The sequence below is a fragment of the Amblyraja radiata genome, chromosome 20 (assembly GCF_010909765.2).
Source record: "Amblyraja radiata isolate CabotCenter1 chromosome 20, sAmbRad1.1.pri, whole genome shotgun sequence".
NCBI classification, from domain to species: domain Eukaryota; kingdom Metazoa; phylum Chordata; class Chondrichthyes; order Rajiformes; family Rajidae; genus Amblyraja; species Amblyraja radiata.
Genome location: NC_045975.1, coordinates 37220507 through 37340166, shown reverse-complemented (window position 1 = coordinate 37340166; position 119660 = coordinate 37220507). Strand labels below are relative to the sequence as shown.

At 46.7% G+C, this 119660-nt stretch overlaps 2 protein-coding genes across 17 annotated transcripts; one reads left to right on the top strand and one right to left on the bottom strand.

Moving 5' to 3' along the window:
* Positions 1–3773: 3773 nt before the first annotated feature.
* Positions 3774–53332, bottom strand: LOC116984307 (prostatic acid phosphatase-like). 2 transcript variants are annotated; one of them, XM_033038419.1, is made up of 11 exons: positions 53120–53332; positions 32662–32757; positions 27643–27729; positions 22412–22564; positions 21906–22004; positions 13507–13602; positions 10578–10710; positions 9991–10082; positions 9545–9648; positions 8365–8540; positions 3774–4030 (listed from the first exon to the last, which is right to left on the bottom strand). In XM_033038419.1, exons 1-11 carry the CDS (start codon positions 53228–53230, stop codon positions 3834–3836), a joined length of 1344 nt encoding a protein of 447 aa, XP_032894310.1. In that variant the 5' UTR covers positions 53231–53332; the 3' UTR covers positions 3774–3833. The 2 variants fall into 2 exon arrangements, with proteins under 2 accessions (XP_032894310.1, XP_032894311.1); XM_033038420.1 differs by lacking the exon at positions 53120–53332 and adding an exon at positions 36063–36204 and having other exon boundaries at positions 3826–4030.
* Positions 53333–57084: 3752 nt separating this feature from the next.
* pacsin3 (protein kinase C and casein kinase substrate in neurons 3) lies at positions 57085–110594 on the top strand. Of its 15 annotated transcripts, none has more exons than XM_033038414.1 (12): positions 57085–57273; positions 75204–75302; positions 84852–84944; positions 85966–86122; positions 93797–94032; positions 94730–94885; positions 96483–96658; positions 101812–101932; positions 103003–103133; positions 104017–104076; positions 105471–105625; positions 109822–110594. In XM_033038414.1, the coding sequence occupies exons 3-12, from the start codon at positions 84900–84902 to the stop codon at positions 109935–109937; spliced, it is 1353 nt and encodes a 450-aa protein (XP_032894305.1). In that variant the 5' UTR covers positions 57085–57273; positions 75204–75302; positions 84852–84899; the 3' UTR covers positions 109938–110594. The 15 variants fall into 15 exon arrangements, with proteins under 15 accessions (XP_032894305.1, XP_032894302.1, XP_032894298.1 ...); XM_033038411.1 differs by having other exon boundaries at positions 84849–84944; XM_033038413.1 differs by lacking the exon at positions 57085–57273 and adding an exon at positions 61791–62041 and having other exon boundaries at positions 84849–84944.
* Positions 110595–119660: the final 9066 nt, after the last annotated feature.

The window sequence follows — 119660 nt, the reverse complement described above, 5'->3', positions numbered from 1 at the left end:
TGCATCTGACTCCAATTGAATTTTGAGTGGTTTAGAAATGGTATTGAATATTCCCATCCAGAAATTTTGTATTTTTATACAGGATACAAAGGAATGGGTTAAGGTAGCTTCTTAGAGGTGACATTTATCACAGATAGGGGAGACAGTTGAGAAAATCTTATTCAATTTGGTCTTTGAGTAGTATAACCAATGCAATATTCTGAATTGTATCAGGCAATGCCTGACATTTAAAGAACAGTAATGTAACAGTAACAGTAAAGAAACAGTAACAGTAGGCTTTCCTCCCATATACCTTTTGAAATAGGTAAACCCAACTCGTCCTCCCATGTTTGCCTATAAATCACAGAAGGTGGGGTATCAATATTTAAGAGAGTGTTATAAATGTAAGATATCAACTTATTTGTATTGGCATGTCTATTCAAACAATCGTCTAATATATCTGGATCCATAAAAGGACAATCTTGTGTGTATGTTTTCACATAATCTCAGATTTGAATGGTTCCAGAACCTTTAATTGGAATCAAATGTTTAGTTTTGTGGATCACTTCTGTTCTGTCCATAGGGGAAACTCTGAGCTTCCCATTGCTATCACTTTAATTCTTCATCCCATTCGCTCTCTGGCTTCCTGTACAGTTATGAGGGACAATGCAAGCTTCAGATATAACACCTCACCAACTGTCTGAGCACCTCACTGTCTTCACAACTTTACAATTGAATTTACAACTTGGGTAAACTTAATTTCTGTCCACACCAGTCGTCCATCTGTGATATTAACTTGGCTTGTTCCTTCCCTCCAGGGGGTGGAGGACATGCCCAGCTTGACCTGTTCTGTATTTTACCCCTTCTATTCTCCACTCACTCATTGATCAGATAACCTTGTCCATCCCCATGGTCACCCCCCTTTCCCCATCCTCCCTACAGCTCAGAGCTTTTGTCGTCTTCCAAAGTCAAAGGGTGTACGTCCTGAAACATTAACTCTTTTTTTTTTCTCTTCCACCAATGTGACCTGCTGAGTATTTCCTGCACTTTGTTTTTGTATCCAATTTCCAACAATAGGCCAACATAGCATTGCCTTTTTAAGTGTTTCAGTACCTGTACATTGAGCTTCTGCGAGCATACAAGGATGGCTGCATCCCTCAACGCCAACATCGATTATCTCTCACCATTTAAAAAAAAAAACCTTTGCCTTTCTATATTTCCTATTGCTGTGAATAACCTGCTTTCCCCCCACACATCCATCTACCACGTCCTTGCCCATTCACATTATTCACAAAAGTTTGATGCATTTGTTTGATCCCCAGCATTGAAAATCTGGACCCCAGAAAACATCACAACTCAAACATTTCCACCCTGCCTGCTAAACAATCCACAATGCGGGCACTATATTACCTCCAATCCTGCATGCTCTAGTTTTGTTTAAAAATCTCTTCTGTGGCATCTTAGTAAATGTTAATAAATATTTGTCCAATTGCATGACCTCAACTTGTTCACTTTGACTATTCTGATGATTATACAATTAAATATTCCAGCAGATTTGGCAAAATGTGATTTTTCTTTTGCATAGTTCCATGTTGATTCTGCCGAATCCAATTAGTATCTTCCAAGAACCTTAATAATGAATTGCAGCATTACCTGTACCGCAGATAATAGTGGTTGAGCACAGACAGAAGTCCTTTGGCCCCATTTATCTACACTGACCAGGCTTTATAACTGAGCTAGTCCCAGTTGCCTGCAATTGGCCCTTAATCCTACTCATCTCTACAACTGCCTCTGGCGGGAAAAAGAAAGGAAGAGGCGGAGACAGTGGGCTGTGGGAGAGCTGGGAAGGTGAGGGGAAGGAGGGAGAAAGCAAGGGCTATCTGAAATTGGAGAAGTCAATGATCATACCGCTGGGGTGTAAACTACCCAAGCGAAATATGAGGTGCTGCTCCTCCAATTTGCGCTGGGCCTCACTCTGTTAATGGAGGAGGCCCAGGGCAGAAAGGTCGGACTTGGAATAGGAGGGGGAGTTGAAGTGCTGGGCCACCTGGAGATCAGGTTGATTAGCGCAAACTGAGCGGAGGTGTTGGGCAAAACGCTCACCAAGCCTGCACATGGTCTCACTGATGTAGAGAAGTTGACACCTGGAACAGCAGATGCAGTAGATGAGGTTGGAGGAGGTGCAGGTGAACCTCTGTCTCACCTGGAAAGACTGTTTGGGTCTTTGGATGGAGTCGAGGGAGGATGTTAAGTGACAAGTGTAGCATTTCCTGCAGTTGCAAGGGAAAGTACCTGGGGGGGGAGGGGTGGTGGTGGTGGTTTGGGTGGTTGTTCGAGGCGTACCGTGACCCCATCCCTGAATTCTACCTCCACTACATTGACGAATGCATTGGTGCTACCTCCTGCACCCATGCAGAATTCACCCATTTCTCCACTAACTTCCATCCGCCACTCAAATACACCTGGACCATTTCCGACATCTCCCTACCGTTTCTAGACCTCACCATCTTCATCGCAGGTAACAGACTACTGACCGACATCTACTACAAACCCACTGACTCCCATGGCTATCTGGACTACACTTCTTCCAACCCTGCTTCCTGTAAGGACTCTATCCCCTACTCCCAATTGCTCTGTCTACACCGCATCTGCACCCTGAAGGGACGAATTGACCAGGGAGTTATGGAGGGAGCGGTCTCTGTGGAAAGCAGACGGGAGGAGATGGGAAGATGTGGCAAGTGGTGGGATCACGTTGGAGATGGCAAAAATGTTGGAGTATTATTTGTTGTATGTGACGGCGGGTAGGGTGGAAAGTGAGGACAAGGGGGACTCTGCCCTTGTTACGAGTGGGGGGATGGGGAGTGAGAGCAGAGTCACGGGGTATAGAAGAGACCCTGGTGAGAGCCTCATCTATAGTAGAAGAGGGGAACCCCCGTTCCCTGAAGAATGAGGACATCTCCGATGCCCTGGTGTGGAACACCTCATCCTGGGTACAAATGTGGCGTAGACGGAGAAATTGGGAGTAGGGGATGGAGTCAGGGTGGGTAGAAGTGTAGTCCAGATAGCCATGGGAGTCAGTGGGTTTATAGTGGATGTCGGTCAGTAGTCTATCACCTGCGATGGAGTTGAATATTTAGACTCTAGATTCCCAACAGAACATGTCCTGAAGAACAAGCAGATGCCCAGAGAAATAATTACTTTTAAACCTGCACTTGAGGCAAACAATGGACATTGCTCACAGGGTCAACAATTAGTTGCTGACTTTAAGGGAGCTGGCACTGGTAGTTGCATGAAGGGCCCATGGGAATAGTTTTGTTTTTAAATAGCTGTGTCCTGAACTTCGTCCATCTTTTGGTTGCTCACCTCCTGGCTCTCTGCTGTGATAGCCAGAACACAGGAGAGACTAGGTAACACAGTGTGAAGTCATGCAAATCATTCACTCGTATGAACGTGGATCTCCTTAGGCAGAGACAATTTGCCTGCAGCCTCGGGCATGCAGTGATGCAACACACGCAATGCAAGAAGATAGATGGCCATGTGTTTACAGGAATGCACCAGGTCTGGTAACTCTCACACTGCTGGCCAGGAACAGGACAAAGATCAAACCACTTGAATCCACTGGGACAGCTGCAGGGGTGAACTCATTATCTTGTTCAGCTAAACCACGCCGTTAATAATGAATTCAGCACCTGCATCCTGGGCAGCTTTTTATGCGTTTCCTTTCCTCGTGTTACTTTTTAATCAGTCGGTCGGTGCTCCTTTTCTGCAGAAACCACGCTGCTGATGGCCGGAAGCCTGGATTAAAATACTGCTTTATTGCACAGTTAAAAGCCAATTGAAAAACACCTCTGTGATTAGATGACTCGCAAATCCCACGGCTTTTCTTTACTTAGCATCCCGGTCAGATTAAGGCCATTGTCTCGGTCTCCGTTGCCGGTGGCGACTTTCTGATAGCCCTGGCGTTGACACTCGCCATGGCAATGGAGCCACACGGTCAGGAAAAGGAGGAGCAGGACAAGGCAGCAGCCAGAAGCCAGGCCAATGATCAGTTCTGCAGAATGAGAGAGAGAGAGAGTGAGGTGGCATACATGGCCCATCGTACACTCTTGAGGCAGGGCACACCGTTGCCCACACGCTTTGATGGACTCTCACCATGCAGACAGCCATCAGTCTCACCAAGTGGGCGGTGAATCAGCCCATGTGAATGGCAACTTCAGCATCTAAAGGAGGAGGGGGGGAGGGGGATTGTTATGAGGAGAAGAAAATTAACCTGGCTAAGTGACTGGTGTTACAGCAAAAGCACATTTGGGGAATAACTGTGCTTTAAGATAGATTTTAATGGGGAGAAGGCTGGACCTTACAGAAAGGGACTAAAGCAATGGTCTAAGTTAAATTACAGGAGGACATATTGGAATAATTGTTGGTATACAAAAATGCTGGAGAAACTCAACGGATGCAGCAGCATCTATGGAGCGAAGGAAATGGGCAACGTTTCGGGCCGAAACCCCAAGGGTTTCGGCCTGAAACGTTGCCCATTTCCTTCGCTCCATAGATGCTGCTGCACCCGCTGAGTTTCTCCAGCATTTTTGTGTACCTTTGATTTTCCAGCATCTGCAGTTCCTTCTTAAACACTTGGAATAATTGTTATATGGTAAGTCCACAACTGACATGTGGGAGTCATTTAAAGGCCAGATGATCAAAGTTCAGATCCAGCAAGTTCCAGTAAGGAGGAGGGAAATGGATGGCAATTTAAAGGAACCTTGAATGACCCAGTGGTTGTAAATTTGGTCAAAAAAGAAAAAGGAAATGCATGCAATGGATGGGCCTTTGGGGAAATTAAAGAAAGGAGGAAAAAGCTCAACTGTGCAATTAGAAGAGCCAAAAAGGGACATAAAATGGCTTTGGCGAGTCAGATTAAAGAAAATCTCAAAGCTTTTAATGTATTGAAAATGAGGGCAACTGGAGAGAAGGTTTCGGCCCGAAACGTCGCCTATTTCCTTCGCGAGTCTGAAGAAGGGTTTCGGCCCGAAACGTCGCCTATTTCCTTCGCTCCATAGATGCTGCTGCACCCGCTGAGTTTCCCCAGCAATTTTGTGTACCTTGGAGAGAAGGTAGGACTGTTCAAGGATAACGAAGGAATTCTGTGCTTGGAGTCTGGGGATGTAGACGAGATGCTAAATTAGTACTTCACATCTGTTTACACCAAGCAGAAGGACACGGAAGACAGTGAGATCAGTGTGGAGAACACTAACATAAAAGGGCAGTTTGAGATTAAAAAGGTGTTGGCGATATTGAAGAGCATTAAACTGGATAAATCACTAGGACCTGATGGGATCTATCCCAGGTTATTATGCGAGACAAGAGAGGTGATTGCGGGATCTTTGTGTCTTCTCTAGCCACAGGTGAGGTATCGGAGTACTGAGGAGTAGCTGATGTTGTTCGTCTAACCGGAAGTGGCGGCGCTGCCTTGCAGCTGCGGCTCGCCTGCAGTCCGTTTGTCTTTTCTGTTTTTTGTTTTCTCTTGTCCCGTTTTTACAGTTTATTTCGGTTTATTTAGTTGTGTGTGTGGGGGGGTGGGTGTAACATGTTTTTTGACTCTTCCTTCGGGGGGGATGCGACCTTTCCTGCCATATCCCCCGTCTCCGTGTCCGTCTGCGCTGAGGCCTATCGCGGAGCTGGCGGCCTCCAACTGCGACCGACCTCGAGGCTGCGGAGGCAGAGCCAGGACTTACCAACGCGAGGCTGGCCGACCGGGGCTGTGGTTGCGGGGCGGCCCAACTTCCGACCCGACTTTGGAGCCTCGGAGGCTCGGCCGCGGGCCAGTGGACGACATCATCGGGAGCTCGAGTTCTGTTTTCCGGAGCTCCCGCAACTACAGCTGCGTCCGCTGGACTGGAGGACGGCAGCTTCGACAGCTTCGACCGCCCCGGGCCGCGGAGTTTGAACCGGCCCGTTTGCGGAGCACGGATTCAGCCGCGGGACTTACCTACCATCACCCGGCGGGGTCACAACATGAGGCTTGGATTGCCTCAGCGCAGAGGGAGAGCAAGGAGGGAAGAGACAATGACTTTGGGGCTTTAAACTGTGTTGAGTGTTTGTTATTTATTCTATGTTATGACTGCAGGCTAAACCATTTTGTTGCACTGAAAAGTGCAATGACAATAAATTGAATCAAATCAAATCAAAATCAATTGAGAAGGGAAGTAGAGAATTATAGACCGGTTAGCCTCACTTTAGTGGTTGGGAACCTATTGGGCAGGAATCTTCTGGAGAGGATTTACTCCCTTTTGGAAGGGGGATTTATTAGGGACAGTCAGCATGGCTACGTACATGGTAGGTCATGTCGTACTAATGACCACATTTTTTGAGAAGGTAATGAAGGTAATGGATGAGGGTCGGGCGGTGGATCGTGTCTACGTCATTAAGTTGGCTGATTCAATATTCAATATTCAATGGAAGGTTGTGCTAGAAGGACAATATTCAGGCAGGAGGTCTGTGACCAATGAAGTTGCGCGAGAGAGAGAGACACACACACAGACACAGACACACACACACAGCATCAGACTCTTTAGCGGGATATGGATCAACTACAGAAATAGGGAGAGAACTGGTAGAGTTTAATCGGAGCAAGTGTTTGGTGTTGCACTTTGGGAGGTCAAATGTAAGAGGAAAATATACAATTAATATCATGACCCCTTAACTGCATTGATGTACAGAGGGATCATGGATTCCAAGTGCATAACTCCAAAGTGGAAACACAAGTAGTGGAGGTGGCATTTAGTATGTTTACTATCTTACTAGTATACATACTAGTATCATGGGACTTTGAGCATAAGCATCAGGAGCTCATTGTGCAGCATCATAGGACGTTGATTAGGCCACATTTGGAGTATTGAGTGTCCTGGTCACCCCATTACAGGAAGGATGTGGAAGCTTTGTAAAGCGTGCAGAGGAGGTTTACCAGAATGATTAGGGGTTATTAGCTACAGGTTGGACAGACTTGGATTGTTTTCTCTGGAATGTCAGAGGTTGAGAAGTATATAAAACTAGAGAGGCATAGATAGCGTAGACCAGGGGTCACCAAACTAAGGCCCGCGGGCCACATCCGGCCCGCCATAAGATTTTATCCGGCTCGCAGCATGCTCTTCCGTGCGGCGGGCTATTTAGTGGGTTCTGTGGTAGCACAGCTTTAGAGATACAGTACGGAAACAGGCCCTTCGGCTCATCGAAGCGATGCCTGTACGCACTAGCCCTACCCTACACACACTCGGGATAAATTCAATTAACCTGTAAACGTGAAGTGTGGGAGGAAACCAGAGCACCCGGAGAATACCCACGCAGGTACAAACTCCGTACAGACAGCACCTGTAGTCAGGATGGAACCTGGTGCTGTGAGACAGTGACTCTACAGCTGCACCACCGTGCCACTGCTCCTGTGGACTCAAGTTTAAAGGAGATGAGCGGGACAAGATTTTGTTTGCACAGAGAGTGGCAAATGCCTGGAATCCACTTCCATGGGTGGTGGTTTAGACAGATATGAAAATGGCATTGAAGAGACTTTTGGATAGGCATATGGATATGCGGAGAATGGAGGAATATGGATTACATGCAGCTGATGTCAGAGTTGGTCTGGACATCATGTTTAGCAGAGACCTAGACTCAAGGGCCAGATCTTGTGCTGTACTGTTCTATGTTTCAGTGTTTTCAAGGGGCCACAGAAGAGGTTCGCAAACAAAGTTCAAGCAGTGGGAGCATGGCAATGTACCCTTGTGGTTAAGTATTTGTTAAAGGACAGAGAACTGTGGATATCAACCAATCATTGTTGTTTCAGGAAGCTGTGCCCAGTGGGGTCCACAAGGATTAGTGCCAGGGTCTCCTCTCTACACCAATGTAGGTAAGGGGATGACAAAAAATATACAGATGTCCATGCGTTACAGAAGCTTTGCATTCCTAGAAAAACGTCCTATCGTGATTTACTGTAACACTTTCCCCATTGAATGCCATGTTATAAGTGGAGATGTGTTCCTACAAGATTGGTTTCTCATAAGAACTCATTTTATCAGTGATGATCATGTGGCCCACCACCATATTTCTAATAGCAGAGACCATCATTAGACTTGGGGACCGAGCAGGTTTGTGCAAAACAAGCAACAAATCTTGTCCATATTTATTTTTACTCACTCAGTACTGTGGGTCAATAAGATTTGGACATAAGTTTAGGTTTATTATTGTCACGTGTTCCGTTTGCTTTCCCATCAAGTCGGATAATATAACACACAAACATCATCAAACTAACTCAAGAACAATATGGGTCCTGAAGGAATAATCACAATGATGACGCCAGTTTCAACTATTACAAAGGTGAGCTTGCCATCCGTACCTTACCTATTTGGATGTGGTTACTGGGAAGGCAACACTCTTTATCCCAGTCATCAGGTATTACTCTTCTAGCAATCTGGACGAATCTGTCCAATGGACAACTGTGGGTGCAGGCTGGGAGAGTTAGTGGGTGTGGCTCAGAAGAACTATCATTCTTGTAGTACATCTCCACAGTGAAGGACCTGGAAATGCCATGGGCACACTTTAGAACAGTAGAAAGTCATTCTGCACTTTGCAACAATTGACAAATCTAGCTCGAACTCTGGCTTGTGTGAGGTCAAGGATTTTATTGATTTTTTTTGTACATATGAAATTTGTTCTCCCCCCTCTCTCTCTCCCAATTCTGCTCCTGTTTTTCTTTGAACCTAATCCACACATTCCACGCCAAACTTCTGCAGACAAGTTAAACGTTCTGGCTCCCAACATTCCCCCAATATATTGCTCCAGATCAGCCCTAATTTCCCCCCATCCCATATCCTTATGTCCCTAGCCCCTCTTACCAACCATTTACAAAAGTCATTGCCCCTTGTCCATCTCTCCCTCTGGCTCCCCAAACAATCCCTTCCACCGCATCACCCATTTTTCTTTGCATCCTCCAGAGTAGGCACATCCCACCCTCCTTTAACATACATATTAGTTCAATAAACTACTAACACATCTTCGTCATCCCCCCATCACCCTGCACCTCCTCCCACACGTACTGCTCTCATTTATCCCAACACGTTAGTTTTGTCAATCACACATCCCTTCCTCATTCCCTCCCTAGACTAATAAAACTTTAATTCTTTCTATTATATTTAGCTGTCCTTCCTAGTTCTGCCTTAATAAACCAGAAATCTTAACTCTGTTTATTAAACGCTCAGTATAGTCTTTCAACTGATTGGATAGCACGCAAAAAAAAACTGTTCACTGTACCTTGGTACATGTGACAAGAAACAAAACTGCACAAAACTAAACTGTTTCTCTCTCCACAAATTCTGCCGGACTTGCTAAGCATTCCTTGCATTTTCTGCCTTTCTGCTTCATTGGCATCTTGGGCTGCACCAGGATGGGATGGCTAGGCAGAGTCCCAGTGCACACAAATCCTGCCCCAGAGCTCACACCGTTCCCTACTGTCAGTGGACAGCTTAGACCCCAAACTTGAAGCATCAATGAACAATCAATGTGTTTCCAAAACAGGACCTACCCATTGTCCTCCAGATACAGCTCGAATATGTGGCAGGAAGCGTATGGGGGAGCAAGGCTGTAAACATTGAGAGCCATTTGAAGGGCTACAATTGTCGTGTCATGCTGGGAACAGATTAATATTGTTAATAGTTATTTAGTGTATTTTACACAAACAGGCATAAACAACAATAACACCTACACAAACCACTGTCTTGTACATAAGAAGTCTCCTATTTAATATATATCGTATGTTCATCGACATGGCTGTGAAACCACAATGGGCCACAATACCAGGTGACAGCCTCAACATGGGCATCTTGGCTTTGCAGAACTCTCCTAATCCTCACTACAGTGCAAAGTGTACTTAACAGCGTCAATCATGGTATATCTATCAATGGTGATCATCTGTATATGAGGAACTGAGGCAGACTAAACACTGCAGCTTTAACCACCAATTGGACTCACCGCTGAGTACATGATCAGTTTAGGTTTTGGTGTGGGAGAGGACACATTCAACGATTGTTCAATATTTTGGAGAATCTTTTTCACAAGCATACCTACAACAAAACAAAAGGCAAATGGGAAAAGTACCATTCAGTCAATCGAGGAGCTGACCAAAGTTCAGTCATATCACAGACTGTTTAATACACAAGCATTAAGTACAAGGTCGTAACCATGACCCTAGAGTGGGTCAATGTGGGGAAGGTCAACGAGAGACCAGACCATCCACAGATGGGTCGGCCCGCGACCAGACGTGACGGATAGAGACCATACCATCCATAGACCACTCAGCCCGGAACCAGATCGTCCTTAGACGCGTCGGGCCGAGACTGGACTGTCATCAGATGAGTTGGCCCCCAGACCAGACTGGGTCCGCCCGCCTAAGACCAGACGAGACGGCTAGAGACCACATGGTCCACAGATGGGTCCGCTCAAAACCACACCGTCTGCAGACAGGTCAGCCCGTTACCAGACCAACCCGCAGTTTGCTTGCATCGTTTTGTCCTCCCCTCTTTTCCCTTTGCCTCAGTTTAAACCCCAAGAGCACTCACCCCCCTGGAGCTGTGACTTCTCCCGTTGCTTGTACAATCCATAGTGGGCCAGGATGTAAAACTCCCTCAGTGTTTTCATGCGCTCCATGACAGATGGTGTCACCCAGGAAGGCACAGTCTTGTTGTGAAGTTGCTGCCAAGGTAAGGCGGATGTTGAGGTTACGTTGCCCTGTGCTCAGAACACAACATCACTTGCCCTTGTCATATGGGTGCCAATGATGCAGGTTAGAACAAGGAAAGAAGTTCTGCTGAGGGAGCTTGAGCAGCTAGGGACTAAATTAAAAAGCAGAACCAAAAAGGTAATAACTCTGGATTTCTGCCTGAGCCATGAGAGGATTAAAGAGTTGAACGCATGGCTTAAAGATTGGTGGGAGGTGGGTTTAAATTCAAGGAACATTGGCATCGGTATTGGGGGAACGAGGGAGCTGTTCCGATGAGACGGACTCCCCCTGAATATTGCTGGGACCAGGGTCCTGGCAAACTGCATAACTAAGACCATCGATCCAGCTTTACACTAACTAGTGGGGGGGTTCAACAAATTGGAAATGTATGGATGAAGTTCACATGATCATGTGATAGTAGAATTATGCCATTCGGCCCATCAAGTCTATTCCGCCATTCAATCGTGGTTGATCTATCTCTCCCTCCTAACCCCATTCTCCTGCCTTCTCCCCATAACCTCTTAAGCGCAGGAGAGGTTGCTGAAGTGTCCAGGAAACGTAATAGGACAGAAAGTTTGAAAAGGGATAAGAGTCTAAGGTCAAGCAAAATGGATCTAATTTGAGGTGGTGAATTCTGAATAAACGGTGCTATATTTGAATGCACACAGTAAACAGAGAAATGTTGGTCAGCTTATAGCTTAGGCAGGAGTGGACATTGGACTCTGGAAAATGGCACTGGTGAAGTAGCAATGGGGAATAAAGAAAAAGCAGATGAATTGAACACATTTTTTTCATCAGGCTTCATAGCGGAAGGCACCAGCAACCTAAAAGCAATGTTTGGGTTTCTCTCTGTAGCGGTTACAGTAATCATGGCATGTTTTAGAAAAGCCTCACTTTAATGACCAGATCAGAAAAATCCATATTCCTCTGCACAGAAAGAGACATTTCCACGCATCAGGCCCAGCCCGGCTCACCGAGTCATCCCCTTTATTAATCTTTTTGTTTAAGAAGGAACTCCAGATGCTGGAAAATCGAAGGCAGACAAAAATGCTGGAGAAACTCAGCGGGTGAGGCAGCATCTATGGAGCGAAGGAAATAGGCAATCGTTTGGGTCGAGGCCCTTCTTCAGACTTCTGAAATTGTCTGAAGAAGGGTCTCGACCCGAAACGTCACCCATTCCTTCTTTCCAGAGATACTGCCTCACCCGCTGAGTTTCTCCAGCATTTTTGTCTTCCCTTTATTAAACTAATTGCTTCTATAACCTATTCTCCAAACATTCCCATATACTCCCTCTAAATTCTACTGCAGGCCTACATACCAGGGTCAATTAACCGAGCAACCCACACATCTTTGGTCTGTGGATGGGAACTGGAAGCCCATGAAGAAAACCTACTGGGAGAACATGTCAACTCCATCCCAACAGCACCAGATGTAAAGATTGAATCTTGGTCTCTGAAGCTGTGGTAGGCAGAGAGAGAAATGATTAAGAATTGAGACTCCCTGACTTCCTTTCTCATCCACTTGTTGTCCAATGCTGCCACTTCGTTAAAGCCTCATTAATAGCATCAGACAATGCAGTAACAGGCCCTTGTTTCAACCATGGCAACCATCAAAAACCTATGTAGCCCATTTACCAGCCTTTAGCCTAAAATGCTTTGGCAATTCAAGTGCTCATGTAGATGCTTCCTACATGCTCCACCACCCCCTCAGGCAGTGTGTTCCAGAGTGCGAATAACCAAAGATCCTATAGCAAGCAAGATAGTCCCCTTGACGAAAAAGACGTAGTACGGTCATGGGCAGATTCATGGGTAATTTTCGGCCCCATTTCCGTAACCGGCTTCCGTCTCCACACCAAAGATCCCATAGCGGAGCAAAGATACTAGTGCGGAGACGGAAGCCGGTTACGGAAACATCCTCGTAAAAATAAAAGTTCTTTGGTAAAAATAATTTATTAACACAAACTGTCCCCCCGCAAAGTAGATTACACTGCGAGGGGGATACCCAAAGTCGGGTCGGGTTACTGAAATGGATGGAAAAAAAGGCCCACGTTCCACTCCGTTGCGTACTACACGTCAGCCCATTGCATTTAGCAGGAGTGGTCTATCTTGCTCCGCTATAGGATCTTTGCTAATACACTCTGGGTGAAAATCTTCATCAGATTCACTTCAAATTGCTTACACCTCACCTAAAGCTACGCCCCTCAAACCTGCCCCACATTCAATAAGATCATGGCCAATCTACACCAGGGTGAAGCCCAACACAAGCTAGAAGGACAACATATTCTGCACGGGTAGTCTACAACCCATTAGTGAATTTTCCAAGATAGACACAAAAAGCTGGAGTAACTCAGCGGAACAGGCAGCATCTCTGGAGAGAAGTAATGGGTGACGTTTCGGGTCGAGACCCTTCTTCGGACTTCTGAAACTTCACCTATTCCTTCTCTCCAAAGATGCTGCCCGTCTCGCTGAGTTGCTCCAGCTTTTTGTGTCTATCATCGGTTTAGACCAGCATCTGCAATTCCTTCCTTCACATTGAATTTTCCAATCTCCTCTTTACTCTCTGGTGTGTCTTTTGCATTTTGAATTTGCAAGTAACTACAATCTCATTTAAAAACCAAATCTAAAGATTGAGAACCAAAGCAGAAGCTCTGGAGGGGATGGGAGAGTATGCAGATGCAAGCAAATGATCGTACTCCTGTTCGTTGTGTACAGGTTCCAGTTTGGGTTGCTACATAAAACTGCTCTTTGTCACAGGTCCATGGCACTCACCTCACAGAACAGGGTGTCGTAAATTGACCAAACATAATTCAGCGATAACTGCTCTCTGGGAACCCCAGCGACTTTAGACAGCATGTCCAGAAAGTCCTAGAGAGATAAGAAATAAACAAATGTTATATCAGGAGCGTCAGTTCATTGACAAAAGACACAAAGTGTGGATCATTGTTGCATCACTCTTGGATTCACTGATCCAGGTTCTGTCATCCCCAACAAATAGCTCGGAATTCATTCCAAATCTTAGGTTTAATCCTGACATTCCCCTGACTGTTCCTGCGAAGGAACCAGTAACCCGATCTAAGGATCGGCAAGGTTAGGCAAAGAACTTCGAAAGACTTTGCTGAACCACTGTGTACAACCTCAAGAGGTAACCAGTGCTCAAAATCTAGATGTTTGCCTCGGGAACTTTCCAGGCTACCTCTGCTGATAAATGTCACATACTAGACTCAACACCGCAGAGTGCAGGACTCCCAATAGTCATACAGGCAGCTCCCTGGAAACTTCCTGGTGTGTGCCCCCTTTACAAAAGGAAGCTGAGCCCTGTATGCACTCTAGGATGCTCTCCAAAACCCTTCCATGCCAAAGGTCCTGGGTAGCTGGCCTGAATTGTAGTGCGAGGATCAGGAGTTTGAGGAAAGGCCCTGCGACCAGGACATTAACACCTGTAGTTCTAGAAACAGTAACACTACTTGAGGAAACCTGTTTTGAAATTAATGCTAGCAACCTTTCTTTTGAACAGCATTAGGGAGATTTCTAAAGCCAATTTAAAAATACAGGAAGGGGTACATTTCTGGACCAGAAGGGGAGAAAGATAAACCTGACAATTAGCTTAATGTCGATGATATAAGGAACAAATTCGGAGAAACTTACTGCTCTTTGGGCAACCATGGATAGAAAGGAAAGGCAGCAAGGATTTGTTTAGAGCATATATAGAAGGATTTTCCAAAGGACATCTGATACAGTATCAAGAATTAAGTTTGTTAGTAAAACTGGAGCCCTGGGGATAACAGGGTTATTGGCAGAAGAGTTCCAACATTAGTTCAGGTCTGGGACAGATCTGGGTCTGTAGCTGCCTTTTAGGCTGGATACATGTACCTGCATACAGTGGTATTCAGCAAGGTTCAGTACCAAGAAAGTTGTGAATTTGTGGAATTCCCTGCCAGAGGGCAGTGGAGGCCAAATCACTGGATGGATTTAAGAGAGAGTTAGATATTATGTATATGGACACACTTATCTGCTTTGTAGTAAATGCCTACTATGTTCTGTGTGCTGAAGCAAAGCAAGAATTTCATTGTCCTATACAGGGACACATGACAATAAACTCACTTGAACTTGAACTTGGGGCTGGTGGAATCAAGGGATATGGGGAGAAGGCAGGCACGGGTTATTGATTGGGGACTATTTTTCTAAGACAGAGATGTTTTTAATCTTTAGTTTTAATGCCTTCACTTGGCCTTCAGATGGTATAGAGCATACTTAAAATATCCAGATGGCATGAGAACTGTAAAGGAAAATATGAATTGACCAAGAGGACATAGAAAGAGAAAAGTAATGGTCAGATATGGAAAAGATGAAATTCAATTTAAAAAATGTTTGGATGTTATATTTCTTGCAGGATGAATGAAAAGATCTTTGGCAGAATTTTAAAATACTCAGAAAAGGGCACAGATCTACAAAGGTGGCAAAATAAGATTAAAAAAAAAAGAATTCACACCAATGGAATCCTCGGCTTAATAGATGGGTCAATAAAAGGCAGGTTATACTAAACTTTTAGAATAGAATAGTTTCTTTATTGTCATTGTAACATGAACCATGTACAACGAAATTTAAAAATGTCAGCCAGTCAGTGCACCATTCAAACATTTCTAAAAGCTAACGATACATACAAGGTAAAATATTAAAAAAAGATAAACAACTAAAATAAATATCATGAAAATAGCACGCATAAACACCCAGCCCTACATCCTTCTGTGGATTTCACAGTGTACCACAGTCCCTTAGTATGTATCGCCCCTGCGTTCCTTGGCCGCTACATTTAGTGCCTTTATAGCAGTGGGGTAAAAAATGTTTTTAAGTCTGTTTGTCCTTGTCCTTGTAGATCTGTACCGTCTGCCTGACGGCAACAGTTCAAACAGGGAGTGTCCGGGGTGGGAAATGTCCTTTATAATACTCTGGGATTTTTTGATGCAGCGGGAACTGTGTAAGTCCTCCAAGGTAAGGAGAGGGCAGCCGACAATCCTCTGGGCGTTGTCAATGGCCCTCTGGAGCGCTTTCCTCTGAGCCGCTGTGCAGCTGGTGTACCATACGCATACACAGTATGTTAGGATGCTCTCAATGGAGCACCGATAAAAGGACAGCAGCAGTCTCTGAGTGATGTTATTCTTCCTGAGCACCCTCAGGAAGTGCAGTCTCTGCTGGACCTTTTTCAGCAGCGCAGAGGTGTTCATGCGTGTTCTATTTGTTATAACTGTTCTATTTGGAATACTGTGTCCAGTTCTGGGCACCACATTTTAACAATGCACTAGAATGATTACAAGGATGAGGGCTTTCAGCTACATTGATAAATTGGTAGTGTTCTCCTTTTTGAGGTAGTGCTGAGAGGATGCTAGGTGCAAGGAAGCATTGAAAATTATGAAGGGCTCATATGAGTTATTGTAGAGGAGCTGCTCCCAGTGGCTGAAGGCATAGTCAAAGTTGCACAGCACAGAAACAGGCCCTTTGGCCCACCACATTCATGCCAACCTTTTATGCCCATTGACACCAATCCCATTTGCCCACATTAGGTTCATATCCTGCTGTGCCTTCACGGTTCAAGTGGCAGTCTAAATGTCTCTTAACAATAGTGATTTCACCGCACTTTCATATCAAATCCCCTTTGAAACTAACCGTAAGCCTGTGCCCTTTTGTTTTTGATAACCATACAATGGGGAAAAGATTCTGACTATGAATCAGAATACCTATCTATACCTCTCATAGCTTTATACACCTCGAATAGGACACTTCTCAGCCTCATTTACTCCAGGGAAACTAAAACTCCACCCTACCCAATCTCCCTCCACAGCTAAAATCTTCTAATCCAGGCAACATCCTGGTGAATCTCCGCTGCACTCTTCCGAGACGATCATGACCAGAACTGCACACAGTATTCCAAGTGCAATCTAACCGGTGTTTTGTAACGTTACAACATTTATATTCTATGCCCCACCACCTTAGCCATAAGCCTTCTTCACCATCTCATCAACCGATGTTGCCTCTTTCAGAAAACAATGGAGTTGAACCCCAAGGTCTTGATGTTAATCAATACTCCTCAGTGCCCATCTATTTATTTTGTTTACTCTACCCTTATTTGACTTCCTAAAATGCATCACTTCACACTTGTCAAGAATAAATACCATTTGCCAACACATCACCTAAATTCCCATTAGATCTCCATCCAGCTGTAGACTTAAGACAGCCATCTTCACTATCTACACAACTAACTTTCATCTCATATGCAAACATGTTAATCAGACCCCAATACCTTTAAAAAAAATAGATGTGAAGGTATAGAATACATTACACAATGTTGTGGACACAGATTCAATAGTGGTCAAAAGGAAAATAGAAGAATATGTGGGGAAAAAACTATAGATATAGGTAAAGAGACTAACCTTAAGCCACTGGCTCTTTGAAAGACGTGGTGCAAACTTGGTGAGCAAAATAGCTCCTTTTGTTCTGCACCATGTATCATTCTACAACAGTCTGTGAGAATAAGATGCCGCTCCCCTCTACAATGGAGGGGGCATCAGTGGAGAGATCACAGTCTGCAAAAGGAGATAGACAGCACATGAATGGGCACAAGACAGGCAGATGGGATGTACACCAGGAAAATGAAAGGTTATATATTTTGGTTGGAAGAATAGAAATGTTGAGCAACTAGTAAAATAGGATGGTGTAAAGAGATGGGGGAGCCTGCTACACAAAGTTATGGCAGATACAACAAACATTTCTGAATGGATAAGACATTTTTGCCCTTATTGCAAGAGTTTGGAGTGTGAGAATAAAGGGAGTTTTGCTACAACTGTGGAAGGTGCTGGTGAGGCCACATCTGGACTGTGTGCGGTTTTAATCCCCATACTGCGGGGAAAACTCATATCCTATAATGTCCAGTGAGTCTGCCTGGTCTTGGAAACAATGCCCTGCAAACTCACAGGATTTATTATAGGACATGGGTTTCCCACGAGCATGAAGTGCACAAGAATTGTCACATACGCGTAATTTAGAAGAATGAGGGGTGACCTCATTAAGGTTCTGAGAAGGAATGACAGGGTAAATGATGATGATGATGTTCTTTCCACCAGCAGAAGAGTTTGTAATTAAGAAATGGCATCTCAAAAAATGTGATCAACTAATTAGATTGCAACAAGTATATGTTCCTTCAGGGTTTGTGAGCTTTAGAGTTATCTCTTCCTGGGAAGTGAGAATGCACATTCATTGCATGGATTGAATGCCAAGATCAGAAAGGTTTTGAACACCAGGGAAGGGTGGATCTGGAGTTAGTGGGCATATTCTGGTTTTGCCTAAATCTGGAATGCTACACAGGTATCCAGGGTTTTTTTTCATAAAAGTTTCCAACTGCACACGCCTTTGAACATGGAGTGATCACCAGTCAACCTTGAAGATTCCATCTCCCATTCCAATGCTTTCCATCTTCCCTTTTTTGAACTAAAGGTTTCCCTTCAGGCCACTCAACCGTCAGTTTCATTAGGCGCATTTCAGCGGGGAAACAGGCCCCTCGGCCCACGCCGACCAGCGATCCCCCCCATATTAACACTATCCTACAAACACTATGGACAATTTTTATATTTACCAAGGCCATTAACCTACATACCTGTACGTCTTTGGAGAGTGGGAGGATACCGAACATCTCGGAGAAAACTCACGCAGGTCACGGGGAGAACGTACAAACTCCTTACAGACAGCAACCGTAGTCGGGATCGAACCCAGGTCTCCGGCACTGCAAGAAGGTCCTTCAGAAAGCGTCTGGACCCGATGGTATACCTGGTTGTTTTAAAAACCTGTGTGGACCAACCGGCTGGAGTTTTTGCCAACATCTTCAACCTGAGGTCTGAGGTTCCCACCTGCTTTAAAATGGTAACAATAATACCAGTTCCCCAGAACAGCAAGGTGACGTTCCTCAATGACTACCGACTGGCATCTCTGGTGATGACGTGCTTTGAGAGTCTGGTTATGGTGCATATCAACTGTTATCTTAGCAAGAGCTGGATCCACTATATTTTGCTTACTGGCACAATAGTTCAATGGGGGATTGCGATCTCACTGGTTCTTCACTCTGCACCGGACCACTTGGAAATTAAAAACATATACGACAGTCTGGTGTTCATCGACCACAGCTCAGCATTCAACATGATCTTCCCTTCGAAACATGTTACCAAGCTGCGGGAACTGCGTCTCTGAACATCCTTTCGCTATGGGATCCTTGACTTCCTCATCGACAGACCGCAATCAGTATGAATTTGCAACAACACTTCCTCCTTGATAACCATCAGAATAGGGCACCACAAGGCTGTGTGTTCAGTCCCCTGCTTTACTCACTCTATACCCATGGCAATGTAGCCAGATACAGTTCCAACTCCATTTTAAATTCGCCGATGGCACCATTGTTGGTGGATGAATTACGGGTAATGATCAATTCGATTATCTGATCGGGAAATGGATCATCTAATTGAATAGTACCAGACAACAACCTTGCTCTCAATGTCAGTGAGCCGAAAGAGACGATTGTTGACGTCAGAAGGCAGACAATCCATGAAAATGACTTCATCGATGGTTGATTGGGGGAGAATCAACAACTTCAAGAGTGTATTTCTGGGCGTGCAGATCTCTGAAGATCTGTCCCTGACCCAGCACATTGGTGCAATCGTGAAGAAAGCCCAGCCCATCAACACCTCTACTTAGAATATTGAGGAGATTTGGTATTTTGACGAACATGAATTTCTACAAATGTATGGTATTGAATGGTTGCATCACGGCATGGTTCGAACGCCCAGAAACGATGGAGATTATAAGAAGTGGTGAACACTGCTCGGTCCATCAGGGGTACTGACCTCCCCACCATTGAAGGGATCCATAGGAGGCGCTGCCTCAAAAAGGCAGCTAATATCATCAAGGGTCACATCACCCTTGCTGGGCCCTCATTTCACTCCTGCCATCAGGAATAAGGTATAGGAGTCTCAGGTATAGGAGTCGTGACATCCAGGTACAAGAACGTTACAAACACCAACTAAACTACAAACTTTCTTGGTTGCACCACAGACTTCAGACTTTTGTTTTGTTTTGCTTTTTTTTTTTTAAATTGAACTTTTTTTTGGGTTTGTTTTATTATGTTATGTATAGAGTACTGTATTTACTGACCTGTTATGCTGCTACAAGTAAGAATTTCATTGTTCTGTTTCGGCACATATGAAAATTAAACACTCTCGACTCTCTATCTTGGTGTAATAGTGTTACCTACTCATTTTGCCTTAAGCGTAGGTCATAATGAAGCACTTGCTTTAGGTAGAAAGTCATGTGCATTTTGAGTAACTAATTTATAGAACGCTCTCTAACGTTTATCATAACTTAATTTCCAGTCACACTAAACCCTTCCACAAACCTGCGATCAATCCGAATGAAACTCATCACAACCTGGAGGAATCACACTTCAACTTCTGATGAATTGATTTACAATTGCACCAAATCACCTTTGATAAAATATATTGTGGATGCTGGAAATCTGAAATAAACACCAGACTGCAGTTATGCCGGAGGGATTTGGGAGTGCTGGTGCAGAATTCCTAAAATGATAATTTGCAAGTCGAATTAGTAGTAAGGAAGGCAAACGCAATGCTGGCATTGATTTCAAGACGAATAAAATACAAAAACAGGGATGTAATGCTGAGGCTTTATAAGGTGCTGGTCAGACCACATTTGGAGTATTGCAAGCAATTTTGGGCCCCATATCTGAGGAAGGATGTGCTGGCACTGGAGAGTGTCTCGAGGAGGCTAACGAGAATAATCCCAGGAATGAGTGGGTTAACATATGATGAGCGTTTGGCGGCACTGGGCCTGTACTCGCTGGAGTTTAGAAGGATGAAGGGGTGGACCTCATTGAAACTTAGCGAATAATGAAAGGCTTGGATAGAGTGGATGTGGAGAGGATGTTTCCACAAGTGGGAGAGTCTAGGACCAGAGGCCATAGCCTCAAAATAAAAGGACGTTCCTTTAGGAAGGAGATGAGGAGGAATTTAGTCAGAGATGGTGAATCTGTGGAATTAATTGCTGTGGAGGCCAAGTCAATTAATATTTTTAAAGCTGAGATAGATAGATCCTTGTTTAGTACAGGTGTCAGGGGTTATGAGGAGAAAGGAGAAAGAGAATGGGATTGAGAGATAGATCTGCCATGATTGAATGGCGGTGTAGACTTGTTGGACCGAATAGCCTCATTCTGCTCTTATTACTTATTAACTTATGATGTCAGACAGCATCTGTGGCAAACCAATTTAATGTTTCAGGTTGATAACAGACTGTATTCAGAATTAAAACTGGTCATTGACTTGAAACTGGTCATTGACTTGAAATTTTAAATGCCCTTCAACACAAGCGGCATGCTGATCTACTGTGATTCAACAGGAAGTTTAACAATTTATTACTGACACCACCTTTTTCATAAAAGCAGATAACAATAATGCTGTTATCCTGTTACCAGCTTACAATGGTGCATCTGTATAAGTTGGTAAGAAGTTGATAAAGAGGAAGAAGATTAGACTTTATTGCCTTCCATCACAGTGAGGAATGTGGGGAATCCACTGTGGTGGATGGTTATATTAAATTTTATGTAGTTGTGTGCCGTTGATTTTTTTTAGTATGGCTGTGTTGTAAATCGAATTTCACTTTACCTCAATTGGTATATGTGACAATAAATTGACCTTGAAACCTAGAATCATTGGAGCAATGCTGAATGTCTTCAGTCTCCGAAGGAAGTAGAGGGTGGATGGGTTGGCCAATACAGTAAGCCCTGTGGCTCCTTTAGAGCAGGGGATCACTAAAGGATAGGTGTTCCCATGGTCACCACGCAGTCTGGGCAAGGCACATATGATCCAGTCTGTTAACTAATATTTTACTCTGCACAATGCTGCTTCTTCTTCTTGCGTATGACGTGCACAGCCTGAGGTTGTAGGACAACTTGTTCTATTTGATCCTATTTGAATGTGCACGCCAGGTTGAATGCATTCGTCAAAACAGGGCAGACCATGTGAAGGTTGCAATCTCCCACCCCACAATGCTGCTGGAATTGTTAAATAGGCTCCAAATCTTTAAAAGGTCAAATACAGTGTAAGCTGTTTGATTTGTACCTTGTTTTCCATCAAAATCTTTTTGTATTCATCTGTATTTTCCGTCTCTGTGATCAACTCTGTGTAGCGAGGGCAGTTCTTCAGTGGAAAGAGAAGCATCTGAAACAATTCCACTTTGTTCAGTTTCAGAGACAAAAAGACAGAACGGACGGACAGACAGGACAAGGCAGGGCAGGGCAGGGCAGGGCAGGGCAGGAAGGGCAGGGCAGGAAGGGCAGGGCAGGAAGGGCCGGGCAGGAAGGGCCGGGCAGGACGGGCCGGGCAGGACGGGCCGGGCAGGGCGGGCCGGGCCGGGCGGGCCGGGCCGGGCGGGGCGGGCCGGGCGGGGCGGGCAGGGCGGTGCGGGCGGGCGGGGCGGGCGGGAAGGGCAAGGCGGGGCGGGCAGGAAGGGCAGGCAAGACAGGACAGACTCCTCAGCCTCCTCAGCCTCCTAATTTCTGCACTGCTCCCCCTACTACAATCAGTGCTGGACAGTTGCTTCTCGCTGTCACTCTTCTGTCACTTGCCTTGTCATCGTCCATTGGCACTGTATGCACAGGAATCGGTTGCCAGTTCAGGCCAGGATGGAAGATCTGATGACCTTGCGGTGGGTACAAACCGGCAAGATTAGATTCGGCACTCATTAGAGTCCGGTCGAAATCTGTGCTCCGAATATAAATCTACAGCAAAGGGAAAACAGATACAAATCAGTAGAGGCTTTAGACCAAGCTGAGCAGAACATTTAAGAAATGCAAACAGTGGATATCTGAAATATAATCAGAACATATTGGAAAACACCCAGCAGGTCAGGCAGCATCTGTGGAGAGAAAAGGTAGAATTTAAGGTGGGAGGGCCTTCATCAAAAAAGTGGAGACAACTGCTGGAGTGTGATAAGTGGAGCCAAAAAGAGGCGGCACAGCGCCAAGAACCTGGGTTCGATCCTGACTTTGTCTGTACAGATTATATACGTTCTCCCTGTGACCATGTGGATTTTCTCTGGGTGCTCCGGTTTCACCCAAACTTCAAAGATGTGCAGGTTTGTGGGCTAATTGGCTTCTAAAAATTATAAATTATCCCCGGAGCGGAGGATTGTCGTCGTGTTGATCACTACGGAGTGATCACTAGTTGCCACCCACTCAGTGGGCTGAAGGGCCCGTTTCCATGCTGTATCTCTACAGTAAAATCAGGATTAGCAGAGTTGCTCTTTGTTGAAAGATCACTATCACTCACCATGTGTCCCTTCAGTTTTGATCTGTGCAGATGGGTTTTTAAAATATTTGTAGCAGTTCCCATGTCTGGAATATATTTCAGAATTATTATGCTTCCCCTTTATTGTTCCCAACCTCCTTTTTTAAAGAAGAGATGTTTTTAATTGTTAACTTAATTCCAGCAGCACTGGGGAGGATGTGCAGCAGATAAAAAGGAGACAAGCCAGTGAATGCAGCCATTTTGGGAGCAGCCATTTTGAAAGCAGCTGTGTTTGAAGTCAAAGTACCGGGGGGGGGGGGGGGGGGGGGGTCAAAGTGCAGAGACTGGCAGGCACGTGAGGCTGAGTAGCAAAGACAGTAAAGCAAGGTTAACAGAAAAGTAAAGGCTTTTTCTAGGATTAGTGGAGGGATAGCAATGAGATTCAGTGGAGAGGTATGCCCGTCCTGTGAAATGTGGGATATCAGAGAGAGATCATGTCCCTGATAACTATGTACATTTGCAGGAAGAGTGTTCAACTGCAGCTCCTCTGAAACCGCATGGGATGGAGTGGGTTTGGACTCACTGACAAGCACATAGGAGGCAGAAAGTGTCATACAGAGGTGGTTGCACTATGCACTCAGATCCAGGGCCGGCGTTAAGCCGATTTGACCGATTGCTCCAAATTGGGCCCCGCGCCTAAGCGGGGCCCCGCACTAATGTTCAGTATTTCGTACGGAAATACGAATTCTCTTTGTTAAATAAAGATTTTTTTAAATTCGCCATCCGGATTTTTTTTAAACGAACATGTATAACAACCGCTGCACGGCCATCATACACAAACGATTTGTTAACTAGTGCTGTTAGCACTTCTTAACGGTAAGTACTTAACACCTTGTTATGCAATGTCATGAATCTGCATCTATCCGCATTCCTCAGTAAATGTTATAGTGTTTTGAACAAGTATTAATGACGCCGTGTTCCTTTGAATAAAATTCACGCGGCGTCATTAATACTTGTTTAAAACACAATTACATTTACTGAGGAATGTAGATCGATGACACGTTGAGAATTTCATTTAACTCACCATCATGAGTGAGGGCCCCGGACCGCGAGAAGGGGCTTCTTCCTGGTGTGCAGGTTAGTCATTCACCTACCGACCCACGTTGTGTCCAAAGATCTTATAGCGGATCTTTGGTTGTGTCTCTCTGTCTTTTGCTCACTCCCTCCCTCCCTCCCTCTTTCTCTCGCGCTCTCTCTCCCGCTCCCCATATTGTCTCTCTCTAGCTCTCCCACTCCCTCTCTATCACCCTGTCCCCTCAGCATTCCCGGAATCGTTGACGTTTTGCAGTAGACAAAAATGCTGGAGAAACCCTGCGGGTGAAGCATTCGCCTGGCCCGCTGAGTTCCTCCAGCACTCTGTGTTTTTTGTTTGGCTCTGAAGTTGAAGGTGGCTCAGCGGGACGGGCAGCGGCTCTGGGGAGAGGGTTGTGTTTCTGGTCGAGACCCTTCTTCAGACAATCACAAGTACTCTCATCGACGCGAGTTCAGTGCGGTCTGAAGAAGGGTCTTCTCTCCAGAGTCGCTGCGCTGCCTGTCCTGCTGAGTTACTCCAGCTTTATGTCTATCTTCAATTTCAGAGAATTACAATTTCTCACGGGGGGCTTATAACGTCTCTAAACCCCTCTGGGACCCTCTGAAAACGTCTAAACCCCCTCTAGCCCCCCTATTTCCCTCTATTCCCCTCTAAACAATTGTAAACACACCTGAACCCATCTGAAGCCCTCTAAACATCTCTAAACCGTTTAAACCCCTCTAAACTAGGAGGCTGCAAGGTGACTTGGATAGGCTGGGTGAGTGGGCAAATGCATGGGAGATGCAGTATAATGTGGATAAATGTGAGGTTATCCACTTTGGTGGCAAAAACAGGAAAGTAGACTATTATCTGAATTGTAGCCGATTAGGAAAAGGGGAGATGCAACGAGATGCAACGAAAAATGCTCACGGCAGACCAAACGTGTTAAACAGAAATTGGTCAGATATTGAGCTTTACACAGTGAGAAATCATGTGAAATAATCACTGAATTTAATTTTAAATGAATGTACCTGCATGTTATACTGTTTAGTTTGGAGATACCACCAGATAGTCTGGTTGATACAACCAGATCAGTTTGGAGATACAACCAGATTAGTTTGGAGATACAACCAGATTAGTTTGGAGATACAACCAGATAGTCCACTGAGTTCGCACCGACCAGCGATTTTTGTTACAGATTTGACAAATTTATTTGGCGGCCAATCAAACGCTGTCTCTAGGGGGGTTGCATCCAATCACCAACCAGCTTGCCTTAAAATTCCCGAAACTACACGAAATATAAACATACATAAATTTTTACTTTTCTAGAGTAGGGGCCCCGCCATCAGTTTTCTAATTGGGCCCCGCAATTCCTAGCACCGGCCCTGCTCAGATCAATGACCACCAAAGGGGCAGCCAGCTAGTGTAGGAATTATTTCCCTGTGGCTATTCCTTCTCTAACAGGTATACCTGTTATACCTTTTAAGAGAAGGAAGGTATACCTGTTATCCAACACTGTGGATACCGTTTGGGCAGGGGAGGCCTCTCAGTGAAAACCAGCAGCAGCCATGTTAGTGGCACCATGCTAAATGAAAAAGGAAATCAGCTGGATGAACAGCGGGTCAGGCAGCATCGTGCCACCATGACCGACTCCACTGTGCAGAAAGACGAAGTCGAGACAAGCAGTGGTGATAAGCGACTCGACTGTCAGAGGGAATGACTAGAGCTAGACTCCAGAAGGTATGATGCCTCCCTTGTGCCAAGCTCAGATGTCTCGGAGTGGGTTCAGAACATTCTGAAAGGGGAGGGTAAGCAGCCAGAAGATGTTAGTGCTAACGGCATTGGTAAGAGAGATGGGGTTCTGCAAAGGTAATTTTGGGAGTTAGGTAGAAAGTTGAAAAGCAGGACGTCTAGGGCTATCATCTCTGGAGTGGAGACAAAATTCACCAGGATGTTGCCTGTAATAGAGTGCTTCAAATACAAGGAGCGGTTGGATCGGCTGGAATTATCTCCAATCGAATCCAGGAGGCTGAGGAGTGCTTATATGGTTTAAAAGATTATAAAGGGCAAAGATTGGGTAGAGAGTAAATGTTTATTTCCCCGTGATAAGGGAGTCTAAAACTAGAGGGCATAGGTTTAAGGCAAAAGGGGAGAAATTTAAAGGAGAACTGAGGGGTAGATTTTCCACTCAGAGGGTGATGAATATTTGGAATGTGGTGCCAGAGGCAGATACAATTACATTTAAAAGGCATTTGGAAAGGTAATGATTACGAAAAAAGAGGGTTTGAGGCCTAATGCGTGGGATTATTAAATGAGTTGGGGCAAAGGACTAATTTCTGAGGTGTACAGCTTTGTGTCTGAAAATATTGAAAATACTCAGAGAATCAGATAGCATCTGTGGGGAAAGAAACAAAGAGAGACACAATACATTGCAGATGTTGAAACCTTGAACAAATACAAAGTGCTGGAGGAACTCAATAGGTTTTGTAGCATCTGTAACGGGAAAGGATATACGACATTGCGGTCAGGACGGAAAAGCTTGAATCAGTCAGAACAAAGGGCCTGACCCAAAATGTTGTCTGTCCATTCCCTCCACCGATGCTGCCTGGCCCACTGAGTTCCTCCAGCACTTTGTGCTTTTCTTGAGAAGGAAACAAAGATTAGCGAACTGTTGACACAACTAAAAACAGTTATAAAAGGTTGTTTCAAGTTGCAGAGAAGAAGGATAGAACAAAAGGGAAAGTCTATGACAATGGTAGTGGCCAAGAGAAACTGACTGGCTGAGAGAGAGTAAATCTAATGCATCTAATCTGTCTAGAGGAGTGCCAACAAAGGGACAGGAAGGGGGGAAAAAAGGAAATAAACACAAAATATTTCAGAATCTATGAGGTATAAAATACTGGAAATCTGAAATAAAAGAATGTTGAAATACCTTGGTCATTTACTATCTATGGAGGGAATTTTTTAAAACAGCTTGATCAGCTTTAATCAGAACTGGCAAGTTCTGACAATCTGGATAGGCTCGTTATCTGAAATTGTTGGATTCATTGTTGAATGCCCAAGAGCTGCGATGTACCTAGCTGGAGGACCAATACAGTTCCATGTACTTCCAATGGGAGTCACTGGGATAGTGTAGATGATCCTTGGTTTTATACGGCCAGCCTTCCCAGCTTGTGGCACAGTTGGCCAGTTCTGATGAATAGTCGTTAACCTGTAACATTAACTCTATTTTAGTTTCTCGACAGTTGCCTGACCTGTTAGGTATTTCCGACATTCTTTTATTTCAAATTTTCATGAAATGTAGTGTTCTCTATCTGACAGGTTGTTTTAGTCTCCATCCTTCCTCTGTTCTTGCCACACTTCCCTGCAAGAGCAGGCTTCAAATTCAATATGGCAGTACAAGACAGTCTGTAAATCAGATAGTGTTTTTGGTCTCCATCAGTCAATGGTATCCAAGGAGATTTGGAATCTCAATATGCCTTATACATAACAGCTCACCTCTTGTCGGTCATAAGAGGAGTTGAGAAAGCGACTGTAACGATTTCGCAGATACTGGCCCAGTGCATAGTGCTGTCTCATCCCAATCTACAGACAGAAGTAGAAATTCCAATCATTACTGGAGAAGAAAGATCAACAAAAAGAACTCATACAAGAAACTTATAAAATTCTTAAGGGGTTGGACAGGCTAGATGCAGGTAGATTGCTCCCGATGTTGGGGAAGTCCAGGACAAGGGGTCACAGCTTAAGGATAAGGGGGAAATCCTTTAAAACTGAGATGAGAAGAACTTTTTTCACACAGAGAGTGGTGAATCTCTGGAACTCTCTGCCACAGAGGGTAGTCGAGGCCAGTTCATTGGCTATATTTAAGAGGGAGTTAGATGTGGCCCTTGTGGCTAAGGGGATCAGAAGGTATGGAGAGAAGGCAGGTACGGGATACTGAGTTGGATGATCAGCCATGATCATATTGAATGGCGGTGCAGGCTCGAAGGGCCGAATGGCCTACTCCTGCACCTAATTTCTATGTTTCTATGTAACTCATAACCAACATAAGGGTGCGGTCCCGTTGAACACCTGTCAGTGTTAAAAACCTAAATGGAACCCAACACATTACTGGATCGATATTGGATTTATATCTCCACCCGGTGACCCTTTAGAAGTGGGAAAGGTGTAGCAACACTTATAGGGGTGTATTATAGACCGCCAAATGGGGAACGAGAATTGGAAGAGCAAATATGTAAGGAGATAGCAGATATTAGTAGTAAGCACAAGGTAGTGATTGTGGGAGATTTCAACTTTCCACACATAGACTGGGAAACACATTCTGTAAATGGGCTGGATATTTGGAGTTTGTAAAATGTGTGCAGGATAGTTTTTTGCAGCAATACATAGAGGTACCTACTAGAGGAGGGGCAGTGCTGGACCTCCTGTTAGGAAATGAGACGGGACAGGTGGCGGAGGTATGCGTTGGGGAGCACTTCGGGTCCAGTGATCACAATACCATTAGTTTCAATATAATTATGGAGAAGGTCAGAACTGGACCTAGGGTTGAGATTTTTGATTGGAGAAAGGCTAACTTTGATGAGATGCGAGATGATTTAAAAGGAGTGGACTGGGACATTTTGTTTTATGGGAAAGATGTAGAAGAGAAATGGTGGACATTTAAAGGGGAAATTTTAAGAGTACAGAATCTTTATGTTCCTGTTCGGTTGAAAGGAAACAGTAAAAATTGGAAAGAGCCCTGGTTTTCAAGGGAAATTGGACATCTTGTTCGGAAAAAGAGGGAGATCTACAATAATTATAGGCAGCATGAAGTAAATGAGGTGCTTGTGGAGTATTAGGAATGTAAAAAGAATCTTAAGAAAGAAATTAGAAAAGCTAAAAGAAGATATGAGGTTGCTTTGGCAAGTAAGGTGAAAGTAAATCCAAAGGGTTTCTACAGCTATATTAATAGCAAAAGGATAACGAGGGATAAAATTGGTCCATTGGAGAAACAGAGTGGGCAGCTATCTGCAGAGCCAAAAGAGATGGGGGAGATATTGAACAATTTCTTTTCTTCGGTATTCACCAAGGAGAAGGATATTGAATTATGTGAGGTAAGGGAAACGAGTAGAGTAGTTATGGATACTATGAGTTTCAAAGTAAAAGAAGTACTGACACTTTTGAAAAATATAAAAGTGGATAAGTCTCCAGGTCCTGACAGGATATTCCCTAGGACATTGAGGGAAGTTAGTGTAGAAATAGCCGGGGCTATGACAGAAATATTTCAAATGTCATTAGAAACGGGAATAGTCCACGAGGATTGGCGTACTGCGCATGTTGTTCCATTGTTTAAAAAGGGTTCTAAGAGTAAACCTAGCAATTATAGACCTGTTAGTTTGACTTCAGTGGTGGGCAATTTAATGGAAAAGATACTTAGAGATAATATATATAAGCATCTGGATAAACAGGGTCTGATTAGGAACAGTCAACATGGATTTGTGCCTGGAAGGTCATGTTTGACTAATCTTCTTGAATTTTTTGAAGAGGTTACTAGGGAAATTGACGAGGGTAAAGCAGTGGATGTTGTCTATATGGACTTTAGTAAGGCCTTTGACAAGGTTCCTCATGGAAGGTTGGTTAAGAAGGTTAAACTGTTGGGTATAAATGCAGGAATAGCAAGATGGATTCAGCAGTGGCTGAATGGGAGAAGCCAGAGGGTAATGGTGGATGGCTGTTTGTCGGGTTGGAGGCAGGTGACTAGTGGGGTGCCTCAGGGATCTGTGTTGGGTCCTTTGTTGTTTGTCATGTACATCAATGATCTGGATGAAGGGGTGGTAAATTGGATTAGTAAGTATGCAGATGATACCAAGATAGGGGGTGTTGTGGATAATGAAGAGGATTTCCAAAGTCTACAGAGTGATTTAGGCCATTTGGAAAAATGGGCTGAAAGATGGCAAATGGAGTTTAATGCTGATAAATGTGAGGTGTTACACCTTGGCAGGACAAATCAAAATAGGACGTACATGATAAATGGTAGGGAATTGAAGAATACAGTTGAACAGAGGGATCTGGGAATAACCGTGCATAGTTCCTTGAAGGTGGAATCTCATACAGATAGGGTGGTAAAGAAAGCTTTTGGTATGCTAGCCTTTATAAATCAGAGCATTGAGTATAGAAGCTGGGATGTAATGTTAAAATTGTACAAGGCATTGGTGAGACCAAATCTGGAGTATGGTGTACAATTTTGGTCGCCCAATTATAGGAAGGATGTCAACAAAATAGAGAGAGTACAGAGGAGATTTACTAGAATGTTGCCTGGGTTTCAACAACTAAGTTACAGAGATAGGTTGAATAAGTTAGGTCTTTATTCTCTGGAGCGCAGAAGGTTAAGGGTGGACTTGATAGAGGTCTTTAAAATGATGAGAGGGATAGACAGAGTTGATGTGATCAAGCTTTTCCCTTTGAGAATAGGGAAGATTCAAACAAGAGGACATGACTTCAGAATTAAGGGACAGAAGTTTAGGGGTAACATGAGGGGGAACTTCTTTACTCAGAGAGTGGTAGCGGTGTGGAATGAGCTTCCAGTGGAAGTGGTGGCGGCAGGTTCGTTGGTATCATTTAAAAATAAATTGGATAGGCATATGGATGAGAAGGGAATGGAGGGTTATGGTATGAGTGCAGGCAGGTGAGACTAAGGGAAAAAAGTTGTTCGGCACGGACTTGTAGGGCCGAGATGGCCTGTTTCCGTGCTGTAATTGTTATATGGTTATATGGTTATATGGTTATATGGTTTAGACCTTGCTGCATCTCGAGGTTTGACAAGATATAGTGGATGCCCAGATTGTCATCTTGCTAAATGTCTATAGAATCTCAAACAGCTCTCACAGACTGGAGAGTTGCAAATATGTCCCAATCATTGAAGAAAGGAGGGAAAAAATACATACAGACTAGTTAGCCTGACATTGCTCGTAGGAAAAATTCTACAATCTACCAAGTAGTAACAGGGCACTTATGTGGTAATAATAGGTTTGGGCAAAGTCATTATAGAAATACGAAATGGAAATTATATTTGACAAATCTACTAGAGTTTCAGATTGTGAACCACCTGATCGACAAGGAGAATCCAATGGATGTGGTATATTGAGACTGTTGCAACTCTTTGAAGAGGTGCCACCGAAGGAGTTCAATGTAAAGGGCCTGCTATTGTGAATGATGTACAGTAACCCCTCATTTTAATGGAACCCTTTATGATCAATTTTGGTTATATTGTAGCGAACAATCTCCCCAACCACTTGGAGCTCTGGATTTCGACGCCACCCTTGAATTGCAAGGTGCACCAGTGACCCCTTGTTCACCCATCTCCCGGTACAGCTGACACGGCTGTGGTTGCGGGTTACGTTGTAGCCCCCGGCCAACAACGCTTTCACCGACAGGTCATGCTCAGTCACCTTGGGGCTCCCTCCCCTCCACCTGCTACTGCTTCTTCCTGTTGGCCGTTGCTTTGTCACTTGCCCGCTGCCGCTGGTCGCTGCCATGTCCTATTGTCCCTCTGTCTACTCAGCTTCTCCCAGATTTCTGGTGCGCGCAGCTTTAAGGTGAAACGACACAAAGTGCTGGAATAATGCAGCAAACTAAATCAGCCTGAAGAAAGGTCCCAATATCACCTATCCATGTTCTCCAGTGATCCCGAGCCGCTGAGTTACTCCAGCACTTTGTGTCCTTTTGTGTATTTTATGTAGTTCTTTGTTTCAACTACATACAATAATACCTTACATGGTTATAGTGGATAATGGGCAATAATGGACACCAGTCCTCCCCATACGGTCCTTTATAGCGAGGTTTTACTATATTGATATTGTGAATAATGTACTGACAGGGACTTGGAACTGGTTGGTGGTCAGTAGGAATAAACAATTTATTTTCAGATTGAGAAGCAGGGACAACTCGAATGCTGTCAGGCCAGCTGTTCACAAGCTCTGTCGATGGTTTAGACGAGGCAGCAGAGTGTAATACATCCATATTATGAACAATTATTGTGGAGGATGTATCCTCACGGATTGCGGTCTAAGGGTCGGGAAGTCAAGCATCCTGTGGCAGAAGAGTGATGCTGACTCCTCAGTTTGAAGTTAAGTTTGGATAGGATTATGGTGATGAAGGTGGAGATATAGTCAACAAATAGGAGTGATGTGGGGGTTATTGTTATTTAGATGTTACAGAGATGAGTGTAGGGACAGGGAGTTGGCATATGCCATGGACTTGTAATGATGGTAGGCAAACTGCCATATATCAAGACTGTCTGAGAAGTTGATCACGTCCATCAAAGCACTTCATGATGGTGGATATCAGAGCCTTTGGATAGTAGTCATTAGAGCACGGTATCTAGAGAAGAATAGTGGGATTTGTACAAGAAGTTAATACCAAGGGAAATGATCACCCTCAAATTGAATAACAAAACAGGTGCGTGTGGCCAAATGTCTACGTCCATTGGCTTATGAGGAAAATCAGACAGGGTGGAAAGCAAGAATAAAGATCACGGACCTGGGTAAGCTGCCCAAAACCTTGGGGCCAATCCTTCTCCGTATTTGGATCTGTTGGGTATTCCACGATAGGAGATCGGTCACCATGGCGATAAACCTGCAAAAATAGCCAACATCACAAAGGTCTATTACAAATTGGGATTTTATTATTTGTCACTTTATAAAGGAAGATTCAGAATGATACACCTTCAGTCCAGCACTTCTACCTCCATCTGTAAGGTCATGGTCAGGGGATAGGCATGAGGAGGTGTCCGAGAGCTGGCACCTAGCCTCAGCATGGTTGAAGTCAGTCTGCCAGACGACAACAGTACTTCCCTTGTCGGTGGGTTTAAAGACAATGTTGGTGCTGATGCTGAGTGAGCGGAGAATGGAGAAGGCAAGACGGTTGATGTCGTACCAACAGTTGGAAGTGAAAAGGTCCAAAGAATGTTGAAGGCTGGCCGGCAGAGTCATAGTCATAGAGTGATACATTGTGGAAACAGGCCCTTCGGCCCAACTTGCCCACACTAGCCAACAATGTCCCAGCTACACTAGTCCCTCCTGCCTGCGCTTGGTCCATATCCCTCCAAACCTATACTATCCATGTACCTGAATCTGAATCTGAATCTAACTGTTTCTTAAACAGTGGGATAGTCCCAGCATCAACTACCTCCTCTGGCAGCTTGTTCCATACACCCACCACCCTTTGTATAAAAAAAGTTACCCCTCGGATTACTCTTAAATCTTTTCCACGTCACCTTAAACCCATGTCCTCTGGTCCTCCATTCCCCTACTCTGGGCAAGTACCCGATCTATTCCTCCCATTCCATGAGAAAGACAAATATTGAAGACAGGAGAATTGCGTGGTGTGGACTCCTTTCCTGGGATAAAGGCCCAGAGGCAGAGTCGACAAGAGAAGAGCTCAACATCATAGAAACATAGAAAATAGGTGCAGGAGTAGGCCATTCGGCCCTTCGAGCCTGCACCGCCATTCAATATGATCATGGCTGATCATCCAACTCAGTATCCTGTACCTGCCTTCTCTCCATACCCCCTGATCCCTTTATCCACAAGGGCCACATCTAACTCCCTCTTAAATATAGCCAATGAACTGGCCTCAACTACCTTCTGCGGGAGAGAATTCCACAGATTCACCACTCTCTGTGTGAAAAAAGTTTTCCTCATCTGGGTCCTAAAAGATTTCCCCTTTATCCTTAAACTGTGACCCCTTGTTCTGGTCTTCCCCAACATCGGGAACAATCTTCCTGCATCTAGCCTGTCCAACCCCTTAAGAATTTTGTACGTTTCTATAAGATCCCCCCTCAATTCTAGCGAGTACAAACCGAGTCTATCCATTCTTTCTTCATATGAAAGTCCTGACATCCCAGGAATCAGTCTGGTGAACCTTCTCTGTACTCCCTCATGACAACATCATGGTGGACTCGGAAATCATTGAAACGTGGGGGTGTCCCGGGAGCTACGCTCGCCACAGGAATGTCCTGGGGAGCCGCGCGGGCCTGATCCACCCACCGAACAACCGCGCCGCCGACAACCAGAATGACGACTGAAGACCGGAACGCACCCCAGTGGGCCCAAGTCGCCCACACAAGTCTCCCTGGGGATAGCGGTGAAGCGGGGCGATGAGGCCTGTCTGGGCCGAAGGAGCCTCAGCGGTGGCAGAAATGGGAGCCTTGGGGCGGCAGCGGGAGACTGAGCGGTGGCAGCGGGAGACTCGGCCGTGGCAGTGGGTGCTTTGGTGATAGCGGGAGCCTCGACGGCAACGTGGGCCTCGGCGGCAGTGGGTCCTCGTGGTCGATGAGCGTGAGGGGTAGACAATGGGGGCCCGGAGTGGGGGGACCGCCGTGAGGGACAGTGAGAGAACAAAGGGGGACCCGGTCTGGGGGAGGGGGCACTCTAGTTTAGAATCCTCTGCCCAAGGGATAAGTCTGTCTTCGTTTGTTTATTTGTTCTGGTGAAGGCAACAGTCGCTTGTCTTTTTCTTTTTATTTTCACTTTTAATTTCAAGTCTTTATGTACCTTGTGTGTTGTGACTGTCGGCAGACCAATTTCCCTCTGGGGATGAATAAGGTTTTACCGTATCGTAAGGGTACAAGGGTAGGGGCTCTGCTGGGGACTGGCTGTTCTACATCAGAAAGAGCGTGCTCTGAAGGGGATGGTGAAAACCCAACAGTGGTCAGGCCTGGGGTCAGAAGGGGAGAGAGGGTGCAAGGAGATTCAGGAGAGATACTGTGGAGGTATGATGGGGGCACCCGCAAGCCACCAACATCCCAGAGATGTTAACCCTTTTGAGTATGACCTAGCATTGTTGAATGAATAAACATTAAGAAGGTATTAAGATATTTTGGTACAGTTTGTTTGCCTCAAAAAGGCTGGCAATATCAAGGACCCACACCATCCTGGCCACACACTCATCTCCATGCTACTTTCAGGTAGAAGGTACAGGAGCCTGAAGACTGCAACGGCCAGGTTCAGGAATAGCTACTTCCCCACAGTCATCAGGCTTTAAAACTTGGCTCGGACAAAACTCTGAACATTAATAGCCCATTATCTGTTATTTGCACTTTATCAGTTTATTTATTCATGTGTGTATTTACGTAAATAATGGTATATGGACACGCTGATTTGTTTTGTAGTCAATGCCTGCTATGTTCTGTGTGCTGAAGCAAACCATGAATTTAATTGTCCTGTCAGGGACACATGACAATAAACTCTCTTGACTCTTGTATACATTTTTTTATTACTAATAAAGTTTATCATTGAAATTTAATAAAATGCAAGGTGGATCAAATTCAATTTCTTCTGTATTAACGTCTTGAGCAATATGCAGATCTGTTCAACAGACCTCTATACCAGTTTAATAAAAAGAATGGGACAGATGCCAAGCTGCTCAGAACAAATGAAAGTCATGCTGGTTATGGAAAATTCTGAGGGGAAGGAAAAAAAATGAAAAGCAGCAGCTTAAAAAACCCCACATATTTGTAAAACATAGGATTGCAAAAGATGGACAGTCAGAGACCCAAAAAGCATAATTACTCAGAAACAATTGAAATTGAAATGACATTGTAGACTATTGGAGTGCTTTACATCCTTTGTCACCAAAGAAAATGCTCAACTCTCAAAGGAAAGATGTAACAAAATACTACCCTGAATACATTCAATATTGCTGTACAAGAACACTGACACCCACTTAGAGAATGCAACAAATGCACAATGTACAAGCAGCACGGCATTTACCTGCTGCAGTGACAAAAATTGTGCGGATATAGCAGCAACAAAAAAAAAAAAAAGCTTTACTGAGTTTATCATTGTTTCAAATGCCTGAAAGAGCTGGAAGAGAAGGCAAATAGATCAAAAATTCAGAATCATACAAGCAAGGAAACGGGGCCCTTTGGCCCAACTCACCCACGCTGACTGAAATGCACAAATTAGCGAGTCCCATCTGCCTGTGTAGAGTATTCTACGACAGCAGACCACAGCTACCAAAAGCACCACTTCGAAAGTGGCTGCTCCATAGAAGTGGCCAACAAAGCCACTCCAGCCCTTCAACAAAGAAAACTGGTGGAAATCTTCCAAAGTGGATTGAAGTGCAACATGAAATACAACATCGGTTACAGATCAGTCTTGTATAATGCATTCATTTTTGCCACATGGTCTTCCCAGGAGGATTACGCTAGATAATGGTCTACAATGTAATTTCAAATTAAATTGTTTGTGAAATGAAATTGGATCAAATGCCATTTCACATCCCCTTACCATCCAGCCTCAAAGAGAGAAATTGTGGGCTTGTTATATTCAGTAAAAGACATCTTAAGAAGCATGTGAATAGAAAGTGCAGATTTTCTTCTGACCCATGTCAGAACACATGCCTGTAGAAATACTGTTGAATGGTAGACCCAGGGATGTCAGGACTCTGGTTCAGCCAGATCTGGGAATGAAGGTGGAAAAGTGTAGAATATCAAATTTATGATGCATGTTGTAAAGAAGAGGTTCAAATTAAATGATAAGGCCAAGTTCTAACACAGTCAGGATTGTCAGAAGTGAGAAACTGGGACACCAGAAAGACTCTGGAGATTCATGAGTGATTCAAACATATTTACATAAAGTGTTTGATACCCTGGAGGCAGATTGAGAGTTGAATGTCCACCCAAAGCCACGCTCTAAAATTACAGACGTTAACAAATCATGCCTGAACAAAGTTGCCAAGTTCAGAAACGAACACCAGCGATATCATCTGGCAAGATCCCAAGATCATAGAAGAACAGCAGTGCTTTTGTTACCATGTGTGAAGGTACTGAGCCACAAAATATGTTATTTGCATTACAATGCTTTCATCTCATGTATTGCTTTTGGTGCCAACAATATGGTCGGAGGATTCAAATGCAGACTGAGCAAATGGTTTGCCGAGCTCCCATCTGTTCAGTCCACAGGGATGAGTGACTCCAGACTTCTTGTTGCCGACCATTTTATTCTCCATCCCACTCTGATGCTGGCCTGATTGTGACCACCTGCAGTGACAATGCAGAAGGCGGAAATCCATCTGTGATATTAGCTCAGTTTATTGTTTTCGTTCCAGTTTTTCTTTGGGAGTGGAGAACATGGACCTACTAATTTGCCGAGCAAGTCTTTTCACAGTCCTGTTATTTTCCCCACGTTCCTTTGTCTATGTTCTCGCTTCGACTGCTCCCGATCACTCACCAACAAAGTAAAACTGTTTACAACTTATCCCCAGTCACCCTGGTTTTACCCGATCCCCCTCCGCCACTCTTCCTGCAGCCTCGTTCCTTTGTCTCCTGCAAAGTGCTGGAGGAACTCAGCAAGACAGGCAGCATCTGCGGAGGGAAGTACACAGATGTTTCAGGTCGAGATCTTTCTGTAGACTGATCAGTCGCATGCGGTCTTCCAGACAGAGCGGATGAGTGGTCCAGATATCATTGGGGCAAATGTAACATATGGAATGCAACACATTCTGATTCACTTTCCTATTATGAGATGGAACTTCAGAGCTTTTGCAGATACCATAGGCAAGGACAATACATGGATATTTAGCAGGAGGATGTTTCTGTTTAGCCACTCAGAGAAGCAGAAGGCTGTGTGCTCGTACCCCTGCGCTATTCACTCTATACTCATGACTTGTAGCCGGATACAGTTTCAAATCCATTAAATTTGCCGACTACACCATCTTTGTTGGACGAGTTACAGTTGACGATGAGTCAAAGTATAGGAGAGAGGATGATCAACTGACTGAATGGTGTCATAACAGCAACCTTGCCTTGACATCGAGTCAGTAAAACCAAGGAACTGATTGTTGACTTTGGAGGAAGTTGAGGATCCACAAACCTGTCTTCATTGATGGGACGGTGGTGGGGAGAGTCAAAAACATCAAATTACTGGGTGTGCATATCTCGGAAGAGGTGTCCTTGACTCAGTACACTGATGCAATCACAAAGAAAGGCCATCAATGCTTCTACTTCATGAGAAGATTGATGAGACTTGGTATGGCAGTGAATACTCTCTTGAGGTTCTATAGATGTATAGTAGAGAGGACATTGACTGGTTGCATCGTGGCCTGGTTCAGCATCTTGAAAGCCCAGGAATTAAGAAGATTGCAAAAAGTGGTGAACATTGCCCAGTCCATCACAGGTACTAACCTCCTCACCATCGAAGGAATCTAAAGAAACCGCTGCCTCAAATTTGCAGACGGCATCATCAGAGACCCACTCCACCCTGGCCACACTCTCATTTCACTCCTGTCATCGAGAAGAAGGTAAAGGAGCCTGAAAACTGTAACATCCAGATGCAAGAACAGCTTTTTCTCTACAACCATCAGACTATTAAACACTACAACCTCCAAATAAGCCCCAAACTACATAGACTTGGGAGCATTGTTTTTATCTTTGCACTGTTAAGGTTTGTTTGATTTTCTATATATATTTTTTTCTATGTAGATCATTTTTGTTGTTTAATTAAGGTGTTTACAGGGCACTATGTTTACATATCTGCTATGTTGCTGCCAGTAAGAATTTCATTGTTCAGTTTTGGGACATATGACAAGAAAGCACTCTTGACAATCTGGCAATTTTCAGACAAGACATAGAAACATAGAAAGTAGGTGCAGGAGTATGCCATTCAGCCCTTCGAGCCAGCACCACCATTCAATATGATCATGATTGATCATCCAGAATCAGTACCCTGCCCCTGATTTTTCCCCATATCCCTTGATTCCATTAAGACACAGCAGCGACATTAGAATGGCTGTCATCGGTGCACATGTAGAAGCTGACACTTTCTGTGCAATAACATGGTGCCATATTCAAGGGGGAGTGATAGGAGGCATCCAATAATACATACACAAACATTATGGGTTGAGGGTGGTGGGAGAGGGTTGGGAGGAATGCCCACGTGATTAACAGCACATTACTGGAGATTTATTCAATGCTGCAAAGGTTTCTATCTACCATCCCCTCAGGCAACATCAAGACTGGTCTGAAAAAGGGTCTCAACTCAAAAAGTCACCCATTCCTTCTCTCCAGAGATGCTGCCTGGCCCGCTGAGTTACTCCAGCATTTTGCTTCTATCTTCAGATTAAACCAGCATCAGAATTTCCCCTGAATAAGGGGATTAATAAAGTATTTATCTATCTATCTATCTATCTATCTGCAGTTCCTTCCTACACATCAAGACTAGTTAGCTCTACTGCCAAGTATTCCAAATCATGGAAAATAGGTGCAGGAGTAGGCCATTCGGCCCCTCGAGCCATCACCGCCATTCAATATGATCATGGCTGATCATCCAAAATCAGTACCCCGTTCCTGCATTTTTCCCCATATCCCTTGATTCCCGAAGTGCTATATCTCCTAGTTATTAAGGATGTCATAAATAATCTGCCGGAAATAGCAGAGGACCGGGGGTCAAATGAGATGGAGGAACTGAGTGAAATCCAGGTTAGTCGGGAAGTGGTGTTAGGTAAATTGAATGGATTAAAGGCTGATAAATCCCCAGGGCCAGATAGGCTGCATCCCAGAGTGCTTAAGGAAGTAGCCCAAGAAATAGTGGATGCATTAGTGATCATTTTTCAAAACTCTTTAGATTCTGGAGTAGTTCCTGAGGATTGGAAGATAGTTAATGTAACCTCACTTTTTAAAAATGGAGGGAGAGAGAAAATGGGGAATTACAGACCAGTTAGTCTAACATCGGTAGTGGGGAAAATGCTAGAGTCAGTTAATAAAGATGGGATAGCAGCACATTTGGAAAGTGGTGAAATCATTGGACAAAGTCAGCATGGATTTATGAAAGGTAAATCATGTCTGACGAATCTTATAGAATTTTTCGAGGATGTAACTAGTAGAGTCGATAAGGGCGAACCGGTGGATGAGTTATATCTGGACTTCCAGAAGGCTTTCGACAAGGTCCCACATAAGAGATTAGTATGCAAACTTAAAGCACACGGTATTGGGGGTTCAGTATTGATGTGGATAGAGAACTGGCTGGCAGACAGGAAGCAAAGAGTATGAGTAAACGGGTCCTTTTCCGAATGGCAGGCAATGACTAGTGGGGTACCGCAAGGCTCAGTGCTGGGACCCCAGCTATTTACAATACATATTAATGATTTGGACGAGGGAATTGAATGCAACATCTCCAAGTTTGCGGATGACACGAAGCTGGGGGGCAGTGTTAACTGTGAGGAGGACGCTAGGAGGATGCAAGGTGACTTGGATAGATTGGGTGAGTGGGCAAATGCATGGCAGATGCAGTATAATGTGGATAAATGTGAGGTTATCCACTTTGGTGGCAAGAACAGGAAAGTAGACTATTATCCGAATCGTGGTCGATTAGGAAAAGGGCAGATGCAACGAGACCTGGGTGTCATGGTACACCAGTCTTTGAAAGTAGGCATGCAGGTGCAGCAGGCAGTGAAGAAAGCGAATGGTATGTTAGCATTCATGCAAAAGGATTTGAGTATAGGAGCAGGGAGGTTCTACTGCAGTTGTACAGGGCCTTGGTGAGACCACACCTGGAGTATTGCGTACAGTTTTGGTCTCCTAATCTGAGGATAGACATTCTTGCCATAGAGGGAGTACAGAGAAGGTTCACCAGATTCCTGGGATGGCAGGACTTTCATATGAAGAAAGACTGGTTAGACTCGGCTTGTACTTGCTAGAATTTTGAAGATTGAGGGGGGATCTTATAGAAACTTACAAAATTCTTAAGGGGTTGGACAGGCTAGATACAGGAAGATTGTTCCCGATGTTGGGGAAGTCCAGAACAAGGGGTCACAGTTTAAGGATAAGGGGGAAGTCTTTTGTTGTGAATAATTAAGTAGATTTTCAAAGTCTACAGAGAGATTTAGACCATTTGGAAGAGTGGTCTGAAAGATGGCAGATGGAGTTTAATGCTGATAAGTGTGAGGTGCTACATCTTGGCAGGACAAATCAAAATAGGACGTACATGGTAAATGGTAGTAATCGAGGAATGTAGTTGAACAGAGGGATCGATGAATAACTGTGCGTAGTTCCCTGAAGGTGGAATCTCATGTAGATAGGGTGGTAAAGAAAGCTTTTGGTGTGCTGGCCTTTATAAATCAGAGCATTGAGTATAGAAGTTGGGATGTAATGTTAAAATTGTACAAGGCATTGGTGAGGCCAATTCTGGAGTATGGTGTACAATTTTGGTCGCCAAATTATAGAAAAGATGTCAACAAAATAGAGAGAGTACAAAGTAGATTTACTAGAATGTTGCCTGGGTTTCAGCAACTAAATTACAGAGATAGGTTGAACAAGTTAGGTCTTTATTCGCAGAAGGTTAAGGGGGGGACTTGATAGAGGTCTTTAAAATGATGAGAGGGATAGACAGAGTTGACGTGGATAAGCTTTTTCCATTGAGAGTAGGGAAGTTTCAAACAAGAGGACATAATTTGAGAATTAAGGGACAGAAGTTTAGGGGTAACATGAGGGGGAACTTCTTTACTCAGAGTGGTAGCTGGGTGGGATGAGCTTCCAGTGAAAGTGGTGGAGGCAGGTTTGATTTTATCATTTAAAAATAAATTGGATGGGTATATGTACGGGAAAGGAATGGAGGGTTATGGTCTGAGTGCAGGTAGATGGGACTAGGGGGAAACAAGTGTTCGGCACGGTCTAGAAGGGCCAAGATGGCCTGTTTCCGTGCTGTAATTGTTATATGGTTATATGGTTAAGTCCGAGATGAGAATTTTTTTTTTCACACAGAGAGTGGTGAATCTGTGGAATTCTCTTCCACAGAAAGTAGTTGAGGTCAGTTCATTGGCTATATTTAAGAGGGAGTTAGATGTGGCCCTTGTGGCTAGAGGAATCAGGGGGAATGGAGAGAAGGCAGGTACAGGATACTGAGTTGGATGATCAGCCATGATCATATTGAATGGCGGTGCAGGCTCGAAGGGCCGAATGGCCTACTCCTGCACCTATTTTCTATGTTTCCATGTTACTCTCTTGAAAACATCCAGTGAATCGGCCTCCACTGCCTTCTGAGGCAGAGAATTCCACATATTCACAACTCTCAGGGTGAAAAAGTTTTTTCTCATCTCAGTCCTAAATGGCCTACCCCTTATTCTTAGATTGTAACCCCAGGTTTTGGACTCACCCATCATCGGGAACATTTTTCCTGCACCTAGCCTGTCCAATCCCTTAAGAATTTTATGTTTCTATAAGATTATCTCTCATCCTTCTAAATTCCAGCGAATACAAGCCCAGTATATCCATTCTTTCATCATATGTCAGTCCCGCCATCCCGGGAATTAACCTGGTGAATCTACACTGCACTCCCTCAATAACAAGAATGTCCTTCCTCAAATTAGGAGACCAAAACTGCACACAAAACTCCAGATGTGGTCGCACCAGGACCCTGTACAACTGCAGTAGGTCCTCCTTGCTCCTATACTCTATGAGAAAATCATTTTTTACACAGAGAGTGGTGAATCTGTGGAATTCTCTGCCACAGAAGGTAGTTGAGGCCAGTTCATTGGCTATATTTAAGAGGGAGTTAGATGTGGCCCTTGTGGCTAAAGGGATCAGGGGGTATGGAGAGAAGGCAGGTACAGGATACTGAGTTGGATGATCAGCCATGATCATATTGAATGCCGGTGCAGGCTCGAAGGGCCGAATGGCCTACTCCTGCACCTATTTTTTATGTTTCTATGTTTCTTTGTGTGCAGTCCAGCACCCGGGCCAACTCATCATTCACCCAGCCACGGTCGAGTCGGTCAACAAATTGCCGTCGGGAATTTGTCCCTAATTTTGACCTTTTGTCCCTTATTTGGGAGTGAGAAAGTTGGCAACCCTGGGTGCAACAGAAGCTGTTGGAGAACACTGGCACCATTCCTTTCCGACTTTTCCGACAGCTTTCTTAATCTCTGAGACAATACGCTCTACCCTGTGTGCAGTCAGTTCTGGCTGATAAGGGTTTCCAAGAAGAGTCTTCCCTTACTGAACAAGTGCTGCATAAAAAAGTCTCGTACACTTGCAAACACATTACTTTCTGACTATTTCCAACATATGCCTTAATCTCTTTGAGACATTGCGCTCTACACCTGTGTGCAGTCAGTTCTGTCAGATAAGAGTCCCCAAGAAGAGTGTTGCCTTATTGAACATGTGCTGCAGAAAAATTTTCATACACATGCAAATAAACTCCAACAACGCAGTGAATAAGTGAGTTCGGTATTCCGACTGCACATGCCCAGGTCAAAGGTCACTATGCATAAACAGCCCTGGAAAGCAGTGGACCTTCATTTCTACCTTTTTATCCAGCTTTAATTCTTCTAGGTAAGAAAAAACTGCTTTCAAACTATGAAATAGTTGTATTAAAAGCTAAGATTATTTTGTCATTTTTATTGCTTTATGCTTTGGTGAGTGAGCGAGATCGTGCTTGTCCGTGGTCGGTGTCGGGCCCGGGTCTGTTGCGTTGCTGCTGGGCCGTCCCCATCCCCTCCCGGGTGTCCCGCCGTCCCTGTCCAGGGGGGGGGGGAGGGCTGAAGGTGTCGGGCCGGGCTTGCAGCCGGCGCGGGGGGAAAGCTAAGTTGCTGTAGCACTTTGTGTGTATGGCTGGTGCTCGGCTTTACTATACCAACCACACCCTTGGTTAACCACATCAGACTCATGCATCATTCAATCTTCTACCCAGATTCCAATTTTCTCCATAAATGTTTCATTAAACTAATCCTACTTCCCGCAAATCATTTTCTCTAATTATTCAAAGTGTACATTAATGAAATCTACTTTCTCAGTAGCTTGGGAATTGTCCTCATCCCATAGCTGAAAGTAAACAAGGATGTTGCCAGGACTTGAGGGCCAGAGTAAGTGGGAGAGGTTGGGCGGACTAGGATTTTATTCCTTGGCGTGTAGGAAAATGAGAGGGTGATGCATAAGATCATGAAGGGAATAGATAGCATGGAGGAATAGAATCTTTTTACGCAGAATAGGCGAATCAAGAACCAGAGGACATAGGATTAAGGTAAGAAGGGAAAGATTTAATAGGAACCTGAGGAGCAACTTTTTCCACAGAGGGTAATGAGTGTATGGAATGAGCTGCCAGAGGGGGTAGTTGGAGCTGGTACTATAATAACATTTAAAAGACATTTGGACAGGCACATGGAAATGTCTAAAGGAACATGGGCCAAACTCGGGCAAGTGAGTAGTCTAGATGGGGCATCTTGTTCGGCAGAAGCAATTTAAAAATGGCTCCAATGATTGGGAGATCAGAATACATCCTTAAATTATGTAAAATCCATTCAAGTCGGGTAACAGCAGGAAAGACAGTTTTGTTCTTTCACTTCAGATTTCTCTACCTTCACAAGATAGAAACTAAACCATCGTTTTATCTCTGGGCATTTTATCTGAAGCAACTAGTCTAAGGAAACAATGGGATTTAGAACAGTTGCAGATATGGGAAAAGAAATGTCAGATAGTTTTTATTCCAAGCAAGTGCAAAGAGTTGCACTTTGGATGGTCAAATCTAAGCAAAAAGTACACAGTTAATGTCATGGCCTTTATCAGCATTGAAGTGCAGCAGGATCTCAGGGTCCAAGTCCAGAGATCCCTGATAGTCACAACACAAGCTAATAGAGTGGTAAATAAGCCATATGGTGTCTTCGGGACATTGAGTATAAGAATCAGGAAGTCAAGTTGCAGCTTCATAAAACTTTGGTTAGGTTGCATTTGGATTATTCAGCAGAGTTCTGGTTCCCCCATTACATGAAGAATATAGAGGATTTGGAGGGGGTTTACCAAAATGCCTGTTGATCTGTCTGCAGAAGAGTCCTGACCTGAAACATCACTATCTATGTTCTCCAGAGATGCTGCCTAATGCCCCTGTCCCACTTAGGAAACCTGAACGGAAACCTCTGGAGACTTTGCGCCCCACCCAAGGTTTCCGTGCGGTTCCCGGAGGTTGCAGGTGGTTGCCGGAGGTTGCAGGTAGTGGAAGCAGGTAGGGAGACTTACAAAAACCTTTGGGAACCGCACGGAAACCTTGGGTGGGGCGCAAAGTCTCCAGAGGTTTCCGTTCAGGTTTCCTAAGTGGGACAGGGGCTTAACTCACAGTTGCTCCAGCACTTTGTGTCTTTTTATTGTAAAGCATCATCTGCAGTTCCTTGTTTCTATATTTTACCAGAATGTTGCCTTAATTAGAAAGCAATGGCTATAACAAGTGGTTGGGCAAACTTGGATTGTTTTCTCAGGAGCAGATGTTAAGGGAAGAGTGGCTTTAATTTGGAGGGGGACATGGATATGAACACGTGCCTGATAAGTTTTAAATAGAAAACAGGAATTATCCTGCAATGGCTGTTTCAACATTTTCTGTATAAATGATGACACGGCCATTTGATAGTCATATGCCAAGCATCTTGTGCTTCAAAGGCAACTCACACATTTCTGCAGACTGCTGGAAATCTTTCTGCAGGCTGTTTGCACAAGATGAAAATGGTTTCACTGCACCTCAGACTTTTCAATTGACCTTAACTTGGTGCTTGGAATGAACCATGGTAGGTTTGTTCATGCTGATACCACTGGCTGCTTGTTTCAAATCAGAACTTTAAGTTGGATTTCACAGGCACTGCTAGGAAAGTGGTGGCCTTGGGGAGGAGACCGGTTCACTGAGGAGACTAATACTAGACTCTCTGACCAGGGACAAAGATCAACCCAAGCAGCACCTGTGAGAATTTTGAATGTTGTACGTTAAAGGTCTTGAGTCTTGTCAGGAGATCGACCTACCATCCCAGGAATCAGCCTGAACCTTTGCTGCTCTGTCTCTGTGCAGGTAGACTCAGAGGTAACAGTAAACCATCTGGGCTGATACAACAAACCAGTAAGATTAGCGGTAATGGGATAAATCATTAATGCTGGTGATGTGACCCGACTGGTCAGAAATGTAAGTTACTTTCACCGCCGCAATTACACCCTAACTTTTAGCACTGTATATCGATGGACTTTGGTGGACCAATCACCCAAAATCTTTCCAGTGCTAACCTTTTAAAACACTCTGATTTTTTTAATGTTTCCATCAAATTGGGTGATCTCACATTTTCACATTATATTCTATCTGTTGCCTTCACCCATTCTATGCCTGTACATATTATTCTGAGTACTCTGCACATTATCACGATTCATACCACTGCCCAGCTTTGTACCAGAGGTAGATCTGGATAGATTACCCTTGGACTGCATATCCAAATCATCGATACAGACTGTGAATAGGTGGGACCAGCATTGATTACAGCCCGTCGATCACAAAACGGGCCTTTGATTTGTAGTTTTCTGCCTTAACCACTTCTCAATCTACAGAAGAACATTACTCCCAATCTCACATTTTTATTTCTTATCTAATTGAGTGACATCTTAGCAAAGGCCTTCTGAAAATTCAAACACACCACATCCCCTCGCTCTCCCTTATCTATTGTTCGTTACAACCTCAAAAACTCAAGCAAGTTTGTCAAATGTGATTTCCTTTTCATAAATCTCGATTGTCTTTGACCAATCCTTTTACTCTCATCAAAATGGGAGCCTCCATTCTTAGGTCCCACCGGCTTCATGACCACTATCAAAGAAAAATAAGTTAGCATGCATTAATGACTAGCATCCAGTGGCTCTGACATACACCATCCCAAAGTGCTTTGAGAGACTGGTGATAGTACACATTAACTCCAGGCACTCAGCCAGCCGTGATACATTGCAGTTTGCTTATCTTAGCAACAGGTCCAAAGCAGATGCCATCTCCCTGGCCTAAGCTCATCACCAAAAACTGCTACATTAAGACTCCTGACCCACAGACCACAATCAGTGAGGATAGGTGATAACATCTTCTCCACAATAATTCTCAATGCTGGTGCCCCGCAAGAATTCTCAGTCCCCTTCTATATTCCTTATACACTTACGACTGTGCGGCCAAATTCGGCTCATACTCCATCTACAAGGTTTGCAGATGGCACCACTTCTTCTTCTTCTTGCGAATGAAACATAAACCAAAGGTATAGTTAGATCTCAAGCAGGGTGTTGAGCAGCTAGGTAGTTGTCTCTGCGTCAATGTCTGCCAGGCCCTGAGCTCCATTTGGTGGGTGGTAGAGTGGGCACTCAGAGATGACATGGTTGGCTGTCTGTTGTTCTGCTCCGCATTCACAGGCGGAGTCCCCATCTCCACATGCTGGCATTGAAACGCCCAACTCCAGTACCAAGTCTGTTGAGCTTCACCCATGCTCCTCTGGGGAGGTCAGACCCTGGACAGCTTTTATCTAGTGAAGAGATGTAGCTGTGTAATGGAGATGATGTTGCCTTCCACTCCTGTGACCACCTGGCGGCTATCCAGTGTACTTTTGTCTCTGTTGGCTGGATGAATGCTAGGAGTTGTTTTCCATGTGGAGCAAAGGGGTGACGGGACTTCAGTCGGGGTGGCCTCTGCTCTCTGCTGATAAACCACTATGACCTTACAACCAACAGATCAGTAAAAGCAACAAGACAACATTTCAGCTGCAGAACTGAAAGTATGCAGTCCAGAACTAGATTGCATCATCACCCACAGACTTAGAATAATAATAATAATAATAAATTTTATTTTCGGGCGCCTTTCAAAGTCTCAAGGACACCTTACAGAAATTAACAAGAGAGAAAAAACATATAGTCGGAGTAAAATAAATAATAAGGACATCACCAATACACAAATTAAAGACAGAAATCGCTCCAAAGACAAAAAATCAAAAACACAATGTGAAGAGAGAGCAGCTGCAGCTAAACCGCGCCAGCGTCCACTCTCCCTTCCGACAGCCATCTTGGACACAGACTAACATATTAACTTACACACAAAAAAATCATCCCCCCACAATGGTTAACACTGTGGGCGAAGGCACAATGTCCAGTCCCCATCTCCAGTTCTCCCAAAGTCAGGCCTATTGAGGCCACCGCTATTGCCTCTACGGAGGCCCGATGTTCCTGGCCGTTCTGGCCGGGTGCTGTTGCCCCAGCTTCGGGAGAGTCCTTTCAGCGGCCGGGCCACCTGGAACGGCCGCTTCCTAACTGGGGACCGCGGCTTCCGAAGTCGACAAGGCCGCGCCGGTTTGGAGCTCCCAGGCTCCCGATGTTAGTTGGTGCCGCCCGCTCCGCTCCGCAGACCCGCAGCCCGGAGGTGTTGATCTCGGCGGTCACAGCTCACCGGAGCTCCAACGCGTCGATCCGGCGCGGCGACCCAGGCAAGGCATCGCCCGCTCCGCTCCGCGATAGCGCTCCAGCACTGTGCCGCCACCGAAGCCGAGGTGCTGGGCGGTCCCAGCCAGGAAACGGCGCTCCACGCCCGCTGGTAGGCCACGAGGACGGGTCGACGGGGCAGCCCGGAGAAAAAGCTGCCTCACCGACCAGGTAGGGACCTAGAAATATTGTTACCCCCTACCCCCCACATTAAAAAGTAATTTCTCCCACAGACAAAGCACAGGACTCACTAAAACTGCAAAAAAAAAGTGAATTAAACGGACGGCTGCTGGTTAGCAGCCGTTCCCCAAGATGGCTCCTCCTCCTGACTATAGAATACTGATCTTCACACAAAAATGTGGAAAATGAAGCCGCACCGTAAATCTCCAATAACCCAACATGTTTTACTGACTGGAAGTTCAACATTAGTGGCGCACTGCAGGGATTGGTGCCGAGACTTTTGTTGTTTGTCTTATGCATCAATGACTTGGATGAGACGTCATTTATATGTCTGACATGGACATTTCTGTCTGTGGTCTCATAGGTAAATCTGCTGACGATTCAAAGACTGATGAGTTGCAGATGTAGCAAGGATGGTTGCCGAACGATACAGAGGGATATGGATCAGGTGGAAAGTTAGATGGATCTGTAGCAGACAGAATTTATTCTGATGAGAGTAATGGTATTGTATTTTAGATCGCCTAATACTGGCCAAACATACAGAGTAATCAGCAGAGACCTTAGAAACAGGGAGGTCTAGTTCACAGGGAAGTCGTAGCTCCCTGAAAATGGCAACATCGTTGGTGGATAGGGAAGTGAAAAAGGCATGTAGTTTACTTTCATAGGAAGGAGTACTGCGTGTAAGAGCTGAGGCATCATGCTGCAGCTCTACAAGACATTAGATGAGCCACACTTGCAATACTGCAACTAGTCCAGGACACCGCACTGAAAGGATGTGGTAATGCTAGAAAAGTGCAGAAATGATTCATCAGAATATTATACACAAGGAACTGCAGGTGATGGGATCTGGAACAAAAAACACAAAGTGCTGGAGTAACTCAGTGGGTCTCACAGTTAGCATCTTTGGAGAAGCCCTCTTGCTGACTCGAGTCTGAAGAAGGCAGGTAAAATCATAGCATTAAGAAAGCATTTGGTTAGGTACATGGATAGGAAAGGAAAAAAGGGATATGGGCCAAATGCAGGCAAATGGAACTAGCATCGAAAGGCATCATTGTCAGCAAAGCCATCAGGCCGAAGAGCCTGTTTCAATCCTTTACGCCTCTCTCTACAACTCTATGAACCAGGTGCCAAACCATCCGAACTGTTCAATTGCAGTTTACCAAAGCTTTAGGTATATGCAGTACACAAAAATTAAAAAAGTATATAGTTAATCTGGATAATTACAATCCATCTGCTTGCAAAAGTCACATTTATGGAAGAACTCAGAAATTGCTCTTTATAAACATCACTTACTTATCAATTACGTTGAACAACCCCTGTTCCAGGCGTACTCTGGCCCAATCCCCAAACTCTGTTACATTGACAACTGCATCAGTGCTACCTCCTACACTCATGCAGAACTCATGGACTTCATCAACTTCACCACCAATTTCCATCCTGCACTCAAATTCACTTGGACCATCTCAGATACCTTCCTCCCCTTCCTTGATCTCACCGTCTCCATCTTAGGAGATAGACTATCAACTGATGTCTATTATAAACCCACTGACTCCCACAACTATCTCCACTACACTTCTTTCAACCCTACTTCCTGCACAGATTCTATCCCCTACTCCCAATTCCTCTGTCTACGCCGCATCTGCGCCCAAGATGAGGTATTTCATACCAGGACATCCGAGATGTCCTCATTCTTTAGGGAACGTCACATACAACACATAATCCTCTGACATTTTCCACAGTGCGGTCACATACAACACATAATCCTCCGACATTTTCACCACCTCCAACAGAATCCCACCACCAGTCACATCTTCCAATCTCCGCCATTTCCTCCTTCTGCAGAGACCATTCCCTCCGCAACTCACTGGTTAACAGGGTTACAGGGTTACAGGGTTTCCTTTATTGTCATTCAGGCCGAAGTCTGAACGAAATTTCGTGCCTGCAGTCATACATACATACAATACAATAAAAAAACAACAATAAACACATATTAACATCCACCACAGTGAGTCCACATAGCACCTTCTCACTGTGATGGAGGCAAAAGTCTTAGGGCTGCAGTCTCTTCCCTCCTCTTCTCTCTCTGCGCTGAGGCGATACCCCACCGGGCGATGTAGCAAACAGTCCCGCGGCTCAAACACCGCGGCCCCGGGGTGGTCGAAGCTGCCGTCCACCAGTCCTGCTGACACAGCCGCTGGCCCGCGGCCGAACCCCGGACTCAGGTTACCGCCGCCAGAACGCCATCCCAGCCACCGGAGCACCGTTCCAGCCCCGAGCCGGATCGCCCTCACGTGAGTGCCGTTACTGTCTCAGCCTCGCGCAAGGCCGCCCAGACATGGGCGCCGCTCCTCCCTCGGGCTGGGCCGGGCAGCCCCGACATGGGCGCCGCTCCTCCCTCGGGCTGGGCCGGGCAGCCCCAACATGGGCGCCGCTCCTCCCTTGGGCTGGGCCGTCCAAACATGGGTGCCGCTCCTCCCTCGGGCTGGGAGCGCCGCACCTCCCCGAGCTCGGCCACTCCGACGGGAGCACCGTTCCTTCCTCGGACCAGGCCGCCCCCCAGGAGCGTCACAGCCCCTCACGGAAGCCCTGTTCCAGCCCCGAGCCAGGCTGTCCTCACGAGAGCGAGCCCAGGGTGAGTCCTGCCGGGCTCTGCCTCTTGAGCCTCGAGGTCGCCAGCTCCGCCATTAGGCCTCAGCGCAGACGGAGGCAGAGAAGGGGAATACGACAAAAAAGTCGCATTCCCCCGCAGGGAGAGACAGCAAGCCCCGTTTCAACCCCCCCCCCCCCCAAAACACAAACTAAAAAAACAAAAACTGGACTAGCCAAAACTAAATAAACAACACAAAAAAAGCAAAAACAAACGGACTGCAGGTGAGCCGCTGCTGCCAGGGCAGCGCCGCCACTTATCCCTTCCCACCCAAACCACCCCTTCCCAGGTACCTTCCCCTGCAACCGCAGGAGATGCAACACCTGCCCCTATACCTCCTCCCTCAACTCTGTCCAGGGACCCCGACAGTCCTGCCAGGTTTGGCAGAGATTCACTTACACCTCCTCCAACCTCGTCTACTGTATGCATTGTTCAAAAGGTGGACTCTTATACATCAGTGAGAACAACGTAGACTGGGCGATCGTTTCGCTGAACACCTTCGCTCAGTCCACCTGGACCTACCTGATCACACGGTTGCTAAACACTTTAATTCTCCTTCCAATTCCCACATTGACCTTACTGTCCTGGGTCTCGTCCATTGTCAGAGTGAGGCAAAATGCAAATTGGAGGAACAGCATCTCATACTTTGCTTGGGCAGCTTACACAGCCCAGTGGTATGAATATTGATTTCTCTAACTTTAAGTAACCCCAGCATTTGCTCTCTCACCATCCCTTTCCCCCACCCAAGTCATACCAGCTTCTCATTTTCACCCAACAGATTATTAACAATGGCCTTTAGACAAAAATGCTGGAGAAACTCAGCAGGTGAGGCAGCATCTATGGAGCGAAGGAATAGGTGGCGTTTCGGGTCGAGGCCCTTCTTCGTTGAACAATGGCCTGTTTTCATCATTATTTTTTTAGCATATCTTTCATTCATTGTTCTATATCTCTCTACATCGTCGTCTATGTATCTCTTTCCCTTTCTCGTGCCTTTCAGTCCGAAGGAGGGTCCTGACCCGAAACGTCGCCCATTCCTTCTCTTCAGAGATGCTGCCTGTCCCGCTGAGTTAGTCCAGCTTTTTGTGTCTATCTTCGGTTTAAACCAGCATCTACAGTTCCTTCCTACACTTATCAACTTTCAGTTTGGGTTTTAGCAGGTCTGCTTAGCTCCAAACACCTTCAAAGACTCGTCCAAACAGGGACCAAAGATTGTAATCCAGAGACGATGCCAGAGTAATGGTATAAATCGTGGAAACTTGGGAATTCAGGGAAGAGAATATGATGTTTTGGAACATATCCACACTACAAGAGGGGCTGCTGGCAGTCTTAAAGGTGGATACTTCCCCAGAGTCTGCGCAAAGTGCATTATTCCAGGGCATTGTTGACAGGTAGGGAAGAAATTGCTGGGGCGCTGACAGAGATATTGGTATCATTGTTTGCCAAAGGTGAGGCTTTACCTTTATTTAAGGACTGCAAGAACAAGCCAGGAAACTAACGACTGATGAGCCTAAAATTAGTGGTGGGTAAATTACTGGGGTATTATGAGAGCATTTGGAAAAGCAAGGACTGATTATGTCCGCTATGTCGGCATTGCTTGCTTGTCAAATCAGGAATACCACACCAAAAATCATTTTCTATTCTTCTTGCCGAGAATATCATACCGATATCCCTAAAATGTATCACCTCAAAACAATCTGTTTTGCAGATAATTTCCATAATTTTGTTATATTACTCCTCATTTTCCTCTCTGCACACACACATGCAGCACCATCCTTACCTGTCATTCAGCCCTGCTCTATTTCCGCGCTCCCTGCCTGACCTTCATCCTCTCTTTGCCCATTCCGCCTCCTCCAACAATTCCCCTCTCCTCCTCTAATTGTCTGTTGTCTGTACATACAATGATTAAACACTCTAGACTCTCTCCGTTCCGCTCTCACCAGGTTGACGAATCTGAGAGTTTTTCCAGCCGCGGGTGTGTGGAGTCCGAGCACCAGCAGGGCGAGCAGTAGAGCTGGGTAATGGAGTGCCGTGGCCTCAGGGCCTGCCATCCAGTAGCCAGACTCAGCGACTGGACAACTTAGCGGTGCCCGATCATTATCACAACGACGAGGTGGCAGAGGCACGATGACATTGAACCGCGGCCCAACGACCCGCCCCTAGCAACCTAGACCCGCCCCTAGCAACCTAGACCCGCCCCTAGCAACCTAGACCCGCCCCTAGCAACCTAGACCCGCCCCTGGCAACCTAGACCCGCCCCTAGCAACCTAGACCCGCCCCTAGCAGCCTAGACCCGCCCCTAGCAACATAGACACGCCCCTAGAAACCTAGACCCGCCCCTAGAAACCTAGACATGCCCCTAGCAACCTAGACACGCCCTTAGCAACCTTGACCCGCCCCTAGAAATCTAGACACGCCCCTAGCAACCTAGACCCGCCCCTAGCAGCATAGACACGCCCCTAGCAACCTAGACCCGCCCATAGCAACCTAGACCCACTACCTAACAACCGAGACCCGCCCCTAGCAACATAGACCCGCCCCTAGAACCTAGACACGCCCCTAGCAACAGACCCGCCCCTAGCAGCCTAGACCCGCCCCAAGCAGCCTAGACCCGCCCCTAGCAACCTAGACCCGCCACCTAACAACCGAGACCCACCCCAAGCAACCTAGACACGCCCCTAGAAACCTAGACACGCCCCTAGCAACAGACCCGCCCCTAGCAAACTAGACCCTCCCCTAGCAACATAGACCCGCCCCTAGCAACATAGAAGGTAGACGAAAATGCTGGGGAAACTCAGCGGGTGAGGCAGCATTTATGGAGCGAAGGAAATAGGCAACGTTTCGGGTCGAAATCCTTCTTCAGACAACACAACATAGCAACATAGACCTGCCCCTAGCAACATAGACCTGCCCCTAGCAAACTACCTTGTACCTTGTGGGTACACAAAAATGCTGGAGAAACTCAGCGGGTGCAGCAGTATCTATGGAGCGAAGGAATACACCCGCTGAGTTTCTCCAACATTTTTGTGTACCTTCGATTTTCGAGCATCTGCAGTTCCTTCTTGAATACCTTGTACCTTGTACCTTGTACCTTTCGAAGAGTCCACCAGGGACTATACTGGAAGTTGGACAGTTTTATACTGGACAATTTTTATAGTTATCAAACCAATTAACCTACAAACCTGTACGTCTTTGGAATGTGGGAGGAAACCGAAGATCTCGGAGAAAACCCACGCAGGTCACGGGGAGAACGTATAAACTCCATACAGACAGCACACGTAGTCGGTATTGAACCCGGAACTCCAGCGCTGCATTTTGCTGTAAGGCAGCAACTCTACTGCTGCGCCACCGTGACACCTAGACCCACCCCAGGCAACATCAACCCGCCCCCAGCAACCCAGATCCGTCCCTAGCAACTGGGACCCACCCTTGGCAGCCTAGACCCGCCCCTAGCAACATAAACCCGCCCCTAGCAGCCCAGACCCGCCCCTAGCAACCGAGACCCGCCCCGAGCCGCCCCTGATGACTGACATCTGTCCATAGCAACTAGGTAACGCCCCTGGCGAAAAGGCGGGCTGTGGAACCAGACTCCAATCCTGGCAACCAGAACCCACCCCTTGGCAACAGGCGGAGCGGAGCTCAGCCTCAGTTCTCACAAGTGTAGGAAGGAACTGCAGATGCAGTAGAAGGAATGGGTGACGTTTCGAGTTGGATCTTTCTTCAGACTGAGAGTCAGGGGTTAGGGAAATTAAATACATATAGAAGGGTAAGGTGTGAGGGAATGTGGAATCATATCCTAGTCTGGGAATATATGGTAGGAGCATCCAACCCAACATAGTGTAGCTGGGACATGTTGGCCAGTGTCGGCAGGTTGGGCCGGAGAGCCTGTTTCTACGCTGTATCACTCTCTCTATGACTCTATGCAGATGTTAATGACTAAAAAAATGTGCAGTAAACATTTGACAAGTGCTTGCATTACAGGCTGTTAATAAATATAAGGTCAAATTTCGCTTGGTCAGCTTACAACTCAGCGGTATGAATCTTGATTTCTCTAACTTCAAGTAAACCTTGCATCCCCTCTCTCTCTGTCCCTCTCCCACCCTAGTTGTTGTACTAGTTTCACTGACGTCCTGTTGAGTTTCATTGTCTGTAACTCGTTCTCACCTAGCCCACAGTTAACAATGGCCTGTTTCCTTTATCATTGTTACTTTTTTGCATATTTTTTATTCATTTGTTTTATATCTCTCTATATCACAGTCATTTCTGAGAACCGTCAGTATTTTTAAGCCAGAGATAGACAAATTCTTGTTTAGAACCGGTGTCAAGGGTTATTAAGTGAAGGCAGGAGAGTGGGATTAGGAGGCCGAGAACAGCCATGATTGAATGGCAGAAGACTCAATGGGCCGAATGGCCTAATTCTACTCCTATAACTTGTGAACTTGTGAACCATTGGCGTGAACCATAGTCTTGAACCATCCTAAGATATTCTCTGCTGTGACTCCACATGGCCCACCTTGTGGAGTTGCACACTGGGCATCAATTTCTTGTAGTTTCCCTGTGAATGCTCTGAGAAATGTGGGCACTGATTATGTATCAGGTTAGAGCGATCGTGTTGGGTGAAGGAACGGCCCAACCTAATCCTGCCTTTCAGCACTTGGATTGTACCTTCTACATCACACACAAAAATAGCAGGAATAGATCATCTGGCCCCTAGAGCCTGTCCTGTCATTCAATATAATTATGGCTGAGCTGTGCCAAGGCACAAATCCTCTTCTGTTCCAGTTCCCCACATCCTTCAATTTCCATAGTTCGAATCATGTTTAAATGTGAAATTTTGTCTCTATCCCCTCAGCAATTAATTTCAGACTCTTCACAAGGAAACCTTTTTCCTCAACTCCTACCTAATCTTTCTAGAAATCACTTCAAATCTATGCCCCTGGTTGATATCATCATCTCTAGGACAAGGCAGAAGAGTCAACTACCCTATAGAGGGAGTAGCTAGGGTGAGGAAACCATGATTTTTTGGGGTGAGGAGAAACATTAGGTTTAAGAAGGGTCTCGACCGGAGGCTGCAGCAAATCGTTCGAGCAGCTGAGAAGGTTGTTGGCTGCAACCTTATCCCCAATATGACCAACTGTACACTGCAAGGGCCAGGAAGCGAGCGAGTAATATCATCTCTGACCCCTCTCACTCTGGCTACAAACTCTTTGAAGCACTTCCCCCTGGAAGGTGACTCCGGACTGTCAAAGGCGCCACAGCCAGAGCAGTTTTTCCACAAGCAGTAGCTCTACTCAATAACCGAAAGTCTGTAGCCTCCTTTTGGTCTGATATTTTATTTCATTCACATGTTTAAACTATAATGTTTTATTATTGGTTTAATGTTTTAATTTTTTATTCTTAATTGTTTACTGTATGTCGTGTTGTTACTTGCGAGTGGAGCACCAAGGCAAATTCCTTGTATGTGTACATACTTGGCCAATAAACTTATTAATTCATTCTCTCCAGAGATACTGTCTGACCCACTGAGTTACTCCAGCTTTTTGTGGCTATCTATAGTTCTGAGGAGTACCTTCATTAGAAGATTAGTCGCTGCTCACCACCACCTCTCATGCACGAATAAGAATGGGCAATGGGTTGGTCTAACATGCTTAAAAATTGAAATAATAGATTATCGTTATTAATATGCTGGAGCCAGCAGAGTGGGCTGACAGAACACAGTCACAGGCTGAAAGGGTTAAACAGCGCAAGATCTATATGGATGGGCTGGGAGTGATTCGCTGGTCATCAATGGTGAAAGGGTTAAAATAATTGGAGACCAGCAGAGTTATTCCCTGGTCGCCCTGGATGAAAAAGTTAAAATGCTCTGCAACCAGCAGAGGGACTGAGAGTGAATCACTGGTCACCTTAGATGAAAGGGTTAACTACTGGGACCAGCACAGAGAGAGAGAGAGGCTGAGAGTAACATACTGGTGACCCTGGGTGAAAGGGTTAAACACTGCCGGACCAGCTGAGAGTGACTCATGGGTCACCTGGAGTGAAGGAGTCGGGGTTGAGCCTGAACGGGTTTGCGAGGCCGTGCGAGAAACCAGAGGCGGTGAGTCCGAGATTGAGCGAGTGGGTAGGAGAAGGAGGGGAGGGGTTGTCGCTCAGTAACCCAGTGTGGATCGGTGATCAGGGCAGCGGGGCAACGAAAATCTATGGGGGGGGGGGGGGGGGGGGTTTGTGCGAAGTATTTGACGCCTTCTGGTCGCACCGCGGCGTAACACAGAACATGCCTTTGAAGTTTAGTTACTGTTTGCAGCGTCGAGTGAGGTTGTTGTGGGAGTGAGGGAGAGGGGGGAGTGAGTTAGGGAGGGAGGTGAGGTGGTTGTGAGAGTGAGAGAGAGGGGGGAGTGAGTTAGGGAGGGGGTGAGGTTGTTGAGGGAGAGGGGGGAGTGAGTTAGGGAGGGGGTGAGGTTGTTGAGGGAGAGGGGGGAGTGAGTTAGGGAGGGGGTGAGGTTGTTGTGGGAGTGAGGAGGGAGGTTGGTGTGAGATTGAGGGAGGTTGTGAGAGGGGGGTGAGGACTGGGTGTCAGAGAGGGGGTGGATTTGCGCTCTGGGTCCACTCTGTGCGGTGTAGTGGCGGTGTAGGGAGAGGACAACAGGAGGTACCGGCTATGAGGGAGGGCTGAGGAAGCGATGCTGGCGGCAGGGATTGGGAATGGCGGGACCTGCGAGTGGAGGTATGGGATTGCGCGCTATGGAACAATTGTGGGGAATATCAGTCTAGGGATCCGGGACAGTGAAGGGGAACGAATGCCGTGGGTGCAATGTTTTTGAGAACTATTGACTTTTTTTGTCGCTGTGATTGCTCTCTAGCTTGGCCACAGTTTAACTCATTTATCTCAAGAGTTCAAGTGTTTAATTTTCAAATGCAGCGGGACTGGAATGATGAAGTTACAGCGTTGAAGGGTACATTTGATGCAGCAACATACAATATGTCAGATATTCTAAGTAAACCAGACCGTCTTAGTGAAAGCCAAAGTACATAGAGTAATGTTACTCAGCAATTTAATTACTTGCAATTAGCTCTCCCTATTCCTTCCTTTATGTCAGAATTGAATATGGCATGAAGTCAGTCCTGGATCAGATCCATTGATAACACTATTTCTCACAGTATGTACAGTCTTGTTTAATTTACTTTCCATTCACTGAGAGTACTTCAGATCCAGTTATTTCATTTCGTGGCTTGGATCTCCTCCATTTTGATCCCAGCCATGTATTAATGAGCTGGATCTTCCCAGCACGTTGTCAAGTAATACTTCGTTTACTGCAGGATACCTGGCAAGGCAGCACACCTAACCTCCTGGTGATGTCCCGATTTACCATCTCCCTCACAATAACCGGTGATCAACTCTCATCACCCAACAACCTTCCCCTCCCTTGATTTGTTCCATAACATCACCCGGCACATAACCTTTTTCTTAATTTTTTTTATTTCAAAATAATAAATATATACAATACGTGAACCGTGCGAAAAAATTCATCCGACATTTTCGGAGGCTATACAAATTGTTCAATACAGTGTGTACATTTCTCAAATCTGTCCCCCCCCCCCCCCCACCCGTGCCACTCATGTGGCCCACTGGCATGGGATACCTTCCCTTATTTTGAGGGGCGTCTCCACCATACCGTGCCCCCCATGTCCAGCAGCGGAAGGGCCCTAGACTGTGGTCCTCTCCCACAGAGCCTTGGTGTTGGCTGCACCGAGCTTCAGTGCGTCCCTCAGCACGTACTCCTGCAGTCTGCAGCGGGCCAGTCGGCAACATTCCCTGACGGACATCTCGCTGGGTGGTGAACAACGCTCTGACAGACCAAAGGGCGTCTTTCACCGAGTTGATGACCTTCCAGCAGCACTCGATGTCAGTCTCTGAATGTGTCCCTGGGAACAGTCCGTAAATCACAGAGTCCTCTGTGACGGAGCTGTTCGGGATAAAGCGTTCCAGGGACCCTTGCATACGTCTCCAGACTCTTTTTGCAAATCCACACTCTGCAAAGACGTGGGCAACTGTCTCCTCTCCATAGCCGCCGTCCCGAGGCCAGCACACAGCCGACATCTTTAACCTTGCTCACTACGTTGTATCTGCTGGCTAGATAGGTGTCTGCTGGACCTTTCTGTCTACTACCAACTAACTCCACCCCACAGGACGCTGTGCCCAATGACTGATGGTCAGACTGGAGACTTCTTGAAATCAAGGGGGTAAGCCAAACTCGAGGGAAAGTTGGGAGTGTGCAGAATAAGTGACCGAGAAGGAAAAAGAGGGCAGCTGAGGAGTAAGGCTGAAGAGAGGCGGAATGCGTGTGCACAAGGGAAAGGTGGAAGAGAAGCAGAGGGGAAAGGGATGTACACAAACTGGAACAGAGGGTGAGAGGCTATGCTTGCGTATGAAGACCTGGAGGGCAGAAGGGGTGCACGCATACAAAGGAAAGCAAGAAATGCACATCCAGACCTAAAGAGGAACGGGGAGGAGCATGTTGGAAGGAAGGAGAGCAGATGGCATATGTGACGGGGAAGAAGCACTGGAGAAGATGCGCACAGGCAGGGAAGGAGGAAAGGAAATGCAGGTGACCATGGGAGAGGAGTGAGGCAGAAAGGACATGCATGCTCACGTGGGAGGGAGGGAGTGGGTGCACACAACATGTGGGCGAGGGACAGAGGAGAGCAAGTGCACATTATTGGGATGGAGGGAGGGGGGAGTAAGAGCTTGAGATGGGGAGGGAGAGAGAGTGGGTATATATGAAGGAGCAGATGCAGGAGGAGAAGGGGTACAGGGTTGGTGGTGGCTGTGGAATTTAAATGCTGTTAACATTCTGGAATTTGGAAACAGCAATAACTGGTCATGCAAAGGCCACAACAACTGCTCACCTGTGGGAAAAAAACTGATTTAGTTCATTAATGGCATTGCAGGTAGTTGAATTCCACCTCCAGTTTAAATTCCATTTGGAATATTTTGGAGGACCAAGAAACCAAGAATCTTGAGACATGAAAGATTGCCAGAATCTTGAACAAAAAAAACTGATGCAGGAATCAAACGGATCAAGGAGCATCTTTGGAAAGGAATGATAGACACCATTTTGGGTCAGGATCCTTCGTCTTGATTTCGACCCGAAATGTCAGCCGTTCATTTCCCTCCTCGGATGCTGCCTGACCGGTCGAATACCTCCAGCAATTTGTTTTTTTTTGCAGGAAATGACATGAGCCATTTGTTGCAAGATACCTGGCAAACAGGGCACGTACCTTCCAGGTGGTGCCCTGAGTTATTATCTCCCCACACAATCACCAAAGTGATCAACTCTCCTCTCCCAACAACCTTCAGCTTGAAATCAGCCTGTTCTGTCATGTATGTGACTCCTGCAGTGCTAGCAGAGCAAATGTGTAAAGGGATGGAGATTGTGTCTGCGCAAGGCTCAGTTTAGTTTTCTGCCACATATACCGAGGTACAGTGAAAAGAGAGTTCCTGCTGTGAGAAAAATGAGGGGGTGGATGAAGGAGTGGGTGAAGGGTTTGTTTGGCCAAATGGGAGGACATGGAGAGACCATAGTAATGAACATGGAGGGACTGAGAGAGTACATGAAGAGAAGGATGTATTGGTGATGGGCCGAGGTGTAAGGACATGCGCTGGTGGGGTGTGGGCAGTCCGGCAACAGAGGGATGGGAATGTGCATAAAATGAGCATGCCAGGGAGTGGGAGATAGACGGGTGTTCACACTAGAAAATGGGTAGAAGAGAGAGCGGGAGAGAGTGGTGGAAAGAAGAAAGTGACTGGGCACGCAAGAAGCAGGGAGGGAGCATGCAGGTGAGATGAAAGGAACATATCGTAGGGGAAGGAACGGAGAAAAGCAGTGCGTGTGAAGGGGATGAATGAGGCGGATACGACTGCAATGGATGGAGGGGAGGGGTGTGCGTGCAAAGTGATGGAGGGAGACGCTGTCACGCATTTGAATGAAAGGAAGGGGAGAAGCAGACATTTGGTAGTGTACACTCGAGGGGAATGATGCAGACGTGTATGCTGTGTGGGGGAAAAGATCACGGAGTGAGAGAGAGGGAGAGAAGGAATTGTACAAGTGCAGAAGAAAAGGTGAGAGTGATCAAGAGAGGGGAAGAAGGGACAGAGAAAATGCTTTGTGTCGACACGTACAATTTGGAGGGGGACAGACAGAATACCTACAAATGCTCCGGAGAAAAGGAGAGAGAGGGGGAGATATGTGCGTGTGAAGGGAAGGAGTGAGAGGGATTGGGAAGGGAGGGTGTCAATGTTAACATGCAGTGGGGATGAGGAGAAGGGGAAGGAAAGAGTTTGGTTGTGAATGGCAGGGAAAGGGGGGGTGTTAATGTGCGTATGCAAGGAAGCGGAGAGGGGAGTGCTTGCCTGTCTGCAAACGGAAGGAGGAAGGGAATGGAGTGGGCACAGACAGGAGAAATGGTTATGGCAGAAATAAGGGGAGAGAGGGGGAGGGAGGAGCATGGGAATGCATTTTGAATCTGATTGCTGCACTCGACTAGTTCCCTCTGGACTTTATTGAGGGTGGAGTTCCCTGCCGCACAAGACCAGCCTGAGAACAAGTAGCCTTTTATGCTGTGGCTTGGTGGAGTGTGCAACAGATGGCTGCTGTCTATTTGCATGCGGTGCCTTTGCACAGAGGATCCATTCACCACTGGTAGCCACTGCCGTGTGTGGGCACAAGCAGCTGCTCGGCAAAAAAGCTGAGAGCAGATTGTTGTGGGGTGGGAAGCGAAGAATGCGAAGAACTATGCTCAGCATCGTAACTCTGGAGATCCGATGAGCATTCTTCAATAGATGGACAAGAAGAGCAGCCCTAGAGGTGTGTAAACACAATAGGTAGCAACTGGTTTTCACTACTCTTGTGGGTCGGGGGATGAGTACTGAAGGCTGTTGTCTGAAGCGAAATGTGATTTGCGGCCTTCGTTATCTGCAGTGTTTTTGGCCTCCGCTGATCCTGTGTCAGTCTAGGTCCTGCAGCAGAACCTCTCCCCATCCCTTGCTCGCTCAATGCAAGCCAACTGCTGGTGTTTGTGGCCGTTATCACTGCCCACTCTTTTTCCCCATCGCTGTCCCATCACCGCGATGGTTCATCTATTTCACTCGCACTAAGTTAGACTGCATGGAAAGACAAGTAGAGGGTCGGGTCAATTGAGTAGAAAAGTTGCTAAATGGCATTTAATCCTGAACTGAAGTAATGCATGTTACGAGATGTTACAAGGTTTGAGGGTGCAAGGAGCGGTGTGAGTTTAAATGTAAGCAGTTCATAACCTCGGGTGAATAAAGTGGTTATTAAAAAGGTATATCGGGTGGGGTTTTTTAATTGATGTGTATAAAATTTGGCCTTATCTACCTATTCCCATCAACCTTAACAGAAAGGTTAGTTAGTTAGTGTCATAGAATTGATGTAAGATTCAAGAGAGTTTATTGTCATATGTCCCAGATAGGACAATGAAATTCTTGCTTTGCTTCAGCACAACAGAATATAGTAGAACAGAATATACAGAACAGATTAGTGTGACCATAAACCATTACATAAATATATGCACACGGAGATAAATAAACAGATAAAGTGCAAATAAACAGATAATGGGCTATTAATGTTCAGAGTTTTGTTTGAGTTGAGTTTAATAGCCTGATGGCTGTGGGGAAGTGGTTATTCCTGAACCTGGGCGTTGCAGTCTTCAGGCTCCTGTACCTTCTACCTGAAGGTAGCGGGGAGATAAGTGTGTGGCCAGGATGGTGTGGGTCCTTGATGATGCGGGTCCTTGATGATGCCGTCAGCCTTTTTGATGCAGCGACTGCGATGGATCCCCTCGATGGTAGGGAGGTCAGAGCCGATGATGGACTGGACAGTGTTTATTCATTCAGAGGATGATTGATGAGAGTCTGGAACTCGCTACCTGGAAAGTGGGGAGAGGCAGAATCTCCATCACATTTACACACCACTTGGATGTGTATTTGAAGAGGCGAGAAATGCTGATCACAGACCTGATGCTGGGAGGAGTGATTAAATTTGGTGATCCTTTTTTGACCAACACAGACGCAATAGGGCTAATGGTATCTCGTGCCGTGAATTCACCCTGGTAGCTCATGCAGCCAACTCTCAAAGCACAAATGTCTCAAATCCACGGTTGGTCATCAGTGGTAGTGGGCAGACCCCAGCACCCACAGTCGGCCATTCTCACGCCCCACCCCAACTGAACCTCACTCTAAATCCCATCGCCTCTCTTCTCCCATTGTCCCACTGACATGGTTCCATGCCTTCACACAGGAGGTGCTAAATCTTCCGAAATCTCTCCCGAAATGCCCATGGAAGCCCTGTCATTAATTCCAATCAAAAAGATGGATATATTTCTGGAATGGGGGAAATCAAGCGATATCTGGATTGTGCAGAAAATGCTGTGACGATCAAATATCAGCCATGTTCTTAGTTCCCTCTTCTTGTATTTTCTCCCCACTCTGAGACCATCATCCAAACATGACCTTCACTCCTCTTCATGGCCCTAATGGATACATGGATACCTGGTTGAACCCCCCCTCCCACCCCCTTCCCTGCAACCTCCTGGACAACCCCAGGTCACAAATACCCAAGCTGTGTGCGGCAGTGTGAATGAGCTAGACAGAGTAACCACTGGAGATGCGGATGACACGGATGGACTGGTCAGCTGGACTTTTGAATTGCCTTTGAAGCTAATGTAATGTGGCCTCTGAGGTGACAATAGTTTGCGTGGAACTGGCACTGCCCTCTTGAGGCCTCTGTCCCACAGTGTGCCCGCACATACACGCACACACGATGATTTACTCGGGTAAACATTGTGTGTGGTGGAGTTGTGTGCGCATTGCATGATCTTCATGGAAACAACTTCGACCACTCTGCCCAAGATAGAAAAGTAATAAGTAGAGGGGTCGAATCTGTGTGTGAATGAGTGAGGTTTTGAAATTGAGTGTCGGTCACGGGTAAATAAGAAAGAGGATTCCTGGCTTAGAGCCATAGGATTTATATCTGAATGATTGCAGTTATGAGTGGGTCAATTCTGCATGAAATGTAGATTAGTGAATGCGTGAGAGTTGGAAAAGCGGAGGAGGTGTGTGAGCTGGAGAAGCTTGAAGGTTGCGAAAGGGATAATGGTGAAAAGGATCAATAGGTGTTTAAAAAAAAAGTGTACGTAACAAATACCATCTGCTCTTTAAGAAAGTCAGAGACTCTCTCCCTCCCTCCCTTCTCTCTTTGACAGTCGTACCGGCCATTGGCCCATCTTGCCCCATCTTGCCCATGCCAACCAAGATGCCCCAGCTACACTAGTCCCATCTGCCTATGTTTGGCCCAAATACTTCTAAACATTTCCTACCTGTGCAAATGTTTACCTGCCTAAATGACCTCCCCAGGCAGCTCATTTCCACATTGCCCCTCAGGTTCCTATTGAATCTTTCCCCCTCACCTCAAACGTATGAATCATGCTGTGTCTCAAATGACCACAAGTAATGCAGCACAAAAAGAGGCCATTTAACTCATTGTGGTTGTGTCAACTCTTATAAAACTCGAAATTAATTGCAATCTCAGTACTTTCCCTCCACCCTTGAACTTCTCCCTTGCAGTACTGAATCATGTTTTCAGGCACCGACATATCAAATCACAACTTAGTGCAGAGTGCCAACCCTTCTTTTCAGCTACCCTCATGCTGCGAGAAATGGCTTCTGCCTATCCTGAGCTTGAATATTTCCATCAGAGGCTCACTTCACCAGCTCTGCTGTAAGGAGAACAATCTCAGTCTCAACCTATGTGATTCCCTCTTACTTGGTATAAATCCAATCAATCTCCTTGACTTCCAACCCCGTGTTTTATCAATGTTTATCATAATTTCTTTGCATTGGTCCAGTGTTAATAAAAGTCAAGCCAAGGGTAAGTGGTGCAGAACAGGGTGGGTGTGGTCTATTGCTACCAAATCGGCTTTTGCATAATCTTCACCCAGTAAATATTTTAAATTATGGCGGTGCCACAGTAAAATCTTGTTTACTTAAAACAGTTTACACCCGTCTAAAATGTCCTACATGCATATTCTAGACCAGGCTATGACAGAGAAGGTGGTTTGACAAGATTCTGTAATGAGAGAGTTTGTTGACATGAAGACTGCCCAGTCTTTTAATCACTTCGGCTGAGTCATTGAGTGGGAGTCGCTCGTAAAATGGCTGACATAGAAGAGTTCCACTCAGTCCCATTCCCCTGCTCTTTCTCTTGGCTATGCAAATTACTATGCCTGGAATAACTATCTAAAACTACATTTGAACTTTTATCACCAGTGAAGTCCAGATCACAACCACTGCATAAAAGGATTTTCTCACATTTTGCCCCTCGTTCTCAGTCCCTTTTGTGCATCGCCCTTAAATCTGAACCTCCTCACTCTTGAACCACCTGCTAATGAGATTATCTTTCATCTCATTCTCCCTTCACCACATCTAAACCAGTACTGATTGTATATAGACACAAAATGCTGGAGTAACTCAGCGGGACAGGCAACATCTCTGGAGAGAAGGAATGGATGACGTTTCGAGTCGAGACCCTTCTTCAGACTCAAAACGTCATCCATTCCTTCTCTCCACAGTTACTCCAGCATTTTGTGTTCGGTGCAAACCAGCATCTGCAACTCTTTCCTACGCACTGAATGTATATACATCTTTCAAATCTACTATCTCTGAAAACAACCCCATCTTCTGTTTAATGTTGTGGTTGAAATATCTCATTATGGCCATTTGGGTTTATCTTTTCAGCACGCTGTCAAGGACCTGCACATCCAAACCAATTGTTGCCTAACCTGTAGTTTGCACACATGCAAGGTAACCTCGTTTTTTATACTTTATACCAGCACGAAATATAGGATCTCAATCGCTTTACTAAATGCTATCTCAAAATATTCTTCTACAGGTTTATGCAATTCACAGCCAGCTCTTTGTTTCCTATTCCAGCTTTCGTATAGAGCCATAGTGATATACTGGCCCCCACCGGCCAACAATGTCCCAGCTACCCTAGTCCCACTTGCTGCGCTTGGTCCATGTCCTACCCATGTACCTGTCTAACTGTTTCTTAAATGATGGGATAGTCCCAGCCTCAACTACCTCCTCTGGCAGCTTGTTCCATACACCCACCACCCTTTGTGTGAAAAAGTTACCCCTCAGATTCCTATTAAATCTTTTCACCTTGAACCTATGTCCTTTGGTCCTCAATTCCCCTACTCTGGGCAAAATACTCTACATTTACCCAATCTATTCCTCCAATGATTTTGTATACCTCTATAAGATCTCCCCTCATCCTCCTGTGCTCCATGGAATAGAGACCCAGCCTACTCAACCTCTCCCTATAGTTTACACCCTCTAGTCCTGGCAACATCCTCGTAAATCTTTTCTGAACTCTTTCAAGCTTGACAATATCTTTCCTGTAACATGGTGCCCAGAGCTGAACACAATATTCTAAATGCGGTCTCATCAACATCTTATACAACTGCAACATGACCTCCCAACTTCTATATTCAATAATCTGACTGATGAAGGCAACATCCTCACAACATCAGGGCTCCTACAATTTCCTCTCTAGTTTCCCGCAATGTCCTCGGATATTCTGATCAGCCCTGGAGATTTGTCAACCTTCAAACATGGCAGTACCCTCAGTATTTCTTTGACGGTAACCCTGACTGCTCTCAAGACACTTCCACTGACTGCCCCAAGTTCCTCCGTCCTACTGTCTTTCTCCTCGGTAAACACAGAGGAGAAATACTTATTGAGGACCTTGCCCATCTGCTGTGGCTCCACACAGAGGTGACCGCTTTGATTCCTGAGAGGTCCCGCTCTCTCTCTAGTTACCCTTTTCCCCCTTATGTATTTATAAAATCTTTTGGGATTGTCCTTAATGCTACACGTCAGAGCTATCTCCTGGCCCCTTTTTTTGTCCGGAGGCAGATGACAAATGACACTGTCATTTAGCCTATATACAGTAGCTTGATTATCTACCAAAATATATCCGTTCTCATTTCCATGTATTTGCTTGCATGACACCAGTAACAGAAGTAGCAAAATTGTAATAAATGTTTAAATAACTTGCACACAGACGGCAATGGGCTGTTATACACCATTTGAGTTGATGCGTGCATAGGTTGCTAAAGCAAGGCTTTGCTGAGGTTTACTTCCCTTGATTAGTCTAGCTCTGTCCTCCTGCTGATCCTTGACCCTAGTTCCAGCACAAAACTTTGGTCTGGCCACCCTGATCCAGAGGAACACACTTGTTTATCAGCCTGATAACATTTCTTTACTGTGATACGTTATTGTCCTGGACTTAATTTCTTATCTATATTGCCACTGACTCTTTTTCCAGAGGCTTTCGTCTTGAAAACCGGCCTTTTGTGTGGGACTTCATAGATGGGGAAGATATCTATTCTCTTCCCTTCAACCTTTACCGTTATAGTGGGGGGGAGGTCAACAAATTGGAAGTATAAGGATGGAGTTAAAGGGAAAGAGAGTATTGGAAAAGTTACGAAAGACAACCGAATTAATGGGTCGGAAAGTTCAAGAAGGGATAAGAGAGTAAGGTCAGGTAAAATAGGGACCGGTGTGAGAGGGGAGGTGAATAGCAAATTAAAAGTATTATATATGAATGCGCAAAGTATAAGAAATCAAGTGGATGAGCTTGAGGCTCAGTTAGAGATTGGTAGGTATGATGTTGTGGGAATTACAGAGACATGGCTGCAAGAGGATCAGAGCTGGGAACTGAATATTCAGGGTTATACGTCCTATCGAAAAGACAGACGGGTGGGCAGAGGGGGTGGGGTAGCTCTGTTGGTAAGGAATGAAATTCAGTCCTTTGCGAGGGGTGACATAGAATCAGAAGATGTAGAGTAATTGTGGATAGAATTGAGAAATTGTAAGGGTAAAAAGACACGAATGGGAATCTACAGGCCCCCAAACAGTAGCCTGGATATAGGGTGCAGGTTGCATCAGGCGTTAAAATTGGCATGTAACATAGGTAATGCTACGGTGGTTATGGGAGATTTCAATATGCAGGTAGACTGAGAAAATCAGGTTGGTACTGGACCCCAAGAAAGGGAGTTTGTTGAGTGCCTCCAAGATGGATTCTTAAAGCAGCTTGTACTGGAGCCAACCAGGGAGAAGGCAATTCTGGATTTAGTGTTTTGTAATGAACTGGATTTGATAAGGGAATTCAAAGTAAAGGAACCATTAGGATGTAACTTTAATGTGCAATTTGAGAGGGAGATGGTAAAATCGGAAGTGTCAGCATTGCAGTTGAACAAAGGGGACTATGGAGGCATGAGGGAGGAGCTGGCCAAAGTTGACTGGAAAGGGACCCTAGCAGGGATGACGGTGGAAAAGCAATGGCAAGAATTTCAGGGAATAATCCAGAAGATTCAAGATCATTTCATTCCAAAGAGGAGGAAAGATTCTAAGGGGAGTAAGAGGCAACCGTGGCTGACAAGGGAAGTCAAGGACAGTATAAAAATAAGAGAGAAGATGTATAACATAGCAAAGATGAGCGGGAATCCAGAGGATTGGGAAACTTTGAAAGATCAACAGAATGTAACTAAAAAGGCAATATGGGGAGAAAGGATGAAGTACGAAGGTAAGCTAGACAAGAATATAAAGGAGGATAGTAAATGCTTCTTTAGGTATGTGAAAAGGAAAAGATTAGTTAAGACAAATGTGGGTCCCTTGAAGAAAGAAACTGGTGAATTTATTATGGGGAACAAGGAAATGGCAGACGAGTTGAACAGGTACTTCACTAAGGAAGACACAAACAATCTCCCAGATGTACTAGGGGACAGAGGAACTGGGGTGACAGGGGAACTGAAGGAAATTCACATTAGTCAGGGAATGGTGTTGGGTAGACTGATGGGACTGAAGGCTGATAAATCCCCAGGGCCTGATGGTCTGCATCCCAGGGTACAAGGAGGTGGCTCTAGATTTAGTGGACGTATTGGCAATAATTTTCCAATGCTCTATAGACACTGGATCAGTTCCTGTGGATTGGAGGGTAGCTAATGTTATCCCACTTTTTATGAAAGGAGGGAGAGAGAAAGCAGGGAATTATAGACCAGTTAGCCTGACATCGGTGGTGGGGAAGATGCTGGAGTCAATTATTAAAGATGTAATAACAGCACATTTGGATAGCAGTAACAGGATCGGTCCAAGTCAGCATGGATTTACGAAGGGGAAATCTTGCTTGCCTAATCTGTTCACGGGATGGCGGGACGGTCATATGATGAAAGAATGGGTCGACTGGGCTTATATTCACTGGAATTTAGAAAGATGAGAGAGGATCTTATTGAAACATATAAGATTATTAATGGTTTGGACATGCTCAATGCAGGAAACATGTTCCCGATGTTGGGGGAGTCCAGAACCAGGGGCCACAGTTTAAGATTAAGTGGTAAACCATTTAGAACAGAGATTAGGAAAAACATTTTCACACAGAGAGTTGTGAATCTGTGGAATTCTCTGCCTCAGACGGTAGTGGAGGCCATTTCTCTGTTTGGTTTCAAGAGAGAATTGGATAGAGCTCTTAAAAATAGTCAGGGGATATGCGGAAAAGGCAGGAACGGGGTACTGAGTGTGGATGATCAGCCAGAATCACAGTGAATGACGGTGCTGGCTCGAAGGGCCGAATGGCCTACTCCTGCACCTATTATCTATTGTGATCATGGCTGATCATCCACAATCAGTAGCCTGTGCCTGCCTTCTCCCCATATCCCTTGATTCCGCTAGCCTCTAGTCATCCCCTGACGAGGCATGCTACATCCCTCAGTTTAACCTCCTCTGTCCCCAGCCAAACCTTTCATTTTCTTTTGCTTTGATTATTTCTATGCCATGTTGGTATACACCTCCAGATTCAGGGACAGTTTCTTCCCAGCTGTCATCAGGCAACTGAATCATCCTACTACAACCAGAGAGCAGTGCTGAACTACCATCTACCTCACTGGTGACCCTCGGACTATCCTTGTTCGGACTTTGCTGGCTTTACCCCGCACTAATCATCATTCCCTTTTCATGTATCTATACACTGTAAATGGCACGATCAGAATCATGTGTTGTCTTTCCACTGACTGGATAGCACGCAACAACAAAAAATTCACTGTATCTCCGTACACTGAACTAACTTTTGTTCCAACTATTTAAAAAAAAAAAAATTGGTCCTTTGATAGCTTTGGTCTGCACTCCATGATAGAAAGACTTTGTAATCTTCATTTTCACACTCCCTCCCCCCCCTTCTGTAACTTCAAAGACATGACCTGCTCAGTGTTTTCAGCCTGTTTGGAATTATTTCTGTCAGTATTAGGGTAATTGATCTCAATGTCAGTGTGAAAGATGTCTGGAAATTTATCATTACTAAAAGCAGTGCAATATTCACAAGGTTGTTAATTGTAAATGTGTACGTTATATAATTGTACGTCCAGGTTCAGGAATAGCTGCTTCCCCACAGCCATCAGGCTATTGAACTCAACTCAAACAAAACTCTGAACATTAATAGCCCATTATCTGTTTATTTGCACCGTATCTGTTTTATTTATTGATGTGTGTATATATTTATACAATGGTATATGGACACACTGATCTGTTCTGTATTTATGCCTTCTATATTCTGTTGTGCCGAAGCAAAGCAAGAATTTCATTGTCCTATCTGGGACACATGACAATCAACTCTCTTGGATATAGTAACATATAGTTAACAGTTAACAGTTTAGACACAATGCTGGAGTAACAGGCAGGACAGGCAGCATCTCTGGAGAGAAGGAACGGGCAACGTTTCGGGTCGAGACCCTTCTTCAGACTGATGTCAGGGGAGGGGGCGGGACAAAGATAGAATGTAGGTGGAGACAGTAAGACTCGTGGTAGAACTGGGAAGGGGAAGGGGATGGAGAGAGAATGCAAGGGCTATCTGAAGTTAGAGAAGTCAATGTTCATACTGCTGGGGTGTAACTACCCAAGCGAAATATGAGGTGCTGTTCCTCCAATTTGTGCTGGGCCTCACTCTGGAGGAGGCCCATCACAGAAAGGTAGGATTGGGAATGGGAGGGGGAGTTGAAGTGCTGAGCCACCGGGAGATCAGGTTGGTTAAGGCGGACTAAGCGGAGGTGTTCAGTGAAACGATCGCCGAGCCTGCGCTTGGTCTCACCGATGTAGAGAAGTTGACACCTGGAACAGCGGATACAGTAGATGAGGTTGGAGGAGGTTGGAGGAGGCGCAAATGAACCTCTGCCTCACCTGGAAAGACTGTTTGGGTCCTTGGATGGAGTCGAGAGGGGAGGTAAAGGGACAGGTGTTGCATCTCCTGCGGTTGCAGGACAAAGTACCTGGGGAGGGGGTGTTTTGGGTGGGATGGGACGAGTTGACACCTGGAACAGCGGATGCAGTTGATATTGACTCGGGGCAGCATTCAACCAAACGTATTCCCGGCTTATGAGAAGTAAATGAAACAGTAATGTGGCAGTAAGCAATGGCATTAACGTGACAGAACCTTAGGATGGGATTTTTCCAACCCCACTCACGTTTGTAATCAAACATGCCTATTATCTTTGCTTGATTCACAATTATCAGATAGGAAGATAGTACGTTGCTCTTAAAGAAAGCTGAGAAACTGGTTATTATTGAGCAATTAGCCTAATACTTGTGGTTGGGTAATTACTTTAGTCTGTAATTAAGAAGGAGGATTGAACACATTGAAAGTTTTCATAAGTATGTGGCAAAAGTAGGCCACATATTTTGTGGAAATGCAACCTACATATTTCACATATGGGGTGGTAGAACAGGCTTGAGGGGCTAAATGGCCTCTGGCGTCATATTCCGTTTGTTTTTGTTTTTTGCTTTAATAGCATTCTCATCAGCAAGGATTTATTTACACAGAGCCTTTGTCTCTCTGACTGTGCTTGCAGCCTTTGCAACATGTATACCATTTGGTTCTTCTTGCTTCTCTGTCTTTCTACCATAAGAGTGTCTGATCAGATTTGAAGGTGGGTGCCTTGTGGATGGATGTTTCCTGAATGTCCCTGACAATCCCTGTCATCCTCGGTGATTATTACATTCCATTCCCTTGTGTCATCCACATACATTGTTGATTTGACACGGGGCATATTTTCAATATACTGCTTGAAGGACAGGAGTCTTAATTGCAATGCTTCATAGTGTATAATCTGATTCTTTATCTGAGTTCCACCATTGGCCCCATCTATGTGAGCTGCTTTTCCTTTTGGGTATGGGTTTGATTACCGGATGTGATGTTCAGGGTGGTAAGGGATCAATGTGGTGGGATTCTTTCATCTCTTTGATCAAAGCTGTTGGTTTGATTGTGTGAATTGTGTGAATGGGTCTCAGTTCTTAAATGATCTTTATATAATCGTCACCTTCTTTGGATCTCAACAGGGAGATGATTTGGGGAAAGGGCTCAGGTTTCTGTGGGTGGGTATGTGAGAGCTCTTTTCAATTTACCCATCCTCAAGTCATCACATAAGGTCCAGTTTAAAGCCCTGTCCCACGGTACGAGTTCAGTCCAAGAGCTCTCCCGAGTTTAAAAAAAAAATTAAACTTGTGGTAAGCACGGAGAATGAACGTAGCGGGTACGTCGGAGCTCGGGGACGTCTCTTAGCGGCTCGTAACGCTAACGGCAGGTACTCGGGAAGACTCGCTAATGGCAGGTAAGCACGGGAAGGCTTGAGAAGATTTTTCAACATGTTGAAAAACAACACTGCTATCGTCATTGCTATCAATATGTTGAAAAATGTCCACGAGAGCCCCGAGTACCGACGAGCGGCCATTACCGTAAATCTGCGAGTTCAAATCGGGGCAAACTCGGGAGCGCTCTTGGAATGAACTCGTACCGTGGGACAGGGCTATTATTTGGGCATGGAGTGATGGATCGGGAAGGGCAGATTGGGAGTGGGAAAACATCTGTGGGATTGGAGAGGGAGGGGGAGGGGGAATGCTGGTCGGGAGTGGGCAGTGAACATTTTGGCAGTGCAGTGTCGGCAGGTCGGATGTGATGGTTCAGTCCCCGAGTGATGGCAAGTTGGGAGTGAGAATCACTTTGTGGCGAAGGTAGATCAGGAATGCCTCTGGTTGGCATTTGCATTGGAGCTGATCCTTGTTTCTTGGAGTCTGTTGTGCAGAACGCGCTCTGAATATCTAATATGATGCTCCATCTATTTATTAACCTCACTCAGGACTTGGCACAGGGCAGGCCTGTGGATTCTGGAGCAGCTATTTTAAGTACACCTCCTATCCAAAATGCCCCACCCATGGCTATTCCGTGTGGGAAACTGAGGAGTGCTAGTACATGTACAATCCAGTGTCCGGTTACGCTGACCCCAAGTTTCTTTCCCAACCGAGCACCCTAGCCCTCTCCGTCTCGCCAGACTGCTTACAAGAGAGATGATCAGTTTAACAAGGGGCCATTGGGCAGTGGCACTCTGAGGAGAGAAGGACAATGAAGGATGAGGCTAGACGACAGTGTTGAACCATGTCTGCCCTCTCTGTCTAGTCTGGTAACATCGTTTTCACGTGAAATACTTCATGCGTCTGTGTCAGCCCTTGTTGAAAATATCCCGGCCATCTTGGCCTGGTGCCCGCCCCAATCAGATGGATGCGTATTCTGGGACGGGGCTGATTTTGTCAAAATGACCTTTCGCCCCTTTCCATGGCGAAAGGTCATTTTTCATTCCTCATTCGTCCTGCAAGATATGTCGGGGCGGGATTGGGATGTGCCATGGTCGTTTATTGGCCTGGTGGCTCTAGGTTGGAGAGACCCAGAGTCTGTGTGAAATACCGGGGCTTTAAAATAAATGTGTTGACATTAGACGGGCCGTCCCTTACAAGGACGTGTTCCTCCTCGGCCTGGCCCTACCCTGCCCAGCCCTGCCCTGCCCAGCCCACATGCTGCTGGCTATTACAGGCCAGGATCGGGTGACAGGGCGGGATTGGTGCTGGGACTCGAAGGAATGCGATTGTGATATCTACTTGTCAGAGACGTCATGCTAATAAAATGAAAAGGAGCCTATTAATAACAATCATTGGCAACTCAAAGCGGGGCAGACGGAGAGAGAGAGACAGAGCTGAGTGGAGAGACCCCCTTTGATGTACTCTAGGGTGGATGGATTTTCTTCAGTCTCCTGTAAGTTATCCCTGTCTGTTATGTAACCGATTGGCTTTGTTGATGCCTCGGATGTACCGACGGGGTCGTGCGTGGTTGTTCTGTGTCTGATCTACTGATTTAAAAACTGAAGCCAAGATGTCAACAGACAAGACAGCTAGTTGATGCAGTCCTACTGTTGTGGAAAGTGACACGATCCCTCTCGAGCGATGTTGGCACGGTGCAAGGTCAACTAACTACAAATTGAGCCTATTCCGTCCATACTGCCCCGTTCCCTCACTGCATGGCACCGCTCCGTGGCTGCATGTCCCTAACGGCCAGTGTTTCTCTGAAACGCTGCTTCTCACTGTGTGAGTCATGTAAAACAAATCTTTGTTATGGTTCTCCGATGGTCCGGTTGTTTCCACAACAGTATGTGCTGCAGGTAACCACACTATTTTCCTGTCCCCCCCTGCTCTCTGGTGTCAGTCCCATTCTCCTCTGGAATATTGTGAGGGGGTGATGAGGGGATTGCAGATTAGTTAGGCAGTGTTGATGGACGAGGCGTATCATTTACATTTCATCGATGAGATTGTGCTCAATCCTGAAGAGTGTTCTCTCTTCTCATTTTCGAGGAACTCCCACATAATCGCACGCTTCGGTCGTTGAAATCTAAGTGTTGCTGCATTTGACGGCTCTGAAGCTTTGTCAGGATGGGGGAGGTCCTTGATGTGATTCCCAGCAGGTCCAGGTCCCAGGGTGCCGAGCACCGTCTCTCTGTTGACAAGGTGCAATAACAACCTGCCTGGTAAACAGGTGATCGCAGCCTCCCGGTGCTGAGTGTGGGCTCCGTCACTCTCTGTAGGAAGACCTCCCTCCATTGCACACCGGGGAAGAGGACATAGAAAGTGGAATACTCCTGAGGTTGCCCGTGAGTGTCCGTGTCAGGTGCATTGAGAGCAGGGTGAGTAATCCAATCTCCTTTCCATCTTCCTCCCATGCTGTCAGATTTAGTCCCTCTTGTCAGCTGTTCTGCTCCTCGCTTTTTCCATCATTTGTCTGGGTGCGGTTTGTGACTAAAGGATAGTCCGCCTTCGCTGGTGTTTCCAGCTCCACTGGGACCAGAGGGTTATTCCCCGTGGCTGCCAACGTGGGCTGTTTACTGTCAAGGTGGCAGTGTAACCTGTCAGCAATGCTGATTCATCCATGGCCATGTCCTGAAGGTTACATTTGCTCCGCATTAGGGATAAATGACAGCTCTATACTCTGCAGGAACACCACCTCTACCACCCCCGCTGTGTACAGACTGCACCTCCCTTCCACACTGGAACACTCCCTTAACCATCCCCTCACTCTTTTCACGTTCTTCACCTGAACTCACTTCCCTCTGCAGTGTGTGAGTGTGCTGGTAGCGGGAGTAAGGAGGGGTGGAGGTGTCTGTGTATGTGCCCGTCAATGCGTGCCTGCCCAGAGCTGGCAGTGTATGTGCACACAGGACCTGGTTCAGGAAGGGGAATGGATTCTGCACTGGGAACTAGATCTGTGGATCATGTGGAGTGAGCCAGCTCTATATGTCTATCTGTGTGTTCACATGTGCATGCCGACAGGGCTGTGTGTGTGTGTGTGTGCGCGCATGCTCTGGGAGATGGTTCTATTTGTGTACACGTGGGGAGCTGCTTGTCTGATTAGTGTGTTTGCACAGAAGATGCTGTCTGTATGCACATACAAGGTAAGATGGTCGTGTGTGCGTGTGTTTGCGTGTATGTAGGGAGAACTGGCTAAGTGTATGCACTTGGGAAGCCAGAATTGTGAGTGCGGATTCAGTTGGAACAGTTGTAAGAGTGTTCATGCACTGTGTGGGTGTGAGCCAGATCTGTGTGTGTGTGCACTCATATGCCTTGGGAGCTTGGCTATATACATGTACTTGGTGAGCTAGCTCTGGGGCATGTGTAGATGAGTGCACACCTACATCTGGGCCCATGCGCGTGCTGCATGCAGGGGTAGCTGGCTCGGTGTGGCTATGTTCTGGGAGCTAATTCTGCGTGTGCACACACAAAAAGTTGATCCTCACCTCCTCAGGAGGTGTGGTGGCCATCTTTGTGTAAATGTGTGTATGCATGATGTTAGCTGTGTGAGTGCACACAGAGGGCGTGCATGTAGGGGAGGTTAGCTATGTGTTTGTGCCTGTCACCTTATCCACAGATAGTTGTGAGTGTGCCTGCATATAAGTGGGCAGATGTGTGTGCATGTGTAGGGGAAGCTGGTTGTGTCTGTTGATGTACACACACACACACGTATACCTGCAGGAGTCCGCTGCTCCTGTTCAATGCGTGTGCCTGTTCATCGCCAATAGCCCTTGAGAAAATGACGGTGAACTGCTTTTTGAACCGTTGCTGTCCTTGAGGATTGAGTATACCCACACGCTGTTTAGTTTAGTTTAGAGATACAGAGCAGAAACAGGCCCTTTGGCCCACCGTGCCCGCGCCAACCAGCGATCTCCGCACACTAACACTGACCTACACACACTCGGTGAAATTTACAAACCTGTACGTCTTTGGAGTGTGGAAGGAAACCGGAGTACCCAGAGAATGCCCACGCGGGTTACGGGGAGAACGTGCAAACTCCGTACAGACCTGTAGTCAGGATGGAACCCGGGTTTCTGGCGCTGCAAGGCATTAACTCTACCGCTGTGCCACCGTGCCACCCCGTTAGTGATGGAGTTGCCTGGTTTTGACCCACTGACAATGGAGGAATGGGTAATATATAATGTTTACCATTATAATGGCCCTCCATAATGTTTTGGACAAAGACCCATCATTTATTTATTTACCTCTGTGCTCCGTAATTTGAGATTTGTAATAGAACAAAAATCACATGTGGTTAAAGTGCACATTGTCAGATTTTAATAAAGGCCATTTTTATACACATATTTTTGTGGCTAACCAGTGGTTTGCATCTTCAAGTGTAGCCTCTGTATTTCTGTTTTTCCTGTAGTCTTCTGCGGACAGTGGTCATTGACAAATCCACATTTGACTCCTGAAGAGTGTTTCTGATCTGTCTGACAGGTATTTGGGGATTTTTCTTTATTACAGAGACAATTCTTCTGTCATCAGCTGCGTAGGTCTTCCTTGGCCTGCCAGTCCCTTTGCGATTAGTAAGCCCACCAGTGCTCTCTTTCTTCTTAATGATGTTCCTAACAGTTGATTTTGGTAAGCCTAAGGTTTGGCTGATGTCTCTAACAGTTTTATTCTTGGTTCTCAGTCTCACAATGGCTTCTTTGACTTTCATTGGCGCAACTTTAGTCTTCATGTTGATAAACAGCAATAAAAGTTTCCAAAGGTGATGGAAAGACTGGAGGAAGGACTGGGTGTTGAGAGCTCTCTTATACCTGCATTAAGGAGGCAATGATTACGCACCTGAGCAATTACAAACACCTGTGAAGCCATGTGTCCCAAACATTATGGTGCCCTGAAATGGGGGGACTATGTATAAACACAGCTGTAATTTCTACATGGTGAAACCAAAATGTATAAAAATACCCTTTAATAAAATCTGACAATGTGCACTTTAACCGCATGTGATATATTTTATTACAAATCTCAAATTGTGGAGTACAGAGACAAATAATTAAATGATGGGTCTTTGTCCCAAACATTATGGAGGATACTGTATGTTCAAATCAGGAGGGTGTGTGGCTTGGAGGGTAACTTCTAGCTGGTGATATTTACATACTTTGACTGCCCTTCTGGCTAATAGAGGTGGTGGGTTTAGAGGGTGTTGAGTAAGGAGTCTTGGTGAGTTACTGCAGTGCATCCTTTAGCTGGTACAATGCTGTTACTGTGCGTTGTCGAATGCATGCTTGTAGTTGGGTCGCTCATCAAGCTGGCTGTTATATCCTGCGTGCGAGTTGTTGAAACTGAAGTGGAGAGTATCCCAGCTATCTCCTGACATGAACCTTACAGATGGTTAACAGTTTAAGGATAAGAGGGGTCACAGTTTAAGGATAAGAGGGGTCACAGTTTAAGGATAAAGGGGAAATCTTTTAGGACCGAGATGAGGAAAACTTTTTTCACACAGAGAGTGGTGAATCTCTGGAATTCTCTCCCACAGAAGGTAGTTGAGGCCAGTTCATTGGCTATATTTAAGAGGGAGTTAGATGTGGCCCTTGTGGCTAAAGGGATCAGGGGGTATGGAGAGAAGGCAGGTACAGGATACTGAGTTGGATGATCAGCCATGATCATATTGAATGGCGGTGCAGGCTCGAAGGGCCGAATGGCCTACTCCTGCACCTATTTTCTATGTTTCTATGTTAACAGGCGTTAGGGAATTAGGAGGTGCGTTACACCCCACAGGATTCCTGCTCTTGAAGCAGCATTATGTAAATGGCTGCAGCAGTTCAGTTTCTGATCCATGGCAACTCCCAGAGTAGTGGCAGTGGGAGATCCAGTGATGGTAATGCCATTGAACATCAGGGGCTGACAGCTAGATTTTCACTTGTGGGATATCTTCGGTGTGTAGAGGGAGCTGACTGTTTGCGGCTGTGCAGGTTTCTATGCTAGATCTGCACCTCTACATATTCATGTGTAGGAAGGAAGTGCAGATGCTGGATTACACCGAAGATAGACACAAAATGCTGGAGTAACTCAGCGGGACAGGCAGCATCTGTGGGGAGAATGAATGGGTGATGTTTCGTGTCGAGACCCTGCTTCAGACGTCTGAAGAAGGGTCTCGATCCGAAACGTCACCCGTTCCTTCTCTCCACAGATGCTGCCTGTCCCGTTGAATGACTCCTATATATATTTACATGTGTTGGCTGCATGTGCATGCAGCAGAAGAGTTGCTTATCTGTATTTGTACAGCATCAAACCGCTCATGTGTGTCTTTGTGACATGTCACGGGGTGACGCCTGTATGGTCGTGAGTAGTCGCCCAAAGAGTCAAACCTTTTTCTGGTCGCCGCTGGATTTTCAACATGTTGAAAATTTTCGGAGACCTGCTGCGACTATGACGGGTGCCAGCAAGTCGCCGAAAAAAATTGCGTAAGTGGGACAGGCCCTTAAGGTGTGAAATTTATCAAATACTTTTTGAAAGCCCATATATATCTCGTCACAAACCTTTCTCCCATTGTTTCTGGAACTTTCCCCACCACCCAGGTAAAATTGACCAATGAGTAATGTATGCCCTTTTCAATTCCTTGAGCACCACCCCTGAATCTCTGGAAGATTATGGCCAGAATCTCTGGAATTTCCTTCCTTCCCTCGTGAACCAAGGTTGCATCCAATCTAGACCAGGAGATTTATCCACTGTACAGCTGGCCTCTCTAAAGCCTCCCCCTAATCAACCTTCAACCCATCCAGAATCTTGAACACCTCTTTCTTTGCTATGAGTCCAGTAAAGCTCCTTGGTGAAGACTGATGTGAAGTCCTCTTTCTGTACTTCAGTCATTCGTTCTGCCTCCATGTGTAATTACCTTCCTTGTTTCTGACCAGTCCCATCTTAAAATCCTTTCTCGTGCACATGCCTTTACAATATTTTTGGATTCACCTTGGCTGCTACTCTTTCCTCGTTGCCTCTCATTTCCATTTTTACCCATAATTTGTTGATTGACTTTGTGCAATCCATCCCTCCCTTGTGTTAACAGCTTGCCTCTGTCTGTCCTGTATTTTTTACCCGGTTTTATTTCTTTAGTTATCGGTGGAATCTCAGTTTAATTTCCCTACCTATCTCCCTCGTGGAAATTTGCCTAAACTACGGCAAAAGCATTTCTAACTTTAAGTCCTCTCATTATTCAATCAAAAAATACAAACTAGTTAGCCTAGCACTTGTTATTGAGTAATGATGAAGAAAATAAATGGTTGAATATCTTTAAAATGTTCTGTTGTTCAGAGGTACGATAGCTAACATGGATTTGTAACTGGTAGGATTTAGATAGCTAACCTTTTCGGAAGATATATATACATGCACACGCATGCATTTTCAAAGTTAATAGGGGATCTAGTGGATGGCACCATGGCGCAGCAGTAGAGTCGCTGCCTTGCAGCGCCGGAGACCCAGGTTCAACCCCGACTATAGGCGCTGTCTGTACAGAGTTTGTACATTCTCCCCGTGACCGCGTGGGTTTTCTCCGAGATCTTCAGTTTCCTCCCACACTCCGAAGACGTACAGGTTTTGTAGGTAAATTGGCTTGGTATAAGTGTAAATTGTCCTTGGTGTGTGTAGGATAGTGTTAATGTGCAGGGATTAACAGTTTGCGGGGATCGCTGGTCGGTGCGGACTCGGCGGGCCTAAGGGCTTGCTTCCGTGTTGTACCATTACACTAATCTGAGATTGATGACAATGTATCTGTAAAATGATGAGTAGCTAGAAACTAGTTCACTCTCCATGGAATGAAGAATTCTATCAAGTTGTGGCTGTTCTTCCCTGAAGGACCACACAAGATTGTTGATTATTTCTTTCTCATTGCACTGGGCAGCGGTGGCTTGTTCTCTAGTCTGTCTGCAGTGAATCATCCTAAATAACCATCATGTACACTTCTTCTACTTCCAATTTATATTGTAAAACCGAATGCTGATTTGTGACAGCTTTGCAAGACACTGTTATTCAGTCCACAAGGCTGATCCAATGTTTCCAGTTGCCCGACACTCCATCCCACTCCTACTGTGACCTCTGCATGTGGTTATTGCAAAGAACAAACACTTCTTGTGCAAGAGCTCCAAAGACCCTCTGTGAATCGGTTTTCTGTAATCCCCCCCCCCCCCCCACACACACTTAAACAATATTCTGCTGTTCTACTCTTCATTGTACCAATATTCTGCTGTTCAACCACATTGTACCTGTGAACATATGTCCGTTGCATGTTTGCACACTGCTCACAACTTGCTCTCTGTTCTATTCCTGTATCTGAGCAAATGTAGCTACAATGCATTCACCCTCTCAACTGACATTAATGTAAGTTATAAATAGCTGAAGCTGTATTCCTCGTCCCAATGGCATTTCTCTGCTTACTAACCTGAAGATGATTCATATATCCCAGCTCTATTGTCTGTAGCCAATTCTGTACCCATTCTAATTTTTTTCAAATTTTGAGATACAAGGATATTCAAATGCATGTGTGTGTATCTGTACACGTCACTAAAAACTAACACAACTTCCAAAAAAATGTATACGTTGGCCGTGAAAATTTGAATACAAAAGCATCCGTGCCTTAATACACTAATGTAGTCCTTGACGAGACTTTTCCTGGGGTATTGTGTACAGTTTTGGTCTCCTTACCTCTGAAAAACAGATTTACTAGATAGAGAGGGAGTGCAGTGCAAACTCACCAGAGTAGTTCCTGGGATATTTGGTCCATTATATTGTGTAGGTTTCACTTCTATTCTTTGAAGTTTAGAAGAATGGCAGGAAACAACGTTGAAACAAAATGCATTCTGAAAGGGCACAACAGGACATTTCCTCGTGGTTAGGAACCAAGGCTCACAGCGTAAACTTAAGGGGTCAACCATTCAAGGCAGAGAAAAGGAAAAGCATTTACATACCGGCGGTAATTCTTTGGAATTCCCGAAGGGGCTAGGGTCGGAAAATGATTTCTGACGATAGAATGGCAGAGCAGGCTTGAGGAGCTGCATAACCCATACCTAGTCCAATCGAGTCTCTGTAATCATTTCGTAAATGTAGTAATGCTGGCTCGAAGGGCCGAATGGCCTACTCCTGCACCTATTGTCTATTGATTCCTTTAGCCCTAAGAGCTAAATCTAATTCTCTCTTGAAAACATCCAGTGAATTGGCCTCCACTGCCTTCTGAGGCGGAGAATTCAACAGTTTCACGACTCTTTGAGTGAAGAAGTTTTTCTTCATCTCAGTCCTAAATGGCCTACCCCTTATTCTTAAACTGTGACCCCTGGATCTGGACTCCCCCAACATCGGGAACATTTTTCCTGCATCTCGCCTGTCCAATCCTTTAAGAATTTTATATGTTTCTATAAGATCCCCTCTCCCTCTCATCCTAAATTCCAGTGAATACAAGCCCAGTCGAACCATTCTTTCATCATATGTCAGTCCCACCATCCCGGGAATTAACCTGGTGAACCTACCTACACTCCCTCAATAGCAAGAATGTCCTTCCTCAAATTAGGAGTCCACAATTGCACACATGGAACATGGAGAAGTACAGCACATGAACGGGCTTTTCACCCCATAATGTCTATGCTGAACACGATGCCAAACTAAACTCATCTCATCTCATCTGCCTCACATGATCCATACCCGTCCATTCCCTGCGCACCCCTGTGCCCATCTAAAAGCCTCTTAAACACCGCTATTGTAACTTCCACCAGCAGCATGTTTCAGGAATCAAATTCTTAAAGAACTCTGATCTTATTCCAGTAAAGGTCAGCGGCTGCAGAAGTTTGGGGGACAACATCCCACCTAATAGCACATGACAGCATTCTGAATATCAGACATTTTAGCACTGCTAGCCTCTCGCACTACATGTCCAGCAATGAGCATAACACAAACTGCTGGAGGGACAGGCAGCATCCGTAGAAGGAAAGGGACTGGCCACATTTCAGACCGGGACCCTTCTGAGTTTCTCGAACAGCTTATTGCTCAAGATCCCAGGCAGTCTCTTATGTTTACATTTTCAGCACTCATAGTTCTGCTTTAATCTCTCTCTTGCTGGTATTTACACATTTCCTTATTTTCGCTTATTATTCATTAGCCTTCATCACCCTCTCTCAGACAGCATCATTGTGACTAGTGTCATTCAATCTCTTCTGCCCTCCACTCCATCACAGGCAATCCCTTTTATTCTCATTCTTCTCCCACCAATCCTATCCACCCCGTCTTTGCAACCGAAAAACATTTTAAATCTCCAACCAAAAATGGGGTTAGTGTAAATGGATACTCGATGAATGGTGTAACAGTGGCTAGACCTATATGCAATGCACAAAGTACTGGAGTAACTCAACAGGTCAGGCAGCATCCCAGGAGAATATGGGTGAGGTGAAGGTTTGGGTCGGGAACCTTCTTTGGACTGATTGTGGGGGGGGGAGGGGAAAAAGCTGGAAGGGAGGAGGGACTGGACATCGTTTATGACAGGCAGATGGTTGGACAAAGGCCAGACATCAAAAGACAAAGGTGTGAGACAAAAGGATTGAAGAGTTGTAAGAATGACGTTCCCAATGGGAAGTCCAGGACCAGAGGCGCACCCTTGGGATTTGGTGGACCACTGAGAATCTAGCTGAGCTTAGAACTGGGTTGAAGCAAAATATCTTCCTCCAGAGATGGTGAATGTCAAATTCTCCACCATCGGCACAGGAGGCCAAGTCATTAAATATATTGGAGGAGGAGGAAGAAGATGCATTTGATTGGGGGATATAGAGAGCAGGCGGGCATAGGCTACTGCTGAATGGTGAAGCAGGGCCAAAGGGACCGAATGGCCTACTGGTGCTCCTATTTTCTTTGTAAAGACATCTTCTACACAAAATGTTCGAACGTGTCTTACAGCAGGGCAATAAATGATGGAACTCACTGGAATTTAGAAGGATGAGAGGGAATCTTATGGAAACGTATAAAATTATAAAAGGACTGGACAAGCTACATGGAGGAAAAATGTTCCCAATGATGGGGGAATCCACAACCAGGGGGGCACAGTCTAAGAATAATGGGGAGGCCATTTAAAACTGAGATGAGAAGAAACATTTTCACCTTGAAAGTTGTGAATTTGTGGAACTCTCTGCCACAGACGGCAGTAGAGGCCAAATCACTGGATGAATTTAAAAGAGAGTTAAGGGCCTGTCCCACTTGGCCGTCATTTGCGTGTCACACAGATGGCGCGCGAAGATTTTGTACATCCCAAAATCCTGCGCCGCCGCCCGTCACTGCCTATGTCATCACGCACCATGCGTGTGTAATGCGCACCATGCACACATCACGTACGTAAACGATGTTGCGTAAATTACGAGCAAATGACGGCCAAGACGGGACAGGCCCTTTAGATAGAGCTTTGGGGCTAGCTGAATCAGGGGATATGGGAAGGCAGGCACGGGTTACTGATTGTGGATGATCAGCAATGATCACTATGAATGGCTCGAAGGGCCAAATGAACTCCACCTGCACCTATTTTCTATGGTTTCTATGAATCGGAAATGCTCAGAGCTAGCAAAGCCCCAGTGGGCCGAATGGCCACCCATGCTGTAAGGGGGGTATGAGTTGCACCAAAATTCACCCCAATGTCACTGAAATCTTTTGTAATTTAGTGTATTACAATGAACCTTCCTTGCTGCTCCAAGGTATTATAAAGCCCATGGCCGTCTGTTCTTCCATTTGAGAAGGTGCTTTGCATTGTATGGTTAACGGCTCTGGAGTTGCTGGCATGCGGATGTTGCGGTGGCTGCCGAACAAGTGACCATTCTCCTCGCCACACCTCAGCAGGCAGGTCACTGGGAGTGCCCTCTTTGCCACTGCATGCCGCCTGTGACACGGTGCCTCACTTCATGACATTTCTCCTCCAGCAGCAGAAATAAAAAGCCGCCAAGATTCTGTGCTGCAAGGAAACAGCTGCCATGTCAGTGGCGAGGGAAGGTGGAACAGGAGAAAGCTTCTGGGAGGTTAGTGAAGACCTCTGGTCAATTCTCCTCACCTGCGACCTTTTCCCCCATTCTCCTCCCCTCCCCCTCCTTATTTAGCCCTCAGATTTCCTCTCCACAGACTTTACAGCTACATTTCCTCCCATCCCCTTCTCAAGCCAGCATCTCTCGACCCCTTGCCTCTCCTCCCGGCCCAACACTGAGCTGTTCCTTCACTTCCCCACAGCACTGGTCTCCCCTTTCTGATCCATTCTTCTTCCTGCATCTCAGATTCTTTCTCTGCCCACCCCTTCTCTGATAGCCAATAGACAATAGGTGCAGGAGTAGGCCATTCGGCCCTTCGAGCCAGCACCGCCATTCAATGTGATCATGGCTGATCATCCACAATCAGTACCCCCCCCCCCCCCCCCCCCCCCGTTCCTGCCTTCTCCCCATATCCCCTGAGGCCGCTATTTTTAAGAGCCCTATCTAGCACTCACTTGAAAGCATCCAGAGAACCGGCCTCCACCACCCTCTAGGGCAGAGAATTCTACACACTTACCACTCACTGTGAGAAAAAGTGTTTCCTCGCCTCCGTTCTAAATGGCTTACTCCTTATTCTTAAAACTGTGGCCCCTGGTTCTGGATTCTCCCAACATCGGGAACATGTTTCCTGCCTCTAGCGTGGCCAAGCCCTTAACAATCTTATATGTTTCAATGAGATACCCTCTCATCCATCTAAACTCCAGAGTGTACAAGCCCAGCTGCTCCATTCTCTCAGCATATGACAGTCCCGCCATCCTGGGAATTAACCTTGTAAACCTACGCTGCATGTCTTCAGCTGTCTGCATTTTCCGTTCTTCCCTCCCACCGTCTCTTGACCTCCTCCCAGAGAGTGTGCACCTGTCGAGCTAAAACTCCTGAGCCCGCGTTCTCGAACAGCAGTGGCTCTGTTCTCGGAGTCCCCTTTGCAAGCCCTCGACCCCAGCGTCTGTGCTCCCTGGCCGTGCATTTGTCCCATCTCAACCTCGTTCAACCGTCTGTTTTCCACCTCCCCCTGAAGCCGGGCCACTACAGCAGGACGGTGAAGCGGATCGACGATGGCAACCGTCTCTGCAACGAGGTGCTCAGCTGCTTCCAGGAGAGAGCCAGGATTGAGAAGCAATACGCCCAGCAGCTGACTAACTGGTCCAAGAAATGGAAGACCATGGTGGAGAAAGGTAAGAGGCCCGTGAATTAACAGCTAGCTGCTGCATCCTCGAGGGCCCAATCTGGCACCACCCCACTCTCTCCCCAACTCACTGACGGACACCCTTCCTCTATACCCTGCTCCCTCTCTCTGTCCTTTTTCCCTTCCCCCTGGATGGCTCCTATCAATATTTTGCCCACTTCTTCCACTTCTCTCTGACTCCTTGCCTCCCCATACCCCTTTCTCTCTCCCTCCCCCTCTCTTTACCTCTGCCCCTTTCTCCCTCCCTCCTTTGAAACTCGGGGACAGCACAGTGGCACAGCGGTAGAGTTGCGGCCTGACATTGCCTGAGACCCAGTTCGACCCTGACTACGGGTACTGCCTGTACGGAGTTTGAACATTCTCTCCGTGACCGCATGGGTTTTGCTCCGGTTTCCTCCCATGTTTCCAAAGACATGGAGGTTTGTCAGTTAATTGCCTTCTGTAAATTATACCTGGTGTATGGGATTGAACTAATGTACGGGTGATCGTTGGCTGGCATGGACTCGGTGGGCCGAAGGGCCTGTTTCCATGCTATACAAAATCTCTAAAACTAAAAGACTTGTGCACATTCACTTTGGTTTGTTTCGCCGTTGGAGCTGATTACTGTACTAAACGTAGTGTGTGTTTCTGTCTCCATGGCACATTCAGGCACTGGTTTCAGTCCCCTTCCACCCACCGGGTGTAAATAATTCTCCATGAGTCGTCCTCTCCATTAAATAATTTTCTTTGAAGCTGTGCCACCTGGCAAAGTGAAATGGAACTTTCTTATCCACACAGTCCAGACATCTCACATCAACTATTTTAACCTTTCCCCATGTTTCCTCCCTTCCAAAGTAAACAATCACATGCTGAACTTCCCCACCATTGTCAATCTCCTGAACCTTCTGCAGTGCTCCATATCCTTCCTGTGTGACATGGCGGCCAGAATCATCTCCACCAATAGCTCATGTGCACACAATTTGATTCACACAACTTGCACACAGAATTTGAACTTGCCTTCCTCCCTACCTCAGCCTAAAGAGAAACCCATCACCCTGGGGGAGTTCCGGTACCGCTGGACTCCGCAGAGTGTTGAATGTATCCTCAATAAGGATTGTAACATAGCTGTATAGTAGTATTATTATGGATATATGTTTGTATTTTATGCTGGTGGGTTCTGGCTTGTTTTATTGTAGTGTAAATATTATTTTTTTAATAATTTAATAAATTTTTGATTATAAAAAAAAAAGAGAAAACCATCCTTTAAAAAAAAAAAACCTTTCAACCAGCTTATCCACCTTTCCCTCTACCTTGAGGGCATTTTGGGCCAGTTAAGATCGCTCTGTTTTTTGTGCACCCCAGTATTCTGCCATTTATCCTATATTCCTTGCCCTCTTTCTTGCCCGTAGCCAAATCTGTTACTTCATACTGCTGCCATTACTTTAAAGACTTGTGGGATGTGGGTGTTGCTGGCAGAGCCAGCATCTGTTATCCTTCTCTGTACACCATTGAGACAGTGGTGAGTGGCTCTCTGAAACTGCAAGTTGAAAGTACTCTGTGTGCTTGGCCTTCCTTCCATCATAGGTGTGGGAGTTCTCGGATTTAGACCAAGCCACATTGAAGGGCAGGCAATATATTTCCACGTCAGCATTGTGTGTGTGACTTCCATGGTCCTTCCATGAACAATGAGCTAATGAATGGGTCAGCAGTCAAGTGGTTGCTTGGGTCTGAATGGTGTTGTGAATCTTGTGAATTGGAGCTGTATTCATCCAGGCAAATGTTGAGTTCACAAGTGATAGGAGCAGAGTTAGGCCATTTGGCCCATCAGGTCTACCCCACCATTCAATCATAGCTGATCTATCTCTCCCTCCTAACCCTATTCTCCTGCCTTCTCCTATTAACATGTGTCACCCAATACTAATCAAGAATCTATCTATCTATCTCTGCCTTAAAAATGTCCATTGGCTTGGCCTCCATAGTCTTCTGTGGCAAATAATTCCACAGATTCATCACCCTCTGACTGAAGGAATTCCTCCTCATTTCCTTCCTAACGGAAAGTTGTTTAATTCTGAGGCTATGACCTCTGGTCCTAGACTCTCCCACTAGTGGAAACATCCTCTCCACATCCACTCTATCCAGGCTTTGATGCCACCAGACCAGCTTGTTCATATATTTTTGTTGTGTAAAGCATTCTCCATGTCTGTTCCCCACCTGGCCAATTACCAGTACCCTTGTCCACTGTAGTAAAAGCTAAATCATTACTGCTCACTCTAAAATGTTAGAGGTCTTTAACCAAGCTGGCAACTAAATCTCCCCCTCACTCAAAGCGACCCTCTGGTGAATGAAGCACTAATCTGCTCTCTGTCCCTAAAATTAATGTGCTACTTTTCTGTAAAATCTCATAAATGTTTAACCATCTATTCAGTGTGCATGTGACACATCAACACTTGGCACAGTGGTCGAGTTGCAGCCTTACAGAGCCAGACACCCCGGTTTGATCCTGATTACAGGTGGCGTCTGTACAGAGTTTATACCTTCTCCCTGTGACTGCGTGGGTTTTCTCCGGGTGCTCCTTTTTCTCCCCACATTCTATAGATGTGCAGTTTTGTAGGTTAATTGCCATATGTAAATTGTCCCTAGTGTGAAGGATGCGATAACATAGAACAAGACACGGGGGGGGTGATCGTTGGTCTCTCGGTGGGCCGAAGGGCCTGTTTCCACGCTGTGTCTCTCTAAGCTAAATGTTCCTAAAATCCACAGGCTAAATCTGATGTGCTACCTCTGCCTCCTGAAACACTATTTAGCTGGGTCAATCAGAAGTGACCTTCCCTAGACATATCCACACTGTCTGTGCTTGATAACCTGGGGGTATTTTGATGATGATTTTATACTATCCTTTCAAATAGTTTCCAATACTTTATCAGGTTGACTGGCCTGCAGTTATTTGAACTGCAGGGAGGACCACATTGTAATCTCAGTCATTTCTGAGAACCAAGTCATTGAATATTTTTAAGGCAGAGATAAACAAATTCTTGTTTAGGACCGGTGTCAAGGGTTATTAAGAGAAGGCAGAGAAATGGGATTAGGAGGCAGAGAACAGCCATGATTGAATGGCGGAGTAGACTCAATGGGCCGAATGGTCTAATTCTACTCCTATAACTTGTGAACCATTGGCATGAATGTAATAGTCTTGAACCATCCTAAGATATTCTCTGCTGTGACTCCACATGGCCCACCTTGTGGAGTTGCACACTGGGCATCAATTTCTTGTAGTTTCCCTGTGAATGCTCTGAGAAATGTGGGCACTGATTATGTATCAGGTTAGAGCGATCATGTTGGGTGAAGGAACAACCCAACCTAATCCTGCCTTTCAGCACTTGGATTGTACCTTTTACATCGCACACAAAAATAGTAGGAATAGATCATCTGGCCCCTAGAGCCTGTCCTGTCATTCAATATAATTATGGCTGAGCTGTGCCAAGGCACAAATCCTCTTCTGTCCCAGTTTCCCACATCCTTCAATTTCCATAGTTCGAATCATGTTTAAATGTGAAATTTTGTCTCTATTCCCTCAGCAATGAATTTCAGACTTCACATGAAAACCTTTTTCCTCAACTCCTACCTAATCTTTCTAGAAATCACTTCAAATCTATGCTCCTGGTTGATATCAGCATCTCTTGGACAAGGTAGAAGTGTCAACTACCTATAGAGGGAGTAGCTAGGGTGAGGAAACCATGATTTATTGGGGTGAGGAGAAGCATTGGGGTTAAGAAGGGTCTTGACCCGAAACAGTCACCTATTCCTTCTCTCCAGAGATGCTGCCTGTCCCGCTGAGTTACTCCAACTTTTTGTGTCTATCTATGATATATTCGGGGCTAGTTAGTGTACACAACAGCTGGCCCTCAACAACTGCAGTGACTCTTGACTAGTTTGTGGAGCAACAGTTCTTTCAATGCCATTGCGAGTTTGCAAAGCTCTGTGAGTGGATTGAGTAGTGAGTGAAAAGTGCCCTATTAACGACTGGATCTGGTGCTTGGGTCTTTATATGTGCATCTTTGTCATCAATACCACCAATGAGGCAGAGTACAGGAGGGAGATTAGTAGCATGATGTCTAGATGACAACTTCTCAGTATCAGTAAAGCAAGGGCACTGGTCATTGACTTCAGGAGGTAGGTTGGAGTACATGCCCCAGTCTGTATCAATGGTGCTGAAGTGGAGATGGTCGGGAGCTGCAAGTATTTAGGTTCTCAAATATCACCAACAATTTGTCCTGGTCCAACCACATTGATGCTAAGGCCAAGAAAGTATACCAAATCTCTACTTCCTCAGAAACTTAAAGAGATTCAACTTGGCTCGATCAATTTCTCTAACTGGAAGAACTGCAATTTGATATGCCAACTGGTTTCCCCAAGGCCACATGCTATTGCTGAGAGTTGGCGGCCCAGTCCAACAACCAGTCTGCACTCGCACCCCCACCCCCACCCCCACCCCACCCCACTCCCCCTCAACTCCATCTATACTTCATGCTGCCTTGGGAAAGCAGCCAACATAATCAAAGACCACTAACACCCAATTGGTCATCTTCTCTCCTCTCCCACTGAGCAGGAGATAAAAAAGTTTGAGAGCAAATACTGTGTTAAATTTGACAAAAGCTCTTCCCCACTGTTATCAGACTCAAACGGACCTTCCATATGCTACGGATGAATTCACGATCTTCCAGTCTACCTCGATATGGCCCTTACACCTTTTTTGTAATCTGCACTTTCTCCTTAGCTGTAACACTAATTATTTATTTTCTCTATTTTCTTTTGCACTACCAACTATACTAGTATGATATGATTTACCTAAATACCACATTACAAACTTGCACGTGACAAAAATGGGCCAATATCAATGCTATTGACGATAATGGTTTAAAATAGTAGCTGAGCAAACGCATCACCTGAAGCGCAAACAGGGACGGGCCAAAAACCTCCAGTTGCATACTGTGAGAATAACAATATAAATCGGAAAAGGTGGATTGAATCTTGTATCACGGTGGCAGATTGGGACTACGGTCTTGAGAGAACCGCATGGACAATTCAAAGGAAGCATTGTGAAAACTACAAACTCTCAGCAAGACCAAGAAGGTGAAATGATGCATGAAGTAGGAAGTCTGGGGGGGGGAAATAGTGGGTGCAATAACAAGCTGTTCTTAGTAGAAGAGAGATTGACCCCAAAACAATCCCCAATGTCTCAGGATGAAAAAATACTCTATTGCTAAATAATTATTTTGCATTTACTATTTCACTTTCAAATGAAGGAGAGATGATGAATTGCAGTAACAATATTATGAGCTGGATCAAGGGAATGCATGCTGGAGATAGATAATAAGTCAGCAGTATTTAGTAATATGCCCATTTTAATTCTTAATCTAACAGTGTGCGAACTGCTGGTATTCAGTGAAGTGTTTGAAAGGGGATGGAATAGGGATTTAGGCATGCCTAACTTCAGTGCATTTAAGCAAGGCTCATTATAAACTCATTGGGCACCTGAGTTCGTAACCTAGCAGAAGACACTCCAGAATGAATTCAATCTGACACAGGAGCAGTTTACATACTAAATGGTAAGAGTTATACTTGCCATCAAAAACACTGATCATAGAAACCTAGAAAATAGGTGCAGGAGGAAGCCATTCGGCCCTTCGATTCATTGCGATCATGGCTGATCGTCCCCAATCAATAACCCGTGCTTGCCTTCTCCCCATATCCCTTGATTCCATCAGCCCCTGGAGCTCTATCTAACTCTCTCTTAAATCCATCCACTGATTTGGCCTCCACTGCTCTCTGTGGCAGGGAATTCCACAAATTCACAACTGGATTTCTGGGTGAAAAAGTCTTTTTTTTTCTCACCTCAGTCTTAAATGGCCTCCACTTTATTCTAAGACTGTGGCCCCTGGTTCTGGACTCGCCCAATATTGGGAACATCAACCACCCGTTTACAATAATCCTAGTTTTTATTCTGGCCACAACTTCCTCCCCAGATTCTGCCACTGTCTCTCACACTGGGACAATCTATAAGGCATGAGACTTGCAGCAAATTCACCCGCCATCCCGTGCATCTTTAGAACGTGGGAGGAAACCAGAGCATCCAGAATAAACCAGCGCAGTCACAGGGAGATCCACAAACTCCATGCAGGCAGCACCTGAAGTCAGGATTGAATCTGTGTCTCTGGCACTGTGAGGCAGCAGCTCTACCAGTTGTGCCACTGTGTTTAAATGTGACGTTGTATATGAAAATAAGCTTTTTCATATTTATTTCCATATTTTGAGCAAAGGAATACGTGGCGATTGCAACTGAAGGAGATTTGGATTAAGGTAGGAAGTCAGAAAAAGCTCAATAGTAATAAACAAAATAAAGATGATATAATTTCTAGAAGCCGGATTTCCATCCTGAGTGAACGTGGGCAAGAACTGTCTAAATTGAAATTAATGGGCAGTAGCTGATAATAAATGGAGTTGTTCTCATTGACAGGATCGGGCTCGTACTGCTCCCACAAAGATCTATTTAGATCTAAGATCTACAAGTATACAATAAATAACTATTTACTTGGATAGGTGATTTTCTATTCTATTACACTTTGTAACCCAGGCTGTGTATTCCTGTATCTAACCCACTCTTTGTCTGTTTCATTCCTCCATCCCCTATATTTCCCATTCCATTCTGCTCTCCTATCTGCCCAACTCAAACCTCTCATTCACCCTTTCCCACTCCCTGCCTTACTTCTCCCACCCCTCTTGCCCTGCCTTACTCCTCTCTTTCATTTGCCTGCTCCCTCTTTTCTTTCACCTCTGCTCTCTTTTAATTTATCTTCTCATTCTCCTTTCTTTCACACACTCTCTCCTCTCACACCCATTCTCTTTCCATGCACCCTTTCTATTTTACTCTCTTTCGTCTACTCTTTTTGCCCTCTGCTCTTGTCATCCTTTCTCCTCCATTTCATGCCATCGCACTCCTTTGCCACTTTTCCCTATTTTGATGCTTTTCTCTCGTTTGCTGATTTTCATCTTTCTTACACATACTCTTTCTCATTTGTCATCTATTCACTTTGGTCCTCTCTCTCTCCCCTTCCCCCCTCCCCTCCCCTTTCTCCCTCCCCTTCCCCCATCCCCCCCTCCCCTTCCCCCTGCCCTTCCCCTCCCCTTCCCCCTCCCATTCCCATCCACTTCCCCTCCACTTCCCCTCCCATTCCCCCTCCCCTTCCCTTCCCCCTCCCCTTCCCTTCCCCCTGCCCTCCCCCTCCCCTTCCCCTTCCCCTTCCCCCTCCCCTCCTCCCCTCCCCCCCTCTCCCTCCCCCCCCCCCCCTTCGCCCCTCCCCTTCCCCCCCCCTCCCTTCCCCCCCCTCCCCTTCCCCCCCCCTCCCCTTCCCCCCCCTCCCCTTCCCCCCCCCCTCCCCTTCCCCCCCCTCGCCCTTCCCCCCCCCCCTCCCCTTCCCCCCTCCACCCTTCCCCCCCCTTCCCCTTCCCCCTCCCCCCCCCTCTCCATTCCCCTTGCCTGACTTTCATCTCTTCTCACTCTTCTGTCCTTTCTTTTGCTTTCTCTCTTATTTCATTCTCACCTTTTTTTCCCTCCACTTATTTCCCCCCTGTCCTCACTTTTGCCCCTGCTCCCCTCCCTCCCTCCCTCCCCCGTTGCTGTCGGCAGGTGCACAGTACGGTACGCTGGAGAAGGCGTGGCATGCCTTCATGCTGGCTGCTGACAAGCTGAGTGAGCTCCACCTGGAAATGCAGCGGCACTTGGCTGGTGCAGACAGTGCCAAGGTTAAGCACTGGCAGAAGGAGGCGTTCCACAAGCAGTTGGTCGGCGGATTCAAGGAGACCAGGGAGACAGAGGATGAGTTCTGCAAGGCGCAGAAGCCCTGGGTCAAAAAGCTGAAGGAGGTGCGATATACAGTAACACTATGATGTAGATGATTCCCGCTCCGAGGGATGTGGTCGGTTGGAAGATGCATCAGTATTCACATCGTAAATCCAACGCCTCTCATTGATGCATGGGACAGTTTCTCATGGGCAGAGATAGTTTCTTTGTGGTCCATACATGGGCCCAGACGGTTTCTTAGTGCCCCTGGCACATAGCAGGAGATGGTGTCTGGGTGCCCCAGGGCATGAGACTCAGACAGTTTCTAGGTGCCCCTGGGTGAGGATCCAGACAGTTTCTAGGTGCCCCGGGTGAGGATCCAGACAGTTTCTAGGTGCCCCTGGGTGAGGATCCAGACAGTTTCTAGGTGCCCCTGGGTGAGGATCCAGACAGTTTCTAGGTGCCCCTGGGTGAGGATCCAAACAGTTTCTAGGTGCCCCTGGGTGAGGATCTGGACAGTTTCTGGGTGCCCCTGTGTGAGGATCCAGACAGTTTCTAGGTGCCCCTGGGTGAGGATCTGGACAGTTTCTGGGTGCCCCTGGGTGAGGATCCAGACAGTTTCTAGGTGCCCCTGGGTGAGGATCTGGACAGTTTCTGGGGGCCCCGGGCTAGCATGGGGAGTGTGTGCGATGATGAACAGCTCGAGCTCTGTGGCTGCCGACTGACGTGCAGGGTGTCACGCGCGCCTCTGCTCATGAGTGAACTCTGCCCCCACCACAGGTGGAAGTGGCCAAGCGGAGTTTCCACGGCGCCTGCAAGGAGGAGCGCGCTGCACAGGTCCGTGAGCACAACAGCCGAGCTGACCAGGCCATGGCCCCAGACCAGCTCCGCAAGCTGCAGGAGCGTGTGGAGAGGAGCTCGCAGGAGATGGAGAAGGTCAGAGAGCAGTGGGGCTTGACGCACGACTGGGGCTGCTGGAGGCTGGGTCATGGGCTGCCAGGGGCTGGGTGGGGAGAAGAACCAGTGTGTGTGTGTGTGTGTGTGTGTGTCTGTGTGTCTGTGTAAGATTGGGGTGCTAATTAAAGGGGCTGCTTTATCCAGGACACCTTGGGAGTTATTCGCGCGGCAATCACTTGGGCAAGTGAGAAGCATCCCGTCATGTCTGGTGGCTAGTGTTTGGGGGTAGGTCACACATACAGGTAGCCCACAGTTAGATCTTCCGTGTGTGGAGTAGAAAGAGGCCCCTTCAGTTGGTGCTGCCTCACAGATCAATTCCATTGACCCAATAATTTTACCTGTAACTTGTTCGCCCCATGTTCCTTACAATGGGTCACACATTCGGGACAATTTTCAAAGATCAAGCGGGGTGGCAGCTCTGCACAACTGTGCTGCCCCGTGCCCCAAGTTGAGGGGGAGAGGGGAGGGGGGGGGGGGGGGGGGGGAGTGCAATGGGGGAGGTGCAAACGCCAGGGCAGGGAGTTGGGCGATCGGGAGAGCGAGCCAATGAGGTGGATGTTGGAGGGGCAGGAGATGGGAGTGTTGGGCGGTGAAGCAGGAAAGGGGGGGATGGGGAGGCACCAGGGTGGGAGATGGGGAGGGGGAGTTGCCAGGGTGGGGGGTGTGGTGCTGGGGCATGTGTGGGGGGAGGGGTACTTTGCCAGCACCCCACGAAGCATGTGGATGGACCATGGAAGGATTGTCTACAGTGGTGTCTGTCTGTCTGTTCCCAATGTTACTGGTGTCGGGGTGCTTGGCGGGACTGGAGTTTCTGTGGCAGGACGGTGGGGTGAGTGGGATTGGTTGCAACATCTCTCGAGGTGAGGTCGACTGAGGGGTGAACTCTGGTTGGGTCAGAGTCGGCTCACGATCTATTAGATCCATCTAAGACCACCCTCCATAGTCCACACCACCCAGACGTGGTTCTCCCACCCCAGCTTGTCCCGTGTGTCCCCACCCGTCCCATTCCACACCCACGTCTGGTCTCCTGTCATCATCTAACCCCAGTCCTTCCTCCACTTCCTTTCTCCCGCACCCAGCCCGTCACTTGCCCCTCTCATCTGTCCAGCCCGTCTCCCCCTCCCCACCTTCCAGCCCTGATCCAGGGGCACGTCACCAGCATGAGCGACCCTCTCTTCCAGGAACTCCCCTCCTGGGCAAGGCTGTCCACCAGGGCCACGGTCAAATGTCCACTTGGATTATAGACCTGACTGAGATGTCATCATCGGTCACTCGACACGAGGATGACTGTCCCCTCATGGAGGACGCCCGTGAGTGCGTGACTTTGTTTAACGTGGGGAGACTGGTGCACAGGCAGTCACCACACGGTCCTTGACGGATCTGGGTCAGAATCCAGTGGCATGGTATCCAAGACGACCAGGGACTGGGATGTGGGGAGCGTCACTCCTGAAGTTCTGGCAGTGTTGACCTGTGGGGTGGAGTACAGATGTGGAACGGGAGAGCAGCGGCCATTTTACAGGGCTGAGATATGTGTGGTTTTGGGGGAGGGGTTGATCTGACTGCTGGTTGCCTGCAGGGTCGTGAACGCTATGAGAAATCTCTGGAGGACCTGAACAAATACAACCCAAAGTACATGGAAGACATGGAGCAGGTGTTTGACACCTGCCAGGACAGCGAGAGGAAGCGGCTGCAATTCTTCAAGGAGGTCCTGCTCGACTTCCACGCGCACCTGGACCTTTCCAGCGTGGACAGGTGGGGACCTTACCTGGCGAGGCAGGGTGCGGGGAGAGTAAATGGGACGGGGAAGAGGAGAGATAGGTTGGAATGATTGAGCTATGGGAGGCCCAGCAGAAACCAAAACCAAAACCAAAAAAACCCCCTGCAGATTCTAGAAATCTGAATTAAAAACCAAGCCTTCTGGAAATACTCCACAGGCAGCAACTGTGGAGTTGGCTTCTGTTGCTGACTGAGACTTTGGCATAACTTTCCGAACCTTGCTCACAAGCTTCCTGCCGGGGTTTGTGACCAGGACCATTGATGGTTCCTGCTTCTGTGAGCTACATGGAAGCACAAGAAGCTGCGGAAGCTGAAATCCTCAACAACGTGTGCTGGAGGAACTCGGCAGTTCAGGTCGCTTCTGGCCAGAGAATGCACAGAGATTAGTATGAAGAATGGTCCCAGCGCAAAACATTGTGTGTCCATTCCTGCCACAGATGCTGCCCGGCCTGGCCTGCCGCGTTGCTCCAGCTGTGTGTTTTTTTGCTAACAGTGAGTGAGGTTTGGCCCTGCCTGTGGTTGGGGAAGTGGCATTTGTTCTCTGCTGCCAGTTTGCATTGGTTCAAAAGGGTTTGGCGACCGAGAAAATCCTCCCAAAGGAAGCAGCGATCCCCTTGTACTTGCACTCTAGTCCACTGTATGTGATGTTCACCAGGTGCTTCATCGGCATTGGGGAAACCAGGAAGAGATTGGGATATTGTCTCTTCTTGCTGCCACCTTCATTCTCAGTCCCACTCCCATTGCAGCCTGTGTATCCGTGGCCTCCTGTAAACTGCTTTCTCCTCTCCCATTACCATGCTCTCCCCCCCCCCCCCCCCCCCCCCCACGCTGCGATCTGAGGAAGGGTCCCTAACAAGAAATGTTGACTGGGTGCTCGCTCCACGGATGCTCCTCGACCGGTCACATTCCACTAGCTTATCTGGTTTGAGGTTGATTTAGGTTCCAGCATCTACAATTTTGGTTGTTTTTTGTTGGGCTGTTGGTCTCATCTCGTTCCATCTGTACTTGGGTCGGTAGTTTGAGGGAGGTCTTTCCTGTGGTTGAATGGTCTGCCAGCGTCTAAGCAAGGAAAATGGACGCTGTTTTCATCTGCAGCTTCTCTTTCCATGAGCCATTTCTCGGGTAAAGTTTCTATATTGCAGCTTTGACAGGCTTGAACGTTGCTGGGCAAGGTTGCTTGGTGGTGTGAGATGCTTGGATCCAACCCCAAGTACTGGGCAAGCTCCAGGCATGGCCATCCGAAGGAGGGGTGCGTTGGGTGCGACCGCACCCCCCTTTTTTTCCTCTAAGAAAAAAGTCACAAAAAAAATCAAAAAAAATCAACGTTTCCACTTTGGAAACGGCCAGTTCTCTGTTATCTCGACCCCGGGCAGGAGTGGCTGAATCTGAACCCAACGGCTGTAACCCCAACACCAGACGCCAAAGTCATCTTCCCCCCACACCAACCCCGCTGGGCCCACGCCACCCCCGCTGGGCCCACGCCACCCCCGCTGGGCCCACGCCACCCCCGCTGGGCCCACGCCACCCCCGCTGGGCCCCCGCTGGGCCCACGCCACCCCCGCTGGGCCCACGCCACCCCCGCTGGGCCCACGCCACCCCCGCTGGGCCCACGCCACCTTCATCCCCCCCCCCCGCTGACCCCCGCTGAGTCTAAGCCACTCCCACTGGGCCCGCGCCACCTTCACCCCCCCTCCCCCGCCTGCTTGGCCCCCACTGGGCCCGCGCCACCTTCATCTTCGCCCCCCCCCCCGCAAGAAAGAGGGGGGGATGGGGGAGGGGGAGAGAGAGAGAGGAAGGGAGAGGAGAGAGAGATGGGGGAGGGGAGAGGGAAAGGGGGATTATCTTCAGTGAGATTGCAAAATTAAGGTAGGTTATATTTAAGGTAGGAGCTATTATATTTTCTCCTCCATATGAATGATATTAAACAATATCAAATAATATCAAACAATTGGAACTGCTTTCTTTTCCTTGATAACAATACTGAAAAATATGAATTCCATAATTTGTGACATAAAAATACACATTTTAATGGGATCATTATATACAGATGTAACATTTCAATTTTGAGATCGGGGGGGGAGGGAGGTGGGGGGGCTGGGGGCAAATATGCGTCAAGCCAATAGCCTAATCGTTAAAGAGTTAAAAGATAGCCTAATCGATAAAGAGCTGAGAAGAGGAATCGGAGCTGCCAAGGAAAGGTACTCTGAGAAGTTGAGGAGCAAGTTCTCAGCTAATGACTCTTCTTCAGTTTGGAAGGGCATGCAAATAATCACCAGCTATAAGAGGAAAGCCCCCTGCTCTTTGGACAATCATCAGCTGACGAACTACCCGAATGAGTTTTACTGCAGGCTTGAAAATCAGAAACGTAACCCTGGTACCCCTTCCCCAACAAACAGCCAGACCCCAGTCTGCAAAGAATGGACCCTGCACCCTCTCCTTCCCATTCACCACTTCACACCTACTTAAGGCAAGACTCCAGTATGAAAAGAATGGACCCTTTCCCACCCCAAACAACACTTCACACCCAATTACTCATTTTGAACCAGTACCTGCAAAGACTGGGCCCTTCTACACCCACCCCACTCCAATCACCACTTCACACCCAATGACTGCACCTCCACAGACACCTCTGTCAAGCTTCTCAAGTTTACGGATGACACAACCCTGATTGGACTGATCCAGGATGGGGATCTCTGTACTCTTTTCAGTTTGACATCTTTCCTATAACATGGTGCCCAGAACTGAACACAATATTCTAAATGCGGTCTCACCAATGTCTTATACAACTGCAATATGACCTCCCAACTTCTATACTCAATACTCTGACTGATGTGGGCCAAAGTGGCAAAATACTTTTTGACCACCTGATATACCTGCGACACGACCGTCAAGGAACCATGCAACCATCAACCATTCCTGTGCCCACCTGGCTAATTGATCCAGATCCTGCTGCAATCTTTCACAACCATCTTCACTATCTGCAAAACCACTCACTTCTGTATACTCAGCAAACTTGCTAATCTTGCCCTGTTCTGTGACGTTTCACAGAGTGCTGGAGTAACTCAACGGGTCAGGCTGAGTATAGAAGTTGGGAGGTCATGTTGCAGTTGCATAAGAAGTTGGTGAGGCCGCATTCAGAGTATTGTGTTCAGTTCTGGGCACCATGTTATAGGAAATATGTCATCAAACTGGAAAGGGTACAGTGAAGATTTATGAGGATGTTGCCAGGACTAGAGGGCCAGAGCAATAGGGAGAGGTTGAGTAGGCTGGGACTCTATTTCATGGAGCACAGGAGGATGAGGGATGATCGAATAGAGGTGTATAAAATCATGATTTGAATAGATATGGTTGAGTCTTTTGCCCCGAGTAAGTGAATCGAGGAGCAGAGGACATAAGTTTAAGGTGAAGGGCAAAAGATTTAATAGGAATCTGTGGGGTATGTTTTTCACACAAAGGGTGGTAGGTGTATGGAACAAGCTGCCAGAGGAGGTAGTTGAGGCAGGGACTATCGCAACATTTAAGAAACAGTTAGACAGGTACATGGATAGGACAGGTTCGGAGGGATATGGATCAAACGTGGGCAGGTGGGACTAGTGCAGATGGGACATGCTGGGCCGAAGGGCCTGTTTCCACACTGTATCACTCTATGACTCTATCTTTCCCTCTCAAACCCATTCTCCTGCCTTCTCCCCATTACCTCTGACACCCTTTTCAATCAAGAATCTATCAATCTCCTCCTGAAAAATGTCCATTGACTTGACCTCCACAGCTGTCTGTGGCAATGAATTCCACAGTTCACCACCCTCTGACTTAAGAAATTCCTGCCATCTCCTTCTTAAAGGAATGTCTTTTAATTCTGAGGCTGTGGCCACTGGTCAGATTCAGATTCAGATTCAATTTTAATTGTCATTGTCAGTGTACAGTACAGTCCTGGTCCTAGACTCTCCCACTAGTGGAAACATCCACTCCATCCAGGTTTTTACCAGGCTGGGACAGACGGCAACAGCTTCACACCCTGTCCCAAAGCTTGTCCTGTCCTGCATCACCCAAGGCAGCAGAGACGTTATAGGAGAGGGCAAGCACCGTAACAAAGTAGCTCACGATGGTTTGGGTAACATTCAGGAATGTCTATGCATGGCATATCATGAATATTACTGAAGAACGGTCTTGACCCGAACTATAATCCATACCTTTTCTCCAGAGATGCTGCCTGACCCTCTGAGTTACTCCAGCACTCTGTGACATGTCACCTATGCATGTTCTCCACAGATGCTGCCTGACTCGCTGAGTTACTCCAGCACTCTGAAACGTCGCCTATTCATATTCTCCACAGATGCTGCCTGACCCACTGAGTTACTCCAGCACTTTGTGACTATTTTCCCTTCACCTATCTGCCCAAGCCCACTCTCCCCCCTCCTTTCCTATGTTCCTTTCCACCCATAAACCTCTCTCTGCCTTTACATTTCACCCCTCTTTCAAATCTGCTCTCCTTATCTACATGCATTTTTCTTCTTCAATTTTTAGTCATAGAATGATGCAGTGTGGAAACAGGCGCTTCAGCCCAACTTGCCCACACCGACCAACATGTCCCATCTAAACTAGTCCCACTCACACGCTTTTAGCCCATATCCATCTAAATCTGTCCTATCCATGTACGTGTCCAAATGTCTCTTAAATATTAGGATAGTCCCAGCCTTAACTACCTCCTCTGGCAGCTCGTTACATACACCCAGCACCCTTTGTGTGAAAAAGCTACCTCAGATTCCTGTCAATTTCTGAAATATTGGTCATGAATTTGGTGTAAAAATGCTCCAAAACAAGGCTCAGAATGGATCAGAGAGCATCTAAAACCCCAGAGCTTCTAGGGCCCTTAAGCGGGCCCTGGACCCTGGCATCGAGGGACTTCACGCTTCACGCTCGTGATGTGCGCAGCGCGCACATTATTTCACATTAAGTTTTTTTGTAATCCTGTCATGCCACCCCTCCTTTTTGAAAAGCTTTGTACGGGCCTGCCAGGTGATGCGCTGTTTTGGAATGGGCCCTGGCCCACAGGCCTCAGGCCACCTCCTATCTGATGGAAGGCAGAAGCCGGAGCCTGTTAACTAGCCTGTGCCCTGGTCTTGTTGCAGCTTCCGCACCATCTATCGGGACCTGCACAAAGCCATAGTCGCAGCCAACGAGCAGGAGGACTTGCGGTGGTGGCACAACACTCACGGCCCCGGCATGCCCATGAGCTGGCCGCAGCTTGAGGTGAGTGTCTCTCTCTCTCTTTCTCTCTCGCCTTGTTTGGGTGGGGGGAGGTGTGCAGCGGGGAGAGGGATGTCCTGGCTGTTCCGGTGGTAGCGTGTTCACCCTGAAGTGAGAGGGACTTTGTGTTGATCTGTGGGGAAGTCGGTGAGCGATTCATTGAATTCCACATTCCACAGAAGCAGCAATCTGCAGCTACTGTGCTCTGTGGGTGACAGGGGGGAGCGGTTTGTAGAAACTGCCTGCACAGGATCAGCAGACTGCTGCAGGGGGGTGCCCTCAGCCCTCTCCATGCACCCTTTAGGATGGGTAGGAGGTGTCATCAGCCCTTTAGTGACACTCCTGTGTACATTGTGCTGCTCTCTGGAGAAGGTGCATACGCAAGAGGCATGACTGCTGCAGAACAAACTCCATGCAGCACAGTGGTGCAGCCATTCCAGTGCCTCCTGCCTTGCTGCTTCAGGTTCATCCCTGACCTCCGGGTGCTGTCTGGCAGCGTTTGCACGGCCTGCCAAAAGGTGAGAGAGTCAACCGCATGTTTACTTGTCGCATGCACCGGGACGGGAACAAAGACATCCCATCTAGTGCAGCTTTACAGGCGCATTAAAGGCCCCAACGCAGACAAATAAATATTGCAAGTAATGATCAGTTTTTTCTAGGTAACCCAGACCACTGTAGTACGTTAAGTACGTCAATCTCTCTTTCGTGCTGGGCAGCTCAGTATCGAGAAATATCCACCTTCATTCGTGGATGTTTGAACGACTGAACCAGTCAGTGCACCTGTCGAGCCCACATGGAATCCCCCAGGTTTTCTGTCTTCCGCCCCGATCCAAACGCGTGCTGGTGGAATGACTCCAAAGTTTAGGTGAATGACGAAAAGAATTGAAGGGGAGCGGATAGTATGTGAGAGAAAAGTAGGAGAGGGGGGAATGGGAATAAAGGGATTTCCATTGGAATTATTCTAGACCCATGGGCCAAATAGCATTGTGCATCGCTCTAAGTACAATATTCATGCTGTAAATATAATCATTCCTGCCACTGGTACATTTTGATTTACTCTCTGCCCCTGACAGGAGTGGTTTCCTGAGGCAAACCGAGCGATCCACCGCAAGGAGAAGTGTGGTCAAGTCACAGAGGAAGTGACGCTCACAAACATCTTGCCGTCCAGTGGCTCCATGTCCCGCTCCTCTCCTCCACAGGACAGGTACACAACCTCCGACAACGGCCCCCCCCGCGCGCCCATCCCTGCCCTCTCTCCTTACTCTTCTTCCATGGCACATGGATGGCAGTCTGCAGATGCTGATGTGTGGTTGGGGGTGGCTGCAGTCTTCTGTGCCTCCTCTGACGTGTGCAGATGATGCCAGGTTACCTCTGCTAACTGGGGGGGGGGGGGGGGGGGGCAAACGCACTTGCTCTCCGCCAGTGCTCAACTCCCTATTGTCAACACCTCGACAAGCCAGCTGTGGGCACGATGCCAAGGAAGAGACTCCTGGGCCTTGGATCCAAGTAGTAGAGTTATTGTGGACCGGACCACTATGGCAAGGTCCCTGCTTGTGCCCATAAACTGGCCCCTCAACATTTATCATGCACACACACGCACGCACGCACAACCAGTTCATCTCCAATAGTGGAGTGCACCAATATATGATGAAATACACAACAAACCCTGAACGGGTGCAGGAAGGAACTGCAGATGCTGGTTTCCACCGAAGATAGACACAAAATGCTGGAGTAACTCAGCGGGACAGGCAGCATCTCTGGAGAGAAGGAACGGGTGACGTTTCGGGTCGAGACCCTTCTTCAGGCTGAATGTCAAAGGAAGAGGGAGTTACAGAGATGATGAGGAGCAAGAGATCAAAAGAGACCCTGCATGGGCTTTTGGGGAAGATGAGAGTAGATGATTGCGGGAAGGAGTTTGCTGGGGTGAAGTGACACTCGAACCCTGATGGTGGCAGATCGACTGGAGGGAAGGTTCCAGAATGACAGGAGGCAACAGTGTGTGATCTTGTACCTAACCGTGCAGGACCAGGAGATTGGTGGGTGGAGAGAGGATTTCACTGTTCCTAAACTGCTTTTTAACAATGCAGGTGTAACATGGAGGGGAAGACAGTCTCAGACACAACTTTACCTGACGGCCATCGGCAACTGTTAGTAACCAGCCCGTCCAGCTCTCTCCTCTGCCCCCACCCCCCCCCCCCCCCCTTTTGCCCTGCCTTGCTTCAGTCCTCCCTACCAGCCTACCCCCCCCATCCCCTACCTGCTTTTCCCCCCTTAGCCCTGCTCCACCTCCTGACCCTCCCCTCCCCTCCCCCCCCTCTCTCTCCCCCCCTCTCCCTCTCCCTCTCCCCCTCCCTCCCCTCCCCCCCTCCTCCCCCTCTCCCCCTCCCCCTTTCCCTTATGGAAACTGGCCACATGTGGGTTGTCTCTGGGGAAGAGAGCATTGCAAACATGATGCCCTTATTTAGGAAAAAGAGAAGTGTTTTTTCGAACACAGCGGGGAGTAGATAATGTAAAGCTGGTGATGTGTAAACCTAGAGACAGCATCCTGTTTTAAAAAAAGATTCATTGTTACTTTGTAAAGTCCAGGCGAGTACGTGACAGCTGGTGAAACAAACACAGAGGATGTGGCTTGAGATTAATTTAGTTGTTTGATCGGCAAGTGGGGATAGAATTTCAAAATGGTATTTGACATTGGTCTGCCGCAAGCGTGCATGCAGAGGGGTGGAGGCAGGATCTGGCCACTGCCAGCTCTGAATGTTGCTGAATAGCGGATTCCAACTGAGTTACTGACCTGCGCTTGTGTATACAAGACATCGTCAAACTCTGCAGCCAGCAAAAAAAAAACCCCATCAAATATAAACAATGATTAGGTTGCAAGGACAGATATATACTGATGAAACATTTTGCAATTGGTATCTAACAGAATGATGAAGTGATATATTTTAATGTGGAAAAGAATATCAGGAATGGAATATACCCCCACACATTGAAGTTGAAGGGTGAATGTTAGATGGTGGTTTGAAACTCCACGGGATCGTGAGCTTAATCCATATCGGATACGATGCTTTTTATGTTATAAACCACTCTTCACGCCTCGCGCAGAGTACTATTCTCCACTTTGGGAAAGCAGTGCAGAGGAGCTTGAAGAGTTTCCTGTCAAGGTCCCAGGTATGAAGAGAGACGAGGACATATCAGGTTGTCGGAGTGCAGAGGCTGAGAATCGTGACTAGTTTTGTCATCAGTGGAAGGTGTCTGCAGTGAGTCACCCAGGGAGAGGGAGTCGATGTGCCGGTGGGGGGGGGAATGAGCAAAAGGAAGTGAGTTTGTACAGCCAGCGACTCACAGGAGGGCAGCGGACTAGGAGTGTTTGACTGTCCTGGCCAGTGTTTGACAGCAGGGTCTCCAAACCCTCCCCCGACCTGATCTTAGCTTCTGAAATGCTCTCTGTCGCTCTGACTACACTGATAATCACACACACACACACACACACACACACACACAAACGCTGCGTTTGCACTCATCTCTGCCTTCCTTCCCACAGCGGAGTTAAAGATTACTCATCGGATTGGTCGGATGAGGACAGCCCGAGGAAGTCTGTGTCGGGACCGGACGAGGCAGTGAAGGTAGCGGCTGTCAGAGTGCGGGCACTGTATGATTACCTGGGGCAGGAGGCTGATGAGCTGAGCTTTTCTGCAGGTACTGACCAACTAACACACGTTGGCTTCGATGCGCAATGTTGCCCACGTGGCCTCCAGATGCTCTGCATGTTTGTGTGGTGATCACTGCCCCCAGACCCAGCCACATCCCACCCAGAACAATCCCTCTTTCACTGCCTTCCACTGAATTCTCGCCCATTTCCTCAATTTCATGGCATTCTGCTCTCACCCCCCCCCCCCCCCCCCGTGCTAGCAGAGACAGTTGCCCCAGTCCTCGCCTTTCACTCAGCGAGCCTCTGCACCCAGCGCATCGCCCTTTGCCATTCCCGCCAGTTGTAATGGCATTCCACCTCCACCCAACCCCTTTCTGCATTCCACAGGGCCCTGTCCCTCTGTGAATCCCTGGTCCACTCATTGCCCCCCCGACCACCTCCACACGACCCCTGGCAGTTTCCCCTCAGACGATAGGAGGTGCAACGTTTTGATCTTAACTGGGTTAAAGGACATGGTGTTTGTGCTGAAGACTGGAATCAGACTGGTTGGGATATTGAAGGCTATGTGAGTGTGTTGGGTGGTGTTGAATGGGCAGTGGACAGTGAACAGGACACTGGCATTACCTTGGTTGGATAATCGAGGTTGAGGGGAGCATGGGACAATAAGGATTAAACTTTATTTAAATTGTTTTTGTATTTTGTTGGCATCTGTGAGGCCAGCATTATTTTTGTCTTCCCTAATTACTGTGGGAAGGTGGTGGTGAGCCGCAATATCAAACTGCTCCAGTCCCCTCCCCCCTGATGAAGCTTCTCCCAGGGTGGTTGGGAATTCCAGGATTTAGTCCCAGCAGCTGTGCAGGAATGGTGATGATCTCCAGGTCAGGGTGGTGAATGACTTAGAGGGGATACTCCATGTGGCCGGGTTCCCATGAGCCTTTGCCCTGATGTCAGACAAAGGCAAAGATCCTATAGCAGAGCAAGATAGACCAGTCCTGCTAAATGCAATGGGCAGACATGTAGTACGCAACGGAGCGGAACGTGGGCCTTTTTTTCATCCATTTCAGTAACCCGACCCGACTCGCAGTGTAATCAACTTTACGGGGGAACAGTTTGTGTTAATAAATTAATTCTAAAAATGAGGAGAAGATTTTTACCAAAGAACTTATATTTTTACGAGGATGTTTCCGTAACCGGCTTCCGTCTCCGCACTAGTATCCTATGGGATCTTTGGTGCGGAGACGGAAGCCGATTACGAAAATGGGGCCGAAAATTACCCATGAATCTGCCCATGACCGTACTACGTCTTTTTCGTCGAGTGGACTATCTTGCTCGCTATAGGATCTTTGGAGCCCTGAATGCTTCCAGCAATCTCATTTTACACCCTGGACGCGTGTGATTGGAATCTGGAATCTTTCACCATGCGCATCTCAATCAGCTTATCTCCTGCCCAGAGGCCAGCTCTTAGTACCAGGACCCACCCGTATATCCCAATGCAAGGCCCACAGTGATACAATCCGCAATGGATTTGTCATGGAGTCCAATGGTCTGAGGTGGAGCCTCGGCAGAAAAAGCCAGCAGTGCTTAACATTTCTCTGACATAACATTTGTTTAGCAAATTTGTTTGCCCGAGGTAGAAGAGATGAGTTTGGGAGATGTTGCCGGGCATAGCCAAGGAAAGTAACAGCTGGTTCCATACTGCAACCACTGTGCACCAAGGGTGGGGGGGATGTGAATATTTCGGCAGGTGAATGGGAAACCAATCAAGCAAACTGCTTCTCCTGGATGGTGTTGTGTTTGTTGAGTGTTGTTGTTGAGTGGGACTCCATCACATTCCTGACTTGAGCCTTGTAGATGGGGAATGCCATTGACCACGAATTATGCTGGAGTGGCCACATACACAATGTGGCCACAAGAGCAGGTCAGAGGCTGGGAATCTTACAAAGCTTGAGTGAATACTCTATCTATCTGGATGACTGCAGCTTGATGAAGTACAGTACACAGGACATGGTGGTCCACTTGCTGGGCGTCCCATCACAACCACCACTGGCACATGGGTAGCAGCAGTTTGTACCATTCACAAGATGCACTGCAGCAACTTGCCAACAATCCTAATGGCCCTGTCCCACTGTACAAGTTAATTCAAGTGCTCTCCCGAGTTTAAAGAAAAATCAAACTCGTGGTAAGCACGTAGAATGTACGTAGCGGGTACGTCGGTGCTCGGGGACGTCTCTTAGCGGCTCGTAACGCTAACGGCAGGTACTTGGGAAGACTCGTGAAGATTTTTCAACATGTTGAAAAGTGTCCATGAGAGCCCCGAGTACCGCTGAGTGGCCATTACCGTAAATCTCCGAGTTCGAATCAAGGCAAACTCGGGAGCTCTTTGAATGAACTCGTTCAGTGGGACAAGGCTTTTAGACAACATCTTCCAAACAGGGCCAATCCCAGCTAGGAGGACGAGGGCAGCAAAAGCACCAACTGTGCAGCGGTAGAGTTGCTGCCTTACAGCGCTTGCAGCGCCGGAGACCCAGGTTCAATCCCGACTATGGGTGCTGTCTGTACGGAGTTTGTACGTTCTCCCCGTGACCGCGTGGGTTTTCTCCGAGATCTTCGGTTTCCTCCCGCACTCCAAAGACGTACAGGTCTGTAGGTTAATTGGCTTGGTGTAAGTGTAAATTGTCCCAAATGTGTGTAGGGTAGTGTTAATGTGTAGGGATCGCTGGTCGGTGCAGACCCGGTGGGCCGAAGGGCCTGTTTCCGCGCTGTATCTCTGAACTAAACTAAACTGGAGGTTGCCCCTCCAAGCCATGCTCCATCCCGACTTGGAAATATATCACCGTGCCTGCACCATCATTTGGTTAAAATCCTGGAACTTGTGGAACTCGCGGTATTGTGGGTCTACTCACACCTCAAGATGGCAACAGTTCAAGGTGATAGATAGTTAATCGACACCTTCTCAAAGGCTAATAGAGATGGGGCAATGAAATGCTGGCTCGCCCTGTGAGGCCCACATCCATTGTATGAATATAAACAAAGATGGTGGAAAGGCTTGGCGTGTCAACAGATGAGTCACTGATTGGAGAATACTGAGCCTCTGGCCTGCTCAAAGCCTGACTGAAGGCCTGACCCCTGTACAGAGGTATTGATCACTGCCTGGTGCAGTGGTGCAGCTCATAGAGCATTAGCGTGCCACAGATCTGGGTTCAAGCCTGACCTTGGGTGCTGTCTGTGTGTGGAGTTTATACCTTCTCCCTGTCACCTTCCTCTGAGTGCTCCACTCAGGGTTTAATTTGCTACTGAAACTGCCCCCATGTGCAGGTGAATGGTAGCGTCTGGGGGGAGTTGATGTGGTGGGAATGAAATGGGATTATGTAGGATTGGTGTAAATGGGTGGTTGATGGTGGGCGTGGACTGGGTGGGCCAAAGGATATGTTTCTATGCTGTCTCTCTCCAAGACTAGCTGGGTCCATGGCAGCTGACAGTGCAGCAGAGGGCCATGTAGCCAAATATTCCTCTTTACTCTTCCCCCTTGAAGTGTTTGAAGGGGGAGGATCCAGCCTCAGGGCAGTGGAGAACTGGAGCATGAATTGCCGAGCATGTTATGCGGAACAGACACATTTGCATGCTGTGGACTGTAAAATGGAACCTGGTTTGTTTTTTTGCAGGCCCATTAACCTTGGCTGTCTTTGCACACTGCTTGCCAACTTCAATCCTGTGCATGGTTTCAGGCACAAAGGCAGCATCAAATTTTGCCCACTTACACTTCTAACCTCCAGCCTGAAGTTGCCTGATTAAGTTCCAGTTGAAGCCTGAAGACTTCTGCTTCACAACAGCAAGACTTTGTGGCCTTCCCAGGGCACCGCACCAATGTAGGAACCAGTCCGTCACATGGTACTACATGGCCTGCATTCACAGGGCACTGACCTTGCTGACTCCTAGCAGCAGCGTCTAGTGGCCAGTCGCTGAATAAATGAGGCCTTTTGTGGGGAGGGGGTGGCCTGACCTGACTCACGGCAGAGATCTAGTCATCGTCTGATGGTTGTGTGAGGAAGTGTGAGCTGAGCGCCACATCAGCAAGGCAGCATTTGTTGCAGATTGTGAACTGCACCTGCAGTAAAATGCAAATTGTAATGTCGCTGAAGTTGCTTTTCACCTCCTTTGGCAGCAGCTCCACCTGCACCCTGGGTCAGGACATGAACCGCAGCTCCCATCCCCAGCAGTTACCTGTCCTCGTGTTTTCCCACAGGTGAAGAGTTCCTGAAGATCGGAGAAGAGGACGAACAAGGCTGGTGCAAGGGCCAACTCGGCAGCGGACAAGCAGGACTGTACCCGGCCAACTACGCAGTGCTGGCCCATTCCTGATCCGTGCCTCCTGCAGCCTCTCCCTCTCCCACTCTTTGCTGACGTTTCTTCTTCCTTCTCCCACTTTTATCCCTCGAGTGAAGGATTGCGGACACTTGTGTTTATTAATCTCCGGCCTGGATGGCACCTCGTGATCCCTCATGTTTAGTTTTGTTTATCTAACCAGGTGCCTGAGCCAGCTGTACCGAGCCTCGAGAATGATCGATGGATTGTTCAGGTAGCAGACCCTTGACTTGTGAGATTGTCCCTTCCTTAATAATAGCAGGAGATGCTCGGCAGATCAGGCATGCTCGGTAGATCAGGCAGCATCTATGAAGAGAGGAATACAGTTGACGTTTTCGGCCCGTGACCTGAGTTTTGAGCAAACATACTGACGTTTCTCTCTCCACAGATGCTGGGTGGTCTGAGACACTTCCCAGCTGTAGGCTCTGGATGGTTTAGATGGGTTCTGGATCTGGATGTCTATTTAAGTTGTATCCTGTACCTCATCCTTTTACTAGAAAATGAAGGGCAGTTTGAGCACAGTGAATGCTGGAATAGGTGCAGTGACGATGTTCTGAATGAAAGATGATGTAATTCTCAACCAAGCCAGAAAGGACGATGTTCTAGTTGATCTCCAGTGTACCTGACAAGAGAAAATAAACATGAGCGATCACCCACTGGTTTGGAGACTCATTCCGGGACCCATCCGTGTGCTGTTACTGCATCCAGGAGGACGGTTCACACAGCTGCTTGCAGGAGACGTCATTCGGCCCATCACTATTCTGTGCAGAACTGGCTGGGTCACTGCTCCCCCCCCCCCCCCCCCCCCCCCCGGCTCGATGTGCAGCAAAGACAGTTGTGCTCATCCAGCTGTTTTGTGATGGTCACATCTGTCTGCACAATCCTCAGCCAAAGTTCTACACGTGCTCAGCTTGGCTCAAATCAATGCAGGTGGCTCCCCATCGCGACCCTGGCCTCCTATGTAACGCCTTTGTACAACGCCCCACCGTACAGCTGCTGAGCAACTTAATGGTCACGACTCCTGCATTCACACCTAAATCATTCCCATATTTAATAATAAGGGTGCCAGCACTCAGCCCTGTCGAACATCACTTATCATAGGCTTGTGTTGGTTTGCCAGGTTCCATTCTTACACACTTGGTTATCTTTGCTCCTATCACTACCCTGCACAATCGCTTTGCCTTTCACTTGTTACATTTCTCTTCATCTGAAGCCTTCACTTCCCACCCCTCGACCACTTAATTCAAAGTCTTTCCCACAGCCCAAGTTTGCGGAGGACAATGGTCGCAGCGTAATGGAAGTGAAACCCATCTGCCGGTTTGGCTCCCTGCTTCCTCAGTCCTGGTACCAGTGTCCCATTAACAAACCATCGCCCCGAGGCCAAAGTTTGTGCCACACTTTTAATTCTATAATCATCTCCTTGGCCCTGGTTCCAATTTGTATTTACCTTGACTAGTAATCCAGAGATTAGAGATTTGGATCCTAATTGTTCACAACCCTTCATCAAAACCACATTCTTGTTTGACCTACATGACTGGTTTAGCTCTGCATCAATGAGATCATAGCCCTGTGCTCCAGGTTCCTGTCCAGCACCAATAATAAAAGCAGCTTGTTCGCAGCCTCATGTAAACCTTGGTTAATCCACGAGCTTGGGCCTACGGAGATGCCAGACTGCCAACGTTTCCGAACCCTTGGATCTTAGAGTCTTACAGTGTGGAAACAGGCCCTTCAGCCCAACTTGCCCACACCGTGTAGCTTGCCCACAATGTCCCAGCTACACTAATCCCACTTGCCTGCGCTTGGTCCATATCCCTTCAAACCTGCCCTATCCTTGTACCTATCTAATTTTTTTTTTAAATGATGGGATAGTCCCAGCCTCAACTGGCAGCTTGTTCCATACACCCACCACCCTTTGTGTGGAAAAAGTTACCCCTTGGATTCCTATTAAATCTTTTACCCTTCACCTTGAACCAATGTCCTCTGGTCCTCGATTCCCCTACTCTGGGCAAGAGACTCTGTGCATCTACCCGATCTATTCCTCTCATGATTTTATTCACCTCTATAAGATCTCCCCTCATCCTCCTGCGCTCCATGGAATAGAGACCCAGCCTACTGAACATCCCCCTATAGCTCACACCCTCTAGTCCTGGCAACATCCTCGTCAATCTTTTCTGAACCCTTTCAAGCTTGACAATATGTTTCCTATAACATGGTGCCCAGAACTGAACATAATTTTCTGGATGCTGTCTCACCAATGTCTTATACAACTGCAACATGACCTCCCAACTTCTATACTCAATAGAAGGCCAAAGTGCCAAAAGCCTTTTTGGCCACCTTATCTAACTGCGACTTGACCTTCAAGGAACCATGCACCTGTACTCCTAGATCCCTCTGCTCTACAACACTACCCAGAGGCTACCATTTACTGTGTAGGCCCTGCCCTTGTTTAACGTCCCAAAATGCAACACCTCGCACTTCTCTGTATTAAATTCCATCAACCATTCCTCCGCCCAACTGGCCAATCGATCCAGTTCCTGCTGCAATTTTTCACAACCATCTTCACTATCTGCAAAACCACTAACCTTTGTATCATCAGCAAACTTGCTAATCTTGCCCTGTATGTTCTCATCCAAATCATTCGTGTAGATGACAAACAGTAACAGGTCCAGCACCGAACCCTGAGGCACACCTATCTTATCCTATTAACATCTCAACACTCCTTTAAATCATCTTTTTCGATGTTACACAGTTTGGTTAATTTGCTGCTGTTCCAGGTAAGTTGAAAGGAAACCTGGGAACTGTGGAGCTGGTCAGTGGGAAGGGAGCATTGGATCCTGTTCCAATGATATAGATTCCGCTCACACTTTCAATGCTCCATCCCTGACTACCTATGGCCTGGTCTGGGCAGGCATCACAGTTGCGGTCATATTGGCTGCAGAACATGCTGTCTACTGTGTGGGTGGCACGGTGGTGCAGCGGTACAGTTGCAGCCTTACAACACTTGCAGCTCCGGAAATCCAGGTTCGATCCCGACTACGGGCGCTGTCTGTACTGAGTTTATACGTTCTCCCCGTGACTGCGTGGGTTTTCTCCAAGATCGTCGGTTTCCTCCCACATTCCAAAGACGTACAGATTTGTAGGTTAATTGGCTTGGTAGAATTGTACATTTTCCCTGGTGTGTGTAGGATAGTGTCAATGTGCGGGGATCGCAGGTCGGCGCAGACTCGATGGGCCGAAGGGCCTGTTTCCACGCTGTATCTCTGAAGCTAAAAACTAAAACCTCCTAACTGTACTGGCACCAATGACCACCACATCAGTCCTCTGGCTTGAATAGCTCCCTGTACCACAGTGCTGTGTTTAATTTGTGTATCCACTCTCTAGTCCCTGCTCTCGGCTGCGAAGGCAGTAAGAGCCCTGTACATGTTGGACATGCAAGGCCTGAGGGTAATGTGGCACCTCCTGCATTCCCAAACCTTCCACACTCCTAGCCCTGCCCTCCTGCCCCTCTTGACTGACCATCCTTCATCTAAGGGGCCTAACCTCCTCCTGGAGTAATGCCTCCTTGTACCTTCTCTCCTCCCTCGTTTATCAGAGTCTGAATCTCTGACTGGATCATCAACTCTGAACCAAAGTCACTTGGGCGGCAGGTACGACTGCCATGCTGTCATCAACAACCACTGTTGCACGGGACCTATCATGTCAGCCTTAACTGTAGTTTGCAAGAAGGTGGCTATTTATTCTTAATAATAATGTTATCACTGGTCTACATTCAGGTTTTAGTTATAAATCTATGCAGTGTTTGTTTTTGTTTTTTAATTTAACCCTAGAATCTCTTTAAAACCGAGAAAAATAAAATGACCATTGGATTCCAATGGGGTCTCATACTCCGCTGTCAGAGTAGCTCTCTGGACCAAAACAATTCATCTGTGATGCTGTTGTGGTCTCTTCAAGTATTGTTCTTGCTTCAGTGAAGACCATTCCTCAGAATCCCATGATCTGTAGACCTGTGTGAAACAGCTGAATCAAACATCGTATGAAATAAGGGCAGTAAATTGTTTGCATTGTTTTTTCTAATGGAAATGCCTTGTGTTTCTAATGGAGGAGTAGAATTAAGAGCAGGAGTTGGCCATCTGAAACTGTCCGCCCCCTTCATCACGATCACAATTGGCCTTCTACCACAGAGCCATTTTGTTGAGTTATTCCCATATTTTTTAATTCCCTATGTAGAAATTAATTATTCTGTTTGAAGTGAACTAATTTGGACAAGTATACGGATAGGATATGTTTAGAGGGATATGGGCCAAATGCAGGCAGATGGAAGTAGTGTAGATGGGACATGTTGATCGATGTGGGCAGGCTGTGGGCATTTCCACACTGTACGACCCTGTGACTCATTGACTGAACTTCCACAACCCTCCAAGGTTAAAAATTTCAAAGATTCACCAAGTGAAGAGTCGTTTTCTCATCTCAGTCTATAATGGTTAATTGTATTCTGTGCCTCCTGGTTCTCAGCCCTAGGGATCATCTGCCCTGTATTGAGCCATTGGTGAATCTTGCAAGTTTCAATGAGATCTTCGTGAGTAGATTATATTCAATATCTCTCCATGTGGTAAGTGCAATATCCCTTGCAATCTATGTTTGCTGGTACTCCCCTATATCTCCCTCCATAACTACCTGATGCTAGAAGATCTTAGGTTTCTGATATGTTGGGTAAGAAGAGCAAAATTATACACAGTGCTCCAGGTGTGGTTTCAACAAGCCCCAAGTAACACTGGAAAGATATCTTCGATCCTCTGGTAGTAAAGAACAACATACCATCCTAACTAGTTGTTTCACCTGCATGTTGGCCTTCAGCGATTTATGAACAAGGACTTCAACCTTTGAACATCAACATTACCCAACCTCTGACAGTTTAAACAAAATTCTGCTTTTTGCAACAAAGCAAATAGTTTCACGTTTCTCCGCGTTACATTGTGTCTGCAATGTTCTTGCTCGCCGGCCTGGCTTCATACACCCTTGAAATCTCGAAATGCTGCACACAAGGGAAGAGCTCACTTTGTTTCACCCTCAGCAGAGCAGTTGCAGACTAGCTTGTCCATGACAACTTCGACCACCACACTGGAGCTCTGTGGTGGGGCGGAACGGTGGCGCAGCGGTAGAGTTGCTGCCTCACAGCGCCAGAGACCCGGGTTCGATCCTGACCACGGGTGCTGTCTGTACAGAGCTTGTACAAATCCCCCCCGTGACCTGATTATGTTTTCTCCACAATCTCCGGTTTCTTCCCACACTCCAAAGACGCACAGGTTTGTAGGCTGACTGGCTTGGTAAAATTGTAAATTGTCCCTTGTGTGTGTTGGATAGTGTTAGTGTGCGGGGATCGCTGGTCGGTGCAGACTCGGTGGGCCAAATGCCTATATCCACGCTGTATTTCTAAACTAAACCGGCTGCACCTCCAGCCAAACTCAGTGCAATCGCATTGTAATCTGTAGCGTTTAAACGGATGCTGAATATTGAAACACAACGTTCTTACCAGACTTGGCAGCGGAATGCCATGAGGGCTTTTACCAGGAATGAGGACAAACACACTTTTATGCTCCAAGGAATAAATTCCTAGTCTGGCCAAACTTTCCCTATAGCTTGGTCCCATGAGGCCTGGCTTAGGTCAACACTGGTAATTATTAGTGTAGCGGCATTAAAAGGAATGACTGCCGGCCTATTCTAAAGGGCAGGTTGTGCCAGTCAAGTTCCTGTGCTTCAGAGTTGCCTGGTGTCACAGTAGTTGGGGCAGTGGGATCAATGAAGTCTGGTCAGGGTGACGATGCTACTCGTTCCCTTCAATGAAGGACTTCCAGAAAAGGCAACGGCGGTTTGCATTGACCCAGATGAGAAGTAGTCAGGGCCGGCTCATCTCTGATATCAATATTGACCAGGGCAACTCCACCCTCGGGGATGGGGCTCAATGCTCCCTATCGGGGCAGGAGGCTCTGGCTCTCCCACCTCATCATCAGGCCAGTTGGGACTACTGGCTGAGCTTCAACCCCTCCATCCCTCCCCACTGGAGCCTTGCCCTTGGCCCTGCTCTGCTCCCATTGCCTGTGCCCCAGTGTCTGCTCTGACTTCCATCCGTACTGCCCTGGAAGGTGGTCTCTGCTGTAATCTGGGAACGTGGCTACTTCTCATCTTGCACTTCACCCACTGTGTGGTTCCACAAATAGCAGACCATGGATTCATGGCTTTGGAACAGATGGCTGGGAGAAGGATTGCTTCTCTTCAAATAGTGTGTCGGAGTCCTGGACTTTAGTGCAGTTGCAGCACCTGAGAAGGTGGCTCACTTCATTCTGTTGCTCTCACCTGCAGGTGAGATACATCCATCCTTGATACATCCATCTAGATATACTAACAGTGACACACAGGATGCCATTCGGCCCGTCAGACTCATACTGGCTTCCAGGAACAGACTCTGCAGTCCTGCTTCTTGCCTTACTCCCCTGTACCCCTTCTCTTATTTTTTCAAATTAAGTTTTTAAGACTCAAGTTTAGTTTCGAGACCCAGCGCAGAAGCGGGTCCTTCGGCCCAGCGTCCAGCGATCACTGCACACTATCCTACACACACTAGGGACAAATTACAATTTTTACCAAGTCTTTGGAATATGGGAGGAAACCGGTGCTCCCGGAGAAAACCCACGCCGGTCACGGGGAGAAGGTACAGACTCCATGCGGACAGCACCCGTGGTCAGGATCAAACCCGGGTCTCCGGTGCTGCAAGGCACAACTCTACAGCTGCGCCAGTTTGCTGTCCTAGTTAGTGGCCTGTTCTGTGCAAGTGGCAACAGACACAGTGTAGGGGTTTTGGTTCCCTTTACTCCACTTCGGGCCCAACTGCCCGAGAAAGGGGTTCCCCTGGGTTCTCGATCTCGGAATTATGGTGGGATGTGATAAAAGGTTGACTTGACCAAAGTGTGCTGATGAGAGAAAACAGAAACCAAGACGGACTCAAAGCAAGTCTAAAATTTACAGGCTTTATTAAACAATGAGAAATCGAATCTCACCAACACTACATAATACGTGGCTAAACTTATGCTTTAAACTAAGACTATGGAAGGAAAATTATCGGGCACGTCGTAAAACTTACTTTACACAATTTTACTTACAAGTACACCCCCTTTCCCCTTCTTCTCTCAACCTCTATCCTATTTCGGGAACTTCACCAGGTCACTGGGGTACTTACAGCTAGATTGATGCATGGTCCGGAGCCGTCCAGCAGAACAGAAAAGAGAGCGAGTTCTGGCTTGACTCCTGCTTTTTATACCCGAGTTTCTCCCTTGAAACCCCCCAGGTGGTCCCCTGGACAAAAGGGTCTTTCGATGATTCCCAGTTTCGATCTGGCATGAACAATAGGCTTCCGATGATAAGGGGTTTGCTGATGTCATGATCAGCCTGATCAGTTATCCCATCGCCTGGATGGGCTCCCATTGTCCTGATGGATGGGTCATCCACGATGGTGATTGTGTTGCTGCTGGGCTGTTTACCGCCGTCTGCTGAGGCTCCGTTCCTTCCTTTGTCTTTCCAATAATCTCGTTATCTCCGTCCCAGCCTTTCCTGTTCACACCATTCGCATAGTTGTGTAATGCCCAGGCCCACAGACAGGTCTGAAACTGGTTCTTCCTTTGTGGATTGGGGGTTTTTCCTTTGCAGCCAGCAAGTCTGTTTTAAAAATGTCCATGGTCATCATCCCCGAGTTCTTCTATAATTTTGGAGGATTTGCCCCAACAACTTACAACAGAGAGGCAGTGATGAAGAGGATATCTGGCACACTTCCCTTCATTGGTCAGGTTATTACACATAGGAGAATACAGGGACATATTTTACAGCTGTTGGTGACACTACACTGTGTGCAGTTCTGTTAGCCCTGCTTTAGCAAGGATGCTATTCAACTGGAAATAGTGCATAATAGATTTAGCAGGAGGTTGCCAGGACTGGGTTTGAGATGGGCAGAGACAGGATAGGCTGGGACATTTATTGTAGAAATATAGGAGACTGAGGGTGACCTTGTCGAGGTATATTAAATCACAATGGTCACAGTTTGTTCCCCAGTGTAGGAGAATCTAAAACTGGAGGGTGTAAGTTGAAGGTGAGAGGGAAAACATTGAAAGGGGACCTGAAGGACAAGTATTTTCAGAGGGTGTTGGTTATATGGATTAGGCTGCTGGAGGAAGTGATGGGCACAGGTACAACTACAAGTTTGAAAGACTTTTTGACAAGATTCAAGATGGTGTCAGACAGAGGAGAGGACTGGTGCCAGTGAGTGGGCTGAGAGCTCACTTCCTGCACCCTGGGAAGTGCTCTGGGTGTTGTGAGGTTGGCAATGGGAGGCAGCCTGGGGCATGGAGTGTGAGGCGAGGGCTAGCGTGTTTGTGGATCAATGTGTCTGGATTGAGGTGTCGGTGGAGTGGGTGCTGGAAGGCCTGCAGCAGGCGGTGGGTGGGTCGATTAGATTGCTGCAACTCCAAGTGACCGAGCACCGTGGATCAGGAGCAGCGGTGGAGGACATGATGGACAACCTTCTTTGGCCAGGCCGAGCCCTGCAACTCCTACACTGCCGCCAGAGCAATGGTCCTTTATGGCCAAGTTAGGACTTAACATTTTTAACAGCTCTGAACTTGAAGGGCACAGGGTGGTGCAGGAAATATGATGACAACTGTGCAGTGACTCAGTGTAATCCATTCTTACCCTCTTGTACGAGTACGATTGTGCTTTATGTGTAGTGAGATCTTTACTAAACTGTGTGCAAAGAAATAAATGATTGCACCTAGATACATGTGACAATAAAGTCTGATTGAAACATTGAGGTGCATGGATAGGAAAGGTTTAGAAGGATATGGGCCATACATACGGATATGGTACTAACTCAGATTGGTAACTAGGTGGGAGTGGATGTGGGAGGTAACTGGAGCACCGTCCCTGGGGAAGGCCACACATTCACAGGGTAGCACTGCAGAACTCCACACAGACAACAGCAAGCGTCAATATGCAAGCCACCAATCTTTGGAATGAAATGGACCTTTGCCCTATCTCAGGGTGGAAGCACTTGCACAGAGACAGATTTTTTGCTGTTAATGTATAGCTAAACACGAGACAGCAGGGAGACAGGTGACTGATGAAGACAGGAGGGCAAGAAAGTTGGGAGTATATTAATGACAGCAACAGAATGGTGCCATCAATAATGAACATCTGGTAAGATGACAATAGACAATAGGTGCAGGAGTAGGCCATTTGGCCCTTCGAGCCAGCACCGCCATTCAATGTGATCATGGCTGATCATCCCCAATCAGTACCCCTGCCTTCTCCCCATATCCCCTGACTCCGCTATTTTTAAGAGCCCTATCTAGCTCTTTCTTGAAAACATCCAGAGAACCTGCCTCCACCGCCCTCTGAGGGGGAGAATTCCACAGACTCACCACTCTCTGTGAGAAAAAGTGTTTCCTTGTCTCCGTTCTAAATGGCTTACTCCTTATTCTTAAACTGTGGCCCCTGGTTCTGGACTCCCCCAACACCGGGAACATGTTTCCTGCTTCTAGCGTGTCCAAACCCTTAATAATCTTATATGTTTCAATAAGATACCCTCTCATCCTTCTAAACTCCAGAGTGTACAAGCCCAGCTGCTCCATTCTCTCAGCATATGACAGTCCCGCCATTCCGGGAATTAACCTTGTGAACCTA

Excerpts from the sequence above, each read along its gene's own strand:
- LOC116984307 (XM_033038419.1), bottom strand. The coding sequence starts at position 53,230 with ATGGCAGGCCCTGAGGCCACGGCACTCCATTACCCAGCTCTACTGCTC. Across the intron at positions 22,565-27,642 it reads CCTCTTATGACCGACAAGAG|ATTTATATTCGGAGCACAGA; the intron begins GTGAGCTGTTAT and ends CCTTTGCTGTAG. Across the intron at positions 22,005-22,411 it reads TGCCAATGGACGATGACAAG|ATGCTTCTCTTTCCACTGAA; the intron begins GCAAGTGACAGA and ends GAATTGTTTCAG.
- pacsin3 (XM_033038407.1), top strand. The coding sequence starts at position 84,900 with ATGTCAGTGGCGAGGGAAGGTGGAACAGGAGAAAGCTTCTGGGAG. Across the intron at positions 86,123-93,796 it reads GAAGACCATGGTGGAGAAAG|GTGCACAGTACGGTACGCTG; the intron begins GTAAGAGGCCCG and ends TGCTGTCGGCAG. Across the intron at positions 105,626-109,821 it reads TGAGCTGAGCTTTTCTGCAG|GTGAAGAGTTCCTGAAGATC; the intron begins GTACTGACCAAC and ends GTTTTCCCACAG.